We start from the raw sequence: 121896 nt of genomic DNA, 5'->3' as shown, positions 1-121896 counted from the left end.
CAATATTTCACAGATCCATTTTCATAAAGTCCTGTCACTCTGACATGTCCTACTCTTAAAAATGTTATTGTAATTAAGGGTCATGGGCTTTCTTATAATGCACTAATGCTATACTAATTATGGATTTATAAAAGAGGGACTACTCTTGAGGATACGTCTGCTGAAATAAAGGCCAAGCACAAGCATCAAATTCACAATACTAAAACCAGCAGTGCATATTTCAGTGCTTTATTTAAAACTGTACATTATGGTTCCATTCGTGTTTTCTACCTCTGAGGCTTATTTCACCTTATATTTTCCAGCTGTTTAAATCCATACATGTATTCCTTACAGTCACTACATTAGTTTGACTGTCCTGGCAAAATACAAAACAGAACATTACGCTGCATCGCTTCAGTCAGTTAATGTCGTGCATCATCTATCAAGAACAATACAGAGAATTTAAATGCATGACCTTGAATGTAGATCATCAGTCTCCAGTCTTTAAATGAACTGATTGTAATGGTGGGTGACCTTTGGAGCTCTTCTGGTATGACTGAGGAAGGCGGAGTTGCTCTGGCATGCTGACTATACTCATAGCCAGAATGATGGAAAGCCAAGAAGCACTTAACTTAAAGAGTCACCAATGTGAAATATTAGTCCATCAGGGACTGTGATCTGGGCCAGCTAAAATCCAGCTTGTGCTGCCTCTACAAAGCAACAGTATACAGCAAAGCTTATGAAACCGATATATACAAACAAACCCTTGTACACTCATACAATTCATAACTAATGTGATTTTTATAGAATAAACAAATGTTTCGTTTTATGTTACTGTCTAGCTCTTGGTTCTGAGGGGCTGAATGTTAATCTTCTGACTACAAGGTGTGATTTTTCACCCCTACTATTCTTTCACTGTAAGTTAAGAATCTTGTTCAGATCAGTTTCAATAATTTTCTAAAGATGTTGTTCACCTTCAGCATGTACAAAATGATGTAGCCTGTCTTCTCACGGATACCAAATCTAAGAATCATACTACAATACCACTATCTTATAAAACACTGCATGAGGAAGTCTCGGATCTACTTCCCACATATAAGAATATGAGAATTTGGAGTGTTGAACCAGGGGGTATTAGCTGTCCCTAAATCAACGTTCAAATCAAAGATGAACTGCACTTTTGCTGAGCATGCATGAAAACTTTGGAAAGATCTTCCCAGGGCTACAAGACTCTCTCCATGTTTTTAGAGAAATTTCTTGAAATTGAGTTTTCTTCTCATTCTGACAGTTTAAATGTAAACCTAAACTGGCCTCCCTGATTTACCCAGTCCTACTAACACCATTAATGCATGCTCAGTACCCCAGTACCATAAGAGTTTTATGCACTATGCCACAATCAAAATCTGTAAAAAATCCATTGGCTTCCCCAAGAACTAAGGCCATACCCAGCCCCTATTATATTGTGAAGAAAGTTTTGGCTCAGTCTAGAAATCTGCTAAGTAATCAAAGATTTACTTAATTTCTTGTTGAGACCACACCAAGGAACTGTATAATTTATCGTAACTTGAAGGGTTTTTAAGTCAGCCTACTTTATTGGCATTAACAACATACTCCAAATGCAAATACCACATATAGAATAAAATAGACAAATCTAGACCATTTCTTCACTGTTTTGTTCAGGAAACATATGAACATCTGAAACACTGTCAAATGAAATTTGGTATCAGTGCAGATGGATATAACTGTTATTGTTTTTATGATGATTCATTCAAACATTTTCATTATGCACCTACATAGGTAGCAATATGAGAGACTTGGCCACAACAAATGATGCACTGCTACCTTTATTGTTTCATGCCTTCTCCCACTGCTATAAACATAAATTCATAATGGACACTTATAATCTGGTTATTGCTTTTGTAAATCACTCTGCAATGCCCTTGAGTTTTCACAAGCAATGCCAAGGAGAATTCCATGCCAAAACACTTCAAAAGTCGTGAATTGTTCTGTGTTGACCTAAACAACGTGACCAAGTTTAGCCAGTTAAATGAGAAGATAAAGGAACTTGAACCAATGACGTAGGCCAGCGTCTTCCATGTAGTGATTTTCCAGGCAGTTACGAGGGCGGGGTTATGATGCAGTCAGTGATGAGCCATGCTAATGCTTCAAATAGTGCTACAAATCAGTACTTCAGTGTAGGAGCTACATTCACCGGCTGCTGTATAAGGAGAACTATAAATGTACCTGTATGGGTTCAATGACTGTAGACTGCCTATTAGTGTGAACAAATTAGCAGCCACTCTCTGCGCCACCGTGTTGGTATGAGAGTATCGAGCACAGCGTTGAGGCCGGACTATTGACGTTTGAGTGTCGTGTGGTCAGAAATGATTAAAGAATTAAAGCTGCCGTAAATTACATTAGCATGTACGTACAATATAACTGACAGGCATGGAGGACCGCCTCCTTATTGAGAGGTTGCCTGATTGGCTACAGACATAGGTGGATTTTTTTTGCTGTGGATTACAGAGATGAACTTGAAGTCAAACAATGAAAATAGAGCAAGGTATTTCATGTTAATAAGCAGCCAAGTAGATTACAGGTAAATCATATATTCTTTATGTTATTTTAGGAAATTAAGTCACTTCAGTAGTGGTTCAAACTAGCAAAAAATCTTAATATGAATCTGTTACCATATATAAAGTGTGCACTGCTGTATTCAATTGGGCAGTCTTTACAATAGCAAAAAGGCACACTGTTCATTGGTAATATTATTACAGAACCACCTATAATCATGGTTGTAAAGGTTTGTTCCATGTTCTTTGTGTAATAGATTGGACAAAGCATCAAACCAAAGCTACAGTATCAATAGGATGTGCATGAAAATGATTTTTCTTTTAGAGAGAGAGAGAGAGAGAGAGAGAGAGAGAGAGAGAGAGAGAGAGAGAGAGTAAAACAGTAAGGTTTTTTGGGCAGAGCAGAGAAATGCAAAAAGATGCAAGAAAGCAGAACATTTGTCACTGCACTCTCAAAATTAACTCGTATTTTTCATTCAGAGAGCTGCCAACACACCCTCTGCTGATTGCACCTAAACGATGACTCTTTTGGTTTATAAATAGTTCTTCATTTAGTGAAGCTTTTTTTTTTACAAACATGCCAATATTACTTTACAGCACAGCTAATTTGAAACTGATAATTAAAGAAACGTTTCAGAATTATTGCGAGATGGATATGAAGTTTCACTTCAGGCTCTGGCTCCATGCAAGGGAATACAGGGCCTAATTATTTTATGTGAGTTTAAATAACACCAAAAAACAACAACAAAAATATCCGCTGTTCTTTAATGCCTGATAGTTACACACCACCGCAGGCTGAACATGTGATTATCAAGCTGAGGGAAAATGAATATAAAAACTTGTCCTTGTGGAGGGGCACACACTGTCTTATGCTTAAGAATGGAATAAATAAAAACAAATAAAGACTTTTAAATGAATTACTTTATTATTATTGTAGGCTATATAAAGCACACAGGTGTTCTTAATATATATCTGGGTAAAATAAATAAAATAGAGCTTAATACGCAATATGGGACCCCTGCATTTATCAAGCCTATACAGTGCTTAAAGGACCTAAAGTGTTTTAAATGGTGGTTTAAATCACTTTTTAGCCCCACTATGAGTTGGTATAACTCAACTGTTTGCTGTAAAGGATATATATTTTACAATTATGCTTATTTTAGTTCATACGCTCGATTCGTACAGTTACTCATACATTAATCTTTGGTAACGTTGCTGAGACGGGTAGCTCAGCTAGCAAGATAGGAAATCAGCTTCAACTGTGGCTCCAGCGTCTACGTTTCCACAGGAACAAACTGACCAATCAAAATAGGTAATGAACGGCATGTCAAATTTTAAACCAGTACGATTAAAGCTTGCTCGACGCTTCAACCGTTTGAAACGCCAACATCACACAAGCTTGTGTTTGCACTGAGGATTTAATAACACGGTAGGAGTTATATCGATAAAGGACAAAACTTACTAACGCCATAAAGGATAATAGCTGTTAACTCACTAACGCCACAGTCTATACAGTTGAGAAATGCTTGCCAACAGATAACTAGCCAGCTAGCTAAGGTGCAGCCAACCAGCTGGCCTCCTAATGAACGCTAGCTAACTTTGGCTAGGCTACTTTGTTAGCTGAAGTTACATTTACGAACGTAAACGAGCTAATAAAGCTGTTTAAATCATGTTTAAATATAAAACCCGTGTGTAGTTACGGGTTGTAAATAGCGTGTGAAAAGTCCTAGTTTGTTCCGCGTCTAAAGATGTCCTCAGATGAAGGTGAGACTAATGGTCTTAACCTACCCAAGGACTCGGATAGAGGAAGCTCTGTGTCCTCTGAACTTCAAGTGAGTAGATGTTCCCATAACAGCAGATATTGGATATCGGGGGTTTTTAGCTGTAGGTGCATAGATATCGTTAGATTGATAGAAACGCGCATATTGTGCGGAGGTGCCCTGTGAAGTGACATGTCTAATATTTCACAACCTCTCATGATAGGATGAGTATGAAGAACTGCTTCGCTTCGCTGTGGTCACTCCCAAGTATGAGCCCAGTCATCCATCACAACTGCTGAGCAGCTCGTTGGCACCAGACAAGGCCCAGAGTCCCAGTTTAATGGATGATGCAAGATTTCAGGTGCATGAAGGTTGGAAGAATTCTTCATTATACCAATGTTGTATATGTAAGTGGATTAAGATAACGGTATAGTTGCAGGCTTCTTAGACTCCTTTAAAACAAATGATATTCGGTACACAATGTGCTGTTACATTTGGGCTGCTTGTTTCATTAAGTAGTGTTTATAGTTTTGTACTTTGCAGTACTTGACATCAGAATATGGAAAATACTGTTTTTGACATCAGAATATGGGAAGGAATCTGCGTGTTCAAGTGAGATTCTTTCAGGCACAACTACACCACTGTTAGGAGGATCCAGACCACCGAGTCAAATTTCTCAAGGTAAGTCTACCTAACACTACAAGACGTGCGTAGCATCTGATCTCAGAGTACATTTGCTGCTAATGCCAGTGAATATCGCATTGCCTTCAGGGCGGGAGATGGAAGCCAGGTTTGAGAGAGAATCCGAGAGAACTCTGACTAGGTCAGACAGATCTGGGCAGAGCAGTCCAGATCCTACGATCACTATGATGACTGAGATGTTCATCTCTGAGGAGAATCTGAACAAGATGGAGAACATCCTGGATACCTGGAGTAATAACCTAAAGGTTTGAGCTCCATCTGAAATGTGTAGGGCAGTTCAAAAGTAATTGTATAATCACTCTTTTTTTTTTTTTCCTCATTCTTTTGAAACTATACTCCAGCACACTGGATTGCAGTTTTTGGGGTAGGTAAACCCATTTAGGAGAGTCACCACTTTCAGTGCATAAGTAATAATGGATGGAGCTACACAGTTATTTCTGGGCCAGCTCAGCATGATTTCAGGCCTTAACTACACAAATGTAGACATTTAGGCACTCACACTGTTGTTCTTCAGCATGGGGACAAAATAAATCAGATCCAGTAGAGCAGGTGGATATCCTGGGGCTGGAAAATCTGAATAGGTTAGTCAGATAAATCGTGAGGCAGACGGGGTTCGGATGGAACTGTATCAAAGTGATGGGATGGGTTTGAATGAGAAAGGAAATCTGTTCGTGGTCCAAAGCCTCTCATCACGCCTGTCAAACATGGTGGAATAGGTGTGTGAATGGCTACCAGCAGAACGGTATGTCCTGTCCGTTTTTATTTCACAGTTGAGGATGAACTCTAAAGTGCCTTAAAATTTAGCACATGGTGTTTCACCTTGCTTCTCCCTACAAAACACTACTAAAACAATCATGTAGTTTCTTTCAGGGCCAAAATGTATAAGGTTCTAGATTACCCAGATCAATCATGTATACTTAACCCCACAGAGCATGCTGCTTTCAAAAATAGACTGAAAGCCCAAACAAGTGGGAACTGAAAGTGGTGGTGACACATGAAGACTTTGAATAGGTTGTGAATCATGATTCACCCAATGTCTTCACATTAAAGTTGGCATACTTCGGTTGGACTCCATAACCAATGTTTCAATATAAATCCAGTGTTCTGTAGTACAGAGCCTAAACAAATATTATCACTGTTATATTTCTTAATGGGTTGTGGTTTATAATAGTGTTTTATTAACATTTGGAGATTGCTGATTGAATTGAATGGTTCTGCTAGTTGACTATTGATCATAACGGTGCTAAAGATTTTGCTGGCAAGCTGCTCAGCCAGTTTGTCCCACAGAGGTCTCTCCCATCTGCTACATGGCACCTGAATCTTCCCACACATTCTAGAGTAATGTGATGATGGAGCTGAGGAAATGGAAGCTGACCTTGATGGAGCAGCACAAGCTGGAGATGAAGAAAGAGAGGGAGAAACACGCCGCCCATGTAGCGGGCATCAATGCAGAGATGGACAGCCTGAAGGACCTGCTCAAGACCTACCAGACCTCCAATCAGAGGAAAGACGAGGTATGTCCTCTTCCCCTTCTTCTGGTTTAGAAAAAAAGGCAACGTGGCAACGATCACAGACATGATGCAGAACTTCGGCATATGAATTATAACGCCACTAAATTAAAACAACGACCATAGGAATCATTTTAGCTTTCGATATCAACATGCATTGCACCCGTCAGGCACATAGAATATAGAAACCTCAGATCCACAGTCCCTGCTGTTGTCTGCTTGTTGCAGGTCATCACGAACCTGACGCGGGCGGTTGACAGGCAGCGGGAGCGGACGGAGCTGATGAGGAGCTTCACCCACTGGAGGCTCCAGCGCTGCACCACCAGGGAGGAGGTGAGCAAGGACACGGGGCGTCTGCACGGAGGCACAGGGCCTCCACCTGTTTCCACAACCGTTTATCTAGGCCAGGTTAATGTAGACGTTCATACCCATGCTGGACAGGATTGATGTTCTCAGAGTTCACTCTTCAAAGGATTGCTGACTTAATGATAATGATAATTACCCCACACGCCGTTACCCCACACGTCTCTGCTCTCCGGGCCGCAGGTGCAGGGATGCAGGATGGCGGATCAGCACTACCAGCTACAGCTGAAGAGGAAGGTGTGGGCCGCCTGGCACTCGCTCATCCAGACGGACTGGAGGGCGAGGGTGGAGCGGGCCTGCCGGGCCCGGGCGGAGGAGGTGTGCCTGCAGCTCTCCACGGACTACGAGGCCAAGCTGGCGGAGGTGAACGGGCCATGGGAAAACTACGTCATGCCACATTGACCAGTTTAATGGTCCCAGTTAATTTAACCAGTAGTGAGTACAGACCTGAACGAGGTGCAGGGGAGGGAGTAGTGTGTCCCAGAGTTTGGGTCATGTGGCACCAAGCGTTGTTGCTACCAACGAAGAGCGGTGTTCGGTTGGGCCGAGTGCGGGACTCACTCCGAGCGCGCGTGTGTTTCAGCACGTGGACGCCTTGCGCAGGGCCCAGGCTGAGATCCAAAGGCTGCACGCGGAGAGGGAGCGCTACGAAGACTCCATGAAGAAGGCCTTCATGCGTGGTGTGTGTGCACTCAACATCGAGGCCCTCAGCATGTTCCACACCGGAGGGACGGCTGGACAGGACCGAGGTGAGCTAGCCTTTAGCACAGAGGAGGCACCGCAACCTACGTGTGGCTAAGGCTATTCCACGTAACCCATGACTCAATCTCGGACTGTAATTTGGTCCGGGACTGGAAGCAATTTGTGTCTGCATGAAAAGCTTACTGATTTGTAAGTAACACTTTATTAATAATTTTATTACTCAGAATCCAGGGGCAATTGGAAGTTTCAACTCGCACTTAATGGTCAAAATACTTTTTTAGGCAATTTATTCAACAAAATGACAATAACTGTTTGAGACATGGCCAGAGACATAATAAAACCCTCTAAGCATTACTGAGACAGTAAAGGTGATTATTTATTTACCCTGTTTATTAAATATGAATGCAAAGCTCTTCTCATTTTAAGAACTTCATCCCCTTCTATAAATCCACGTGTTCAGCAGCGCTGCACCTGTGTTCGGTACTCTCCGAACGGCTAAGCAACAGGAAACTTAGTTTGGGCCATCAGTGTTTCCTGAGCCAGCATCATGAACATGCCAAGTCAGAATACTAAGATCTCTGGGGCGACCTCCAGGTTACTTCTGACCACAGTGAAAATGAAAGTAAAAAGTTTGGCATTGCACCCATCAGTGTGCAGGTCATGGGGTTTGAAGTAGCCTTCATTATTGTAATGGCCTGGCCCCAGGTTGGTCTGTGTTCCTCTTATCTGCTAAGAAGGGGAGGGAGGGGGAGGGGCGATAGGGATGGCTAGAATCCAATATCAGTGCGTCAACAGTGGCAGAAAACAGGCTATTGACCTAAGTGTTCAATAGGCCTGTAAATCTTGCCATCCTTTGTAAACCCTTCACAAAGAAATCTTGATGGTGATTGAATAAGGCACAGTATTAAGTGATGCCATTGGCAGCAGTTGAAGAATACTCATCTCCTTGGCCGCCATCTATAACAATAAATAATTGCAGGGCTGAGTAGTGTACTTGTCCGCTTCATCATTTAGTTCTCCCATGCTGTATTTCATGAATAGCTCTCTAGCTCTCTATTGTTTAGCCAGTATGTTATTGAGAATAAATCAGTTGGAGGAAGTAAATGCATTCTGGGAAAGGTCAGGATTCCTCCCTTTTTGTTATCGTTTCATTTTTTCCTTTAGGAAATACACACCACAGACAGTCTTAAGTTTTTAGTTCTTCTAGAAACTAGACTGAAGCAAGATATTTATAAAAGTTGTATAAAAACCAGCCCGTTCATAGCACAGCAGTGTACGTCTTGCATTTAAAGGCTGAAGGCCCTCTTCACAAAACCCTCTCCACCTTCCCATAAACACATACTCCTTTGTTTTTTCCATCACCAAAATTGGTTTGTTTAGACTGATGGGACCATGCTCACACTAGCGTTGTCAGGTTAACACTGAGCCACTGGTCTACTGGTTGGATGTATCTGTGTATCTTAACACTGTAGTGGCTGTGACTGAATAAAAGCAGCATTCTTATTTCCTTCTTCCAAGATGCAGCGCCTTCAGGGGACGAGCCCAGTTCCTCGGCTAGCCGTCCGTTTCAGACCGCAGCCTCCACGCGCCTTAGCCCGACCTTCATGGAATCTCCCACGCAACCGGGCCTCTCCCTCAGCAGTACAGAAGGCACAGAGACCGTAAGCCATGAAAAATTCCTCAGAGCCAACTGATAATGGGAATTCGACTGGAATTAGTTTTTTGGAACTTGGAATGATTGCTTAATAATAAACGCATTTACCTGGGAGCTAGTCTGATTTTCTCTGGTTAGTTCAGTCTTTGAAAAATCTGTAGACATGCCAAACAGTGTTTTCCTTCTGATTTCTAATTGCAATGTCTTCATTAACCAGGAGTTGAATCTCCAAAATGGTCAAAATTCTAAGAAGCACCACAGTGTCTAGAAAAAAAAGCACTTTGTGGTTATTTTAGACATAGAACTGTTCTGTTCAAGCCAAACTGTTGGTAAACGCACATAATAGTCCAAACCCATTATGGTGTTGCAGGGTCGCTTTACGTCTCAGGCTGGCTATGACACTGCATCAAGCCGGGCAGGGCCGCTGCATTCCACTACAGTGCTGAACTCTGCTTTACCACCAGGGGGCAGCACTACCTCCTTGAGACAGGTAAATACACTGAATATCTGTATTTAAAGCATCTTTAGCACCACGGAAACAGTGAATTTACAGAGTTGGTCTTCTCTGTAGTCAAGTGCACGGATGGTCACAGCGGGACAGCAGAAAGCTTCCAAGACTGTGACTGCACGTATAACTGGGCGCACGGAGCTGACCAAGACGGGCCGTCCCCCCAGCAGCGTGCAGGTGATGGGCGTGGCCCCGCCCATGAGTTCTGTCATCGTGGAAAGACACCACCCTGTCACTCAGGTAACTGCCCCTATATACTGAGAAAGTGTATATAATAAAGGAACTTATGGTACTGCTAATACTAAATGAAGACTATCACATGCAAATAAGTTCATACTAACTGGTTCACGCTAGCACATATTAATTGTTGGTAACATATTAGCACTTTGGAGTCAGGGGGACCGTTGTAATTGCAGAGCATGTAAAATTTCCCAGAATTCATCACACATTGCTGTGTTGTTTTTCTCTTATTTCCTCTCATGGTCTTTCCCAGCTCACTGTCGCCCAGGCAACAGCAGCCAAGTTCCCGCGCTCCAGTCTGCAGAGCCGGACTGTGTCCAGCACCAAGAATTCATCCGGTCAGACCAGAGGACAAACCTCCGCGTTTCACATTCACTCCATCAAAGTAGTGGACTGATACGTTTGTCCCAACCCACCGCCCATTCCATGGACACAAGAAAACAGCTGAGTGTGATGGGAAACTGTTTACACAAGTCATTTATGCACCGAAATAAACAAATACATAATGGTATAAATTCACAAGCTGGGAAATTTACCTTGTTTAATGACAAAAACGTTTGACTGTGCTAATTTGAGAATCAGGATTTTGAAGATAACTAGTTTTAAGCCTTTTTATACAATTTATACTTTATTAGTTTATCTCTTACCATCTTCATGTTTTGAATGTTTTATTAAAGGTTTTATTTGAAGTATTTTATACTAGTGTATACTAGTGTATTTTATACTAATGCAATTAAATGATCAAAATCTTTAATTTACTTTATGATACGTCCTATCACTGGTTTGTCTGATTGTTGCTGTTCACCTGATGTGTGATCCTTGTCTTCAGTAGGTTCGGTAGTTAAATTAACCACAAGTCTGCACACTCCTGCCGTGATTTCTTGAGTTGCTGAGTGGTGATATATTTCATTCAGTCTCATCAGACAGGTCTGCTTGTTCATGTAATGCACCATTAGGGTGACAGTAAAAATGTGAGTTAATCCAAGTGAAATAAAGCTTTGCTTCACGTTCCCTCATGAAACTGTACATTTCCGGACGCCATCCTCTCCCTCCGTTCTTAGTTTTTCTGTCAGGACAAAAGAGATATTGCATATGAATTCATTTTCCTTTCGGGGCTGAATACTATTTTGAATGTATGAAAAGATGGGAGCCTATAAAATGGAGAAAGTCTGTAGTCACACCTGCCATTTTCGCATTGCCGACAGAGATCAGGGCGTGGTGAAGCTCTTTAGCTGGGTTCTTCTGTGCCACCATCGCTCCATGGAGCCATATCAGCAGCATCCTGTTTCCGTGCTCCTGGTAGCTGTTGGCACCTACAAACACATGCAGTCAAGTACCTGTTTACTGTGGTTTAACTTGCTGTAGCATTGATGTTGGACATTTTTGGGGGGCTGAAATGTTCACTTATGTGAGCTGATCCTGGATCAGCCAGCGCCACCACCTGTCCACTGCTCCTCGATGGCAGCCACCTGCTGCTCAGTGAACTCCCAGTGATGTGCTAGCTTCTTCCACTCGTTCTGCTTCAGAAGCTTGTAGGCCAGGCTCCACATCACATCACGGACCTGTTTCGTCTCAGCGCGGTGGTCCAATTTAAACGTCAGCGGATATTCGTCATGGAGGCTCTCGGTAGCTTCTCCGCTGGACTGAGGAGCCCGAAGGTCGGGCACAATATCCGATATTATAGCTGGCAAATATCTATTAGTTGCATTATTAACTTGTCAAGTTATATTAAAAAATCAATATGTTTTGTGGTATTCATGCCCTCTAACAAAATAAATATGATGAAGTGACATTTACGAATGGCAATATATACAGAGTAAAATTAGATTAACTTCTCATACTAATATTGAATGGCAAATGAAATAACAAGGGATTGATGTCATTGGAGAAGATTTGAGCCCATTCTACAGTATTGTCCCGTTCCAGCTCAGTCTGAATACTCACTTTTATCCAGCTGTAGTATCTTTCAGCTTTGATTATCATGTCTACAACGATCACTACATCAGCTCTGGCTGCAACTCCAAGGACTGTTTTACCTTGCTGGATTTTTTGAAAGACAAAGTTTCCTTGAAATTTCACAACTTTTATGAATGTTTGAGATTCCAAACGGTGTTCCTGAGTATCAGCCTACCCTGTCTTTGATCTCCATATCCACACCAGCTTTCAGTATCATCTCCACCACATCCACCTTTCCCAGCTCTGCTGCGGTGTGAAGGGCCGTCTGGCCCAGCTGAGGGGGACGGAACGTAACTCCGTGAACTCAGTTGAACACGAAAAAGCGCACATAACTACGGAAGAACAGTACACACATGGTCTGTGATGTTTGGGTCGCATCCAGACTCCAGCAAAGTGTGGATCACGGGAATGTAACAGCTCTTCACTGCCATATGGAATGGTGTCTGTAAGTGCTGGGAAAAATAAAATAGAATTTAATTTTATTTTAGCAAATCAAACATCACCTCTGACAACTCTTGGTCTATTTGTTTTATGTTCTCATGATTAATCAGAAACAGACGACAAACAAACTAGTGACATTACAAAAAATTACAAAGCCATATCATTCTATATAAAAGAAGTAGTATATGTTTGTAGGGAATCATTATTTTGGAGATTTACTTTGTTTTGAATGTTCATCTGAGCACCTCTGTCAATAAGCAGCTTCACCACAGATGTATGACCCTTTTCACACACAGCATGGAGAGGACTTGCTCCGTCCTGTAAGCCAACAGAATACACCATGATGCATCATTCATTTCTGGAATCAGCTGACCTGACCAGCATAAGGTCCTCATACACCCATGAATGTAGAACATCTGAGCTTCCATCATTTCCAAAGGTCTGTCTCAGGGGCTTCTCGCGTACTAGAGTCTGGATGTCCGGGTCACAGTCGGCATCCAGCAGAGCTAAAACACAGTCCTCATGAGCTCCATCTGCTGCCAGATACAACGCTGTCTCGCCAGCCTAGAACCAGCAAATGCAATTAAAATATACAGTAATCAAAATTCCTTTGTTGCATTCTGTATTTGTTTACAAGACATGCAGTGTGTTCCACCATAGCGTACTGAGGTACGTCACTTGTGTCGTTTTTGTTAAACTTCACCAAGGCCCTTACGTGATTGACTTCGTTACGAATCTCAAAGCTGTGAAGCAACAACTGCACAGCTTCAAGCTGACCGTTCCTAGCAGCAAGGTGCAAAGGCGTATCTCCATTCTGCCGAGAGAGAGGATGAGCAACAGAGGCCAAAGGCCAGTAAGGTCATACCCTGGTCGCGCCATTATGACCAGCAATGCCTGGCTGGTCTTAGCTTTCTACTTCAGTAACATCCATATCCATGAACGAAATCAAACAAAAAACACCACCCCAAACATATATCACATAAATTTCTCAGACAGATGGAAAACAGATGTGCATCTTTGCAGCCACCATGTATCTAACATTTTTCTTACGCTTCAGTGAGGCTGGAAAAAAACTATAGAAAACCTTGTTTTCCTCCATGGTCACCATTTTGTAATCGTCCTCCATCATCATCTGCAGCATTTTCACACGGCCATGCTCTGCAGCCACTGCAAAAGGCCTGTTGCCATCCTGACACACACAGAGGAAGCGACTGTTATATACTTCTGTTTGAGCAAGGTAAAGGAATACATTGTATGAAATGTATAAATGATGTGTGTAATGGCCCAGAACTCTAGGTGCAAAAAAAAAAAGAGAAAAACTTGACTGATTCTTGACTCCACCAGGACGGTACGTCCATGCGTGCCATCGCAAGATGGTTTGCTGTGTCCACCAGGACAGCCTCAAGAACATGGAGGAGATACCAGGACAGGGCTGTTACATGAGGAGATATGGACAGGGCTTGTAGGAGGGATTTTACCCAGACGCAGGAGAAGAGCAGCAGGAAGATTCACACAGTCTTATAAAATGACCCTCCTGCTGGCTACTGCTAACCCTATCCCCACCTAACCCTAACCCTACCTACCCCTAATCCTACCTAACCCTACCTAACCCTAACCATAACCCTACCTAACCCTAACCCTACCTACCCCTAATCCTACCTAACCCTACCTAACCCTAACCATAACCCTACCTAACCCTAACCCTACCTACCCCTAATCCTACCTAACCATAACCCTACCTAACCCTATCCCCACCTAACCCTACCTACCCCTATTCCCACCTAACCCTATCCCCACCTAACCCTAACCCTAATCATAACCCTATCTAACCCTAACCATAACCCTATCCCTATCCCTAATGCTAACCTTTCTTCTTCTTCTTTCGGCAATTCTCGTTTAGGGGTCGCCACAGCGGATCAAACTCCTCCATCTGGCCCTGTCCTGAGTGTCCTCCACTGACACATCAGCCACTCTCATATCCTCTACGACTGCATCCATAAACCTCCTCTTAGGTCTACCTCTCCTCCTCTTGCCTGGAAGTTCCATCCTCAAGACCCTCCTACCAATATATCTCTCCTCCCTCCTCTGTACATGTCCAAACCATCTCAATCTCGCTTATCTAACTTTATCTCCAAAACATGCTACATGTGCTGATCCTCTAATAAATTCATGTCTGATCCTATCCTTCCTCGACACTCCAAATGAAAATATCAACATCTTCATCTCAGACACCTGTACCCTCGACCCTAAGTAGGTAAATTCGTCAACCTTCGCCAAATAAAACTCCTTGTAACTGGACCTGTCAAACGTCTGCCCTCTCATTCATACACATGTACTCTGTTTTACTCCTGCTCATTTTCATTCCCCTGCTCTCCAAAGCATATCTCCATCTTTCCAAGCTCACCTCCACCTGCTCCCTACTCTCACTACAGATCACATGCCTAACCTCGTCCGTCAATCTGTCCATGACCATTGCGAACAGGAAGGGACTCAGGGCTGATCCCTGATGTAGTCCTACCCCGACTTTAAACCCGTCTGTCATTCCTACCGCACATCTTACTGCTGTCACACTGTTCTCATACATATCCTGCACCACCCTCACATACTTTTCTGCTACTCCTGACTTCCTCATACAATTCCACAGCTCCTGTCTCGGTACTCTATCATAAGCTTTCTGTAAGTCAACAAACACACAATGTAACTCCTTCTGTCCTTCCCTATACTTCTCCACTCTCAAAGCAAACATAGCATCTGTGGTGCACTTAGCTGGCATGAAACCATACTGCTACTCACAGATCTCTACCTCTCCTCTAAGCCTAGCTTCCACTACTCTTTCCCAGATTTTCAGGCTGTGACTGATCAACTTTATTCCCCTGTAATTACTACAGTTCTGAACGTCGCCCTTATTCTTGAAAATCTGCACCATTATGCTTCGTCTCTACTCCTCAGGCATCTTCTGACCTTCCAAGATTCTGTTAAATAACCCAGTCAAAAACTCCACTGCTGTCTCTCCCAAACATTTCCATGCCTCCACTGGAATATCATCTGGTCCAACTGCCTTACCACACTTCATTCTCCGAATTGCAGCCCTTACTTCCTCCTTGCTCACCTGGGGCACTTCCTGATTCACAACCTCTACCTCTTCTAACCTTCTTTCCCTTTCATTCTCTTGATTCATCAGCTCCTCAAAATACTCCTTTCACCTTCCCAAGACACTCTCCTCACTAGACAACACATTTCCACCTTTATCCTTTATCATCCTAACCTGCTGCACATCCTGCCCATCCTGGTTTCTCTGTCTGGCCAATCTGTACAGATCCTTTTCCCCTTCCTTAGTGTCTCATACAGCTTGCTATATGCCTTCTCTTTAGCTTCTGCCACTGCTCTCTTTGCCTTACGACACATCTCCTTGTACCTCTGTCTACTTTCCTCATCTCGCTGAAAATCCCAATTCTTTTTAGCCAACCGCTTTCCTCTCAAACTTTCCTGAACTTCCTCATTCCACCACCACGACTCCTTGTCTATCTTCCTCTGTCCCTCACTGCATTTGAAGTCTCATCCCAGGTATCTAGAACACCATCACCATTACCCAGTAACTGTCTCACCTCATCCCTGAAGTTTACACCACAGACCTCATCCTTTAACTTCCACCACCTGACCTTAGGTTCCGGTCTCACTCTCTTCCTCTTCTTCACCTCCAAAACCATCCTACATATCACCATCCTATGCTGTTTAGCTACACTCTCCCCTGGTAACACCTTGCAATCACCAACCTCTTTCAGGTTTCGTCTCCTACAGAGGATATAGTCAACCTGTGTGCATCTTCCCCCACTCCTATATGTTACCCTGTGCTCTTCCTTTTTCTTAAAGTAAGTATTAACTACAGCTATCTTTATCCTTTTAGCTAAATCTACCACCATTTGTCCTTCTGTATTCCTTTCATTAACACTATATCTACCCTCCACCAACATGTCTATTTAAATCTGCTCCAATAACCTGCAAAACAACTTCATCTAACTCTCTCCAGAATTCTTCTTTCTCCTCCACATCACAACCTACCTGAGGAGCATAAGCACTGATGACATTCATCATCACCCCATCAATCTCTAACTTTACACAGATCACCCTGTCACTTACTCTCTTTAGCTCCACTACACTCTTACTAAACTCATCCTTCAGGATTTTTCCTACATAATTCTAACCCTGTTGTTCTAAATTTTGGGGTCATGTTTTGTCCAAGGCCTTCCTTGAGAGCACAGAGTGATTTGCACTTAGATGGAACAGTGTAAAATGTCCAAGCCTACATGGTCTTCTTTGTCAAGTTCTTTCATCTGAAGGTCATCTATGATGTACTGCACGATATCGGTGTGATCATTAACGGCGGCACAATGCATCATGTTCATCCCTTCCTGGGGACAGAGTGACATCAATCAAGGTAATGTACCACAACAATGTTTGATGCTCAGAATGATTGTAGAGAACAGGCTCAGTACTGGAGAGAGACGATCAACACGTCACCTCGGTTTCAACCCTCTGATCAGCCCCACTTTGAACCAGCAGCTTCAGGATGTCCAGACTGCCGAACCAGGCCGCGAGGTGAATGGCGGCTACTCCGTGCTGTACAAAAAGAACCGGCAACAGATGCTTATTCCCAGCATGCCCTGCTTGCGATTGTTTGAGTCCCATTTGGATAAAAGCTTCTACGGCCAACCTTGTCGTGCAAATCCAGCCTTGCTCTTCTCCTGAGGAGGATGTCGACGGCTTCAACGTTTTTGCAGGCCACCGCGTAATGAAGTGCAGTCCGATCATGCTAGAATGAGAAGATCATTCAGAAGATTTCGACTTTTGGAGATGGCCCACATCAAATCACTATTTAAGACCTTGTAGACCTCAGTGGACCATCATCATTTTGTTCTTTAAAATACTGTTTGCATTTCATTGCATTGGCAATCAAATAGTTTAACCTACTACATTCTTTGCGTTTACGTTGACACCGCGCCCTAAAAGCTTCATGGCTTCCACATCATTCCTCTTTGCTGCTTCGATGTATTCTTTCTCAGTCTCGAGCACTGGGAGAGACCAAAGCAGGACCGTCAAAACTCACCATATATACCTGTATAGAGATACCACTTTTGGTAAATGGTGTTAAAAGAAAGGTATTGATGTTTGAATACATTTTCGGGCAATCACTGAGTGTAAATAAGCAGTACCTAGTTTTGTGTATTCGTGTCAAGAATGGTTTGCTTTGACTCAGCTATGCATGATTATTAATGATTTACTCATGGGAGCTGGTGAACACTTTTTTGTCAACCATGTGCATTTACTAAAGAAGCATCCAGAAAAATGGTGTTGCCTCCATTTTGCACCACAATCTAACAGTAAGGTTATAATGTAACTATATGCGTAAGGTAGGCCAAACCTATAGTTAACATAAATCTTTGAGTGATCAAAAATTATTTCAGTAAATCTGACCACCATAAAATGACTTTTTATTTATTTATGAATAAGTGAATTAAGCCAATCATAGTATGTACTTACACATCTCCACGTTATCAAAACTGGTGTCTTCCTCTGGTTCTTTTGGCAATACGAAGTCTGTGACACCTTTGACATAACCTGATTTAATCCATGATTTAGGGTTCAGGTTTTCCTTTTTCATTATTGGTTGTTTCGTGATTCTTTCTTTCAGAGCCGAAATTTTGCCTTCCATTTTGCCTTCGAAGCTCTTTGCTATGATATATGAGTGTGTTCTGAAGTGGCTAGGTTTGTTTGCTTTGGGAGACTACACCCAAAGCAGATTTGCTCTCACCCAAAGTACATATTCGTAAAAAGTATTAAAGGGAAACCCAATGGAGCGCGGCTCTACTCCAAGTCTCTCCCAGATGACCGAACTCTTCACTCTGTGTCTAAGGGAGAGCCCGGTCATGGACCATGCCTTCAGTTAAAACCTTGTGCTGCAGTGTGGTTTTAATTCAACCCTATGGCTATTAACCACAGCTTTACTCTGAAAGAACTTGCAAGTTTTCAATATGCTGCTACAATAATAAATGATAACCCTTTTAACACTTTTGAGTGAATATTGTAAAAGTGTAAAATACTCCCCGAGCTTAGCTGAAATTATGAACGTCTTCCCATGTTACAATCAAAAAATTCAAAATCATCTGGGTTGGAAAACAGCAAACCAATCCTTTAAAATAACTGCAGACATTTAGAGGCAATGCACAAAGAGGTATCACACAAAGAATATTAATTTTTTTTACATCATAAATATGAAATATAAATGTAAAACTGCAGACTGGCTGTATTACAGCGTTTATATTTTAAAGCATTCCAGGCCCGTTTTTACTAAGTGGCAGGCAATGTTTACACTGCAAAAACAGTGTCAGTTTGCTAAAAACATTTTGATAATTGATGCCATTTAAAATATACGCTAATAGCGATACTATATGCTTTTTCAAATGTCTTATTGTCACCGTACATATTGAGCAATCTGACTAAAGAAATTAACCTTGTGAACTCTGTTTTTACCAGGTTAATGGTACAATGACTCAAAAACCATACATTTATTTCTCATTAAGTGTTAAGATGATTATTTGCCAGCTCAAGAAAGTGCTTTGTGTGTCAATAATTATATAATCACAAAAATATAAGCATGATTGTGTTCATGAAGTATAAATATAAAATAATTAAATTAAGGAGTATTTTGATTGCAACCAGTGCATTTCTTTTGAATTACATACATAGAGCAAGAGTCCAAACTTTTCTAACTTTTGGTAAGTAAGCCATACAAACATTTTGTACAGGAACATTTTCACTCACAAAACACCTGTTTACCTGAATGTATGTTTCTTTACCCAGAGGGGCAATTCAACAAAATAGGATTTTCATAACAAAAAAGTTCTACTTGGTCAGAACCTGTTAGAGTCTCTGGTCGCTGTTTCCCTTAAAGAACTTGTCGATGGTGAGCCTTGGGCCAGTGGGTCTGGTTTTCTTTGAGGGAGGAGGTGGTGTTGATCCTCGCCTGCAGACACATAGGCACACAAACAAACCCACATTGATGCGCTGTATACGTCACAGAATGTGCCAATCCAAATATCCATCTGAATAATCAAATTCTTTGGAAGCAGTGCAGTTGTCCAAAGAAACGTCAACGACTGGTGTGACTGTACAAATGCACTTAAAAAAATGTAGCCGACCTTTTGCTCTTTCCTCTTGTACCGGACGCTCTCTTGACATCTGCAGGATATTAATCACATTCAGTTAGGGAGAAAAGACTCATGCACATTAATCAACATAAAAGCATAGGGTAAGTAATGTAGGTCAAAGAAAGAAAGAAAAAGCCCTAAAATGTCTCCAAAACACTGACCTTTGCTCTTCTGTGGGAATAATCCATCTATCTGAGCCTGTGGTGACACAGCATCTTTGAATCCCAGCAACACTTCCTGGTTGAGGCACATATCCACGTGATGGTTGAAGACGATGAGGTCACTGGTATCCTGAGGCTGATTACACACTGGGCATGTTAAAGTGGAGCAATTTTCTTCCAGTGATCTCTTTATAACCTCAGAGGTCTGCACTAATGCTACAGTTCCAGGATCAGGCACAAGTGAGCGCTTTTCTTTCATACTGGAAAACGACCCGGAGTTTTCCCCGTTTTCAAAAATAAATGTTGCTGTTACTGCACTTGAGGAAGTGGGGCGTTGTTCCTCCTCGACGCCTCTAAACAAGCCTTTGTTCAAACTCTCAAAAGAGCCCTTGCTTCCTGAGCATGGATCTGTCCCACTGGGCTGACGAGATACCGGCTGAACTTCTTTGTCTTTCCCTTCTGTACGTTTCGGTTCCTGAAGTGCGTTCTGACCCGGGGCCGTTTGAGGATTCTCACCGCCCGTTGCACTGGACTCCAGGCAGTCATCGATATGCCGGTTGAAGGCTGCAAGGTCTGTAGTCTGCACTTTACTAAGGCACACAGGGCAGGTGAAGCACTCCGCCACACATAAAGATTGAGTTTTTGCTAATGAAGGTTTGTTAGTGCTTTGGGTAACAAGTGATACCGCACCTGTTGTGGGCAAGCTTGTGTCGGCTTTGAGTGCTTTTCGGTCTGATTCTGCACATGTTATTGATGAGCTTGTCCATGCATTTCTTGTTTTGTCTATTTCTTGGCATGTTGTGGCAAAAAAGCCAAGATTGTGAGCGGAGTCTGTAGCTAAACGTTTGGCTGTACTACGGCCATCTGTGAACGCAGAGCTGGTTTCTTGCCCCGCTTGTTCTTGCAACCTCTTGGAATGGGCCATCTGGAAAAATGTCTGTTGCTGAGGGCCTCTGGTGTCTCCAGGTTCAGTGCCCAATTTATTAAGAGACTCAAACGTCTGCCCTCCAACAAAGGCACTCTGTGGGTCAGCGGGTTGTTGCAGTGAAGAACTGGCCCCGGACTCTGACGAACCTGCCACTTGAGGTCTGGATGAGGCTCTGGATTCTGTACCACGAGACCCTGCTGCTATCTTCAGGAAGCCCACCATGCTCTTCTGCTGGGGCCGCTTGTCATCAGAGTTGATGAAGCTTGAAACACGAACACCTACATACATAATCCAAAAAATGAACATATATTGCACAAAGATGAAATGCATCACAAGCTGACAGAACCGAGTCACCTAAACAAAAGACAAAACAACAAGCTAACATTGGCAGCAATGCAAACGTGCACTAAAAACCTCACAAGAATGTATTTCTAGACTAGAAAAGGTTTTACCATTGTGATTATTTACAGTTATTAATAGCGTCTACTGATGCAGGAAAAAAGCATTCAATATCTGTGCTGATCATCTCATTGAAAGCAATTATTGTAGTTATTACTGAGCCTAATGACAGGAGAAAAATCAATACTTCTAACAAATGAGTTAAGCAAACTGTTGTGGCAAATCTGATGGAATTACATGATGTGTGAAGGGCTTTTAATGAGCACAGAAAGAACTACTGTGCATCTGCATGGAAACGACAAAAGAACACAAAACCCTTCGGTGACTTCTGTGTGATGACGCCCTGAGGTTGGGGAGAGACGTTTGTTTCCACCCAAGAAGGTTCAAATACCAACACGGCAATAATGGAAAAGATGCGACTGAAAAAATAAGTGTGTACCCATAAGTCTGAGCTTCAGGAGCTGGGGTCTGACATGGTCAATCTCCGCCGTAAGGAGTTCCTTTGCTGCTGTGAAAATTTCTTCCTCAGTGCAGACGGCACACTGCAGTGTAAACGCTCTGGTCTTCACCTCAAAGATCACGTTCTTCAATTTCAAGGTGACCGTTTTGCCCTGCATATGAAATTGCACAATGGCGAAACTGTTGAATGTGTTTCTTTGAAGCTAAAAGTCGGGCGGCTAAGATAAACCATCACTGCACCGCCATGGAAGCCTCAGTTGAAAACAGCTATGTAAACAGTTCTGATAAACATTACACTACAGGCTGGGTTAGATTTTGTATCAGGATCGGCTTAAACTAATGAATATGTCAAGGTTCATGGAAAGAAGCAATTCTCAGCTATATTCACTGTTGGATCGATTTCTCCATGTCCTACCTTGAGGCCCTCCTTCTGTAGGTCTCGTGCCAAGTCACGACACAGCGTTCTGCACAGAGCGTACTGTTCCTCTGGATCGCTCATCTCCCCGAACGTCCTGACACAGGAAACAATCTCACGTCACTCCATGTAAAATCACAGAGCCCCGACTCTGGCTACAGCATTTCCCACTTTCCCCTTAACAACCGTTAAGAACTTTGTGGCCGTTTGGGAACACTGATCCCAGACCTGCTGCTGCTCTCGCTGCCGGTGCCCTCTGCTCTGAATGATCTAATACACAATGACCCAATGCAGGCGGCGCGAGAAACAAGGGAACAAGGGACATGGAGAAGTGAATGAGAAATGCTGGGTGAGGAGCATATTGTGAGACTGAACACTGACCACGAGGGAGCAAATTACCTTTCTGTACTCATGCTTTTCCTCTCCGAGTCTCTGCAGATGAAAACACAAACATGAACATAATCCATCAATACAAAAGGATGGTCACATGATGACAGGCTGTGCTTAAAATCTGCTTTAACTGTTGCTTGTTCCACACTCTCTTGACCTTGGACGGCACAGGAAGGAAAGCGATGTTCCACACCAACTGTAACCCAATCCCCATTTAACACAACTATCTAATGACCTATTACCACAAACATTATCTCACGTTGTTGTGTGAAAAAAATTCATTTTGACTATTCTTGTTCTTAGAAAAAAATCTGACTGAACTGGTCATTGCAATATTGACCTGTGCGATACTCACTAACAAATATTCAGATTTGTCTTAGAATCTTAGTATTAGAATATTGCATAGTTTGTGATGTGTGCGCTCATACACCCTCATACATCTTAATGTCTTGAGGCCATTTTTTGAATCACAACACTCACTAACAAATACACATAAATAAGTTTGTCTGAAGTAATGCACAATTATTTTTTTGTCTATATTGTGAAGCACTACTGACATTTTAGTAATAAGAAGTACATTGCACTGAATTTTTCAGCATGCTTGAAAATGTAAAGAAATTAAAGGCTAAAAAAAAATCTTCTTTTGCAGCAGATTAGGATTCGATGAATTTAGTTAATGAAACAAGGACCAGACCAGTGGAAGAGCACAATTCACTTGGGGCTAATGGACTTGCAGAGTCTGTCCACGTCACAGCGCACTTCCAACACCAATCTGCCCCTTCATTTTCTAAATCTACTCTCAGGTACATTAATCCTATCTAATCATCACCTTATAATCTATACCAAACAGAAGATGGGGAAAAAACCCCTGAGGGGTCTGTCATTTCAAGTGTTTGCTTAAGTGAAAGAAACAGTCAGACCGCATGGTTCAGACAAGACACAGTCGGACCGCGTGGTTCAGACAAGACGGTGCCACACACCTCTCCACTCGGGCCGAGCCAAGGCCCAGGGAGATCTGCAGGAAATGGTGCCAGGTCGTTTCGGAGAAGAGCAACGACAGGACTGCCATCTGCTGCCTCAGCTGGGAACACGTGAAGATGTCCAGGGCCGCCAGCATCTTCTCTGTCACTTTCCCGATCCCAGAGACCTGCGATGCAAATGCAACACGTACACAAAGAATAATTAAAACAACTTGAGTGATTATCACATCTCTGCAATGATCTGTGCTTGTGATGGCTTGGGGGAGGGGAGGTTGCACCTTGCGGACGGGCAGGTCCCGGATGAAGTCCATCACAGCCGGTCTCTCCGGGAGGATTCTGTACTGACCGTTGGGCTTGTTCTTGTCACTACACACCTTCGCAAGCATCATGTTTGGAGCAATGCCTGCAGCAGGAGACCAAACACATGACCAAAACGCGTCCTTCATAGAGGTTCGTAACACTACATATACATCACGGCCATGAGCAATGAAATGAGAGTAAAGTCTGCATCACCGGCACTGGCGGTCAACGACGTTTTCTGCTCAATACGGAAGCGCATCTCTCTAACGGCCTCTTCGGGGCTCGTCCCAAACACCTCCACCTTCCCATCAGCCCCTGGGAGAGTAGGGGAGGCACTGGGACTGTCCTCAAACAGGACGGGAGACAGGTTATCCACTCGAACATCGTTTTTGGTTTCATGAATCTCTATCATAGGAAGAAGGGGAGAAAATTTTTGAGTCATACTGCAAGAACGTAGATGTATGGAAGTATGGATGTGTTGACGCTAAGCAGCTAGCTCTGCTGGAATCAAGGAACCTTGCAGTAAAATAAACAGTCAAAATCCAGCACTGTCCTTCAGCGTAGTGAGGTTTCTATACGAATACTAAGAGTCACCTGCTCCAAGCTGTACATCAGAGAACCTAAACGATCTCATAGACTCAGGCCAGCGCTGCCTCTCATGAAGGTGCTCGGTAATGTCCAGATAAGCTTCATCTAAACTCATGGGCACAAAGTGAGGATCATATGCTGCAAACACCTCTCGTACCTTCAAAATAAATACACGTAAACATATGAACAGTTATACCGGCTCATTAGACAGTTACACTGGATTGTCAGATAGTTATACTGACTACATAGAAAGCAATATTGGCTCGACAGACAATTATACTGGCAACCTGGTTCCAAACATTTGACTATTACCTGTTCACTCACTGCAGTGTATTTGTCAAAGTTCAGTGGTACGATGACCAAATCTGGACAGAGTTTCTTGGCGATGAAGCCTGGCATGCCGGCGCGGACCCCGTACCTCCTGGCATGATAGTTGGAAGTGGACTGCCAATATTAAACAAACGGTGACACATTTATTAACACATTTATACACGGATAACAGACATCGAGTTTTTATGAGGTAAAAAACAAAGCTATCTGGGGAAACAAGAAACCCAGACTAAGCTTGCACTGAAACTAAAGAATAGATGGGCAGATTCTTTATATTGTGAGTAGCTTTTTCCGGGTTGGTGAACAAGTTACGTGCCTCACAGTACAACTTCTGGTTTTTGATAAACAGCTAGTTAGAGAACAAGGCAACCAGACTGATCCACACCATAGGTTGTAAAGTCTTTTTAGTAAGCTCTGCCCCCATATAAGGAATCCAAGACAACTATTACATGGCTAAAAACAGGAACCTGCCAGGATCCTCACCAGCATGCTCATGGATCCCACAGCCATGGGTTTTTCCTTCAGCTCCGGACAGTCCCTCATCTCCACGGCAGCGTAGAACGCGTCCATGTCCACATGCACAATCACCCGTCCCAGTTCGCGCCCCCTCTCCAGCTCTGCGGACAGTTTCTCCACCTACGTGGCAGGAACGTTCAGCATCTTCAGCACCTCTTCACCAAGCAACACAGGATTAATGCAAAAATGCAAATAACTGACAAGCTGGCAAAAAAAAAAAAAAAAAAACTGAAATACACAAAGCACCCCCACCCACACGATCTACCTCTGCTTGTGCCTTTTGTATCTGCTGTTCGGTGAGCTTAGCTTTCCACCTCATCATCTTCTCAATGCGCTTGTTTACCTGCTGATCCTTCTTTAGCTCATTGACATAGAACCTGGAGCCCTACAACGCAGACACAGGATCAGACCGTCACACCTTCAAGTGCAAAGCGAATAATTAGACTCAACAACAGAATTAGTGTAAGGATGCACAAGTATGTATTGCTTGGAGATAACATTTCCTTTAATTTCAAAAACGCTTGATGAAACAAAACTCCAGTAAGACGTCCTTCTGTAATCCTCCTAATGTTCAATGGGGTTAGGCATGTGTTTCACATCACCTAAAATCTCAGACACTTTGCCAAGAAAAGGTCTAATACAGGTCTAATGCTCTGGGTGCGGTCATATTCAACAGCCCCGGGTCATGTAAAGCAAGAGCAAGGGCCGCTGGACCTTTTCACCGTCTTTTGGTATCAGCAAGAAAAAAACAACTGCCTGGTGTGCCGGGATATTACGGGGATTGCGTGACTTTAATTGTGAACTGACTGCCAGCATCAAGAAACCTGACCATCAGGGAGCCTGAATCTTGATATGGAAATAAAGAATGACCTGGAGATAACGTTACATAAGAGGCAAGGCAGCGCCGCACTGAGTCAACCATGTCTTTAGCAAACCTTGGAGGACTCGAGGATAATCTTGTTGATTTTGTCCCTGTCGAGGCCCTCCATGCCAGCCTTGTTGTCGTTGATCGCCATCCTAGAAAGGATGCTCTCCCTCCCGTCAGCCTCCCCTTCCATCTTTTGGTAGATTCAACCACACCTAGAATTCAATTCGCCTGTTTTGAGGGTTAGATAAGCACAACCGTAAAACAAAATATGGATTTGTTATAGTTTAAGGACTGAACATTTACGGTTGTCAGACAGGCGTCGTGCGATTTAAAGGATAAGCTTAAGTAGGCAAATAGCTACGTTATCTCACTAACGTTACATCAAACGGTTTATTACTTAATTAACCTGCCGAGCTGTAACTATAAAACGATTACACAAAATAGCTGTTAAGCAGGGACTGCATTTACCTCGGGCCCTAAAGTCAGATACAGTTTCAACAGCTCCATTCCCTTCGCCGCCATTTTCAAACTTCTTCGCTGTAGTGATGAATCTTCAACGAGGAAAAACCTGCATGTTGCCACCTGCTGTATCGGAGTGCAAACTAGTTCAGCGAGTTCATGTGTGCGTCATGCTCTCATAAAAGGTTCAAACGTTTGTACTTTTCTTTCTTTCTTTTTTTTTGCTATTACAAATTTCATTTTAATAATAATTTCAGACTCCAACTGAGATGTTTAATTTTAATCTCGTAAATCAGCATTGCCCTTTTTCTTTTGTTATCCCAAAAAAGAAAAGCAGTCTGAAACAAATACCGTTAGGTGGAGCCATTATATGCGATGCCAAGATCTCATCTCTTTTTCTTTCTTCCTTTCTTTTTTCATAAAACAAGTCAACGAAGTGAGCTGTTTTGTTACACTGGCACTGTTATGGTCTGACTTCTCCACCTTTTAAATCGCTTTGATACACAAAGGCCAGGTATCTTTCCCTTTGTCTTTGATATTTTGCCCACAGATCAGTTCTATTGGCATCTAAACAGAACTTTAATACCACACGATTTTAAGATCTTAGACAGAAGGGCCAACTGCATACTCACTGTTAAACTAAAGTATATAAAGCAGCACACACACTGCATTATTTTTTCCCCTTTCCCCTGACACCCTACTTTATTATCAGGTGTTTTTGAATTAAATATAATCATATTTAACTGTCAAACAGTGACTCAGCTAGCAATTTTGTCTCAGACAAAAGGGAGAGAAATTACTTTGTGTGAACCTGATCTCCACCCATTGCATTGTACCGGCATGCACATTTTACACTGGTGCATTTGTTATGTGTGGCTGTATTTTCTCCTACATCTCCCCCTTATGTAAGCATAATACCATCAATGGAAGTGTGACTCTAAGGGTAACAAATTAAGATTCAAGCTCAGGGTTTTGAGGTTTAAGAAAGCTTAAACTCTGGTCTTCTTCAATTGGTTCTTTTTATTTTGATTTAAAAGCCACATCTTAAACAAACTGTACAGTTTGATGTACATTATCTGGATTATTGGTTAAAATGTAATCCAAATCGTGTAGATTAGGAGGTGATAAACCAGCCCAGTGCAAAGCTCCTGACCCCAGTTCACCGCGCTACCTCCTTCATTCTCTTGGATGCATCTGTCTGCAGTTAAATCACATTACAATGGGCAAACACCTGAACTAGGTTTGGAATACTTTACATGAGTGGGGGATCTAATAGTAATGTTTAGCTTGGTCTCAAAGTCAGTTCATTTACTTCTTACTAGTTCTTCATTATATCTTTGTTTTTGTTTTTGTTTATTACTGTTCTTTATCCTATTTTCTCCCGGATTGCTGACAGCTGTCATTTCCATATAATTGTTCATTATAATTGCAGTGGGATAGGTGTGGGTCACCAGATCAGCTACTGCTTTGCTCTTGGCATTTTGCCTTATTTACTGCCTGCAAGTAAATAAGAAGTACTTAACTTCTAAGAACAACATTTGGAATATTGTCAGGTGAAGTTCAAAACACAGAAAAAGATTATTGTATAGCAGCTGTGTACCAAAGGTGATTGCGTAATATCTACTGCAAACATGTAGGTTTCTTGACTTGAAGGCCAGTGTTTTCAAATCAGCATCAGTGCAATGTGCCATATTTTGTTAATTGTGATTTTTACACCGCAATCGAAATTTGTCCTCCACTTTTAACCCATCTGTGCAGTTAGAACACACACACACACACTAGTGATTACTAGGGGGCTGTGGATCACACGTGCCCAGAGCAGCGGGCAGCCCTAGCCCGGCGCCCGGGGAGCAGTTGGGGTTAGGTGCTTTGCTCAAGGGCACCTCAGTCATGGCCTCAGGTCTGGGAATCGAACCCACGACCCTCCGGTCACAAGACCAGTTCCCTACCACCAGGCCATGACTACCCCATTTATTACATTATTGCTCACATTCACTTATTCTTCACATCTGAGTCTCCCCGATTTCACTCATGTGCTGTGTGGTATGGAAAATGTATATCTGCCTCACTCCCTGACGTTGACACAGCCTACATAACAACATTGCCTTCATTCATTCCTTACTGTCTCAGATATTAGGCAAATCAACATCAATCTCAGAAAATCAATCTATTAAAAAATGACACCGTTTATTACCTACAGCAGTTTGTCCCAATCCTGGTCCTGGGGCATCCTTGCTCTGTAACTTATTTGTGTGTTCTCTAATTTCAAAACTCATGATGGTTTTACAATCAAGATTTTAAGTTGAGTCAGGCTATAGCTGGGAGAAAGGAAACAGTAATATATAAAGTGCAGACCTGCTTGAAGGGGGGAAACCTGGCCTGATGACAGCATGATGCATTTGCGTTATTTACTGCCTACCTCCTAAGCATGTACAACGAGCTAAAGTGACTGTAAGGGTTTGCACTGTGGCAGAGTAGCACAAAGTTATAATGACATGCTCAGTCCCCCTCCTCACCCCCCTTCAAGCACGTGATTTCTTAACATGCGCCACCCATGTGGTTTGGCAACATCATGGTTCTTTTTAAAAGAAGAAAACATCCAGAAGGTCTTCACGAGTGTTAGAAGCACCTTTACTCTAAATGTTCTTGTGTATTTAATGAGTTAGGTGGATGCTTCTTTAGTTAAAGAATGTCAAAACCTGGCTGTTCAAGTAGCAGGATGGGTAGAGACAGGTGTTACGCTGACGTCTGAAAAAGAGAAAGTTATTTTTTTCAGTGATTTCACATCATTATTTTTTGTTTTCTCTTGTTGGTTCCTTTTATTCTTCTTGTCATTCACCCTGAATCTTATTTGATTATATGTGTGTAATGTGTCATGTGCTTATTGCAAAAGTTTTATGTCGAGCTAGTTCAACCAGTTTTCCAGACTGTTTTCTGGAGACTCACTGCTATACAATGACGAAGGGGATTATTTAATAAAAATCCTTCTGTAATCCCACATTTAACCCATGCCACAAAAACCAGTCCAAAGGGCTCAATATGAGAGTCACACCATGTAGTCTCCTTTACACTACTTACTATATATTAACAGACTCCATGTTCTTATGAACAGCAGACATTTCACCATAATGTGACTCAATTACAGTGCTCGATCTTGCACATAAAAAGCAAACGAGGTATGGAAGAAAGCTGGTTTCACCTTAGCTGGCTTCTTCCCGCCACCCATTTGTTTTTTGGTGCTTGCATGGACCTGTCTCCCTGTCAAAGGCTGTGACATCTCTGCGGTTTTGTGTATGACAGACTGGTTTGACCAACCATAGACTCCCTGACACCTTCACTTGATATATGACGTATTACGCTTCACGACACAACTAATTAGGCAAGAGCCACCCAATTGGGAAAAACCACCCAATTGCAAAGTTACGGAAAATATTGTCCAACCAGTAAATGTCCTGGAACTATGACTTTCTTCAGAACTGTAGCAGTTAGCCCAGAGTATGTGCTGGATTCCTACTGGCTTAGACTGTTACAGTATTGCATTGTCCAGGCAGTAAAGCAAATACAAAGGAAGCATAGCTCTCAGTTCCTCTTCTGTAATGAGAAGTTGAAGAAGAAACTAATTATCTATTGATAAATAAACTGATAACCTAGTTATTGCTAATTTGCTTTAGCCAGTTCATGTCAACCTGGAAGTCAGATAGTGGCACCGTTCATTTTCATTCATGTCAAAGCTTGGATAGGCTGCACACATGCAGTAAAGCAGATTATATAACCCAATACTAAGTTTGATTGCTTAAATCAATGTTGATTATTACAAGGAGGGATATCCAAAGATTAAAATGTTAGTAATGCAGTTCTTCTTGTACACTATCTTTCAATACATCTCTAGTAGCATGTCATGCCTTTGTTTTTTAATGTCTTCATTGTGAATTTCCTTCGAACGTACTTATCTGTTGTAAAAATCTAATTTCTTGTTGAACTTGTCACGTGACAGCAGGGCATGTGCACAAATACTGCAAACACTGAATCATGTTATGGGGCACCGAGTTTGGGAAGTTGCATTCCCAAAACACCAACCAGTTCAGAAATAGCTGAACCCCACCCCATCTACCCCACCCCATCTACCCCACCCCTTCTACCCCACCCCTTCTACCCCACCCCATCTACCCCACCCCTTCTACCCCACCCCATCTACCCCACCCCTTCTACCCCACCCCATCTACCCCACCCCTTCTACCCCACCCCATCTACCCCACCTCTATATGAACACATTCAAAGGTTTTATTTAAGGTTTGTAATTAACATGTGACTGTGAAATATTTCAATATTTCATTGTTTACAAGGACAAGGTGCAATTCTACTGCTGCACTTTTCTCGCAGCAATTTTGTGTGTGAAATTTAAGCATGTGTTAACGACACAAGCTGTGTTTTTTTTCTCTTTGTAAATATATGCAAATTATAGTTTTTCTTAAATTTATTATAGTAAATTATAGTTTTTCTTAAATGTATTGTTTGCAACAGAGATTTTCATTATAGGCTACCTGTCACGTTGAGGACCCCGGCCCCTCCCCTTTGGGCGTGTGTATACGTAGTCCACGTGCATTGTCTGCGTCAGTGGATCTCCATGGTTAGGGTTATGTCGTGTGATATGTCGCACCTGTGACTTGTCTCGTAATCACTTGGGGCTAATGTGGTTTGTCTATTTAATGTGCGCTCGCGCAATGTCCTGTGCTCGTCGTTGTCTAATGTCTACACGTTGCCGTGTCTGTTTATACGTTACTCGTGCGCTATTGCGCAATACCTGTAGAAAATAAACGTGACGTCTGTGAGAAAAGGATTTCGTGTCTCGTCCTTGGTCCAGCCACCGAACGTCACACTACCTGAATAATGACAATAAAGATTCTATTCAATTCTATGCAGAATTACTATAAAAAAACATTTTTGAGCATTTTCCACCATGTTCTCTCAATATTTTTGAGGCAAATAGTCTGTCACGATACGGGGGGGGTCTGACGGTCTCCCCCGTCCACAGCGGCAGTTGTCCTGTTATTGTTGTGTTGTGTTCGTCCCTTGGGTGGGTGAAACCTATCATCAGGCCACCACCCAAGGGTCGTTTGTTCGTCTATATATGTCTTGTCTTTGTACCAGTTGACTGCCGGTTATTGTATCCTTAATTTGGATCATGTAACGGGTCTTTAGTTGGTGCACGTTATCATTAAACCCTCCTTTTTCCTCGAGACTTGGCGTGATCACTTCCTTTTTTCGTCTTTAATATGCAGTATCCTCAAATGTTTTCCTATTAGAACGGCTATGATTTTCCCCCCTCAGTCATTGGTAAACCTTCAGCATATTAGGTTGGAATATTGTCTTACATTTAATTCAACAAAGCACTTCCAGCTTTACATGTCCCTGCATGAGTGGTTCCAAAAGTTTATTTATTTTCTTGCACACACTTAAACATTGGTGACCTTCAAACTGTGATGCCATATTCCCAACTGAAGCTTTCTAACACTTAATTTTGGATGAAACATCTTTTTCTCCTGCCTTAAAACTTGAGGTCACGTCTTGGCCAACAACAGGCCCGGTTATTCTTCATCCAAAAGAGAAGGAAGAGATTTGCTCTTTGATTCTATTCGCTCCCAGTTGGTGAGACACAACTTTGGTTAGCAGAGTTCCCGTGTGACGACCTGTGGCACGTAGCATTACACCGGCAGGTAATCCGTCCCCGATATGGTCTTCACGAGCTGTGGCTTTTTCCTAATAAGGCCTCTTCCTCATAGTGTCTGCCTCATCCATGCTGAACTGGGCTGTGGCTGATGTTTCTGAGAAAAACGTATCATGTCATACTCATCAGATCTTTTGCCTATGAGCCTAAACATATACCTAAATCTAGTTCCAGGGTTGCTTAAAGGCTTTTTCCCTTGTTGTCATATTCCTTGTAGTAGGGTCACAGACTCCTTCATTTGTGCCAACCAGGCAGTTGTTAACATCTCAACTTACTGACAGGATTATGACGTTAACATCTCAATTTCTTGACAGGATTTTGATTTGAGCAGCTTTACAGACAGCTCGTTTTGATGTGACAAGCCAGTACTAGGCTATGCAACTCACTGGTTTATAACAGTGTATTATAACACGTGGGCATAGTGTGCTGTGGTTTAGTAAGTGAACACTGCTGGCACTGTGGCAGTCTTGCTGGCTAAAATTCAGCCCATTCCCCTGGGCCACTCACTCCTCCACTGTTTCTAGCTGACCTTTTCCCTACTTACTGTTGAGTTCCACCATCCGGATGTTACTGTGTCTGCTGTGCCTACATGCAAAGTTAGTGAGAATTTACTGCCCATTTACACAAATTGTATCAAATATTGCTCACCTCTGGGGGACCACATAGAGGTCAGGGAAACCGGGCTTGACTGTGTACCTGATGTCATTTCTGTTGCATCATCCCACAGGTCCCATTGTGATTTACCATAAGGGGCATCATATCTTAAAATGGCGAGTATCAGAAGTTGCTTGACCACACAAGAAACGTCAGATTCACTTTTCTTATGACGTCATACCATTCCCTGGAAGTCAAAAACACCTATGATGGCTGGTTTCTGAAAAACCCGTGGATCAAAGAGATGATTAAGAGCGGACAGCACTGATCACATGTTTAGATTGACTGGTTATGTGTGTGACTCAAACTACAAACATAGAGCCCCCTTAGCGACAAGACATGAATAAGAATGAAACTACATGGTAGTCATAACAGCCTTACTGAACCTGCTCTACTCCTATTTATCAGCAAATATTAGGGATTTAACGTTGTGAAAATCAGTGTCACATGGCTCTGCCTAAAGTGTCATTGTTGGGCACGAACGCAGTGGCTAATGTACATCCATGCCAGGTCCACTCGTCCAAATGAAAACATAGCTACCCTTTCGTAGATACCAGGCGTTCTACTCAATTTGCGCAGTTTATATAATTTACGAGGAGCTCTGCGAGAGAGTCCTCGGGGAGAGCAGGACTAACAGATGGAGAAAAGGACTCCACCGCCGAGCACCGAGACGTGCCCCAACTGTTTGCTACGGTTCAGTGATTCTGCCCATCTTCGCCTTGCTCCACCCATTTCCTCCTTCACCCGAGGGAAATGCTGCAACCTTTTCAGCCACACCTGTCCTGTTTGGACAAAACATCCCATACATCTTGTGGCGGCTCCTGTGCAGTCCGTGTTTACTTTGCTGTAATGGCCCCTCCCAGCAGTTTGTTATTGCCGTGTTCGCTAGTCAACAGCCGGTTTATACTAGTCAACAGCCGGTTGATGCAGGTTTCGGAAACATTGTTTTATTGATGATGTATCCTTTAGGCAAACATATATGTCATCTTTGGAATGCTCTAGAATGCCTGGAGTCATGAGTTATACCGTGTTCTGTTTGGTTTTAATATTTGTTGAAGATTTGATAGTTGTTTTTGCCAGTTACTGTTATGAGCTACATTTCCTTGTCATCATTTTGGCATAGAGTTTTTGTGTCTTAGATGCAAGCTTTTTTCTTTACCAGTCAAGTTACTGCATGCCAGCATGGAATTATTATCATATCTGAAACTGACATACTGCTTTAATCTGAGAAGAGGCTCAATGTTTTTTTTCTTTTTTCTTTCCCCCCCCAAAAAAATGAATGCTTTACTATTACACAAAACAATTTTGGTATTTTTATGTTTAAGCAACATCATTCAAGTAAATGGTAACAACTAAAATATTAGTGTTGTGTTCTTCATCAGGTCTTATAATAAGATGAAGATAATGTTATATGTGTATAAAAGAGTGTTTTTCTCTACCCAAACCTAGATTTGGGAGATAATCTACTGAGGTTTTAAAAAAGGAATTTATCTTTAAGGACAAGTTTCCACACAGGGAGACCCTAAATCTCAGAATAATGAACTAGTCCAACTTTAGTGTCTCTTGGTCTAATGTAGTCACAATTCTAGTTCTACAACTTCTTGTTTATTAACAGTAATTTTTCCCCACAGACTAATTTGAGGTTTAGTAACAGTATCTTGCGAAATATCCGCAGTGATACTGCATTTGTAACTCCTTATAAGAAAAAAAGTAATAAAAATAATAATATTAATTTAAAAAAGAACTGTCTGAAGCTTTGTAGAGCATTATTTTCCAGCAAATTGTTATTAAAGAAACATGAAAGATAAGCTGGAGCACAGGAAATAATAAAGAATACAAGGAGAAGCAATCCATCCCAGCCATGTCAACCATCCAATCATCCCAGCCATGCCAACCTTAATTCTACGAAAAGCTAAGCCATCTCAGAGAAGACATGGGCTTCCACATGAAATCTGGAATCACTCAGAATGCATTGTGGGAAGGGCAGGCCCACTACTGGCAGGTGTATACAGTACATACATGGGTGACAGTTACAGCATTTAAAAAAGAAGCGGAGAAGCTGGGGGCTGTATGACCAATAGAAAGAATGAATAATCATTTATTGTGTTGTGTGTTTCCACAGTTCCAGTGTTTCAGAACAGCAAGTCCCTTTTCTAATTTATTATTGGTTAGTGTCATTGCTGGCATACTTCCACCAGTAAATATACGCCAGCACTGTTTCTTATGCTTGGCACTGGTGAGAAGGCAGGCTTTGTACAATTTAAACCGGTAAACAGCATAATCAACATAATTCAGAGATTCAAAGCATATTTAACCTTTTATCTTACTTGTGTGGCCTGTTCATACAGAATAATCACACAGATAGTGTGCTTCTTGTGAAATTGTGTGCATCAAGCATTGTGTTTTTTCACAGTTTGCAGAAGTTTACAAGCCCATAGTGCACCAACCAATCAACTACCAACCAATCACTTCAGTTCAAACTCAGAAAACAGCGTGCAGCAGCCAGAAACAGCATGCAGCTGGACGTTTTGCTGTTGCCTCTGTATTTCAGGAGTGGAATTGTTTGATTGTATCCTCCAGCAGACATCAAGAAACCAAAGATATTTTGTGGACGGCATACTGAAAGTGAATCTGCATTTTGTTACCTGTATGTTACAAGGCGGACATGTTTTGGCGTAGCACCATGGCGTTGGAGCTCTGAGCATTCTTCTTTTGGCACGTTGGAGGACCAACACAGCAGCATGCGTGCAGAAGGCAGGAGCTGGAATCTGCAGACGTGAACAGAAGCACTGGGGTGTTGTGCACCTGACTCCAGCGAAAAGGCGGGCTGCTGCCCTTTGTACAGTTCAAACAGGTAAACAGCAAATTAAAGTAATCCAATTGCGATGATACAAAGGCGTGAATGGTTGTTTTGAGCATCATATAAAGGTAGGCCAGTTTTTGCTTCAGCAATACTTGCCTTCTTAATTAGAAGAAACAGGACTGAACACGAATTTTAACGTGCATCAAAAAGTTCAAACGGGGGACACAGATCTAAATTAGCCATGTGGCTCAATAATGAAGACCATTTGTGGACAAATGATGCAGTCCTACACCCATCACTCACTATTTTGACTCATTTCCACCAATTACATCTGGCACGGTACTGAGATATTTTGCTTCTAGCATTGTTTAGCTCCTACAGACTGGGCTAATCCACGGCATCACCGTAACTTCTATACTGCTCTCAGAGATGACCGTACAGACATGTTTCTGCTCATTAGCTCGCCCAAGGCTGTTCAAGCTCTCTCCGATGCATGTCCTTGCATGAACAGAGACATCATCCCAGCCATCGTTTTCCATACTCTTTCTGGCTTGTTTAGTCCAAAGATGAGAGAATGCCCAAGGCGCTATTAGAAAGAAAAAGAAAAAAAGCAGAAAGACTTCATTTTCATGGGTTTTTTTTTATGTTCCTATGAATGACATGTATGTACTGATTCCATCAGCACTGTTGGAGGGGGAGGGGCAGATGATTACTCTTTTACCATTACTAAAGTGAAATGTCAGAAATTAAAATAATAGATTTTAATAAATAAGATTTTTTTATTTATACAAACTGAATAGAACATTTAAAGTTTAGATGTTTTTTTAATCACTTGGTAATCCCTCTTTAATTTGCTTTTGGTCACGTTTGCCTATGAACCTATTACCTATGAACCCTACCTCCCTACCTCCCATTTGTTTTTGTAAGAGGTTTCAGTATGAGAACGTGTCAAGGAGGGTTCGTGCTTGCACACGCAACAAATCACGGCATCTTTGGACAAGCCAGCAGGCGGGGTTATGGTAGTGGAGGGGGCGTGTCCAGAGGCCGTCCGTGAAAGCTGCATGACGGCTTGTCCCCGCCCTTGCTCTCCTATAAGAGGAGGATTGCGGGGCTCGGCTGGTCACAATCCTTTGAGGGACGTAAGCTAAAGAGTTCACCTAAAGGAAAAGGGACCCCAGCTCTGCTGCAAGATGAGCAAGCAGAAGATCTTCCTGGATAAAGTGGCGCAGGCCCTGTACATTAAGAACAAGCTGCTACGACAGGGGCTGGCTGAGTGTCTGGGCACTCTTATCCTGGTGGTGAGTCTCACCTGTTATGGTCCTCATTTAACTCTTTAGGTAGAAATTTTTCCCATCATGCTTGTTTGAGTTTGAGAAACCTGAACACTGCGGTATGTGTGTAGAGGTCCCACATAATGGTCAGCAATTAGATATTAGGCTGGAGTTTGACCCTAGAAAGACAGATAGCACATTCCAGTGGGTCCCAGTGATTTACTACACACCTGCTCCACAGCTGAACTTCTCAATGACAGAAGACTTAAGGTTGTGCACAGCATGTGGGAAGCAATCTGCTTTTCCAGACTTAATCACTGCTTTCCCCAAAACTGGAGCTATATCTGCCACAATATGTCAACATGAGCACATCTGGAGCTTTAAGCTTTAAATGGAGTGGTGATAACATCTCCTCCTGCTCACTGAGAGAAATAAATATGCAAACAGAGCATGTCTCCCTCCTCACTGTCATTGTTATGATCTGAAAGCAGCTGATAAGGTCTGAGCTTACATGGGTGAAGTAATTTAGAGACTGCAAAATTTTGTGTGTTATGTATTACGGGCTGAAAGTACCTCTAATTCGCCCTCATTTTCCTATTTATATGATAATACGTGTGATGGTTTCGCTGTGAGATAAAGAGCAGAGTGATGACCTATTAGTACATGTCATGTTACATACTGCATATGGTACTTGCCTTTGATATAAAGATATATTTGCTCTTTCCTATCTTAAACCTTTAAGAACCATGTCTTTGCACAGTTATCTGACTTGCTGAGCAAATGTAACCAAATGGGTTGTGTGGCGTTCTCGCACATGAAAGAGGGTCCTTATCTGCATGCACAAAGACTGGCACCTTTGCACATACATGGCTGTAGTTACATGCGTGTGTGCATAAAGGGAGTGTGACCTACACACAGAGGTTCAGCCTCGCCATGGCCACATCTGAGTGACTAATTGTGACACTGCAGTCTCAACACATGAGCAACACTGGAGATAAATGGCAGGAGATGCTTCTCACGTAACGCTCATTTCTCACGGATGATGCCGTTTCATAAAATGTAAAGACTGATGGGCAGCAGACGCAGTGAGGAATGTGGTACTGGGTGGAGACGTGACAATAGGTGGAGGAAGAGTAGGTGTGAAATATGAGCATGTCTATTACTCAGGTCTTTGATCCGAGGAGGCTTTTCAAGTGGACTTGAGTTTTTGGAAACTTCAATGTAGTATCTGGGAACAGTGAATTACATCAAAATTTAATTACATTTACATTTAATTACATTTATCCTGTAGGTAATGGCCAAAAAACCAAACAAATGTGTACTAACATGATTTTGTATAAAAAATACATAACTGCAAAATATGCAATTTCATGCAGCTAATTTGAGCAAATGAGGCTGTTACCATCCATTCCTGGACAAGAAAATTAGGAATTTGGTACAATATTGCAGAAATTATTCAAATGTTTTAGATGAGAACTTATGACTGGTGCCTGTCTAGTAGTAGCAACACATCAGGACTAAGCAAAGGTTTATTGTTGAGTGGTCATAAATGATCACACCACACCCATTGCAAAGGATATTAGTGGAACGGCATGCTGTCTCTGGCATGCTGACTTCGACATACTGACTCCAGGGCAATTTAGTACAAAAAAAAGAAGAACAAATGGAACAGATCATTGAACAGGCCGTTTTTTTATGCTGTGTTCAAATCTGACCTCTCTCTGCCATAAATTTCATCCTTCTGTCAGGAGGTTCCATGGTTTTGTTCACACATGGTATTTGAACAAATAAAGTTAATAAGAAAGATTTGTATAAATATTTGTGTTTTATGGAATTTGTATACACTCACGGTGTTCCTGGTAAAAAATGACCGGTCATTGGAAATGAATAAGTGAGAGTACAAGTGTATAAGAGTGCTTACTCTCACATATCTACTCTTACACCTCACGCATGTGCGCACACACATGCACACACATACACACACACACACACCTTGTGCCCCTCTTTGGCTTCCATGGTAACCACCACGACTTCCTGTAGACATCCCATACCAGTTGAAAAACAAAAAAAAACATTGATGCACAACTGTCTCACAGCTCTGGGTTATAAATATTTTCTGAGGCCTCACAATTCAGTCTGTGGAAGCACAATGGTTGACACAGAAGACACAGAGAACAACTCAGAGGAAGAAGGCAATGACATTGATGAGGATGAAGACCCAGCTGAAGGTGTGGTCTCCTATTAGTCCAAAACACGATATGCCATATCCTAAGTTGACTTCTCCTCACAGACTCCATTGTAACCACTGTCCTGAACAAGACAAACCAGGAAGAGAGAAGGGTTTATGTTGAGAGATACCTGCAAGGTGATAGGCCAGGAAAATATTGAAGCCTACGTGTTGATTTTGTGTGGTGTCTACAGCATTGCACTTTTGTAGGTTACTGGCACGTAGTCCTGCAAAAGAATGATGGAACGTTGGCCCAGGGTGGAGTTGTTCAACATCACTGATCACAATGAGATCAGTCCAGGCTGGTACGAGTACAAACACTACAAGAGGAGAACCTTGAAGGTGCCTTGAAGAACTTGGCAAAAGAATGGTGGAGCCTCTCATTCAAGGGCGCCACCACCTTCCACGAACGCTATGCTCTGCTGTATCAGTGAGACCCAGCAACTGCAGCAACGTTCACACCAACCAGTTCAGGAGTCAAAAGAGCCAACTGTTAACCAAGAGATAAAATAACAAGTTTCGAAAACAATTCCCAGTCAAAAGTGAGTGTTAGCCAAAACGAACACAACAGAAGAGTTAACTATTAAGAATTTTGAATGTTTATTTGCACATCTGTTTGAAGCTAAGTGTTCTCAAAACTGTGAACATGCCAGGGCAGAGAATTAAAATGTGTCAGAGCAAAAGTAACTGATATATGGAATCAACAGGAAACCTCAACTCACAACCTCTTCCCATTTCAGTTTCAGTAAAACAATGTCACCTTGTAGAAATTAAGGTTCCTCTTGGTCATATAATGGACCCAGTGTAAGCCAAAGAAGCTCTGCTTGTTACGAAGCATGTCTAGGTTGGTATTTGACCAAGGACGAACGAGGTGCAGCAAGATGAAGAAGCATGCCATGTTTGAGATGAACTTAATACGATCCAGAGAACCTAAAGAATGGAATGCTCTGCATGACCATATGATCTATGACTCCATACCTGCTGTTTGATAGGGAAACGTTGTTCTTTGGCTTCACGTTTGGTTTTTCAGGTGTCTTCTCTAGATTTAATACATGCCAGAAGCAATTCTGGAACCTTTTCTTAGGATTTGAAGTTTTGGAGCTCCAGATTCTAAGAAAATGGAGAATGTACCGAATGGTCTGCCAGAATTGGCATGACTTGCTGCAGGTTAAATTCACAAGAGAAAACACACGAAAGGTGAACAACAGGCATGCTAAATAGACTCTGCAGGCTGTTTATGAAGGCATGCGGCCAACAAATCAAAGCCATCTATCCACAACATCATGTCACATCCCATTACCAGTCAAACAGTCATTGATTCACATTGTAAACTTGACTGAGATGATATTCCTGTAGCAGTAAATCACAACATTCAGCAGTAAATATGAAAATATGACAAAATGTAGCATTGCTAATATATATACTATACTACATATACTGTAATATACTACATATACACACACACAGCAGATGAAGGGGAACTCTGTCCAAAATGTCTTGTTTCTCTGGAATTGAAACTTTGTGTACTTCACTACAATTTCTAATCTCTCTTTTTAGTCATGTCATGTATCTCATTTTGCACTGTGTGTTTTACTATTTTATGCTTGTGAACCATTAGCCTAACATTATCCAGCTGTGAACTGCATGGGAAAGGCAAGATCAAGATGGCGTCACGTGCTACCGCAAAGACTATTTATAAGAAGACAAACATAGCCTGCCTGAACATGGCAGAGTCTTTGTTCCTCTAACAGTGTTGTCTTTTCTCTGTCTGCAGATGTTTGGCTGTGGCTCGGTGGCTCAGAAAGAGCTCAGTGGAGGCAGCCACGGCCTCTTCCTTGCTGTAAATTTAGCCTTCGGTTTTGCAGCCACGCTTGGAATCCTGGTTTGCGGCCAGGTCTCAGGTACATATGAACTCAAATAAATAGAATTAAATTCTTAAGATTTAAGAACGTATGCGTCTCAGTTATTGGAAAGGAATGAAATAATCCATTTATATTGATTATATTAATTCTGGGACATTGAATCACGTTGCTAACCTTTGACCCTCGACTCCCACTCCTACAGGAGGTCATATAAACCCAGCTGTAACCTTTGCCCTTTGCCTCCTTGGAAGGTCAAAATGGAGAAAATTCCCTGTATACTTTTTCTTCCAGACACTTGGTGCCTTTCTGGGTGCAGGCATCATTTTTGGCCTGTATTATGGTAAGTAGCACAGACAAAGCCCTTTACTGTGACATAAGAGTCCCATGCATGTTGTTTAATTATTTGTCTATCTGTCTGTCCATCTGTCTGTTTGTCTGTCTGTCTGTCTGTCTGTTTTAAGACGCCCTGATGAAAAAAGCTGCAATTGACCAAAAACTTCCAATCGGAATTTTCGCTACCTACCCCAATGAACACCTCAGTGTTGTGAATGGCTTTTTTGATCAGGTTAGTGACTGCAACAATAGACTGATTTCATTAATAACAAATAAATATTTGCAAACTGTTAGTAGATTCTAAAGTGTGTTTTAACATTCCTTCCATAAAATTAGTTTATTATATTATTGACACAGCCAGTCGCAGTTTCGTATGGTACATCAAGGACAGCGTCTGAACAATTATGAGGAGGTTCACCATGAATACAAATCATTTGTCATGGGCTCCTGATGGGCTCCTCCTATCACCTCCTGATAATTTTCTTTTTAATATGAATTCATGATGGAAGCAATCAGTGTACTCCCAAAACTTCCCAAATCCAGCAAGAGTTCAGATAATTGTATATGGCGGGTCAAAATTTTTTCCAAGGGCTGTTCACATACAGGTGGTCTAGTAGATAACTTTTATGAAACGTACAACATTTTAACTTAAATTAGAAATGAGATAGAAGGAGTACCTGAATTTGCACAGAGGTTCAAGTCATAGATAAATCTGAACTGAACGGCTCTTAAGAGTACTAACTCGATTATTGTGTCTCACTTTCACAGCTGATAGGCACTGCTGCATTGATTGTTTGTATCTTGGCCATTGTGGACCCGTTCAACAACCCTATCCCACAAGGACTTGAGGCCTTCACTGTGGGATTCTCAGTGCTTGTCATCGGCTTATCCATGGGCTTCAACTCTGGTTACGCCGTAAACCCAGCCAGGGACTTTGGACCTCGACTTTTCACTGCTATTGCTGGCTGGGGTGGCCAAGTCTTCACGTAAGTCATTCTATACACATAAGCAACTCAGGTTAATCCCTTTTTTCATCGGTAGAGTCCAACGATGCTATTTCTTCAACAGTGCGAATGACTACTGGTTCCTGGTGCCCATCTTCGCTCCGTTCCTTGGTACCGTGGTCGGGGTGCTCGTGTACCAGCTGATGGTCGGCTGGCATGTAGAAGGTGAGGCGCGGGCCAAAAGGAAGGTGGCAGAAGACAACGTCAAACTCAACGACATTAACGACGGCTCCTTGGCTCCCTGAGTCATCGAACCACAGCACAACCACCCCTACCACGTCCCATAATCACCTTACTAACTTCAGTGCCGGCTAAATGATGATTTTAAGGACTGTCCTTGCCTGTCTCGCAGGCAATTCTGATGTCGCGTGAAAGTCATGAAACAGGTGCAGGTGTAAGACTATTATGAAGCTTAGTGCCACATACCTCCCCAAATGTTTAGTTTGTGCAGAAGTGCTCTTAGCCCAGTTGGATTGGTGAATTTGTGTAACATCTCTGAACAACTTCACATTTCCTACATAAAAAGGTCTTTCACCATCACGAATTATATTAATTCTGTAAAAGAAAGATACGATTGGAAAAAAAAGTCAAATTATGCAGAGTATCTCAAATACTGTATGTGTATTTACAGTATTCTATGTTTCGTGCCATTTTTAAAGGTTTTGTAAATGAGAACATTGCTGAGAATGAATGCTAATTTCATTGCTGTAAATAGTTTTTTTTCTTATGGTCAGCATTCTTTAAACCAGGAAACATTAATATCAAACATTATGCTTAGATTGAATAGTAGAATTAGTCTTTGTTTGCTCGTTTAGAATTAGTTTCAGCTCTCCCATTAAGGGTGACATAGTGAGGCTTATAGACTAATAAGACTAAGGTTGGTCATACACAAATCAACGGTGGCTTTCACATTGACAGCAAATGTAAAATGTACAAAACTTATCAAAAGCTACTTGGGATTGTTATTCATTAGTGTCATAACCCTTGTACAAATGAGCTTTGGCACTACTGTAATCTTTGGGAAGGCCATACCAATTTCAATACTTGTTTACAGACTTTTTTGAAAAGGAAGAAATAAGTCAACAAAAACAGCTTTTTTTATTATTGATGGAATGTGGCTATGATTATAGAGTGCATTATAGAATGCTGCATTTTCCATTAATTTAATACATTGTATTTTTATTTAGCATTTTTGGTACATAAAATGCCCTTTCTTGTTTTTTACATTTATATTTTTGCAGTTTGCATGGTCTGAAATATTAATTTTTCATCTTTTACATTTAGCTTCTTTAAGTGTTGAAAGTTTTTATGTTGTGTAGATTAATCTTAAAACTGAATGAACAACAGAGAAACCTAATGCCAAGTTAATGGCATTTGTTGAGTTGTTCAATGTCATTTAATTATGTAACTGTTTTAAAGCACGGGTTTGCTATCACAATAAAAGCTTTATAATATTGTCTATCTGTTTGTTGATTCAAAAACATCATTCATGTTTAATTGATTTGTCATTACCAGCTAGCAAATCATGAGTTATTTTGGAGTAATTACAGAAGTCTACCCAGAGGGCTATGATGCAAACGCCTACATTTTGTCAGGTGCTGTGCAAGCTCAGTTGACTCCCACACACTCCATTTGAGCATGATTGACTCTTGAGTTTAAGGACTTCAATTTTTAAGAGTTGGTACCTGCAGTGAGGGAATTAGTACAGGTAGCATTTGACCCAGCATAATACAAGTTAGATAATTTGGGCTATCTATTAACAAGACTGGAAAACATTAGTCCTTAAACATCCATTTATCTGCTAACACTAATGACCCCTGAAGCGGCTGCATGTGGCTCTGATGCCACTCTGTTGTACTATTCCGTCAGTATGCATTCAGACTCCAGGGAAGATCTGCGTTGCTCTGAAACTCTATACCTGGGACATAACTAAAGAGAAGCAAACTCACAGTGAGAGCGAATGAACGTCATTGGCAAAAGAAAAAAAAGAAACGTTTAAACAAAGGGGAAGAAGATCAGTGTCTCCAAGCTTGGTACACTCAGTAAGAAGCACTGGAGATGTGCACCTCTGGGCTGGAATAGTGACGTCGGGCGCACGAAATCAACAAGGAACAGGTGAGTGTGATAATGATTAATAAACAGGCGATTGGTTGCTTGGGAGTGGCTGTTAATGGGCTTGAGGCTCGCACGCGCGTGTGTGTGTCACGGGGCGTGTCCCTCCGTCTGGGTGCTCCCCGAGCCGTGACAAGATCAAATATCTGACAGCTGATCTCACTACATAACATTACACAGCTTTCGAATCCTGGGTATTGGCAAGAAATACGACTCCGACAGCTAGATCTTCCTCTCCGCTCCTAGTTCATGTCGTGGCATGCTCAGTGTACATCCAAGACACTGAGCATGCCACTCCAGTCGCGCTTGCTTTGTTCCAGTTGAAAATACAGAGTAAAAAAAAAAACAAAACAAGAGTCCTATCAAATTTCTGTTACTGTAATAAAGCTTTGTCGCCACATCTGTTATCTAATATACTCAAAGGGCTGCGGTCCAGCCCTGACTCTTGTGTTGTGGTCATGGGCAATGGTTGCCTGACGTATAAATGATAATGAGGTGTGAGAAAAATCAGGTTGATTTGGGGGCATGTCTGTTTTGATGATATGGAACTGATCTTGAATGAATATAACATGAGCTATTAGTATGATGCTTGATTTCTGAAATAAACATGTATGTAATGAGGAGAAACATGCATCTTATAAGGAGGACCTAGTGTTTCACTACTACGACTACAGAGTCAAAGTCAAATGCATTTGCATTGTACTTTTACAACATGTATTGTCTCAAAGCAGCTTTACAAATGTTTGGGCCCAGATCTTTATGAGCAAGTCAGAGGCAACAGTGATAAGCAAAGGGTCCCAGGGCACATTAAATATATATTTATTCTTTTGATTAAAAGCATCTTCTGGAGGACAGTAAAGAATTTGAGAATCTGTTAAGAGTGCTACTATAAAACGTCATGGGGGTCCTTGCTGAGGTCCTTTCTCAGCCCTTCCATTGCCGTTTCCTTGCCCACACACCTGATCGAGTTGGACGTTCTCACTTGTCCCGTTCTCCAGCCTCATCAGCCGGGTTGCTCCTCCCAGTTCCCAGTGTTTCCTTCGCCAAGCATCAATGGCATCTGCCGCAGTGCTTGGCTGTTTCCTGGTCCCTTCTAGTCTTGTAGTTGTCTGCCCATAGTTTCCTGGTCTCTCCCACCCACCTCCCCAGCTTCCTGGGATTCAGCAGTTTGTTCAGTGTTTGTTCTTGTTTGTGCAGACTCTGTATTTTGTCTTCTGGGTCTTCACTAAAGATGCGCCCTGGTTGTTCCTGTCAGGCTTTTCTGACTTTGGACAGTACAAAAGACTATGTATAAAACATTACAAAAGATAAGTTATAAAACACTAAAAAATACTTTTTTTGTTTCCCCCCAGAAAGCTAACTTGGGCCTGCATTCTGCCATCTATCATTAATTATAATTAATGGTGCTAAAAACAACCATGCACCATTACAAAGATGTCCTCTACCAATTAATTGAATAGTATGTGCTATGTGCTTAACATATACAGAGCAAGCTACAGATCATGGCTAATATCAGTGATGAAGGATCACCTCGTGTTGTCACCAAAGCATTTATGAACTAAAACATCTCTTTATCCTGAAAATCAGACCCTGTAATCATGTATGAGAAGAGAAAATTTAATCCAGTCAGACCACCTCCACCCTAAACATCACAGCAAAGATAGGGGAAATGGGAAAGAACTGAAGTCACACTGTATCAGGTATTGGGATTCCTAGAAAAAATGTTCACAAAATGGACACTATGGTTAAAAATTAAACCAAATGCATACCACTGTATACATTTTTATTCACCCAATATTTAGTTATGCTGGACCACTCTACATTTTTTCAAGATTTTTTTGGTTTGTTTATTAAGATTTTATGTTATTGCATTCAGAAAGTAAAAATGTTAGGCATAACAGCAAACATATTTATCTCCTCAGCAGCAACACCGCAAAGGAGAGTAGAAAAAGTTAAACCGCTTCAAGTTACACCGTGTTAAATCCTGTTTGTGTTAGGAACAGTGTCTGCGCCTACGTACCGTGACCCAGATGTGCCCTGTAGCGCAACATTTTCAAGGTAATCACTGCGGTCATTTGCTTCGGCCTCAAATCTTGAATTAGCTCTGAATTAGCTAAATGTTCCTTCAGGTTTCACACGTGAATGCGTCTATATATCCAGTACTTGCTCCAACCTCTCACTGCAGTGTTTATCAATAGCATGTATGACAACGTGTTAACATATTAGTAGCAGAGATCACTGACCTTACCTGCCACACAACAACCTCACTGTTTCATACCTGGGTCCACTCCGTCGGTATGACATTGGGCGATACTTCTGCATACCAGAGCTAACTAGCATCATGCAGTGACATTGGGACTGTACATTTTAATTTTAAATAACTCTAGTAATCTCAGATTGAAGGCAAACTTTTCAACAAAGCTCAGTTGTAATTATTATTGTTGTTGTCATTATTATTATTATTATTATTAACAACATCAACAAGAAGATGAAGATTCACAGACAATTCTACTGCTTCAAGGTCGTTTCCTGTTTTCTGTCAGCTCTGTCTCTACTTTGCCATCTGATAAACTCAACTGTTAAATCAGGCGACTGTTAAGTGTTTTTACTTGCTGCAAACAAGTTTGGACTTGGTAGCAAAGACTCAACTTGTCATCCCAAAACTATTCTCACAGGTGTCCATAAGTACCTTCTGCACTTATGTTCAAGAGGCCTCTGATGTCTTGTGCATCAGAAACGACAGAGAACAGCCACAAGCTTATATTTGTTTAATTAAATTATTAAATGGACTTCTTCACTACAGGTGTCTGTTTCTAAGAGTCTTATAACACAACAACATAATGTTCATGGTGCATAGCTGCATGTTTTTAAAGTCTGAAACTGTACATAGTATGGGTGAGATTTATGTCGGGTTTATTTCTTTCCCATAACTGCCTTAGCTGAATTGAGTTATCTTGGTCCAGAGTTTCATTCTTTTGGAAACTCAAGCAGATGTGTTCAGTCTGGCATTGGGAAATGTCATGATGTGGTGCCCTCCCAGAAGTATAGACAACACTTCTAACACTCATAATTACCCAATATTTAATCTGTTCTAGGTTATCTAATTTGCTTAATGAAAGGTTGTTGAGTGTGCTATGCTTTGGCATTAAACGTTCATGTTAAGACTCTTCTAGACTTGGACACCTAGAGTGTGTTGGTCCACCATATGCTGTCCATATGTGAAAAAACTAAACTTTGGAAATTTGTACTGAGGTAAGTTTTAAGACGCATTTCAAAGGTTGTAAAACTTTGTGAAAAGTTGGATGCCTCTGAAATTAGAGTCTGTAGGTGTGTGTTGCAAAAAACTGATACTGACTGCTCAGTCCTTTCACATTCATCTTCCTCTTCCTCAAGAGTGACTTTTCAGAACTTTTCCTTAATGGAAAACACTTGAAAATGACGAGTTGTTAAAAGATACCAGATGCCACATATCATATTTATATATCATATACTTTCTTTAATGGGACAATGCAATCTACTTGGGGTCAATTCCTTATTATTATTATTATTATTATTATTATTATTATTAGCTGCATGTTCTTGTTACACTTCAAGAAAATAGATATGAAAAAGCGATGTTTTCACACCACCACCATTCCTGTTTTCTTTCTCACAGAATGTAGAGCAAACTCAAATTATTTGTCTGTTTGCAAATATGTTGCATGTGTTTCTGTTTTGTGTGTGTGTGTGCTGTCGTCAATGCCAGCAGTGTTACATGTTGCACATAGTCTGTTTAATTGTGCATGTTGTCCTTGTCCTTGGTGAATCACTGTCTTGCATGTTCTTCCATCGTGGATAAAAACGAAACTAAAAGAAAACGTTCTTGTCTTGACATCTTTCTTCATCTCCCACATTTTACAGTGATCTTATCATTGTTGGCCATAATGATCGTTTGTCTTTTCTATACTTCACTTACCGAAAACACATATTTTAAACTGCCATATATTTACTGAATAAGTGACTCGATCAGTACGGTTTTTGTATGAAATTGCTGAACACAAGAAGGGTGCTTTCTACAGAGAAACATACCTTTACAGTATGTTACCTCTTTATAGAAGTGTCCAGGGATTCGAGCCAGCGCTGTACCCATGAACCTCCTGACCTTGGACCCGCCTAGAGGAGAGTGGCACTGATGCCAAATCACCCCTCTCACCACCAGAGCTCCAGGGTGCTCCTGTGAACATGGGAAGTGTCCATCTAAACCAGCCTTCTGCCATGTGGCTGACACCTCCATTGCATTCACCACCCTGAAGAGCTTCCTCGTTTCTTCCGCATCTACACGCCTTGACTTCTGCTGTCTGCTGGTTCGCTTTACTTTGTGTTCTTGACCTTTATTGCTTTATGTAGAATAACAGTTACACACGTCATCCCTGTTTTTTTGTGAGATATGGCATTAAAACTAGTTTCAACTCTTTAATCTGTGCATCACATTTTTCCCTGGAGGATGGCAAACACTCCATCAGCTGTATGTGATCAGGTTCAGATCCAGGTCCAGGTGGATAGCTTTTGCTATTTTCAGGGCTGTTAACACTCCTTCATTATTGCTTTGCTGTGCTGAAGGTACTGGCTCATGATAACAGCACTAAGCATTATGCGTACAAGAGAAAAAACACACAAATTCCAATTTGACAGTTCATATTCACCTTACATGGCCACATTACATGAACACAATACAAACCCAAACTAGCCCCATGTATAAAAGTGGCTCAAATCTGAAAAGATAGGTGTTGTGTATCCATGAAAATAAAACAGATCTGTGTCACATTAATGCACAAAATCAGATTCAGCCTGCAAATGTGAACATAGCCACAGAAACCACAAAAAGCAGCAAAAACAGAAGTAATGAATAGTGATTAAACATTCTATTGTATATATAATATGTTGGGAAGTGAGTGTGTTTTAACCTTCCTCTATGTGAAGTCTGCTTCTAGTGAACTGCTGCTTTCGTTCTACCATGTCAGCACATATCTAGATTTTTTTTATCTGCTTCCCGCTCCCTGTAGATTTGTAAAATCACTGGCTTGTCAATGTCCTCTTTCTCCGGATCCTCAAAATGCATTTCTTTGTAACAAACAACTTCCTAATCCCATTTGGGCTTTGGCCAAATTCACATCACTGTGCTGTACTTTTGTTGCCGGTATAATTGAAGTGAACAGTTATCAGATACTCCTGCCCAAAGAAACCAGCAAAGCGAGTCAGGAGTGACGTCATTTGTAACTCTGTGTGCCAGTGACCCGGGCTTGCCTGCTTCCCATTTCTTTTCCCGTTCCTATGCAACGTGACAAAAGCAAATGTCTTCGAGGCCACCGCCTGAACTGCAAAGCTATAAGGAAGAGATTAAATTGAGTGAGTCATGGAGATATGAAGCCAGATCAGGGACGGAGGAAGGAGGGCCTCAGTTAAGGCAGGGACCCATTCAGCTCATGGGTTCGGGTGGAGACATCCTCGGGCACGGGTTCTTATCAGAGTTGTTGGCCCTGGGGGAAAACACATCCTTACTTACAATGTTTCATCCCAATCTACAGGAAATACCCAGAAGGCTTCAGATAGAGACAAAAGATTTTCTGGTATTAAATACTATCGCTCTGGGTTATTATAGCTTGCAAACACTGTTAATTAGTCCTGTATACATAGTTAAATCCTGAATTGCCTTGGGAGAAGGATAAATGCCACCCTTGAATTATTTATCCTATGGTCACATACCGCACAGACACCAATAACTGCATATAACATAAAATTCACTAGAACTGTGGTATAAACCCTTCCAAGTTTTGTCTCCTAAACATGCTTCCAGAAAATGTCTTATTGCTTAGAAAATCTTGCATTACATATTACTAAAATCACACTCAACACCCTTTTTATGGTATAAATGCTTATTGGTGATTCTTAATGTGTTTATGACCTAAAAACTTCATTTGAAAAGATCATTTCAAACCTTTCGTAAACGTTTACTGAAGCCATCATGTTGCAAAAGTAATTAATAATGAAATTAACATTTGGAATCCAATAAAAATATGGAAACATTTTATATTGCTAGCTATATTTTAATTCTTTTAAACAAAGGACAGATGGAAAAAATATGTGAACGATTCTGCTATAATTTCCAGTCAAAACAAAGTACCAAACACACCACTGATGCTCTGTAAGATTTGCAAAACATTAAAGAAAAACTGAAACTGCTTTTTATTTGTTCTTCATCCATGTTTCCAATCGAAATGCACAGGATTTATCAGTATCATTTAAGACAACACATTCCTGGTTACCTGCGATCTTCCATCAAGATAGAATGACTTCTGCACACCTCTGAAACATATAGGACATATAGGATATCTGGCTGTCACCAAGACTGAGTGAGTGGGAGAAAATAATATTAAATAATAATATTCTCATGTTTTCACAATCCAAATAATAATAATAATAATAATAATAATAATAATCTTTATTTGTATAGCACCTTTCATACATACATGCAACTCAAAGTGCTTTACAGTATAAATAAAATAAACATTAAAAGGAGATAAGACAAAAGGAAAATGTTAAAAGAAATTAAAAGATAAAAAATATTAATCCCAATTCCAAGGACGTCATGTTAACTTTTTTTTTTACATTGTAACAAAACAAACACAGATTAGACATGGACAACACATTTGAAGAATGTGTCAGGATAACACTTTGCAGGATGTCTTCTTGATAGAGTAGTTACCATTCTGCCTTTCTTCTATTTGTAAGATGTCTGCCTGAATGACATGACGGAACTGCACCTGAACAGAATTCTGCTGTGAAATGCAGGTTACTGCAGGTTTTGTCATAACACGGCAGGCCAGGGCAAACCCAACCCTAAACTGTCTGGAACACCCGACTCCATTTACCATTTCTCAGAAGGTCCCATATATTACTGTCAATGGCTTTGATCATTCACCATTTATTTATTAAAGGTATTGTAAGATAAAGTGTGTGAAATAAGGCTAACTTTGTTAAAATGACAAGAAAATGCAGATAAGAGCTGTTCCTAATGCATTCATCGATGTGGCAAGTGATTAGCACAGTGTGGACATGAAAATATATTGCAATTGACATATGCAAATGAAAAATATTATAAATAATCTCATCAAGTTCATTTATTGGTGACTATAAGATTCCTTGATTGCCATATTTCCTCTTTTTTGTCTATTTAAAAGCCAAACTTGTTCCCTTTGAAATCATTTCAACTTTACAATAAGAATAAAGCTGCAAAACTTGTTTCTAAAAAACAAAAACAAACCAAAAAATCCACCCACCTCTTCTCTCACGCACACCTGCGTCTGATCCAGAATAGAAAGATGAGTCTTTGTTTGAACTTGCACCCTTGAAGATAGTTCTCCCTGAACACAGGCTACAGATCTGTCTTCACATGCCTGCTTCCAGTTGCATCTCTGTTATTACATCTAGAAGCCTAAATTTACCACAGGGAGCAAAAGGTTTGACTATAAACTGGGAGGAATTTCAACTTGCTACTGTGTTATCCAGAAAGTGTGGGGACACAGGTAGGCTTGTCACGATTGTGAAAATCAAACTGACAATTAACTGTCATTCAATTGTGATTAATGATGGTTTTTTTAAATTCCACCATTATAGTATTCCAATAAATGCTGTAATAAAACTCACACCCCTTATAATTTATTGAGCAGTGGATGGGAAATATTAATAAAATAATAATTACAAAATGAAAAAGAACTATAAAAAAAAACCCAACTTTATATCAAAATAAATTTACTGTGATCAAAAAAATCTATTTCATAATAACCAGGAAGACTATGGAAAAGCAACTCTAACATGTTGATCTCAGACTTAAGTCACAACTGGAGTCTCAATATTGCTCGCCATAGTCTTTGAGTGCATTAGCATTTCATCTTTGTGATTCAGCCTGGTAACCAGTTTGAGTTCTGCTCTACAACAGGTCTTCATGGTGGCAGAAGTTGCTGGTCCACTATCTTCTGCCACAGCTCTGATACGTTCTCCACCTCCATTGCTGTTGCCTCTTTCAGCTCTCATCCGTCCTCTCCTTTAAAAACCAACACTTCATATCCTCTCTGCATCCATGATGTGGTCACTATGATGATGTGATCTCGCATGATGGAGAACAGCCTTTCTCGATCTAGGCTGCACTTTTCAACATAAAGAACTTGTCTGGTCTTTGTCACAAGCTGACTCTTTTTGTTGTCTCCGTAAGAGAAGACAAAGGGGATTTGGATGGAATAGACTTAGAAGGTTTTTGGTTCAAAGAGAAAGATATTGGTTTCTGCCTCCTACTTTTGCCAATACCTGGACCTTCAGCTTCTTTTGTCATGTTTGTCTGTGGTCTTCTTTCTCCAGCTCAGGTGGAAAACGTAGCCCAATGTTCTACATGGGCCAGAGCACATGTTGTGCTTGGTTGTATATATTGGGGGGTTGTACATACTACAGTTTTCAAAATGTCGTTTTGCTTCTGCTGCATTTCTCGCAATGCTTGTTTTTCTACTAAATTAAAAGCAATATTTCTTTGGCTATGATCACTGTCAGTGATACGATATAGTTATAATTATATAAGGACGGTCACATTAGACGCTCACACTGGAATAGCCCGCTGCCGGCAAAAAACGGTGGCTTGGGTTGTCTCTCCAAGTTCGGTGAAGTGAGTGGGGTGGAGGATCTGTCGATGGTTGGATTCTCTGGTTTGTTGGATTGGCACCTTTGACTGCCACCATTTTATTGCAAACGTATCACCTCCTCCAACTCAGTAGCCTCTACCTTTTCATTTAGCTTGAAACCAAAGCCTAACCACAATGGTGCTGTTGTGTCTGACTTTGCTAATATGTTTGAATCCACGATTGTTTCATTGCTCATCAAGATGACAGGGTAATTATTGATGAAGTATGACGATGTTTGTGCATGTTTGTCGCATGATTCCCTGCAAGGCTTCACTTCTATCACACTTTTTTTAAACAGTCTGAGCTACACATTTGGGGTCTAGGGGGAAAGTTCATGCCTTTATGCATAATGAAATAAAGAAATAGATGAATTTGTCTCCAGACAGATTTGTCTCAGCACATTTCTTGCAATTATAAGCATTCTTGCTTTTAAAATCAAATCACTGTGGAAAATAAATGTGGTCAACTCAAAAATCATTGCAGTTAGCTCAAATAATCAAGATCAAGCGATTTCACAATACTTGTGACAGGCACCCACCAAATCACACATATCACTGTGGTTTCTGTACAGCATTAGTCAGTTTATTTATTAAAATATTATTACACATTAATATCACATCTTAAGTCATTGTTAGCCTTTTTATACTAACCATTTTCTATTAAAATTCACTTTATCACAATTTTCACAGATAAGATCATTTTGACACAGTCCCTCCTGTATCAAAGCTCATCTTATGTCTACCGAGTAAACACCGACTGTTGGTTTTGTTCACTTTAGGTCACTTTTATACCTCATATAAAAGTCTATATCTATTAATATAAATGTTCATTTGCATTTAATTCATGTCAGGTTGTGACTAGTGCAGGTGAAGTTGCCTGGGGGCAAGAAAGTCATTTTGTTAACGCACTTGCGACATGCCTGTGTTGTTTACTACATAATGTTTAATCAAACGTGTTTATGCCAAAATAAAAAAAGGGAAGGCATTCTGCATTTCTTCAGGTGATAAACATATTGAGCTGCAATCTGTTTAAATCTATGAACACCGTTTGGCGATGTTCCAAAATAGACAGAATCACAGTCTGAATGCATTTGTCTCTAAGCATCAAATCATGACAACTTCTGTGCAAACATGCTTCCAAACAGAAAATATTAGGTTTTTTAGGTTTTACTAACATGGGGGTCTTGTGCTTTCTATGTGAATACATTACATTTCAAGATACCATTAGTTTTCCTTGACACATTGTGGAAAAGGAAAACATTAATAGTGATACACACATTAGGAAGATTACATCAGAGCACAGTATACCTAAATTAGGAAAATGCTTGCTTACCACAGGATATGACAGAGGCTATCTTCACCAAAGATCCCTACCCACCAAAAATTTAAATTAAAATAAAAAAAATTCTACATGTAATTTTTATTCCCAAAAGTAAACCAACATTCTGAAACCAGGGGTAAACATTTGTCCACTCTTCTTCCTTCAACAATCATTAAAACACTAGTTAGCCGGCAGGTGCTAACTAAGTGCTCAAGGATAGTTCCTCACTGAGAAAAGTGACTGCCTCAATAAAAGTAGAACGTTTGGCAGGCTGATGTTCTGAACTACGAAGAAAGGAAATCAGGCCTGATCTCAAAGAAGCAACCGTTCCTGCTCCAATCTCCAATTTGAAATTCACCATTCTATATTGAGAAGGACTGTTTACAAATGGACTTCCTTCAAGACAGTTGCCAATACACCCAACACATTCCATTCAAGACCATTTAACACTCATAGATATAAAGAAAAAGACAATGGCCACATCACGTGACCTACAGGTCCCTGTCAGTGAATGAAATGCTTATGTCTATGACAGTAAAATGAGCAAAATACTAAATAAGTATGACTTTCCTGGAAGAATTGCTATGAAGAAACCCTTGTGACAGGATGTAACAGGATATAACCGGTTGGAAAACTGCATCTGAAGATTCTGCAAGATCTTCTGGACTGATAAGAGGAAGTTAATGCACAGGGCCATGGTTGGTTAAAAACCACACATGACACATCGAAACAAATACATCCCACCAACTGTCATCATGGTGGTGATCATTTGGATGTGTTTCCTGCCCCAGGACCTGAAAAACTTGCAGTCACAGAGAAATGAAGAATTCCAGTTTATACCAGAACATTTTTGAGGCATTTGCAAGGTCATCTATCCAGCAGCATCGACTGGGCTGGAACTAGGTCACTGAATAGGACAATCATCCCAAACTAAATAGCTAAAGAAGAAAAAACTGGGAATGTCCAAATCCAAGTCCAGACTTTAATGCCATCCAGATGTTACTGTAGGATCTTAAGAGTGTTGCACTTAAACTACTGCACTCAAACATCAATTAACAGAAGCAATACTGTAAAGAAGACCAGGCCAGAAATGATCTACAATTAACCTCTTCCTCATCCCCACACAAGTGTATTTTGTAACTACACCTCTGACAGGTTACTGATATTAGGTTAAATGAAATAAAATATGAAGTAAGAAGAATAATGTGGCAGTTTGCCAGCCAGGTGCATTTGAAAGACAGCCACTTGTTGCCTAATGTTTGAGTGTTTGATCTAAAGTAATCTGTGGCAGTCAGCCAGAGAACTGTTTGTTTTGTCAGCAAAACGCTATCATGTGATGACACTAAAATGTAGCCTAGCATAGTATGTTAATATTAATACATTAATAATGCAAATAAATATGTAAAGATTTTTTAAATTACTTTTTAGGTACAAACTGTTTACCTAAATAGTGGCAATCAGTCATCCTGGTTATTATTGTAAAATTATACAGATCTTTTGTTTATTACAAGGAAAGCATGACGAGAAATTGGCAGACACTGATCTTTAGTTTTCAAAGACTGAAAAGCAATTAAGAAACCACATTTAAAGTGTGAACCGAATCATTTGAACTCTAATGTGGTGGAGAATGGCTCTGAAGGGGCAGGGTCAGTAGACCTAAGTAGACCTAATACTTCCTAATACTCAGGATCAAGTATGCCAAAAAGACATTAATGATATCATTTATATAATGATATAATTATGTGATTACTAATGACACATTTTCCTTTTCACATCAGACACTTCAGGACTGATTCATTTAGTGATTATTCATTACTTTATTTCCTTATTAAGAAATATTAGTGAAAACCACCTGAATCCATTCGTAGCACATGTTAAAGAACCCACTACTGTAGGATATTTTGAGATGTTTATGCATTTTTGATACAGTTTGATCAGTTTTCCATGAGCTCATATGACACCTGTAAACCTCTGTAATTCCATTATTATTAATAATTTTCATAATTGACAGCTGTCAATGTTACAAAGCTCATTTTATAACTTGTTTAGGCTACACATGTTTCAATAGCTGGCTCTTATAGTCTCTACTGCACATTTGTTCCAATACTTAACTGTTAACGTTGTGGAGATTGGTGCTATATTAAAAAGCACCAAGTGTATTTTGCAGTGGAGTAAAGATCTTGGCACCTATACAACTCTGACACCACGGTTCTCATGCCTCTCTGGATCTGTGAAAGAATTCTGCAAAAATATATCTAGGGCCAATATACTGTAGTTCATTCTACTTTGTGAGAAATCGAATCGATGTACAAGCCACACACACACACACACACACACACACACACACACACACACACACACACACACACACACACACACACACACACATTCTTTCCACAACAAACACCTTGAGTTGTTCCCGAAAGCATCACTAATGGGTGTGGTGTGAAATTCAAATCACGGCTTCAGCCAAGGTGGTTCCACACAGTTTGTGTTGCATGTGCTGGCGCACTACTCAGAGCACTACAACTGACCTGCCTGGGAGTCACAGGGAGACGTGTGAAGTGAAAGGACCCAACGAAGGTTTAGAGAAAGGCAGCTGAACATGAGAAAGAGATTACAGATTGTAGATCACAGCGATTGCAGATACTCGAGTCAGGCATGCCACATACCATTACGCATCATGACTTCTGCAAGGAAGGTGGGCGTGGCCCTGTTATGAGGTGAGGTAGGTGTCAAAGAGCGGAGTGACTGTGCCGTCCTTCCACTCGACGAGGATCTCTCCGCGCTGGACGGAGGGGGACGTGGGGGGTCTCAGGGCGTGTTTGGTGAGGGGAGCTCTCTCACTGAGGACCGGCGACCCTGGCTGGCTGATTGGTTCAGTCGAAGAGCATGACTTGAGAACCACAACTGTCTTCTTCCTCCTGGACGGAAAGACAAAACTCAAAGGGTTGTCACAAACAGCATTAAAAACATACACGAGTTATGTTACCTAGACTAATTTCCTGAAAATGAAATCAGTGTACATGGACCTTACTGTAGAATTTCAAGAAAAGCAACATTCATTTCATAATCCGTAGGCTTTATTTATTTTTTTTAAATGACGCTATTTAAGGGGAGGAGATCCACCTGTTTTGATAGATGTTAAGGACAAGGATGACTATTCCCAGGACGAGGGCAAGGCAGCTCAGGACCAACATAGTCACGGTCCATACGCTCCCTGTTAGAAACCACACATAGGTCAGTTCACACTAAGTTGTTCAACCACTTGCACATCTGTTGTTAATTGTTTATCCAAGGATCCTTTACTTACCATCCTCTACTGCCCCCTTGTGATCATTAATAGAAATGCACTTACAACCGGGTTAATAGAATTCAAAGCACACACTACCACAGTTAAAAATGAGGGCTACACAGCATTAACATTATTTACATTTCTGAATATTTGTACACTTACCATACTCCTTGTTAAGCAGACTCAGAGAGGGCTCTACAGACAGGGAAACACGTGCAGACTGTGTGGGCTCGAGACCATGATTCACTGGAGCTGGACCGGACGAAGCAAGAAAACAGAATAACTCCATGAAAACAAACAAACAAAAACACCTAATTGTCCAACAGCACGCAGAACAGGAACAAAGTCAAAATATTTATCAGGTTAATGTCTACTGTAATATTACTGTGCCATGTTAATAAAACTGTTTCTAATAGACCTAATAAATGGACGCAAACTAGCATTGGCCTAGGTGGAAGAATGATGTGAAATCTGAAACACAGCTCCTGTGTAAAACAGGACTAAGGTCTTACAATGCCACAGGCGAATGTTGGTGATGATACGAGGTACTGGCAGGTTCTGAGCCCCACTGTCCGTCTTCTCTTCACACACTGTTTTCTTGTTCAGCGTCCTCCACTTGCTCGTTTTCCCCCGCTCCATGGAGAGAAAAACCTCGGAAGAGTTGGGACGTGCGCTCAGATGAAAGCCCTTGCCTTGGTGCAGCATGAGATGACCTTTCTTTGAGCAGACCCACGCCTGACCCTCCTCTTCGGGTCTGCAGACCTGGAGCTCCACGCTGTCGCGCCCATGGATGTTGACCGCAGTCAAACATGTGTCTGTCTGCGGGTTTCTGAGGGAGCGCGTTTCGGAGGTCCAGACCCAGTCTTGAAGGCCCGAGCCCGTCTCACACTCTTCCAGTCCCACGTGAGCTCGGCTCTGGGAGGCGTGCACGCACTTACCCACATGCTCGTTCCTGATGCTCGCCCCCGACACTTCTAATGAAACAAAACAGCAGAGCATTTGGAGCTAATCCAGCTTTTAAAAAATAAACAGAATCCCATAGTTGAACATCCGTGTGGGGTAATTAACTACCTTTTAAAATATCCGACAGAAAACACAGGCTAAATGCTGTGTCTAAATGCGACTTTAAAGTAGGCAGAAGCCCCTAATGTTGGACCACAGCATCTGGTACTTCTTCTCCTTATTGAATGTGTGTTATTTAACTGAAGAGGTGAAGTTGGTTATGCTAAATAGACAGCATAATCCATAAAAAACATGATTAAAAGTTTTCCTGAGACCTCCGTGATAGCAAATCACATATATTGTGCTGAAATAATTAAAAACGCAGTTGCCCAAATTTGGTCTGAGTGAAACCTGTCTAGTAAATAATCCAGCTACCTAGCATATTCAAACTCTGATGTCTGCAGAACCTTGGGACAATTTATCTAAAATTAACGAATTAAACTGGCTTTTGTTTAAAAGTTTTAAAAGCCTATTATAGCCTCCGCTACAACTAGTGTTCAACTCAGAATCAAACTTATACATCCGACTCACGATACATCTAATTATCATTAGCTCATCGATTATACTTCTGTCAGGACTTGGCATATATAGAAAGATAACAGGATATTTTTTTTACCTTGAAGAAAAATGACGGTGAGCGTCAGAGAGCAGAATCTCATCGACTCTCCTTCCATGGCGGGGACAACAAGCTACTGATCTCCCATAGCGACGGATGGAGCTCGTAGAGAGCCATCTAAACACGCTTGGCTTGTCGGTTGTAAACATTCCTCCAAATCCAGTGCTGTGGTTTATTAATAAGGCAAATCTCGTAGAACCTTGTAGAACCACTACTATGTAAACACGTTAACACTACTGCAGAATTAAGTAAAGAAAAGTCTTTGTTTCTACTTTAATTTTAAAATAATTTGGACTACTATTGGGCGAAGAAGATGGGAGATTTATGCCTGCTGGCAAGCAAAAATGTAGGACGAGTAGCTAAGTAAGGTAGCTAGAATACTAATGAACAAGACATAATAAGCAGCAATAAAGTACTTTTCTGCGAGTAGGTGGGTTTGAAAGGGATCACCCAAAAAGGCATGTGTATCCAGCTACTTGAATGAATGAACGAATGAATGAATGAATAAATGAATGAACAGTAGCACTCTGGTTTTGGGGGTATTCCAGAAAAGCACTTTAGCAACTAATTAGATTTGTTCACTCATAATTCTTAGAAACTTAAGAAAAAATAATTCTTAGGGGTTTCCCAGTCCAATAAGTGATCAAAATAAGATAAAAATAGGAGACCAAAATAAGCGTAGATTAGTTGCTACAACAACATACGACAATATGAATGTTGAATATCAGAATAACATAATATCTACAGAGAGCTGCCATATTCACACACACACACACACACACACACACACACACACACACACACACACACACACACACACACACACACACACACACACACACACACACACAGGGGCAGTCATGATCCTGTGGTAGGGAACTGGTCTTGTGACCGGAGGGTTGTGGGTTCGATTCCCAGGCCTGAAGCCATGACTGAGGTGCCCTTGAGCAAGGCACTTAACCCCTACTGCTCCCTGGGCGCCGGGCTAGGGCTGCCCACCCCTCTGGGCATGTGTGCACCACAGCCCCCTAGTAATCACTAGTGTGTGTTTGTGTGTGTGTTCTAATTGCACAGATGGGTAAATGCGGAGGACAAATTTCAATTGGGGTGTAAATTCACAATTGACAAATATGGCACATTTCACATTTCACACACACACACACACACACACACACACACACACACACACACACACACACACACACACACACACACACACACACACACAGACACACACACACCAGGTACAGAAGACTGTGGAATTGCTTATGGTATGTGAGCATGTGCATGTGAGTACCAAAACACTGTTTCGCAGCACAGTTCAACCACCCGATTAACTGGCAAGTCATTGCATTTGTATGTTAGGCTACTTAAGAATCTACTCTGTAATAAGACCTTTGAATGGGATACAAAAACTGTTTACACTGGTGCGTCTTTATAGTTGAAAGCTTTACAGTAATACTTCTCAAAGCTCTGCGGCATGCAGAAGTATGTTCTTTACTGAGGGATTATATTGGGATTTACAGGTGGAGGGATCTACATCTTATACCTCACCTCTTATCTTTGTTGAACTGGGGCTATGGTTGAGATAATGCACAAGAAAGTACAATGTTTGTCTGTCCTTATACAATTTGAATCACAATTTGTCGTCACCCTAGCTGGGTGTGAAAAAATAAATAGAAATATTCATTGTGCTGAATGAAGTTGGAGTCACATTCATTAAAGCTGCGATTGGGCTGAATGAGGTTGGAGTTGCGTTGTGTAATGATGGGGTCCTATGAAGCTGTGTTGGTGCTGATTGAAGCCATTATCCTGTGAGATGAGCTAGTGAAGCTGATGAATATGATGCTTCAATAGTGAACTTGTAGGTATGTTGTAATTGTATCTGTATTTATGTATCTGTATAGTGTCTGTATTTTCTTCATAAACACTAAATGTAGCTAAATTTAGCGCGTGGCACTAAAGACGAAATGACAAATAAGACTTGCAACACAGGTTCAACAACAACTGACAAAGAACATAGAGAAGACACACACTTAAATGATCCAATGATGATGCAGGACAGGTGAAACAAGACTAGGGACAGGTGAGATGACTTACAAACATCTAAATATCGCTAGGACCCCCCCCCCCCACACACACACACACAGGGGTGTACCCAAACCAATGCACCCCTGAGGGAGGGAGACATATCTGAGAGAGGGGTCAGGGGTTGCAGTCCCCTTATTTGAGCATGCAAGCAATCGACCATACATTCGATTTTAGAAAGTTTTACAAAGACAAAAACTTAATACTGCAAATGCTCTCTTTTTAACTACTAGAATCTTGTAGTTATTTTAAAACTAAAAAAGTAACCTTCTCTGGGTTCTCTATAGGACATCCTTGTACAACAATGTCTTTTGCAGATATTAGCTTGGTTGGTAATGGTTGGCTGAGATCTCTGGTGGATGAGGTTTTCTTTCCAGTTCCAACTTTGTATGAGCTGGAATAAATTTTACATTCATGATCATTGGCTTTCTATCTCCTCTTGGTGTTCTTAAATGAGATTCTCTTTTGCTTGTTGATGAGTATCCATGCTTTTCTCTTTGATCGTTTGTGTCAGCTTCCTGCAGTAATTTACACAAATGTGCAATTGGTAGCTGAGTCTAAGCAACATTATGGGATTAATCAGTTTCGCTAACTTTATCTGTTAAAAATCAGCATGGTCAATTTGATTACCTGCAGAAAATGTGGGATTCTGATAATTGGCATGCATCCTTGAGCCCAAGAATCCATTATCGTGGGTGAAGGTTCTGTGTTCTCCTTAAAAAGTGAGACTGTGTTTGGTCCATCTCCTGTATCATGTGATAGGAATTGCCACTCTATTACCTGGACCATGGTGTCCTTTGCCCAAGCCACAGAGAATAGCACTAGCTGTGCAAAGGAGACATGTATTTGAATACATGTAGGCTATTGATCTAGCACTTAATGAGGAAACTCATATGTTTTACCTGTTTCCTAAGGTACACCTCAAAACACTTCTCCATTACATGATTTATAAATTCATCCAAGATATCTGACACAATTCCTTCGCCTTCTTCCTGAGATAGCATGGACAACCATTTGGACACCGCAAGACTCCCAGGGACAATATCCACCACAGGCTGTATAGATTTGGTGTGCCCCTTTTCACCTCGGATCTTGCTTGCAGTGCGTGACATAGCCTATAATACCTTGGAAAGATTTACACAAAATGTGTTCATTTTAGTTTGTTTACAGCCTAGTCTCAGGCTAAATGATAACATCAACTGATATTGTTTAGTTTATTACTCCTGGATCCTTAATTGTGCATGAATGGCATATTTTGAACAATTAAAGATAGAATTATATAAGTTATATAATTCATATATGAGTCTGGGCGAATTACCATCTAGTGCTGGAATAACTGTTAAGAATGGATTTCATGTAGGTGATTTACTGACAACTACGTTTTTTAAAAGTAACCTATCCGGCGGTCTACCGCGTACGCATTTGTAGCCAGGCAACCCAACACCTACTTCGGAGAAGCGCCACTGCGTTTACGCACGGATCACGTGTTACGCACGGATGAGCCGTCACTATGGCTGCAGAGGACGCGGGATGGTAAGAGCTCGCAGGCTAGTCACGCCCGATGGTGATGGTTTGGCAGTAGTGTGACCACACGTCGACATTTGTTGAACTGGTTATAAACACGACGGTGTTCGCGGTAACTCGCTCTCTAGCTGGCGTTTGTTAACGTTGATTTCTCCTGTTAACGGAGATGAGGAGTTTGCAGGAAACGGTTGCCTATAAGCCTAGCTAGCTAGCAGCCATTGATGCTAGATCTAAATGACAGCTTATGTTGCATTATCTTTTATTTTCGTTTTTCACCGTTTAGATATTAGAGAGATTAGAGTCATGAACTACCATGACTAAACACATACAATTGCCGATCTAACAACGACGAGACTAACACTACACTCACTGCCTGCAGGTAATCTAAAGATCAGGCCAAGACCAGGAAATACTAACTGTTATTATAATCTGCTGTCCCAGAAATAACTGTTTTGTGGAGCAGTGGTTTCCTTTATTTGCTCGAAAATGGCGAAAATGTATCACAAAGAGAAGAGCATTCCGATCAAGAGCAGCGCGTCTGCGTTGTACAACAACCTGAGCGTCCTGCGCATCGCCCCGCGGAGTCTCACCTACTTCACCGTGGTGCACGCCAACGTGGTCAACATGGTCAGCGCCTCCTGGGATGGGCTCAATTATTCACACCGCCAGCTGCAGTCCAAAGAGGGCAACGTGGCCGCCAGCTCTTCGCTTATCATGCAGGTAACACACGCCCCTGGGACACCTGGCTTAGACTGTGCTACCTTTCCTCTGTACAGTCTATCTATATAGGTGAGTGTGTAAGATCGATGTTATGTTATTCGCAGGCAGCATGGTGTGTACTACCATCTAGGGATCTCCTCGTCCTCACGTCCCAGAAGGGGATTCAGGTGTGTGACGTACTTTCACATGCGTATTATCACTACGAGTATGATGTCATAGCCAACCTGCCGTTGTTTGTACTGTGTGCTAGATGTACGAGTCTGATGGGTCTATTATGGTGTACTGGCATGCACTGGATACCCCGGAGACTCCCACAAGTAAGCTTATGCTCAGTGCTGTTGAGGTTGAGCTCGTGTGTGTGTGTGTGTGTGTGTGTGTGTGTGTGTGTGTGTGTGTGTGTGTGGTACTCATCACTTTCATTCTACATCAGCCCAAGCAGTGTTTGCACGGGGGATTGCTGCAGTGGGAGACAAACACATCTGTGTGGGTATGTGACCTGAGCAACACCACTGTTACATAATTAAATGTGCATGTCTGCTTATCTTGTGATGATCTGATATACACATATGCACAGTTAATGGATGTCATTTGAAATGTCTTTCACTGCCAGGAGTCTCCTCTGGTTCAGTGCTGGTGTTTGACGTTCCCAGTAAAGGAAGCAACATCACACTCTCTGAAGTCCTTGAGGAGCACACAGAGGCCATCACAGACATGGCAGCAGAATGCTCCGGCAGCACGGTGAAGCCCCAACCCCAAACCATCTCTCTCGTCTTTACTTTCTTGGTTTATTAAGTTTAGCATTTACCTGATGCCAAGTGTAGTATTAAGATTTCCAACTACCTGAATGTAATAAATGAAGCACCTACTGATATGTAATCATCAGTCTCCCTCGCTTTTTCAGGAGCATATAGCTGATCTTGTGACTGCCGACGACTCTGGCCTTCTCTGTGTGTGGAGGTCTGGAGGGGATTTCCAGCTTCTCAACAAGATCCCTGGATTTGAGTAAGTAGGCAGGCGGGGGCAGGGGGGAGAGAGATGTCACAAAACTTGGAGCAAACAGAAGGAAGCGTACAGAAGTCAGGAGATGCTGTTCCACAGCTCAGAACTTTCCGAATCTTTGTGACCCAGAAGAAGTAGCAGTAAAGTGAATGCCACTCATGTGTGACACGTCTTCTCTTCCCAGCGTGAGCTGCTCTTCCGTGAAGCTGTGGAAAGGCATCGCGATCGCAGGCTACGGCACGGGGCTGATCCGCCTGTATGAGGGCGTCACCGGGATCCTGCACGCCGAAGTCAACGCCCACGCTCGCTGGATCTACTCCCTGGATGTGGCCCCCTTTGCAGGGCTGGTAAGCCCGATGACTCCTCCCACTCGCGCTGCACTTGTACTGCTGGTTTGTGGTGCATGATGGTACATGTTCTTGCTTCCAAAGCTGCTGTCTGCTGCTGAGGACTCCCTGGTCCGAGTGTGGCATTTAAGCGTGGACCCGGAAACCAGCGGTGTGGAGGTAAGAAACGAGTGATGCACATTTACGTCATGGTGTATTGCAAAGCAGCCCGACCGCAGCCCTTGTCTTCGCCTCCTGCCCCGTCCAGATCGAGCATCTTTACAACGAGTGTGTGACGGACACGCAGATCTGTGGCGCCAAGTTCTGCGATGGCGATGGTTACGCGTTTGCCATCACCGGCTACGACCTGAGCGAGATCGTTCGCTACACGCAGGCCTAGATGCACCCCGCGTCTGCCATCTGCCCCAACACCCCCCCCACGTCCAAGGTTCCTGCGAGGCACGTCCCCTTGACCACATTGTGTGGTGCATCAGCTGAACGTCTCCATGCGATTGGCCTCGTGCACAGGTCCCAGGAGGGTTGGCTTCAATGCCACCTGCAGGATCCTTGTATCCTGTTCAGAGAGTAGGATCTGAACCTCGGTTCCTGGGAGATGCCTCAATGCCATGGCCAATGGTGTTTCATGAGCCAGTTGATGTAATTTAGTGCCACCTGGACATTCCTGGAGTTAAAGCTCAGTTTATGGATGTGCGAAATGTTCCGTTATTGACAAAAACCTCATACTGGGGCTCCAGCTGGAAATATAACGTGAACATAAAGGAACAGTATAGAAGAAATATATAGAAAAACATAAAACATACATGAGTGTGATTCTTATCTGCTCTAATACACATTTAAATACCAGATACTGAGTGAATAAATTTGGTACACAGGCATGTATATGTACATAATGTATATGTTCTATAGACCAGACAATGTGCAGTATTTCAGAATGAGTGTCTGATACAACATACATTATACATCTCATATTGTACAACAAAGGTGGATTTTGTGTGAACATAATTTGAATGTATTTATTTAATAGAAATTTACAGTTATTGTATTGAGGTTGAAGCCTTTTCTTTAAGCAATTTTCAAGCCTCATGTCAAAGCAAAATGTCTGTAGTATGTTGTATATTTTTCTCAAAATCACAGGATATATATGAAAGAATTCTAGTCAATAAATTTTCCTGATGCATTTGATCAGTTTTTGTTGTGTTTGGAAATTTCCACCAGTAGATGGTGCTAGTGAAATGAGATTGATAGGAAATATCGTACGTTTATGCAATGTTACTGAAGTGTTACATACACTGATGATAATTCATTTATATATGATATTTTTTGTTTCGATTTGTAATTACAACTGCTGCAGTAGAATGTATTATTTAAGAAGAAACTACTCAAATATCAAATAACTCCTACCCATACATGGCAGCCAGAGAGTTTTGGGTTTTATAAGTTATGGCTTTTTAGGGGGCAGGGTGTTCTGCCACTTAACATCTGCCTACATGGCACATAATGGACACCTGTGCAGTTTGATTTAGCAACGAGCATATGACTGTACTGGAATGTCCAGTTTAAGTGTATGATTAGTTGAGGTATTTGATGTGCTATAATTGCGATCATCAATCGCATGATGTGCAAATTCCCACTGCAGGTTTTAGCCACTGGGCCGTGCTTCTGGCCATAAAGCCCTTACCCTGACATTCTTCTGCTTGGCTACTATATTTTGTCATCATCGTGTCATTTTCATGGACGAGTCTCCTGATGCTTTCATCTTTTTCTCTAAGCTTAAAAGTCCCTGCTTCACCATGATGATATTAACGACATGGAGCTTTTGTTGTTCTGAAACGCTGCTCTTTTTTATGACTCAAATGTGTGTCCCCAAGCTGAGCATCCGTATGCTTCTTTGTCTGTGGTTAAATGTGACAAGCACTCTGGAACTTATCAAAGCATTTTTTGCACAGTGCATTTTGATACAGTGTGTGTAAGTGTGTGTGCGAGGGACTGGACAGCAGGGTGTGTTCTGGGGAGATTGATGATAGCATTAATGTTGTTTTACCCAGAGCAAAGCGAGGAGATTTTAGCTGTACACTGCCCATGCTTCTGTGATGTTTTGATGTCAGTCTTCAGATGTAACCGCATCAGTGTGCGTCAGTGTTGCCAATAGCTTTGTCCTTGTCCAAATTGACTCCCTTACCTCCTCAGAAAGCCCAAGTGGTTTATTATGCTGATTGGAAAGAGCACTCTGATGCACGTTTGTGTGTGTGTGTGTGTGTGTGTGTGTGTGTGTGTGTGTGTGTGTGTGTGTGTGTGTGTGTGCTTCAGAGACAAAGGCAGGGAGGAGAAGCAGGGTTTGTGGTTGCAGGCATCTGTTTAAGATGGCTAGGGTGTGTGGATAGAGAGATATTGTGCGTGTGCGTGTATGTGTGTGTGTATATTTAGTGGTTTCCAGATGGGCAGGGTGTCTGTGACCCCATTCATAAAAAATCAGCTGTCTCATCTTTTATTAATGAGAAAGAAATGAAACAATTTCTTCTAAAGCATGCAAAATTATCTGTATGTGATTGCTGCCATCTCTTTAAATATCTGCCCACTAGGGCCATCTCATGCACTCATTCTGTTCCTTTTCTCTCAGATTTCACAGCCTTAGTTGCAACCTGTAGCTCTGAGCCTCAGCAAGCAGAAGCTTCCGAATGTGTCCCGTTATTATTAATCTGAGGATGTCTGGATGACGTGCGGAGTCCTCGTTTCTCTCTTCTGTCCTTAGAGCTAAGCCTGCTGGGAAGTGCTCTCAACACAGGGATCCAGAGTCTAATACCACAGCAGTCTGGCACTGGAGAGGAGGCAGTGAACGTCAGGAGGAAATAGAGTGTGTGTGTATGTGTGGGTGTGTGTGTGTGTGTGTGTGTGTGTGTGTGTGTGTGTGTGTGTGTGTGTGTGTTGGGGGGAGGGGGTGGGGGGTTGTCCACTGTAAGGAAAAGCCATAGAGAGCAGGGAAGCAACAGGGGCTGGATCGAGTGTTGGCCTCAAGACGCCCGGCTGGCGACGGATTTGGGTTTTTTTTTTTCAGCGCCTCCTGGCCTCACTGGAGGAAGTGGGGCACTTGCATGAGCCTCCTGTCTCAAGCAGCGCTCATAACTCAGTGAGGTGGGCAAGGGTCAAAGGAACACTCCACGCAACTCCATCTGCTGTGCTCATGGGACCACATAACCCAAAACGTATCATTTCACACGGTCCATGACTGCTTTTAACTGACCCACATTTGCTGCTGATAGTCGTAATTACATGTGAACTTCCAGAGAGTCAAGCACAAGAATCTGAGTTCTAGTATATTCTGGCAGAGGGTAAACACATTCCCTGTGTCACGGTCCGTTGTTAGCACTTTCATTTCAAGAACAGGAGTACAGGGACATTTTTTGTTTTGTGGATCACATAAATGTCACATAAACAGGACTAGTCTATCTCAGGTTAGCCTTGTTTATGAAAATGACTTAAAATACATGCACTTTTAATCTAGGACACACTAAGTAGCAAAATACGCAAAGATATAGTAACACCATGTAAAAAAGGTATAATTCTAGGTAAAGTTGAACAAGATTCAAGGTTATAATCAAGGTAAGACAACCAAAATGGTATCTCTTTCATTTGTTTTAATTCAAGCTTTTGTGTATCATGCAAAAGGAGGTAAAGAACATATCAAATTTATCAGTGTTTTCTACTGTACATCTGAACAACATTCCAAGAAAGAAACTTGAAAAAGGAAAAGCAGCCCCTTGACTGGGTTGACCTTTATTCATAACTACAGTAACTGATTCGCACGGCAAAGCACCACTGACTATAATGAGCAGGCTTAGCTTGCTGGGTCTGTTTGACTAATAGTTGCACCTTAGTATTATTAACAGGTGTTGTGCCAGATTTGACTCCCAGGTAAACTCACACTCCCTTCATGTTCACGCACTTCACACAGGTATACGGGACAGTGGGAGCTAGTGCCCCTGTGACAACAAGCTTGCCCCCAACACCCCCCCCCCTCCCCCATTGACTCCCTTAATGAGGAATGAGTTACCTCACTCTTGTGAACACATGGCCCTTAACATAGCCACTGGCCTTCTAGTATTGTTTAGTGTTCATACAATGTGAGCGAGATATATTAACAAAATCTAATAAATAATCTAATAAAAATGTAAAATGTAACATTCATTGTTTACCTAGCTAATTAGTTACCTACTTTACCTAGCCCATAAGATTATATGCTATGCTAAGTTAGTTAGCTAGCTAGCTATGTGCTAGCCAGCAGCTTATAAATCAGACACTGAATGTTTTATCTAATAAAGAATTTGTAACCTTTACACATTTCTATTAGGTATATAGTAGTATGTACTACAAGCTAATACACAATGTTGTTTTGATGCTTTATGAGAGGAATCAATTCAATTGAAAGATAGTTATGGCATAACAGTTGAATTGGGGTGGAATCCATCACAGGAATCAAACAAGCCATAAAAGAAGTCTGAAGTCCCAAACAGAAGACAGGACGTTATGCTGAAAAATCTGGATTTGGAACTGGAATTGATGTCACTTAATAGTAAATAATAATAAGCTCAGTCTGAGCCCAAATAAATCTCTCATGGGAATAGGTCAAGTTCTTTGGTTATGGTAGCAACCTGAATGGTGTTGCTGTGGATGTAATTTCCAACATGGCAAGAGAAGATCTAATGGAGGAGGATTGTTGATTATGTCCAGTAGATGCAACCTGCAAATCAAGATACTTTACCTTGCTACCTCGTATGTGGTCTTTTATCCCTCTAGATGAGAGACATGGTATTGCTGGCCTTGCTAAAGCATCGGCAAAAGCTCAAGGTCCTGGAGAGAATCCTGTATAGGGAGACAATCCAGTGAACAGAATAAAGAGGCTCCAATTGATGGTGCCAGTGAATTTAAGGGATAAGGTATTGGAAGGAGTTCATGGTTTGGCAGGACACCAAGACCAAATCAGAACTCTACATTTAGCAAGGCAACAGTTTTTCTGGCCTAATATGGAGAGAGATGTGAAGGAATTCGATGTTGTGGGAGGAGGTGCATTCTTGCAAAGACTCCTGCAGTATGAGCCCCACTGGAAAACATAAAGATCTTACCTCCTATGGAGCTTGTATCAACTTGCATTAACTTCTGGACAGCAGAGGCGATGCACCATTTCATCTGATGTTTGACCTTTTATTGAGGCTTCCGGTGGATGTTGTGTTCAGATCTGTACCACATGATGCTGGTAAATTTCAGCAGTTATTCCAAGACTCCTGGCTGGGGTTGCCTGAATTGCTCAGAAGTAGCAAGGAAATAAGAAAACACAATAAGAAAGTCAAGGGTATATCCTTGCAAGTTGGGGGTCCAGTACTGCTCGCCAACAAAGGAGAGTGTGGCAAGAAGTAACTAGCTGCTTAGTGAGAATTGAACCAAATAAATCGAATATGTAGCACAGTAATGTGTTTGCGTCACTGTTTTAGGCTAATCGTTTCTGTTATCCCACATGGTTCTGAGAGCAAGTGTACCTTGAAAAGTGCTTTGTGTTGGTTTAGGTTTTTGCTAAAAAATGTTTTTAAGGCTTAGTCTCTCCTAGACCCGAGGTTAGATGGTGCTCCAAGGTGCTCAGTTTGGCACAGCACGTGCAAGCAGCCGTTCACCGGCACTTTCTGCATCAGCCCCCACAAATTAAGCATCTCAGCAAGAGAACGATGTCCCGCATATGTGTATAAATACAGGCCTCCCGCACTCTAGATTAGCTAACGTCAATTAGCATGTATCGGGAGCATCTCGGCTTAACCGCCTTTGTGTTAAATAAACTCGTTTGGACGTCTGCCACCTGTTGGGAAATGGTAGGGTTGCCAGGCATTGTGTCCTTGTTTGAGCAGTCTGTCACTGGTGGGACAGAGAAAATGGGCTTTGAAATGGAAGAGGACAGCATGCTGATGATGGGTTTATTTGCTGTTCTTTAATTAGTCACTAGCTCCATCACCATCTTCGTGGTTATAAATAAGGATCTGGCTCTGTGTGCCTGTATAGGCCAGGTGGTGAGAAAGAGTGAGTTAAGGAAGGTTAGGAGAACACATATGTTCATCATTTAGTGTCCTTGCCTAGAAATGAGAGAGACATTTGATTACATTTAAGAATAGAGCATGGCATGATCTGTGATTAGTGAAAACTAGACCATTATTTGGAACACGCTGGCACACCAGCACAAAATTGAAATTTATGCCATGGACACTGTCTGTGCTCCTTGAAGAAGGATCTGTGGCTAAAGTTTGTTTTAATTATACTGCAATAGATTTTTCAAGTTGTCGTGATAGGCCGCCAAAATCAACAATATGGTTTCCCGAAGGAAAAATTGTCCATTCCAGCCCGTTCTTTCAGCAGTTGTTTTCTAGACTAACTATGAAAGCAAGTGTATTGTTTACTGTATTTACATCTCTGGCATGCTGGATTTAGGTGACAGTGGGATTGGTTTACATTTCAGATGGGCAAAGTGTATTGTTGTGGTATGTAGTGTGCACTTTGAATGCTAGTTTACCAGCATTGTCTCATTAAATAATCCCAGAAGAAAGACACCTGATTTGCTGTGTCAAGTGGTAATTGTGAGGTCACACTGAACAACGGAAACTAATTTAGGGTAGATACGATGCACTCTGAGATTCAGTGACATGTAAGGTTTGCATGTAAGATACAAGTCAAGATGAGGCAAGACATTTTTCATCTTACTTTATGTAAATAATTCAGAATTATTCACAAACACAGTTATACATGCTTATATACCTTATATTATGTAAATGGTTAAAGGCAATTTCATGGATGTTTGATGGACATTTGTGCTTCAGATATAGCAGGATGTCTCCCCTGCCTCACTCCCGTTACAGTTTCAATATTGGAATGATGTTGTCATGCTGTCACAGTTGCACAGTTGACATTTAAGTCAGTACTGGACCTGCCAAGCCCTAATTTGCTGTGCTTGGGAAAAAATTGGCCTATTGCCTCCCTAGAGCTGAATACTTTTATCCTAGGATACCGCTGGGTCATCTCAGTACAGCTTGATGTAGACATTCTAGCAGAAATAACATCCTGTAATGGCCACCTTTGTCTAAATGCTTTATTATGGAGGATAAGCACAATTAAAGCCAGGCTTCCTCATGAGCTTGGAATGCCACAAGGTAGCTTTCACACTTTGCATTATCCAGCTTGGGATGCGACCTGCCAAGCAAGACAAGAGTAGGGGGCTTGGCAAGGTCACGTAGGAGGGCAAGAAATCTGGCAAGGGAAGTGAGGGAACAGACACGTCCGAGCCTGGCGAGTGCACTCGAACAGCAAGATGGAAGGATTAGCGCATTTGGAGGGGTGGCCCCCTGCTAACGGGAGGGTGAGGTAAAGACCGCTGTGACCTGACCCAGCTCTCTGTCTTTACCAAAAATGGCACTTTTCAGTGTTGCATATGTCAGGGAGAAAGCACGAGACTGGAAAGAAAACAAAATACCTGTCCGTGTCCATGCGTGTTTGCTTGACTAATTCCAGCGGTCACAGTTACACAAGGGACAAATTTCACTCAGGCCTAATCCCATCGAACACAGCTGTCTAGTTCTTGGATTTGGAGGTCTGGTTCCACCCAGTACCAGAAGTATTGCAACTGTTTTTAACTACATGAAATCCAGAAGCCCAATTGCCTGGTTACGCGTGCCTTGTTTTGGATGATTTGATGCATTGGGTTTCAGTGCACTCTTTTACCACGTAAGGTGCATTGCATCATACAAGAGTCATGTTTTATGTCTGTATATTTTGGTTCACGTCACATGACATTATTTACTTCCTCAAGTCAAACACGCTAAGTATTTTCCAAGTCAGCTGCTATATTTAATGACTGATATCCTTCTTGCCTTTGAGAAGGAAACAGAAAAATTGTGACATTGTAACAGTTTAACCAACAGTAAGTGGCTAATTATCCTGTTTGCTCACAAACTGAGCTTCCTTCAACTCTGCTTACCTGAATCATGTTACGTCTGTCTTACAGGTTTTATATGTGCACCACTTAACTTATGGACAACCATCAGGCAGTATGAATTACATAATGTGTGCTACAGTGAGTACAGCGGGTATACGTTGTGTAAGTCTTAGCTTTGCGTGTACGTGTGTGTGTGTGTTTGCAGGTGAGTGCATGTCCCAGTCGTCTTGTTCCTTGTGCCGTAATCATGTGCACCTGTAACACAGACAAATCTTGTGCTCCGTGCGGATCTGAAAGTGCGGCGCTGCACAGAAACACAACCTTCTCCCTCTGTTGTTCACCCATCCGAACCATGACCCCAGTGTTTGGCACCCTCTCCCATGGGACAAATCAAATATAGAACCAGACTAGCTCACCAGATCGATTCATCATGATGTACACTGACCACCAAACCTCCTTATCAGGTTTTCACCCCATACCACAGTTCCTCATGACACACTCCCCCTTAACAGGGTCGCATGATCCCTGTGCCTGTGACATGGGCATGTCCTGTAAATAGCCCCACGTGGGGCAGCCGTGCAGTCTGTTGCCTGCGTGAGCCCGTAGCGAGTGTGGCGTCCACGTGGGCCACGCCTGGCCCTCTGCGATGTGCACAGGAGATCAAACATTGGGATCTAAATGGAGCGGAAAGACAAACGCTACGGTCTGGCTGTTTGGGATTCTCAGTGGGCTGCTGGGAGTTGCCTCTGACTAAAGCCCATAAATGTGGTGTAAAGGGATCCATTAAGAGGACAAATGTGCTCCACCTAAGACGAGAAGGCTCGATGGAATGCGGTGGGTTTTTTCTATGGTGAAGGCCCAATCCTTGCCGTAATCTCCACCTGAACCTAAACAGTGAAAAGCTCAAGGGTAAATTGTTCACCATTTCAGAAGAGTTTAGTTTTCTTTACTGGAAGATTTTTTATATATATATATATATATATATATATATATATATATATATATATATATATATATATATATAATTGCACAGACCTGCAATCTTGCAGATGATGTCTCAGGAGGCGAGACAGGCTTGACATGATATAAATCACACGGGTCAGGATGTTCCTGCACTGTAAGTGGGAGCATCTTCATTTATGAAGATGAATAAATGAAAATCCACCCACATGCTATGTAAATATTCAAAAATCAAAGCATCATGCAATTCATTAAGTCTTTTTAAGGTCCTACACAAATTCTTTGTGCATGCTCAGAAATATATGAATGGAGAAATTTAAAATATTTTGCATATAATAATTTCAGCACACTGTGAATTCATTCATAATTTCTCTTTAACTTTTGATTGATGGGCAGCATTTAAATGAAATGTTCTGGGAACAGGCATGCGATGGGACTAATCTCAATTTTGAGTTTTAGGAAATACTTGTGTAATGTGAATAATCTCACTTTTGAAGGATAGGAAACACATGTGCAGTGGGAATAATCTCAGGACTGAGGGTTAGGTAACCCATGTGTGAAGGGAATACTCTCACTATTGTGAGTTAGGAAACATGTGTGATGGGAATAATATCACTTTTGAGGGTTAGAAAACATGTGTGATGCAAATAATCTCACTTTTGAAGGTTAGGAAATGTGTGTGATGGCAATAATCTTAGTATTGAGGGTTAGGAACACGTGTGTGATGGGAATAATCTCGAGTGCGCGCAATATGAGCATGCCAGGGGCAGTGGCAGCTGTACTCGTCCCTGTTTCCATGGCGACCCCAAAGTGCTGCTGGGACGAGTGACGCTGTTGGGAGCACGGAGCATGCCAAAGTCCTCTGTCTCTCTCTCTCTATCTGTCTCTCTCTCTCTGTCTCTGTCTCCCTCTCTCTCTCTCTTCCTCTTTCTCTCTATGCTTCTATATTTTGTGTCTGTGCCTCTCTCTTCCTCTCTGTATCTCACTGTCTCTGTCTCTTACTGGATCTGTCTCTCTTCTTTCTCTCTGTCTTTGTATTTCTCCTCCCTGTCTGTGCTTGTTTCTCACTCTCTGTCTGTACCTTCCTCATGTCTTTATTTTTTCCTTGTCCATTATTTTTTATCAGTCTACTCAACTCTACTTATGAGCTAGCTCTCTCTTAGTTTCTTGATCAAACTCTTCCATGCTTTTCTTTCTTTCTTTATTTCTTTCTTTCTTTCTTTCTCTCTCTCTCTCTCTCTCTCTCTCTCTCTGTCTTTCAAGCCCTTTTTTCTCCCTCTCACTGTGCTTCTATTCATAGCTTCACCCTCTGTGGCAGATAAATGCTGGGTGGGTACAGATGGACCACTCTGCCCAGCCCAGCCCGAAGCTCCCCACCCTGAGGAAACAGACGCAGGGCAGGCAGTAAAGAGGGCCAGCCAATAGCAGGTGCTCATGGCTACACTGACTGCAAAATCTCCATTTTCTATGGTCCATCTCTAGCCTAAGCCCAGCCTCTCTAAAGCCAGGGGTCAAACGCTGTCATACACGTTCCTGGGTGAACTAGCAAATACAAATCCGGTTCTTTTTGATGTAATGTTTTTAAGTTAAATAGTCTTTTTTTATTGTTCAGTTTGAAATGTCATTTAGGTGTGATAATAAAACAACATAATTTGGAGCCTGCATATTTAGGTTATTGGATTGTCACATGACTAAATTGTTTCATTATAAAGACTTTTTTGATTATTTCAATTTTTGCAGTGGTGCTGATGCTAATAATTCATGCAAATTCTTATTAATTTTCTGTATCTGTTTCAGGATCTGGTATGAGAGGATTTACATGCAAGACTTATTCTGTTATATTGCTTCATTCATTTAAAATGTTCCTGAGTTGGTCCAGAAGAAGACTGTCACCGACAACTCAGATTCTTTAGGAAATATCATGTCAGAAATATTGAACAGTTCCATGAATGATCACTTTGCATTTTGAAACTTTCATCATGAAGCAACTATAAACAGTTAACAGTGCAACCACACAACCTGCCCAATAAGGAGGTAACAGAAGAAGTGCCAAGACTAATCTATTCTTGGTGTTACACACTATATTGGCTCCACTAAATGTTACAAGTTCAAGGTAACTGTACTTTTGCTCTTTTGTGCTCTCTCTCTCTCTCTCTCTCTCTCTCTCTCTCTCTCTCTCTCTCACCCTCTCACTCCCCCCACACACTCCCTCCTTCCCTGTGAAATTTCTTCAGGTGTTTTTTATTCATTTCAAAGACAAAAGTTATATGTCATACTTGAGCCAAGATGTTGTAGGCAAACAGGTACAAAGTCAGTGCTGAAGTCACTGGTGAGATAATGAACTTCTGAGCCCAAGGTCATTGTAGAACACAGATATTCCAATACCTTTAATCTAGAAGTCAGGTGTGATGACAAAGAGACCTATATCAATTATTTAATCAACAACAAGGAATTACAAAATGCAGGACCAGATTTGGATTCAAGGTCCAGTTTTGAGAACCTCTTGTGTAGAGTTTCCTAAGCTCCAAATTTTTCTCAGATCCACTGCTTTACCAATTATAGGATTTAATTATTAATATTCACATTGCATTTGGCGTCCACATTTCTCACGTAATGGTGCAAGTAAAGTAGTTAGCCCATGACAACTTGAGTAGAAACGCTTTTAAAATCTGAACTGAATAACATATAATTACGTTTTTTGCCATGTATTTCAATATTATGAAGAAAAGTCCATAAAAAAATATTTTTGAAGCTCTTTTGGGTTATAGCCTACTATCTGACTGGTTGAGCTCTTTGCCATGGCAACAAACTGGCAATGGTGTTCTGACTGGTGCTGTTAGTCTGGTAGATCATGGTCTGTCTGACAGATGTACATTTAATTATGCTAATCTCTCATCATTCTATAATACAGTTTGGCTATGAAAGCCTGTAATGGGTCTGTAGTGTCAGCCTTTTTTGGGGGGGGGGTCAGGGGTGGGAGGGGTGCAGACAGGACGTGTGACCAGGATCTGATGACTGCCTTTGTGACCAATATTGTTCTAGCTCATTTGACACTTCTGCAAAAGGCCTTTGTGAAGCTGATCAGTTCAGAGAATGGAGTGACTCTGTACCACGCAGACCCAGTCTCTGTGGGCTTGGTCAGGCCGATGCCCGGCATGTTGAGAGTTGCTGAGTGAAACTGATCTGGCCCCCCCGCTTAACCCCAAAGCTTTTAACATGTCTGTGTCACGCGTCATGCCTAGATTTTATTCAAATTAGCCTACGCAAGGCCTTTCTGACCTACCAGTCAGCACTTTACTCCCCTCTGAGGGCAGAGAGGGTAGCAGCGGACGGCAATGAAATGTCGTTATTCTCCATTGTGCCCCAGGCAGATCAATAGCATTGGGTAGACACCATAGCATAGAAAAGTGCTAGGGAAGGCAGTTTGGCAGGAAGAGAGTGGTCATGGACTCATGGTACCAGGGAGAAACAACAACCAATAAGGCTGCAGATTCATACACAAAGCTGCTGCTAAGAGACCCAGTAATATAGCCAGTAGACTCATTGGGCTGTAGTAGCAGAAGCTGACACATACAAGATAAGGAACGAGTCTGATATTTTCAGCAAACTGCAAAAGATGGAAGTGTATTAAAATATGTGCTTTCACAGAAGAAGAATCAGAAAATGCCATTTTCTGCTCATGGAAAATGCACTTTTATTCACATAATGCAGCTTTAACAAGACGGGCACCAAACCAAGCAGACACACAGACGGAAAGAAGGAAACAAACACAGCATGAAGACGGAAAGGATATTTTTACACACTAAAAGTAGACAACTACACTGAACTAACACATGCACATAATTCAAGTATGTAACATCCACATTAAACTTTAAATTTAAACCCAATAAAGTTTGTGGACAGGTGCCTGGCCATCTGGGAGTCCTCCCTGTGTTCCTATCTGCTTCTTCACTGGCTCACTCCTAAAATCCAGAGGCAGATGCCACACGGCCCCCACTCAAGGCTCAGCCATCCCAACAACCCACGCAGCCTGTACAAGGTCCTCTAGGGGCAGTGTTGCGCACTGCTCATACTGCAGCCTCTCCTCAGTCAAAGTTCTGGCCTGCCTACCATCCTGGCCAGCACAGGTGCTGTGGGCAGCAGGCTCCCCGGCAACCCCCTTTCCTATCTTGGGGTCACGACCTCTATGGAACAGGATCTCAACAGCAAGTGTGTTCAGAGATGCTTTCATTAAGCCAGTGCAGGGCGAGCGAGTCTCTCTAACACTTTATTGTGCCCAGGCAGTCCTTCACGACAGGGGCCCCCTCCACTGTGACTTTCTTAATCAGAGGCCCAGAACAGAGAAACTGGAGTGGGTTATGTGACCACTGCAGGAGAGCCCTCTTTACCACATACCCGTCATAGCGGTGCACGTACAGCACGTTGCAGCATAGCCAATAGAATCTCTGCTGCAAGCTTGCCTTTGTTTGGCAGAGCAGAGCATCTCCCATACATGGCTCAGCAGTCCCATCCAGCACATAACGCCTTGGCAGAAAAGCCCACATGAAGTCTTGACTCCCGGGTCCTGGGAGGACGTCTCGCCCTGCATCCCCCTCCTGAACACGGGGAACTCCTCACAGCTCTACGACGAACTTGCCACACGCCCTGTGAAATGCTAGCACCGGTGTCTCACATAGGTGAGCACCCCCATCCCCCCAAAGCACAGACTCCACAGACACACCGGTGCAGCTATGTTGGCTATGCTGGTAGTATGAAGGTCCATTAGGCTCACACTCCAGGGTTCCTGGTCCTCTTAAACCAGGTCTTCTCCGATGCCACGGTTCATGCACTACCTCCTGTGTTACGTCACCCTCTTCTTTGCTGCTGCATGGCTGCCATGTTCTCTGTTGTCTGCTACGTGGTCAATACAGACAAGGATGCCGTTTGTGTGCACTGCCCACAGACCCAGGGCATCCACCAAATGGCACTGCATGTTCAGTTCCTCCCACACCGGCCTCACCAGGAAGAAACCACAGTGTCACCACTTCCTGTTTTTGAAATCATTTTGTGTGAATGACACTGTCAAAGCATTCGAACCCTTACTGTCCTCTGTTTATTCAATTTTCCTTAAACATAACTACATACAACTATGAAACTGGCAACCTCTACTAGACATCAGATAATTCTCTATCATTAATAACTTGCTGGTGCATGATCTTTTGGATGTCACTGAAGATAAGTATCCTACTACCTAGCATATTATTTTCACCATTGGCTTCTGACTCATTTATTGCTTGTGTCAAGTGCAGCGTGTTTAACTATTCTTTCTCCATCATTAGCGATACATTTATCAGTGGGTTAATCACTGAGAACATTTCATGTTTAGAAGAGGGCATCATTGCACTCGAGGAGCAGTGGGAAACATCTAGACTTACAGCCGCTGATGCCATAGGCATAGATATTGAGCCCCCAGGCTCTGTCACTAGAGCTCACACAGCACGGTGAAGGGGTGATGTCATGGCGTCATAGCCGCAGGGCTCAGCACTGTTCGTTTCAGGTTCACGTGTCCAACAGGTTTGCCCATGTCAGTGAAACTCAGACTGAGCAACCTGTTGAAAGAGCTCTGATTATTTGAGACTCTCAGCTTCAGCACATAAATTTAGCGACTACTCTAGAGACACCAGCAGCCATCGTGAAATGCATTCCGGTTGGGAAGAGTGTCTGACATCAGGGCCAATCTCAAAGATCTGGCTAATCGTACATTTTTCACACTTGTTGTTCACATTAGCACTAATGATGTGGGGTTGCGGCAGTTGGAGAGTACGAGGAATAGTGATACAGAGGTGTTGAAGTTAGCAGAGACAATGTCAAATACTGCAATATGCTCAGTTCACTATGGCATTGAAACCTCCAGCACGTTATGGGTGCTGAACTGTTGGATGACTAAATGGTGCTCAGGAAACAGTGTGGGCTTTATAGATAACTGGACCTGTTTTGAAAGCAGGCTTGGCCTTTTGAAGCAGGACATCACCCACCTCTCATGGGAGGGTGCTGCTCTCGTTTCTGATAGCATAGCCACTAGGCTTTATAGCAGTAGTGCTGCATTAGTGGCAGTTAATGGGAACTGACAAACCAGAGCTGAGGCCAGGCAGCAAATAAACAGGCTCGTGTTTCCCAAAATAGATCACAAAAAATCTGTGCTAAAAAGTTCACGTGAAACTTATTTATGCTAATACATTATGCTAACACAAAAAAAAGAAAAGAAAAACACTATAATCTGAAATTAGGATTAGGAGTGTATAACAGAGCATGCTATGAATTAATCCATATAACTTTAAGCCACGTGCTATCTTGGAACAAAATAATAATAATAAAATAATGCATAAAGGTATGTAAAGTGTCATAGAAAAATTGCCTCATTAAAAATAAGCATAAGGCATCACTGTGGCAAAATCAGTATGCTTACATCAAATAGAAAATAATATAAAAAATAATCCAAGATTCCTATTTTAATACTAGGAATCACATTAACATTTTAATCCCTTATTCTGCAGGAATGCAAAATTTCATGACAATATCAAAAGGTTTAAGGGAAAATATTGTGCTGTTTCAGACCCTGTAAATCTGCAATTGGATTGCTGGTAGGTCAGATAAACAATTAGAATTCTGTCTCCCTATCTGTCTTGAGGATCTAGTTTCTTCCAAGTACTCATCATGTGTACTTGATCAAGTTCCACCTTTTTATTCAAAGAATCACTGCCTATTGGTACAGAACCTGTATTGAACCTGTGCTTGCTGTAATTAACTCTTCTCTGGGCCTGGGTTATATTCATAAATAATTAAAACCCATAGTTATTAAACACAGATTAAAATACCTAGTCTTAGTCTTAATGAGCTTTCCAATTACAAGCAATTTTTGAACCTATCCTTTATTTCTAAGGTTCATTGCAATTATGGGCATTTTTGCAGACAAATCATGTCCACTATTTCAGTCTGGATTTACTCTATACACATTCAAACTGAGCTAACTAAGGCACATAGCGATCAACATAGTAGATGATGAATATTGTTTCTTACACTTTTATATCTTAGTGTTGCATTCAACCCATTGACCACAACGCCTTACTGGTTACTCATTGGCATTAAAGGACAAGCACTGTAATGGTTCATATCTGTCATATCTGACAGATTGTTTTAATTCATCCTTGTACATAAGAGAGAGAGAGGAGGGGAGAGAGAGAGAGAAAGGGAGGAGGGAGAGAGAGAGAGAGAGAGAGAGAGAGAGAGAGAGAGAGAAAGAGAGAGAGAGAGAAAGAGAGAGAGAGAGAGAGGGAGAGAGACTGAGGTGCTATTGCTTGGGCCCAAAGCTGCAAGAAGCAGTTTATCTAATATTTTACTAAAGCTTGATGACTTTTCAGTAACACCCACAATTTGTTACTATTGATTGTGATCTTGCAAAAATACATTTTCAGTGTACATAATATTGCTAAACTGACATATATACTTCATCAAATATAGATAAACTGTTTCACATTTTGTCTAATCAAGACTGGATTACTGCAATGGTTTTATAATTGGGTGTTCTAAAAAGTATAATATATAATATAAACTAATTGCATACGGTAACCCACCTCACCCACTGTGCTCTCAAAATGCAGGGTTTATTCACTAGAATTACTGCGACTACAGATGGGGGCTAGCCTTCTCCTGTGAGGCTCCCCAGTTATGGACCAAACTTCCAGCTTTAATCTGAGACTCAGACACACTCCTAATTTTTAAAAATAGGCTAAAGACTTACTCAAGCTTTTAGTGACCCTTCTGTATATAAAAGTGTGGAGCCTGGGGCCTCCGGTCATTGAGGTTTCTGGTAATCTGAGATGTTGATGCTGTCATCCAGCCACTTGTAAACTCAAGTTTACGATGATGCTATGGGAGGAATGCAGTGTCTCAGAGAGCCTTCAAGCCTGTTGACATCCTCTGGCCTCCCTTTTAGTTATCATGCTACAGATAGACCTGCCTGAGCTATATGTTAATGACTGGCTCCTTTTCCCTTGCCACTGAAGCCTTTGGCTTCTTCACTAGGGATCTGGAACACATCTGTAACGTTGCTTTGTAAAAATGGGGGGGAGCGCTATATAAATTAATTTGACTTTGACTTTGCCTTCAGCTTGATGGTTCGGCCCACACTTGGAGGTCTAATAACATGCTCAGCTGCTCCTCCAGAACAAGAGGTTTCCCCCATGGAAGATTAGGGGTGACTGATAAGGGGTGGCATGAAAGATTAAGGAGCTCTGACTCTGTGCCTCCGGTCCACCATTCACTGCGATTTCCTTCTTGAGCTGTGTCTGCTGGACGCTGCCAGCCGATCTTCATATCTGCTTCATCAGCACTGAGGACTGTTCTCTATGGCTCAGATTCAACCATTACTGAGCAGGCCATTTCCTATTGACTCAGGATCATGACACTGACTGGCATAGTGTTCTCTCGTTCTCTCCAATCAGCTGCATAATATACCCAGCACTAGTCCCAAACAGTGCTGAATAGCTGTGGTCCACACTGTTAAGACATCATGTTGTTCCAGCGTGCTGTGTCTACCATCGTGTGTCTTTTGCCAGGTGCTGACCAGTATCCACTGCTGAGCCTCATGCTGCTCTCATCACCATCTTCTTCCACCAGTCACCTTGCTGTCAGCCGGCTGAACCCATCTGTCTTCAAGTTTGTTGGTGCGCTGCTTGATTTCTTCAGCAGGAACATCTCATTTCTGACACTGATGTAGTATCAATACAAACAAAGAAACTAGAAAATAAATATTCTTCAAGGAACTTGCACTTTTATTAAAAAAGCACAGCATTAACGACACTAGCACCAAACTACTAGCATATTGGAGTGGACAGGCAGGGAGAAAACTACGTGGCAAACTCCATGAAGATGTTAAGGGTATTTAAAAACACAAATAAACTTAAAAAAAAGACAGGACTACTCAGAACCAACACACACAATTCAACTATTCCACAATTAAGCATTGACAATTTCACATTAAACATCAAATTTAAACTCAATAAAGTGTACAGAGGTGCACAGCATTCTGGGAGTGCTTGTCATGCTCCTGTCCCCACTTCCAAGTCCAGTGGCAGATACCACAATATATATTTTAGTAGTTTTGTCAGGTGGGTGGAAGAAGATAGACATTTCAAATGTTTCCATCACATGTGAAATAAATTTGAGGGCAAGTCTAGACAGATCCCAATGTATGAATTTAGGTAGAACTTCATTAAACAGAGAAACCAATGAAAGGTGACTTTGCTCTTATAGCCACACCCAATGACATCTGAAAAACAGTGCTACTGATCTATTAACAATTTCATATACACTATATTGCCAAAAGTATTTGCTCACCCATCCAAATTATAGTGAATCAGGTGTTCCAATCACTTCCATGGGTATAAAATTAAGCACCTAAGTATGCAGACAAACATTTGTGAAAGAATGGGTCGCTCTCAGGAGCTCAGTGAATTCCAGCGTGGAACTTTAATAGAATGCCACCTGTTCAACAAATCCAGTCGTGAAATTACCTCACTCCTAAATATTCCACAGTCAACTGTCAGCTGTATTATAAGAAAATGGAAGTGTTTGGGAATGACAGCAACTCAGCCATGAAGTAGTAGGCCACGTAAACTGACAGAGTGGGGTCAGCAGATGCTGAAGCACATAGTGTGAAGAGGTCACCAACTTTCTGCAGCGTCAATCACTACAGACATACAAACTTCATGTGGCCTTCAGATTAGCTCAAGAACAGTGCACAGAGAGCTTCATGGAATGGGTTTCCATGGTCGAGTAGCTGCTTCCAAGCCATACATCACTAAGCACACATCACAACACTAACAATCATCGGATGCAGTGGTGTAAAGCATGCCACCACTGGACTCTAGAGCAGTGGAGGTGCATTCTCTGGAGTGATGAATCGCGCTTCTCCATCTGGCCAAATCTGGGTTTGGTGGTTGCCAGGAGAACAGTATTTGTCTGACTGCATTGTGCCAAGTATAAAGTTTGGTGGAGGGGGGGATTATGGAGTGGGGTTGTTTTTCAGGAGCTGGACTTGGCCCCTTAGTTCCAGTGAAAGGAACTCTGAATTCTTCAGAATACCAAGACATTTTGAATGATTCCATGTTCCCAATTTTGTGGGAACAGTTTGGAGCTGGCCCCTTCCTCTTCCAACATGACTGTACCAGTGCACAAAGCAAGGTCCATAAAGACATGGATGCCAGAGTCTATTGTGGATGAACATGACTGGCCTGCACTCCTGAACTCAACCCAACAGAACAACTTTGGCATGAATTAGAGTGGTGACTGAGAGCCAGGCCTTCTCGTGCAACATCAGTATGTGACCTCACAAATGTGCTTATAGAAGAATGGTCAAAAATCCCCATAAACACACTACTAAACCTTGTGGACAGCCCTCCCAGAAGAGTTAAAGCTGTTCTAGCTGCAAAGGGTGGACCAACGTCATATTGAACCCTATGGATTAAGAATGGGATGTCACTTAAGCTCATATGTGAGTCAAGGAAGGTGAGCAGATATTTTTGGCAATATAGTGTATATTTAGTTATCCATGCATAGTCCTTGCCATTAGTAACCAATGAGAGTTTCTGCTTTCCTAACAATGCTGCATATTTGATAGAAAGTCATGCATCTGATAGGCTATGAAATCTTGTATTTATGAGTCGTGTATGCTAATTTGTAATAATTTTTATCTTTACAAATCTCCCATGGTCTCCACAAGACCAAATGATGTCAACGAACTATTGTGCAGAACACACATTAATTAAACTGGCTCACTGATGCATAACCCATGACTCTTAAATTAGTGGAAATTCCTTACCAGGGACTTATAAATGAGGAGCAGCTTTATGGCACAATGTCGGTAAAAATATCCTATGCCACTATGAGTAACACAAATAGATATTGTTTATAAGGATGACAAGCAGGCAGTGGCTCCAGTAAAGAAACATCACTGGGTATAATGAACAGGAGTTTGTACTATTAACAAATAGCTCAAAAAACCGAACTTATAAGTGATTGACTGAAATGTTGAAAGCTTCTTCAAAGAATGCATTTTTCAAGAGACAGTCTCTCTATGGAGTGTACATCCTGGCACTTGCTCAGGGACTATATTTGTGATGGCACACAGATGCACCCATGATGTCTAGTGGAACTCCTCAAACAGGTCTAGCAAGGCCGTCTATACAGAGAAACACCTATTGCACAGCTGATGTGTAAGCCAGCTATATCACCATAGAGTCGTCAGGTACCTGTGGGTGTATCTCTTGCGGTGTGTATCTCAGAATTATAAGCTAAATTGCCGTGCAGATAAATCAAGTGAAACAGTGAATTTCGGGTATATCAGGAATGCATGGCGTCTTGGTCAAAATGGTGGAAGCTGGTATCCGGAGTTTTGCTTTGTTTGCTTTGTTTATAGTATCATCGTTTTCAAACAATATATTATATATAAAACCCCAAAAATAATGTAATAGATTGGCTATGCATTGGCTAGCATCTCTTCAGACACATCAAAAGAATATTCAATAATACGTTAATTATGACTTTAAGCATAAACAATTGTTTTAAAATAAACGTATCGATGAACCACAAGAACCACAGTATTAATAAATAATGTTCGCCCTGCATGTCACTGTAAATTACGGTGGATTGTATATCGTTTTTTGTTTCAGCACTTGTAATGGTCTGTAGTTTTTCTTTAGTTTCGTTAGTTGTTCTATGCCACGTACCTTTTAAACAACATGCTATTCTGATTTGGACTGTCACAACAATAAGTACTTTATAATCAGTACAAGTATTATCCCATTGATGTGCATGACAGCGCAATCGTGGTTAATTTGCTGAGTCAGAATCTTCTTGTATTATCACAAGTCAGTACTTGTACTATTTGTCTAAGATTGCGAGTTGCGCACGTCCACACGGTCCATTAGGACGAGTGCTGGATCGCTACTTTATGAATGGATGGGTGTGGCGGCGGTTTGGTGAGTGTGGGTGTCGTCACTACGCTTGTGGATATTCACTGACGTTTCTCAGTGGACATGACAAGAGCACAAGTGGACTCCGCCACAGCGGTGACAACAGCTTTAGGGACACAGACAACGAGCATCAGCGACGCCGAACTCCAAGCGGTACGGTGAGCCCACATGGCTGAATGAAAGGGGGCGACGCACGCGATTGTCGCGCGCAAGGGGTGGGCGCGCGAGGAAACAAAGGAAACGCAGACACGTTCAAGTTTTTTCGTCTAGTGAGGAAAAAACTAGAGATAATCTCGGCTGTGTTTCTCAAAAAGAACATTTCTGTCATTACGACAGCGACAAACAGGGGACCACTTATCAATATCACTTAATTTCAAATAAATGCACATATAAATAAATAAATAAATAAATAAATAAACGAGCCAACCAGCTATCTTTATTTTGATTTAGCTATTTTTTAAGAGATGCGTATACACGAAATATCTGGAAATGCAATACGTATTTAAAAGTTGAAGCACTAACTCCACAAATCTCTTTAACAGCAGCAGCGAATGGGACAACGCAACTCGCATCAGCAGCGGAGGACCAGACGCACAATAAACACCCCTTTGTGAATTCTTGTAGTCCTTTTTGCAAAATTGTAGTACTGCATTCTTCCTGGCGTCTTCACTTTCCAGAGACATTTGTGCTGACCTCCCCGAACCGGAGCCAGAAATCTTGGGACCGTCTTCGGGATCTTCAGAATGCTGATGAAATGATGGGCTGGTGTCCTGAAACTGTGGTTCCTCGACGAGCTGTGAGCGGAATCTCTAAAGGAAAGTTTTCTAGCGCTTCATCTTCATAGAAGAGAAAACAAACAACAACAACAAAAAACCCTGAGTTGTTTCTGAACAGAGCAAGCAGCCCAAACGTGTCGCGAAGAACAATTACTCCCGAAAACATTATATTGAAGGTAGGTTTTGCTCTGAGTTAAGCAACAGTCTGAATCTAACTTTTGACCAAGTTTCAGGTCTCGTTGCGTAATTGGACTCATTACGTTTTGGTGGTCCAGTCCACACGTGTGTCTGTTGCATAACGGAGTGGCGCTTTGAAGTAGAAAAAGAATTTCAGAGATTGCCACTCATTTAAAACCATAATTTCATGGAGATATATATATTTCATGGATATATTTTAATGTTTAACCAGATGGTGAAAGCGCTCTATGCGAAGTGCATGCTTCTAGTCCAAAGCTAGTGTGAAAACTGTAGTTTTCTTTACAGATTAGCCACGTTCTGTCATTTGTGGTCGTTATCTCTGTGAATCGTAACCTTTAGATTAAAATGTAGACTGCTGATAGTGGAGTATATTGATGTGATGTGATGTGTTCTGTTACCTTGTACAGTTTGAATCGTAGAAAACGTGCCATCTGTGATATAAAATTGTCTGCGTACTGTGTCAACAAGAGTGGGTGTGTCGTATGCCGAATTTCAGTCTCCACACTGGAGTGTTTTGATGTGGGACTCCGATGCATCTCACTATAGTTTACGATATTTTGGGAGGGAGAGCTTCGCCTAAGGTTTATGTGGGTGCAAACTTGTAAGGCAAATCTAATTGAAATGTATTACAGAAAGAGAAGAGTTTGTCCTGTGTGTCACGCGAAATAACCAGTGATGGACTTTGTCATACTCTCCAAAGTGAGGCTATATGTTATTATGCTTTTCGGGTGACTTAACACAGCTGCGTAAACACACTTCTGGATCCGGCCAGAGTCCACTTTGCTTTGCCTAACTATAGCAGTTTTGTAGAATCCTTCATTTCTGATCAATGCAGCCTTTTAGTATTATGTCATCATTCATAGCCATTTACTTCTCTGAACTAGATTATAAAGTAAATTCTGATTTTTTAGAGACAGCAGTGACACAATATCAGTTATCCCTATATGAAATAATATACAGTGATCTGTACTGTAACACTGAGGATCTGAAATGTAAATTAACAGCACTTTATACAGACGCAGACCAGATGTCTGTTCAGCAAGTTTTCCACAGGGGTTATCTCCCATGGATGTGAAGGCTTCCCTTCTTGGGTGAGGCGCTGGCTTCCTGGTGGGCTGCACTGGCTGATGGGCTGCTTTGCCTGATGGGCTGCTCTGCCCCCTTCAGGCTCCCTTTCACAGACAGATTGTTGTTGGAGACTCGAGCTTTCCGGAGGCTTGCACTCCAAACATTCCAGGCTTCTGGAGCACAGAGAAGCAGAGGCACAGCTGGGAACCTTATAAGACTCTGATTCTCTCCGTGTTGAGCAATATCACTCTCTCCCTAACTCCATACCCTAACGCACTGGGGAGGCAGGGGCTTGAAAGGGGTGACCTGATCTCTGCATTCCACATCCCTTAAGAGGGATTGGTGTAGCAGCATGCCAATCAACCTGGGTCCCAGATGGATTGCATGCACCCACAAACATGTGAGTGTATACACAGACACTCGTTTACAAGGAAATACCACGAAGTGAAGAATGCATACTGTACACATACAAGTGTGAAACACAAAAACAAACGCTGCCCCCCCAATCCCAGAGACTGTCCTACAAGTACACACACACACACACACACACACACACACACACAGTTTATGCATAGACACGGGGGCAGGGGGTGGATGAACATGTGGTGTTCTCCGCCAAGTCCATGTTAGTCTGCAGAAGAGCAGCTGAGAAAGACAGGCATGGACTATTGTTCTGTCTGTTCTTTCTTGGCTACACCCACAGTTATTTTGGAAAAGGAAAGTCAGTTTGAAAAGAACTGGGGCAGGCCAGCGTTGGTGGGGAGAAAGGGCGGGGGGAGAAAACCACGAGTGATACTGAGATGGGGAAAGAAAATGGGGTAAGAGGGGGTAGTAGTGGGGGGCAATGGAGAGCATGTCCCAGCGAGGGGGTGCGATGGGGTTGTGGGTGCTCAGTTGATTCATTTACAGCTGCACGTAGACTAAAGTAAAGCAGAGCAGTAGTGTGAATCAGGATGCAATGCAGATACAGTAAAGAGGGCAAGAATGCGGGGGGGTGGGAGGGGTGGATTGGGGGACGGCGAGAGATAGGCCTTGAGGCGTTGCTACTTTCTGATGGAACGTTTTTCGTCCTACCATTCTCAGTATTGTTTTACTCCGAAAAGCCAGTATCTGTTTTTGCCCTCTGGTCCAGCTAATCGGTGTCAGGAGTTTCTGAATGTTGAACTGGGTGTGTTCAGGGTTGCAACTAAATTAAGCAACGGGTTTAAACCACTAACAAAGGATGGAGCGCAATTAGTCAAAACGAGATGATGTTCTGCATGAATACAGAGGCCGTGGCTCTTGAAAACGAGCCATGCCCACATGCTTTCAGGAGATGTCTGCCAAGTCCTGCCACTGGAGACCATCCTGCTGAACTCGCACTCTAAATAAGCCTAGATGCAGATGGTAGGTCAACGACTGAATCCATTGTGGTAAACACCTGTTTGGTAGGTGTTGTTTCAGCTCTCCTGGATCTCACTGCTCTGTTGACCTCTTTATCAAAGAAGGTAACCTAATTAGTGTGGTTTTGTGACAGCAGGTACAAATACCTGTCCTGCTATCTTGTAGAAACTGGGGCTCAGCCCTGTTGTTGGAAAAGCAGACACCTCTTGCTTGAGTATGTACATGTCCTTGAAGAACCTGACGAGCTGGATGGGGTGTGCGATTTTCTGGAGTTCGTTGAACTTTACAGGATGGTAAATCTGCAAGAGCCTGGTTAAGCTTTCCCCAACACAAATCGTGCAATGGAAACATTTGCTTTCTTTGCACCTCATGATTTAACAATTCCCATTCTATGATTTTTTTGTCTCAAACCGTTCACCAATAAAAATTTAGCAAAGTTGTTAAACCGCGTTAATATATTGTCTTTTGCATAGTGGTTAAGATCTAGAGCATGTAATATATTTGCATCATAATATAATATGCATGTAGTTCCCAACACGCTGCTTGTGCACACACACAGACAGTGTGACGGTCTGGGTGAGTTGGGTTGGGGGAGAAGGCCCGTCTGTGCTTGGTTGTTGAGCGGTGTGAGGATAGGGAGGTGTGGTGTTGGAACCGAGGAGAGGCCTGATTGGTGATAAGGTTTCCTGCATTAGCCGCACTTGCCTTTCCTCCTACTGTCCGCGCCTGTGTTCTCTCACTTCTCTCGTTCAGCCTGTGTGTGTGTGTGTGTGTTTCCGAATCTGCCTGTTTGTGCTCTGGTTCATGGGCACTGTGCAGATAGAGGAGTCCATTGCACAACTTGCTGTTGAATTACTATTGGGGACAATGACCTCAGGCCTTGAGAAGCAGTTTCTGGTGTGCGTCTGAAATCTACTCCCCCCCCCCCCCCCCCCCCCCCCCCCCCCCAAAGTATTTTCCTTAGTCAAAACCTGTAGCCTTTCACCATTTGCAGACTTTTGCATGCACCCCTGCAGTAATTAATGTGTCTCCTGCAGTAACATGATGAGAAGTTATGTTAACTTCAACCTTACTTTGACCAGGTTTCATTTAAGGCCAAAGTTCAGTTGCATGTGTTGCTGTGGCCTTATCTGTCATGATAAGTGGTGAGGGGAGTTTAGACCCAACTCGGACCTGACCATTTTTTGACCACAAACATAAACTAGCTAATGTGAGCAAAGACAGAGTAGGCTGCAGTAATGAGAGGGAGTTGGGTTGGTGTAAAGCAGCGTGTACTCTGAGCTAACCTTATGCAGTAAACAGTCTAGCACAGGAATGAATGAGAGTGTTCAAAAACACTTCACTCCTTAGATAAAGTTCTTGCAGAGACAAAATGTGGTGTGAATAAAGCTAGTTTAAATGTTCTAATAAAGTGACTGCCAGGAAAAATTATAATTGTGGTCTTGAGGTCACTTCAGGTCAACATTATGTTCAAAATGTATTTTGCACATAAAAAGTGAAAGGGGGCGTCACCCCCTTAGGCGAAGTGTCCCGCCCCCTTAATAATAAGACCCAATTATTCAGGGTTCAGCGTTTATTTACCTCTGATCTATATTTATGATTCAATGAGTTACTAGTTCGCTGTGGGGGCAACCACTGGCGATCAATCGATTCACCACCCCGACAACCCCCCCCCCCCCCCCCCCACTGTATATGTCCTGGCGCTGGCCCTGCTCTCTATGTTGTAAAGGAACGTGGCACAGACGTGGCACAGCAGGATTCTGGGTTGGTTTTGCTCTGCAGACGTGTCGCAGGTTATGTCACAAGGCTTCATCTTTCCAGTAGATCTTTGGTCTTTCACAGAACACCAACCTTTTGCATTAAACCATGAGCATATATTCTGCACATGGTGTGATCTTGCATTTAACAAACAAATAAACATGTACAGTATTTATTTTTCCTGCCAATGGCCCTGAGGCTGGTTCCTGTGGCTTTTTACTGCTGAGGAGGGACCAGTTCTGGAAGACCTTCTTAAAGCATACTTATAAGCAACAGGTGTGCAACCCATACTCAACCCCTCAAAGTTAGCATGTTTAAACTTGATTGCTATGAGTTTGTTCTACTGTATCACTGCCTCTAGCCATGGGCCACATATGACAAAATGAGCTTGGGGGAAGGGGTGGGTGTTTTGATGGCAATATGAAGTCATGAATGTAATAATTTAAGCATGTGACTTCTTGCATGCTGATTTTAAAAATGTTCTTTGGTGTGTAAAATACCATGACACTACAGTCTCTCCATTACAAGTGTAATGTGCTCCAAGATTCAGCAAAGGAATAAAATTAAATGACTGAAACTTGGTCTAAGGCACTTGCACTGAATTCAGTCACTCACTGAATTCACTTGGGCATGAAGCCTTGTTATGATAAATACTTGTAAATATTCTGAATCATTTTCTTAATGTATATAAAATGTCCAATAGTTTCTTGATTGCCATGTAAAAAATAGGCTTTATAGCCATGGATCTTTGGTTATGGAACAAGTATTAAAAAGTATATGCTGATTTTGGTGTTTCTGTATCATCTCCAATCTTCTGGCTGTCTGCATTCAAAGGCTTTTACTTGGAGGAAGCCTGTTCCTCTGCAGAAAGTCATTTGTTCAAGAACTGTACCACGTCTCCCTACATACTGATAGCTGATACTGACCCAGAAACACAGCATGGAAGGGCGGCTTGTATGACACTTTCAGGGAATAGACTGAGCTTGAGATCAAGTATCCCATTTTGGCCTTGGAGAGCTTACATAAGGTCAGTGGGAGAGAAAGGAACCAGATCCAAGATCAACAGTTTGAGTGAAGACAACATCTCCATTGAAACACCTCAAAATTGCCATCATTCTAAGGGTGTTTTGGGGTAACGTGATGAAGGTACTAGAGTCCAGCTGTGCTTGATTGGTTGATATTAAATCGTTTGTTACTTCTTAATTTTGGGAGCTGAGTGAGCATGTCCAGACTGTTGAAGCTGACATTTAAAACATTTTCATAAGGTGTGGGTTTCAATAAACCAGAATTAAGAAGTCCCATTAACAACTTTAACATGGTCTTGTGCACATTAAAGATGCAAAAGAGACAGTGTGTGTGAGTGTGTGTGTGTGTGTGTGTTTGCTCACGTGTGAATGCACATATGTGGCTGTGCATATACAGGTGTGTGTGGTTAGTGTGGAGGAACACACACAGAGCTGTGCGAATACAGAAAATAATCACTTTGTGTTGCATCCTGTATTTAAAGTATGACTTTATGAATACTCACACTGTTCTGTTGTAGCCTTCACCTGACTTAATTAACCACCAACGGCAGTTTATTTGCACCAATTGTGTGGTATGAATAATTATAAATAATTGCTTTCAGACTATGTATGTGCTCGCAGGGCAGACCACCAGTGGAGTGGTAAATTCTCCCAATACCAGAAAAATGGAGTTACAACACAATTGACCAGAATAATGTTTGTTGGAAAAGGATACTAGAGATGTTTGAGTATGATAATACTTGCATGAAGAACATAATACTCATTTGCAGCTGTGCTGACACGTCATGTGAGTCACTAGCAGAGCCCAGAACCGCAAGTCCTACGTGCTGCCTCGGTCGTTCCCTGCCCGGGTGCCTACTTCATACTGGGAGTTGTCTGTGTGCCGTTTGTGTTGGACTCCCAGCAGCTCAAACTGCTGCTGCGATTAAGCACAAGACTCCATGCATACAATGGAACGGCCTTGTCCGGTTTTCCCAGCATGCCTTCATGCTTGTGTCTGATTTTAGCTCCTTTATGTGGAACTGTTTTTGTTGGGCCACCTTAATTGTTCAGTGTCAAGAGTTATGTGCGGGTGTGTTTAGTCACATGATTGTAGCATAACTACACACCATTTTTTTCCATTTCTCCAGAAGTTCTTCCTCTTATTGGTGGATAAATGGGAAAGTCCATATTAAAACATAGTTGTATATTGTTATATTTGTGACAGTATCACAATTTTCCATAAGTCAAAATTGTTATTCATCCATATGTTTTCTGGAAGCCAGGATATTTTTTTGCTAAATATACTAAACTTACCTTACTAACTAACTCCAATATCGCAGGTGGCATCTTGCCAAACCAGATCCCTGAAATAGTGCTTCTCAATTTCATATTAAGATATTTTATAATTCATTTAATTATTTTTATATAGGCTACATATAGGCTCTAACATTAAGCTACTAGTGTTAGTCTACTGGTGCTGACACAGGTGAAAAAATCTACACAAATCTACGCAAATCTACAAAGTTGGCCATGCACCAAGCTCAAGTTATTCTGCTGTTCTAGTCTGAAGTGTTTATATCAAAGTGTGAGGGCTAGTGAAGATTTATCCACCACAATACAGTTATATTGATAGGCCTTTGTGGAAAATCATATTGTATATGATTGACAACAGTAGGGGTGACCTGCAATAGTCGCTGATTCAACTATAGTCGACTATACCCCCTAGTCGACTATGAACGTCATAGTCGAATGTACCATTCTAACTGCGTGGAGGTGCCCAAGGATGCAGCTAAGCATTAGTTGTTACATGAAATGTCTTTGTTTTCGTTATATATAGCCTTTTGTCAAATAAAATCATCCTAATTTCTGTTAATAAATATTTAAAAATGGTGTTTGCGCATTAACAATAGGCATCTTCCTTACTACACATTAATAAATCACACCCTGCAGTTGCACAATCCAAACGAGCGGAGCTGAACACGCAGAATACGCAGCATCTACCGAGATTATAATGGCTACTAAAAAACTTCAAAAGTATTTTGAAAAAGATAAAGATGAGTAAAGTGCAAGTTATGTCATCAACGTCTTTCATTTCGCACGACAACAACCAACATGGCATACCATTTAAAACGCGTAAGGCGAAAAAAACCCAGTTCAGTCGTTTGGGTCGTGTCGTCTCGTCTCTCGCGGTGCGTCTCGGCAAGTAAACCTATAAACATTTTTTGCTGTTTGCTTTTAAACACCGTTATTTGAACCTTTCCTTATATATTTTTGCTGTTGTGTGTCAATTTTTTAATATTTTCAGGCAGGCATATTTTATTTAAAATATTTTTGACATTTTGCACAGTGCCTGTCTGACAGTTCGATATGCGCAATGCGCACTGACGGTTAATGTTCTCTAACGTTTCATAAAAAATAAGTAAGTAAATAAATAAAAGCTGAATAAAGCCAACCTACCGTATTTATTCATTTATCTGAGTGTTATGGGTTTTTACTTTGAAGAGAAAAAAAGTCCTGAATGAGAACGGGATCCCGTTTAAGATGCTCTAAATAAAAAATAAATAAATAAACCCGATTCGACTATTAGTCGACTAAAGGGAAAAGCTGACGAATCAGATTCGACTATGAAAATCCTTAGTTGAATACACCCCTAGACAACAGACCCCATTCATCAAAATGTAAAAAAAAAAACAAAAAAAAAACAAATTGGTAAATACACATCACGAAAGACTTTAAATCGTATAAAATTAGGACATATTTTTGCTTCACTCTCATAACATAAAATAAGGCATTATATAATTACAATTATAATAAGTAATTATAAAAAAGAGCTGTATTTTTGAAGGTGTCCTACCTGAGCTAACTCAAACACATGTCTAACACTCTCACGGATGAACGTTCTCATCATGTCCAAAGGGAGATGATGAAAAAGGAGTTTTCCTCAAAATGTTTTTTCTTTCAGCCTTTAGCTTTGTCACTTTAGTGAATGGAAAAAATGGTTTTTCCAGGCATGTAATTCACTTGAGGTCAATTAAAATCAGAAAATGAAAATGTTTTCATGTTACAGTATCATAACGTGGAAAACATTGACTTTATGACTAAATAGAGAAAATTGTGATTACTATTTCATAATATAACAGATTTATATTGGCTATCACAAATGGGCTTAAAAGAGGGTTACTGGAGCTTCAGAGTCACTTGGGACGTTCAGAGGTTTGGGGGGGAACTGTACATAACCTGTGAAAACAGTTTGTTCTTCAAAGAGCACAATGCTTTTTATCCATGTTCTTTTAATTAGCTGATAAATGGGTATCACCCCAGTGAGAATGATAATCCCCTTCTGACTCATTGTGGTAGTCACAGGACTAACACTAGTATGGATTTTTCCATTGCTTTTTGGAGATGTCCCAGACTGTGTGTGTGTGTACTTAACCTATGACCTAATGCCACTGAGTTTTTTTTCAGTGCATGTTAAATGTATGCATGCATAGCAGTCTTGATGTTTGACAGTGTGTTCCTATTTATGTAGTTGGTCTCACATTTAGCCTCCACATTTTTAAACAGAGTATGGACGGGCATACCAAAGTAGTTACGGCATCACCCAGTCAACACTACACAGTGATTCCAACAAAGCCCCTTCCTGTTTTCCTCTATCTCAAGAGGGAGTGCATGGACACACACCAAGACATGCATACACACACACACACACACACACACACACACACACACACACACACACACATGCAGAGAGAAAGTGAAACAAGCGTACAGATAGAACAGTGGTGTCAATGACAGACCGAAATCCATCAACACAGAAAAGAATGCGGGAGAAACGACTCCAGACCCTGGTTCTGAACAGTGGTCTCCTTCTCCTCCTCCAGAGCCCGTCTCACCACGCTCTCTCTGGGCTTTAGAGGAACGCTCGCTGGCCTGTCAGATCGTCACCAGCGGAGGAGCAGACATACAGTGTGCCTTTGAGAGAGCACCGCGTGGGCTCCATGCAAGCCCAGAAGAAAAGCTGGACTGTGCCCGGAGCCCTGCCGCACTCTGCCGTTCCCCCAGAGGTGGACGGCCTGATCCGGGCCCGGCCCGCTGTGCCGATGGCCTAAGCTCCATTTGATCAGCCTGTTTGCCCAATCCACCCCTTCATCCTGCACCCTCTCATCGGACCATCCGTGCCATCCATCTCTCTCTCTCTCTCTCTCTCTCTCTCTGTATGTTTTCTTCCTCACTTTAAAATACAAGATGCTTTGAGCTAGTCAAGTTGCTAAATGAGTTCATTAGGAGGATGCTTCCTACTCGCAGGACCATCTGTTCAATCTATACTCGGAGGGTATTAACTATACTTGAAGTATTATTTCTGAGCCATAGTAAAACTCCTTCTGATATTAGTCAACATGTAGTCAGTCCTGAGATAACATGATGCTCATCTTAATGATTAAGTACGTGATTTGGGGTGAATATAAATGATCTGCCTCTCTACCTTACATCTTTGTGCTCCTTTAGGTCATGCACCAAGCTCAAGTTCTTCTGCTGTTCTAGTCTGAAGTGTTTACATCAAAGTGTGAGGGCTAGAGAAGTTTTATCCACCACTCTGACACTTTAGGAACATACCGACATTCCTACACCTAGCACACAAGTGCTAACGCCCTGCAGCGGTCCACAGGGGCTGCCTACCCCTCTGCCTCAGGACAGTGATGAATGAGTCCGTGCCCCCAAAAAATGTTGTTTGTCCCAGCTGATTCATGCTCAGTTTTCCCTAGTTCAGTTCCATTTCCCCATATTCCTTTGGCTGGCCTCAAATCAGCTTAAACCGGACAAGCATTTTGATATATGTTCTTCAAAATGGGAAGAAAATAACTTCACACGGCATCATGACATGGTTTTTTCTGTGTCTGTCACATTATTTTTTTAGATGCTAGGCACCTCATGGATCTGGCTTGTAATTCACTCACTCACTCACTCACTCACGTTTAACATAAGGGGGCTCTGTTAGCAATGAAATAGCTGTGGTGCTTCTCATCAATGACAGTGTGTTCTTGTACCACAGTTTAACGGCTTTTCTGAAAAGTTGCTTTTAGTGTCTGATCTCAGAGACTTCCTAAAGCTGAACTCTTCATTGTTATAGATACTAAGAGTGTCATATGGTATCACATTATCCAAAATCCGATCTCTGCCATCTGCAAAACCCTGCAGCTCTTTTGCAGACAAACCCGGTGCTATCTTGAGAAATGCTGGCGCCGTGATCTGATGTGGGGCTCCCGGGGTGCAGTCCTGTGATTACACCGTGGTACCGGAGCAGCTGGTTGAAGTCCTAATGAGATTAGCCTGTTCACTTTACTGGCCTGTGCCTAAAGAATCTTATGTTTAATCTCATGCGAAGACTGACTAATATGCCTTTTCTGAGGTTCATCAGTTGATAATGTGTGCCTCACAGTGGTGAAGGTGTGAAGTGTAAGCGTGAACCCTGGCCTCGGGCAGGTTCCTGGGTGGAGATGATGGAAAAGGAATAGAACCCTAAAGCCCTCAGATCTTGGTGTCTCGTGCATGATGCTTACAATAAGACGAATTAATATGAGCCAATCACAACTGATCTTCAAGTTCGGGAACTCATCCTCTAGCTCAGCCAAAGACTGGCAATGCTGGCAAAGACAACAACTGCCTTGTACTGATGGAGCTTCCAGTGGGTCCTTAATGTGTTGGTTATCTGGGGAGCATGAAAGTGTTTGCTACCCCTACTGTACCACCACCCTCCCGTGTCCTGTCTCCACCTCCTTACCTGTCCACCCTCTTACCGTGAGATCATTAGTGCATAAACAGCAGCAGGTCCTACAGTCCTGGTGTGAAGAGTTGGGCCGTAGTGGTGAAAATGCCATCAGGAAATGGGGATCGGGTTCTGGAGACAGAGAGCATATGTGTGTGAGAGAGAAAGAGAGACAGATACTTTAAGCGTATGCAGATAGAGAGGCAGCTAGATGTTTCAGATCTGTATCTGTGTGTGTGTGCGTGTGCGTGTGCGTGTGCGTGTGCATGTCCGTGGATGTGTGTGTGTGTGTGTGTGTGTGTGTGTGTGTGTGTGTGTGTGTGCGTGTGCGTGTGCATGTCCGTGGATGTGTGCGTGTGTGTGTGTGCTGACAGTGCTCTTGGGCACCTGCTTCATGTCACCGAGCCCAAAGGAACTTTTCCACAACCATCTGCCCCGGTCCTTCACCACATGCACTGACACCCATTTGGGCCGCACACTGCACTCTAGTCCTGTCAGGTGCACAGGAGGACTAATGATCCAAACTGTGCGTCGTCCCACTTGCTTATATGACATAGCAGTGACCAACTCGGAGAGAGAAAGATATAGACGGGATATATATATATATATATATGGACACTGACATAATCAAACGTTGCCAATCTGCACTTTGTAAGTCGCTCTGGATAAGAGCGTCTGCTAAATGCTGTAAATGTAAATGTAAATGTAAAATGCACTGAATTGCACAGTTAGCATAATCTTCAGTGCAAGGGTGGCTCTGTAGTTGTTGTGTTCCTTCGAGAAGTATCGCTCTCTGATTAGCTTCCATGTACCAGTGCGATGGGGACATCATGCCCAGTGACGGCTGGCTGGACACACAGTCCTGGCGAATGTGGAGAGGAGTGTTGATAAGACAGAACGCGCCGCTCATGTTCAGACAATGGCAAGAGTAAACAAGCATATTGTTTTATTGTTTGTCATGAATTTCCTCCTCTCTTCCTCTCCACCTCCTTTTGCTCCTCCCCCACGTCGCCTGTTTTTTTGCATACTTGCTCCTGCTGCTTCGCGTTCCCCGGATTCCACACCCCCTCTGTCCCACCGACTCGGGGTTCTGTGTGTCCTCAGAATCTCCCTCCACCACTTCCATCTGTCCATCTCTCTGACCCATTGCTCCACCCCACACACCCCTCCCCCCACACCCTCCGTGTCGTTCCTCTGTCAGCAGCCATTTCCTATTTACATGCCCCGTTCCTCTTTTCCCCTATTTATCTCTGATGTTTTGCTTGACCTTATCTAGTGACCCCCCCCCCCCCCCCCCCCCCCCCCCCATACACACACACACACACACACACACACACACACACACGGTCCACTCACATGGGCCGGGCCGTTGACTCAGAACCTCGGCGGATCACATTTGCCTTCCCCCGTATCTCGGCCTTCTTATGACCTCTGCGCTACGCTGTCAGACCCGCCATTGACCTGCCTGACTAAGGTGGCATAGCTGGACACATGCAGCCGGATGCCCAGGGGGTGGCCAGCTTTGGACCGCGGTGGTGTCAATGCAGGCTGGCACCGGACTGGGGTCAGGGAACAGGGGTGGTCTGCCCAGCTGAGTGGATCTGCACAACCACGTCGAGCGCGGCGGCCCAAGGGATCTTGGACACGGGCCATCTCAGGAGCCCGATTTAGCCGCCAAAGCCTGCCTTCAACCTGCTGGCCCCTTCTGAGCCTGGAGACCCTGTAGCTGGTCAGGTCTGTGTCAGAAGAAGTGCTGAGGGGATTTGTGAATGTAATAGATACCTAGTCTTTTGTACTCACGTGTGTGTGCGTGCTCACATGTTTGGGAGTCTGTGTTTAAGAGAGCACATGAACACATGCTTTAGTGACAGATTTTTTTCAGATGTTGCAAATATTGTGTGTGTGTGTGTGTGTTCGTGACCTGCTGTCCACATCATGGCACAATGACAAGCCCAGCCCAGCTGGGAGGAGACATCTCGTATTGGTTCCCAGGCTTAGCGTTTATCCGTCCAGACGGAGCTCGCAGGCTTGCAGGCTAATTTGTCTCCCTCCCCCGCCCCGTTTGCATGGCCCAGTTTTATCACACCAAAAAACCACATGCCCTAACCCTTTTTTATAACAGGCCTTTAAATCCCTGCACACATGGCTGTTGGCCTCTGTCTGCTGACCCACGGCCGTCACTTCCTGTGTCTCCCCCTTCCTTCCTGGGTTCACTAGCGGGGGCCGGGGGGCGGAGGCGGGTATCGGATCCTCTGGGCTCGCTGCTGTGGTGCTGGCACGGCCATGCCCACAGAGCTTCTGACGGATGGCAGAAAGGCTCGCATTGACTGTGGGAACGAGGAGGGGGCGTGTGCCTCCCCCGCCACTGACCCCCACCGCCACAGTACTGATTTCTTCAAGTTTTTTTTTTCATCTGAAGTGGAGAATGTGATTTACAAATGAAATGTATTTGGTGTGACATGTTTATAGTGTTTTGGAGTGGACTTGAATGAGTCTGTGTATTGTGTATAAGCAAATCAGTTTAAGAATATTCTATCTAGATGGTCCAGTAGAGGTCAGTGTTTAAAATGCTGTGGTACAGACCTACAAAGGGCGGTATAAAAATACTTTAAATTTACTATTTTGCAGTACTTCTGGCACATTTTACATATCTGTAATATGTGATTTATAGGCAGTGTTTTAACTCATTTATGTGTTTGTTCTTTATGTGCTTGTAGGAATTATTAATAGAATTTGATTCTGCCAGCCAACAGAAATCAGTTAATTTTGGGTGAGGGCAAATTCGAAAGCCAGACAAGATGGGCAATATCTAATACGTCATGGGCAATCTCTAATCACGTCCCTTCTGTGCTGCTTGACGCCTTATTATTATATAGAAGTGAATTTCCAGATGTGGGATTTAGAGAATATTTCTTGCATTCCAAAATGTGTTTTGTGTTGCCATTCCTGAACTGTCATTAATGCTCAGACTGCCTGATGTCTGCATGAAAACACAAAAATGAAAATCCAAACAAAACGAACCAGAACCAAACCGACCCTGGAATAGGCCTATGCACATTTGACAAGAATTCGGCTCATGTCTTTGATCGGACTGTTAAGCGACAATAATGCTTTCTTGGTGTGAAACGCTCACTCTTCTATTGTGCTGGCCCGCATTGTTTAATTGTACAGATAGGAAATGCAATCTCGTGTGATGTAATAAAACTACTACGGGTGTAACTTAACGATATTGTAATGATGATCGCGTGATTTATTTTTAATTTTTCCTAGGCTCTTTATGATGCGGATAATATACCATGGCGTTTTGTATTCGGCGCGTTTTGGGTTGCTACGTGTGCGCGCGTCTGGACGATTCTGGAGCGTCACGGGTTAACAAACCCAGAGATTCTCTAGACAGGGCGGGCGCGTGCGTGATTGGTTACCCCTTCTCTTACGTCACGCATTCGGGGCGCGTTCTGTTGGCGTGACGCAAAATTAGAGGGGCGTGTTGTAAGCGAAATCAGCTGTAGAAACAAAAACATTTATGCGAGACCCCCCCCTCCCCTCCCCAGAACGAAAGGTTTCAATGCAAATTTAAAGAGTTCAAACAGAAATATACATAGTTGTTGGAGTTACAGGCTGCTTCCTGGTATTGGAAAACTTCTGTCAGTTCAGCAATGCACGAGTGAAGATGCTTCCTTTGTGAGAGGCGCAAGATAATAACAGTGCCGAGCGGACAAGCCCTCCGTGAAAAGTGTGGTGTCTTCAAAATACGTAATAATTTCAAGCCTCCTGACCTCCTGCGCCCGGTTTAACGGGAGCGAGGAGCGGACCAAGAACGGACTGGCATGTGGGTCAATACTGGATCCGTCGGAAGGTAGGGCGAAATGAGGTTTACACGCGAGCGACTCACATGTTCTACATCACGATTTAGAAGCAGCTGGTACTACGGATATGCAGATCGTTCTGAAACAACGCTGCGTGGAGTGTTAAAACTTGATATTTTGTCATTCGCGAGTTCATTTTTATTTCTTTGCAGTTGTCATGGCCGTCCACTTACAGTTTGTTGCTATGCTTCCTCAGTATAGTACCTGAATATTTTCCGGACGCGGTGGCGCGCATGGGCTTGGCTCCGCGGTGCGGCATCCCTTTGGTATAGAAGGGGTGTACTGGTTACTTCAAAACCAAATTGTAACACAGCACGATCTAGCTAATATTTTCTGTGTATAAAGCGAGAAATCCTCTTAACCAGAGAGCTACTTATTAACATTTCTCAATGAAACGCATTCTCAATGAACACAGAACTGTTGGTACTTGTGAATGTGAATGGTGGCTTATCAATGGCTGCCCGTAGATATTTCATACTCCACCTATTCACCTGATGTAATCTCTGGAAATACTCCCCTCTTTTCGAATTGTAAGATCTGGCTTTCTGTTTTTTGTAAGCGATGATGGCACATTCCTAGATTAACACTCGTATCTTAGTGTTTGTGTGACCATCCTAATCAGAGAACATTGGTGTTTCTTGATAAGAGTTGAAGTCTTAAGTTATAATACAAACGTCAGTGAATGTCCTACTCTGACATAACCTATTGTATGTTCCCTGATAATGTTATCATATTTTTTTGTCTTTCTTTAACTAAATTCACATTTGTTGTTTTTTCACACACAATGACTCCACTTTAGTTCCATGTTTCATAACGGTCGTTATTCTAAAACATCTTTAAAGTGTGCTAATACTTTCATTGTAAACGATATGATTTGTTCAGCATTTCTTTTTTTTAAATCTGTATGACTTTCTTTAAAGCTTTCCCTGAACTTTCAACAACTGCAGAAAATGAGCTTTTTCCCATTGTTCAGTGATTGATGCATTGAGGAGCATCATGTTCACTCCCAGGGCTTGAGGATCAACACGCTTAGATACATTTCACTGAAGAAATATTTACAGTGGATATTTTATAGACACTTCCATGGCCGGAGTGGGCCACTTTTTCAGCCCGGGGGTTTCATCCCCAAATCCGGCCCTAAATTATTTTTCTATCCCAATCGGCCCAAACTATAGATCAGGGGTGCTCATTACGTCGATCGCGATCGACCGGTCGATCGCGAAGGAAGTGTCGGTCGATCGCGAAGGAATGTGCGTAGATCGCGTCACATAAAATAGTAGTAGATTAATCGCACATCTGCACTGACGGTTGTATTTTGATTGACATTCACGGTAGCCAATCTGCAATCCACTCAACAAATTACGTTCGCCACCCCCCCCCCCCCCCCCCCCGCTCAACAAATTACGTTCGCCACCCCCCCCCCCCCCCCGCTCAACAAATTACGTTCGCCGCCACCCCGGTAGATCTTTCTGACTTGGTCACCTTATAAGTAGCTCGCAAGCTGAAAACTGTGGGCACCCCTGCTATAGATTGACATGAGCCGGCCCATCGGGAATCCTCCCGAATCTCCCGATTAGCCACTCCGGCTCTGGACACTTCTATAGTCAGAAACTTATTTCATGATGAAACTGTAAAAATGTTTCTAAATCAACAGATGGGTGTTTTGCCTTCTATTAAAGAACTTTCTAATTATGTGTATATTTAATTTAAGGGTACTGAATATATAGTAATGTTTTTTAATAGCCTGTTTATGTAATGGCATAACACGGCAGATTGGGGTGTGTGCAGATATTCAGACATTCAGTAAAGGAGCAAATGGAAAGTGGGGGGAAAAGTGTGAGAGATGCATTAACTCTGTGTAGAGATTTTGTCTTTAATGCAGTCTCAACTGAATGTGGGCACAGATGGTCCCAAGTGCTGTGTGCTTGACAGATGAGCACTACAGATGAAAAAAGAAGCAAAAATGGGCTTAGATGGCGGAGGATTCCAGGCTTTTACCCACGGTGCATTGCTGTTGCGACTCGTGCCCCGTACCCCATTAATACATAAACTCCCGAGCGGATTCCTGTATCCTGGCATTGGAAGCCGTTACTGGCCTGAGCTCAGGGGCTTTGACCTTTGTAGCCATGGGCTGGGTGTGTTTTATCGGGCGACCGCGTTGGAACCGCAGGCAAAAGTCCTGGCCAGCAGCCAGCCTTAACAAGCCTCTCCCTGCCCTTGGCTGTGTGTTCGCCCAGGAGCAAAGGTGAGGTGTGTTTGGAGAGCATCCGGTCCTTAGGGCCTCCTTCCAAGGCACCCTGCTGCCTCCTTTAACATTGCAGAGCTGTATCTTTGTTGCTATCTTGGTGATTTTATTTCTTTTTCCTCAGAGGGTTTTAATGCCCGCAGTTGCGCGCACAGCTGAGACGTCTTTGACCAGCGATGTCCTCTGTCCTCCGAGGGTGGATTTTAGAGTTGTTCGCAGCCTGCGCTGGCAAAGAAGCATGGTGCCAGGGAGAAAAGAGAGACATAGTCCTCTTTAGAGTAGGCTTAATGGCACTATAATGAGGTGGTGTGTGAGACAATGTCTCAGCGAAGTGTCTTCTTTCTCTCTGTGTTCTCCTGAAGGCCTTGCAGCTTCCGTCTGGATCTCCTCTTACCCACATGCTCCCTCCTTGGCTTCCAGCTACTGCGATAAACGTTCTTGGCGAGGACTGTCCATTACCTCCGCCTCATAAGCAACACACTCGAAGGTCCTCCGGGCACCGAAAGTGCTCAGCCACGGTTGGCTTCTTCCATCATTGCCCGTTAGTCCCGGAGTCCTGCCACACACCGTTGCCCTCGGGCAATCCGCCGGCGGGTAGCAGGCTTATGTAACCACTCTGAGCAAGCCCGCCTTTTAGACGCCACAGAGCTCTTCCCTACAAACGCGGCCTGATGCACCGCCCCTTGGCCTGATGCACCGCCCCTTGGCCTGATGCACCGCCCCTTGACCTGACGCACCGCCCCTTGACCTGACGCACCGCCCCTTGACCTGACGCACCGCCCCTTGACCTGACGCACCGCCCCTTGACCTGACGCACCGCCCCTTGGCCTGACACTGGTGCGTGGATGAGTTTACATGTGTAATGGCGATGTTGTGTAGGCCTGCAGTGTTTGCAGTCAGCCACTAAGGCCCACATGTAGAATGCTGTGCTCTAAGAGAGGGCATAGGTCATGGGTCCTGGTTATGTCACACCAGACCCAGTTGGTTCAGTTGGTGACATTGGAGCTGTTACATAACATGCAGGCATGCGCACACACACACACACACACACACACACACACACACACACACACACACGCACACATGCTGCATCAAGGAAGGGAAGAGTCTCTGTCCTGATTTTGTTGTTCGTTGAGGGATACTTGCATGAAGATCAGACACAGTAAAGCACTGTTGAAGAAATTCTTCAGAAGCTAAACCAACAACACAGGGTAGTTTTAAATGTTTAATTTGTTTGTTTATTTATTTTAACCGTTTAGACGGATCTTGCATTTAAGTTTAATAGAGTTGTCAAATGAGGCTTATGGTGACTGAGAGATGGAAACAATGTATTTTTAATCCATTCAAACATGGTGATAGTTTTCCACTCAGGCTAAGTGAACACACACACATGCGTGGACGCGTGCACACACACACACACACACACACATCCTACATCCTACAGAAACAGGGCTTGGCTCGTCTGAACTGAGCAGAAGCTATTCTGTGGGCAGTGAAATGTTTGTGAATGGAGTAGGCGTTTGCCACGGACTCCCTCTCTCTCTGTCTCTATCTCTCTCTCCCCCACACACACTCGTTCTTTGGTGCATTACTCCTTTCTTTCTCTTTTTCTTTCAGTTCATGCGGCCCTTCCAGTAGTGACCTTACAACGCTTCTCTCTGCTCTCCGCTCACCACTGGCCGCGATTCCCGCAAGGTCTCGCGTGCTCTGTGGCAGAGCCCTTTGAACCCTCTCTGTTGATGCAGTTAAAGGCATCGTGGGAAACACCGATACCTACGGTGACGCGTCAGGCGCGTGCGTGCAGCCTAGACGGAAACAGCTCGTGTCCACATAGAAGGGAAACTCGATGCGGCTCTGGAGGTGTCTGGTTTCTGAACCTCTCTGCCAGGTTCTCAGCTAGTGTGCGTGCGCACGTGCCTTCCGTTCTTCTCAAGCCATGGTGATGGAGCTCTTCTTCTAGAAGGCCTCGCCTGCTTTCGGACCCTCTCATCTCCTCAATCAGTACCATACCCAGCAGCTCCCGCACGCCAAGTCGCGGGAGGGTGGAGAGACAAAGAGACGAGTGGGTTGATATCTCCTCTCTCTCTCTCTCTCTCTCTCTCTCTCTCTCTCTCGCTCTCTCTCGCTCTCTTTTTTTACCCCTGAGATCAGAGTCTGCTGTGAAGTTACATCACGCATTGCTCTGTCTCCGTGCTGATTACTGGCCTGCATACAGTATGAGCACAATGCTCTTCAATAGCTTTTTTTTTCTTTTCTTAATTAATTAATTTTTTTAGCTAAAGACAGGATGCAAACCCACCCACCACATGCAAGCTCACTTAAACTACTAAGCCAGAAAAAAACATGCGTGTTGTCAGAACACACCTGAATGAAGTGACAATGGCATTGAAGAAACGTTGCATAGGACAGCATGATGCAGTCTTCTGCAGTATTCTGCCAAGCCAAGACTGAGAAATAAAGTCACTGTCCCAATGCCTGTGTTAACAGAATGTGCACTGCAGTGTCTGTGGTAAACTAGGCCAGTACCCTAATGCACTGCATTCTTCACAGTGGCCCTAAACTCATAATCTCTAACCTGTTTATGGTTTTACAGTCGTTCAGACTGCTGGTGCTTTCGCCACGCATGGCAAGTTTAAAGATTCCATGAGATAATGTAGGATTGAAGTAAAGCTAGCATCTGTGTTCAGCACAGTGACGCGGCACCATCGGCCTGGGCGAGACAGGAGTGAACAGAACGGAGCTCTCTTTAGCGTTTACCTTTGAAAATAGCTACTGCCATTCCATCCATCACCTCAGAGAGCACTTCCTCCAATCTGCAAACACCAAGGTAGGCTGCCTCTTCCCAGACCAGGCCATTATGGCGGTTAAGTCGTGGAAAGGAGGTGATGCGTGAGGAACGGACCAAGGAGTGCACAACTTATTTCTAGTCCACAAGCCTCAGCATCTGTCACCTCAGCATCTGAGCACCTCCTTCTTCAGCACATCGAGACGTGACGCGGCCGTGTCCCCTGGGCTGCCTGGGAAGCCGACTCTTTTGGTCAGTCTTAACAGGCACTGTTTTTAGACAACAACCCCCAGCCTGCCATCGGGGGTGTTGAAGGTCACGGCAGTGACGCCCATGTCAGCGGAGTATGGCGCCCCATGCCGGCTCCGTCCGGTGCGTGGACGTGCCTTAAGGGGTGTGCAGTCGGTGTGTTAAGTGTAGAGAATCGACTGAGATCAACAGCTACGATTATTAGGCGCTGCCGCTGGTGGGAAGGAAATTGCAGGCGGGTTTTGAAATGTACTTAAGCGGCTTCGTCTGAATGAGAGTCTTCCCCTTTGTGATTCTGTGATGGCTAGCATGCTTTTATGGTACCAGGCTTTCCTGAATTTCAGCATTTCATTGATCCCAGTGATCTTGGGCACGGCATACCCACTTCCTTCAAGAAATATCTTGGTAGCAAAAGCAAAGGAAAAAAAAGTCTCTTTCATTCTCCTCTTTGGCATCAGAAGGAATGTTGGCCATTGCTTGTTGCTTAATCATGTCGGGGCTTGCAGTGAGCGTTTTGTTGTTGTTGTTATTGGTGGCGGTGGTGGTGTTGTCATGGTTATCGAGTTACAGCATGCACACTGCTCGCTAGTCCATTCTGACCACATCTTTTAAAATGGAAATATTTTGCCTCTTTTATTGTGCAGAGAGATGCAGGCTGTGTGTGTGTGTGTGTGTGTGTGTGTGTGTGTGTGTGTGTGTGTGTGTGTGTGTGTGTGTGTGTGTGTGTGTGTTTGCACGCATGCATCTGTCCATCATAGCAGGTGGGGGCTTTACATGCTGTTCCAAAATAAACCGCTGGGATTTGCTTTCTGAGCAGTCATGGTTCCCCCTAGTCCAGGGTAGGCTGGGGTGTAAGAGGGAGAGTGGTCTATGTGGAGTGGTGTGCGCAGTCTCTCAGCTCAGGAGGGGCGTGGGGCCAAACACGGGCTACTCTCAGGCCCTTTGTTGCTCTCTTACTGAGAGTGAATCAGCACCTGAATTGATTTGATTTTCTTTTTAGCTTGTAAAAGTTTTGCCTCAGGCTGTAGAGAACCTACCCATTGATCCATTGGACCAATATAAGAGAAGTACTTATTATTTATAAAGACAGGATGACCGCTTACAACACGAGTGAGCTAATATGTGTTGGCTCATTTTTTTTTTCATTTTCATTGGTCACATTTATTCACATTCTCTCTCTCTCTCTCTCTCTCTCTCTCTCTCTCTCTCTCTCTCTTTCAGGGCTCTCTCCATGGATATAGACACAGACTATGAAAGGCCTAATGTGGAGACCATAAAGTGTGTGGTGGTGGGTGATAATGCGGTGGGTAAGACCCGCCTTATCTGTGCCCGCGCCTGCAACGCCACCCTCACCCAGTATCAGCTGCTCGCCACCCACGTGCCAACCGTGTGGGCCATCGACCAATACCGCGTGTGCCAGGAGGTGGGTAGCCCTGCCACATATGTGCAACATATTGGAATGTACACACACACACACACACGTGTATATATATATATATATATATATATATAGTGTGTGTGTGTGTGTGTGTGTGTGTGAGGCGCATATATATATATATTATATAGGGGAGAGTGGGGACAGTTGCAACGTGTGGCAGTTGCAACACTGCAGATTTATCAAATCAGAAACAACCTAGAGTGTTGACAGTCATACTGCACATGCTCAGTTGGACCCTCCTTCTTTCTGCAAGATTGCAGCCACTTTTGAACATCTCTTCTGGGTGAACAAAAAAACAAGGTAAAAAAGTAAACATTTTTATGAACAGAATTTTTCTCATAGTGTCTAATCTGTTTGCATCAAGTATTGGAAAGTTGTGTCATTTTAATCTGCAGTTTCTTAACTTTTAAAAGACACAGCTACCATTTGTCAACGCTAATGTGCTAAGCTATTATAGCTAGTTTTAAGATGGCTGCCAGTGTGGGGACAGTTGCAACATGTTGTTGCAACTGTCCCCACACTGTATTGCAACTGTCCCTCATGACAATAATAATGGAAATTAGATAAAATATAAATTGGACAATTTTATTGGCCTGATCTTGAATACATCATGTATATCAATAGCCTGCTCTTTGAAAAAGTCAGACTTGGGTGCAATATTTTGCTATTTATATGTTCTGTTTTTTCAGTATGCCACGAGACAGGAAAAGAAAAACAGATATGGGTGTCTCTCTACACACTGTCAATTTACGCCTATGGTACAAACAGTTTTTGCAATAGGTTAACAAGGCTGTTTTGCCTTCCCCACTGTCAGATCACAATTAAACAAAACAACATGAATAATGATTCTCAAGAATAATATTTGATTACTTTTTATAAGTGTTACAACTGTCCCTCGGGACTGTTGCAACCGTCCCTTTATATATATTAGTGGTGGGCCGTTAACGGCGTTCGTTAATTTGATACTCTTATCGGGCGATATAAAAATTATCGCCGTTAATCTATTCTTAAAGTTGGGTTGGGAACTGGGTCAAAATGGGTAAGCAAACTATGATGACTTTCAACTTGATAGTTTAGCTTGGCTGTATTCCTAACCAAATTGCACAGTAGGGGCGAGAACGAATTTTTAAACCTGTGAATTACAAATCGTACGTGTTTTTATATGGATGCAGCCACGAAGTCGCCAGGTTTGCTTCATGGAAAATTCATTTTTAGGAACGTAAAATGTTACCGGAGCGGAGCTCGGAGCGGTCGTTTTCTGCATGGTCCTAGCGCTAGATTCGTCGCTATTTAAATATTTCTTTTTAATCGTTAAAACTACAGAGGACCAAAACTGACTTTTGAAAATTACGTCCGTGAGGTTAAATGTACTAAATGTTGGCTTACATTTCAAATATCATGTTTAGCTGAATAAACATGTTATTTAATGTACAGTATGTAGGCTTACAAATTCATGTTTAACTGAATAAACCGTTGAACACGAGTAGCCTACATTTTATTGAGCATGTTTTTTTTTTCTTCAAGTATCAAAGTAGAACAGCTTCCTCATCAGTCATGCATTTTGGAAACAGGAGATGAGCCCCTGGTCTAATGCACCCTCTGTATTAAGAAACCCTATCTCAATGACTGACTTTTAGTCATTACTTGGGTAGCACGCATATGAGCCATTTTAATATAGATTAATCTAGATTAATTTCAAGATTTCAGTGAGATTAATCTAGATTAAAAAAATTCTATGAACACCAATATATATATATATATATATATATATATATATATATATATATATATATATATATATATATATATATATATATATATATATAATTACACACACACACACACACATACATACATACATACATACATATAATACATGTGTGTGCGGTTCTAAACCACCGTGCAGGATGCTATCTAAAGTGGGTGGTGTTGTCAACGGAAAGAACACCAAAAATGTTCGACAACGTGATTTCCTGTTACAAAGGTGACACATATAAAGGAACACGCGCCTCCCAACACAATGAATGTATCGACTGCTGGTTATGTCTGACAGACTGTAAATAGCTGCAGGTACCAAAGCAGACAAGCAAGCACATTATCTGTTTAAGGATTACATTAGCCGATTTTGTTTAGCAGTATACAGTATTTATATTATATTCTGGATAAACAGGCCTAAGAAATCCTCAAGTGCTGAGGGCTATCAGAGGGCCCTGTGAGGCCTGTCTGAGGGCTGTGTGTGCTTATTGGTGCTGTTCCAGAGAACCAATGAACTTGTACTGAAGCTTGGCAGTATTTTATGTATAGAGACCAGCCATATGACGCACTGCACATCTTCTGTGGGAAAGTGCGTGCAGTGTGAGTCTTGCCCGCTAAACCTAATGTGTTTTAGTTGCTTTTGTGTGGCTAAAATTATGTAATATATTATGACAAAAGCTAAAATTGATATGTTGATATGTTAAACACTAAATGGTCAATTGGAACATTCCTAACACAAATATACAGAGATTTTTTTTTTATTCTGTGAATTTTCAGTTTTCTTTCTTTTTAAACCACAAACTTGATATCATAGTGACACAGGCCTTTTTTCATCCGTGAAGCACTGAAACAGCAAATTACATTTAATTAAATATATTATCCTCATAAAGGTATTAACTAATCTCAGTATAAACAGAACTTGGAATGCATTTAATATAGTAAATGAGAATGATGTACATGGTCATTATCAGCACAACCTAAATTCATAACTGACACATCAGAGGCTTTATTGATTTCTTAAGTTCCGTGTCCTAGGTTGGTATATTACCAGATTTATTATTTTATCCAAGGTTCTGAATCGACAACTAGACCCAGACACAATACTGATTATTATTGCGGGCTGTTTTGGATGCGTTGCTGAGCCCACAATCGGATCCATTCTCCTGCTGACAAGCTGATGATGGCAAAAATGTTCCCCTCTTATGGAAGAGAAAAGCACTTGTCCCTTGGTTAACAGATGGCTGACAGAAGTGACTGAGGTCAACTGTCTCTGTTTGAAGGGATCAGGATTCCTTCCACTTCATTCTTGAATCATAAATCTAGGGCCTGGGGCTTACTCCTAAAGGGATTTATTTTTGTGTTCTCTCTAACTTAAAATTATTTGTATATATATACACACACACACACACACACACAAAGAGCAATGCACACAAATCCGAATCTGAAAATATGTTCATAAAGCTATGTTTATGTACGCTACACTCTTGTACTATAGTGTGTTTTTTTGTGTGTACACTCGATCTGCTAATGGATAACATGCTGTTTAATGGATGACCCATGCCTGGACAGTCTAGCAATCTATTTAATACATTAATACACCAAGATAAATAGCTAAACGGGAGTTAAGCATTTGATCTCTCCCCTGCAGGTGTTGGAAAGATCCAGAGATGTGGTGGACGAGGTTAGTGTCTCCCTCAGGCTGTGGGACACCTTCGGAGATCATCACAAAGACAGACGCTTTGCTTACGGCCGGTCAGTGGAACGACACACTGAACTACTTAGTCCCCGCATCCCCACTCCACTTCCCATAATCCCCGTCTTTGGTCTCACCTGACTGTATCCCCTCACCTTCTCTCATTCTCCCCACTGGTAGTTGTAGTCTTTCAAAGTTCTGGTCACCGACCTAATCTTCCCGGCTGTGTGATGTGCCTTGAGCATGGCCCAGTTTGGCCGGAGGCGGAGCGAGGTGTGGGATCAGTAGAACGGCATTTCTGACTCGGTTCAGAAGTGGTTTGTGAGACCGCTGAGCTGGTGGACTTGAGGCAGGGCAGCAGGCTCGGCAAACGGAAAACGCCCCCAATGTGGTTACTCACCCTGAAATCTCCGAGGTAGCAGACGCACAAACACAAGCACTGCTAACCTTAATTACTGCAGTCACATCAGAGCACTGAGATCACAGGGCAGGATGTTTTTGTGATGGCTAACCATGCGTGCACTGTCCCCACTGTTATTTTTTATAAGTGCTTATTTAAGTGTGAGGAGATATTCCCAAGAGACTATATGTACTCGATCAAAAAATATGTACTTCGCTCATCCGGATGGGCTGGACATGATTCGGTGGAGAGGAGACGCTACTGAAAACTCTCTTGTTTTGGAAACACTGCACTGAATATCCTTCCTCTTTCATCAACCACTGCTCACACACACACACACACACACACACACACACACAGTCACGTACACACAGTCACGTACACACAGACACACACATGCTGCCTTAGACAATGTTTCCCATTGCTCAGTGGCTTAGATTGTAATCAATGGCAGATAAATTCCCAGAAGTCCGTTTGGATATAGTTGACCCAGCTACTAGGTACTATATTGGGTAAACAATTCTATTGAAATCTCATATATATATATATATATGTTAATATTTGCCTTACTGCTGTTTCCCTGGTTTACAACCAGAGGCCTGGAAATGATGACTTGAGTTTTGCCATGTGAGAGTATGCAATGTGATAGTATGCCATGACAACTCTCACATCACTACGTCTTGATGTGGGGCACTAGTGCACTCTTTTCCCACAATTGACCAATTACAGCATCTGTTAAACAGGCCATTTAATGATGTCACTGAATCACTGTTTAGGTTACTTGCCTGTGTGTGTGTGTGTGTGTGTGTGTGTGTGTGTGTGTGTGTGTGTGTGTGTGTGTGTGTGTGTGTGTGTGTGTGTGTGTGCGAGTGCATGCGTGCGTATTTGGTGCGGTCAGACAGACCAGCAGGCAGTAGTATGTGACTTTGTTTCACAACTCTCTGAAAGGCCAGACACCCATTACATAATATACCACCCTGAACTTTGATTTGCCTTTACCCCACAAAGTATGTCAGTACTCATTATTCATTCAGTGATGGTAAATGATTGCAATGAATGTGTGAGCATGCACGTGTTTGCAGTGTTTTAACTCTGGCACTTTTCCAGCTTTTGTTTTGGGTTCAAGACTTCGCGTGATATGACTTGAATGTATAAACACACACAAACATCTACCCCTATAGTCAATATGCCTGTGAGTCTATTATGTGCACTTTAATGTGGATTAAAAAGCTGTCTGAGCCACCTAATGAGGCTTTGACTGTGTGCTAATATGAATTTGTACCTGCATAAGTGTGTGTCTGTGTGTGTGTGTGTGTGTGTGTGTGTGTGTGAGTGAATCAACTAAGTGATGTAACCACATCATGCTTTGTTTTAAACACAGACAAAGCCACTGCACTACACCCTTTATACAGTCTCATGTTCTGAAACCACAAATTCCGCCACAGCACAACCCAGGTGGATCAGTATACCCGAGACCAGCATCTTGGCAGCGCCCTTCTTGGGGTTCTTGGGTAACACAGATTTCACGCCCTTCCCTCACAGGAAATTCAAGAGCACTAAAACACGCAGGCGCCCACAAACACCACGCTCCCACAAATGCATCAGCCGTGCACACACACACCAGGGTTGTTCCTCTTGTTAGAGTCTGCCTGTGGCTCTTTGTCTTCACCTCATTAATTTATGCCTGGACTAAACTGGAGAGGCGTCGTTCTCCACGTGTAATACTCGGCCTGTGTGCAACGACCTCTCGAACTCGGGAATGGAATATCTGTGCCACAGTTACAGTTCTAACATGCAGCTAACCATGAAAGCTAAATATAGTCGTGTGTGTGTGGTTTTTACTATCACTCTTTTAATTAACACCTCACATTTTGACTCTTGTACTCCTCTTCGGTTCCTTCGACTCCTCCTCGTAGGAAAACAAAACCGTTTTTGTGTAACTAGCCGGTGCCATGCGTTCGTGTAAAGACATCACACAGGAAGTCTGTTACAAGCACACAGGCCGTACTCTTCGAGCTGTGTGGTCTCGTTCGCACTAACGCTTCCTCTTCCACCACGTCGCAGGTCCGATGTGGTGGTGCTGTGCTTCTCCTTGGCCAACCCCAACTCCCTGCGCCACGTCCGAACCATGTGGTACCCCGAGATCAAGCACTTCTGCCCTCGCACCCCCATCATCCTGGTGGGCTGCCAGCTGGACCTGCGCTACGCCGACCTGGACGCAGTCAACCGGGCCCGTCGGCCCCTGGCCAAGTATGGCCTGCAGGCCCCCCGCACTTACCCTCCCTTCTGGAAATCACCATTGTACTATGACACAATGCAGAGTGCCAGTGGCAATTATTTAAGTATATATGCAACATATGTCCATGTAAACATTTCCTACAGGAAATCAGTTACTGTCAGTTACAAGTGCGCAAGTACCAATTGAAAATTCTTTGGCACTGGCATTTACAGTGCTTTAATACTGGCATTTAGATTGTATACCATTGCTAACTGAGTACAGTTAGTTGCCAAGATGTGTCACTTATCACCATTTTTAAATTGGTGATCTCGTCTGCAGCCCCGGGGACGGCTCACACTGCTCTTATAAGTAGCTGATGGAGCTATCGGGTGGAGCAGCAGAAAAGCGTTCACCCAGTTATTGCAAATCACGAGCCCCATGATGCCACAGCTGGGGTCGGGAGTCTAAGAGCAAAACTGGTGCTGCTCTCTGGGTAGAAGGGATGCATTACTCTGTCCCCTGTCAGTCACAGCTACACTAGCCAATCAGGCAGTAGTGGGCAGTTCTACAGTCGCGTTTGGCTGCCCTTTGTTGAACCGTGAGCAGCAGTTCGAAAATATCTGGTGTCTTCACATGTCTCGGAGGAAGTGGGTGGTTGATGCACGCACCAGGGTTTGTGGTTGTCATATGAAGGATTAAGCAGCTAATAGGTGGTAATTGCCATATCTTAAATTGGGAGAAAATGGAGCATAAATTAACCATCCAATTATTAGTGACAATGCAAAGCATGAGCACTATAGCTCCTGTCAGATGTGTATGAAACTAATTTTAATGCATTAAATTTGTTGGCCTTTTTCCTTCAGTGGTTATTTTACTCTGTCCACCAGACCCATCAAACCCACGGACATCCTCCCACCAGAGCGAGGTCATGAGGTGGCGAAGGAGCTAGGCGTACCCTACTACGAGACCAGCATCGTCGCTCAGTTCGGCGTCAAGGACGTCTTCGACAACGCCATCCGTGCCGCTCTCATTTCCCGCCGGCACCTCCAGTTCTGGAAGTCCCACTTGAGAAAGGTCCAGCGGCCTCTCCTCCAGTCCCCATTCCTGCCTCCGAGGCCTCCGCGCCCCGTGGTAGGCATCCCTGACCCCCCTCCAATGGATGGAGAAGGCCCCGACTTCCTCTTCTGTAAATCCCTGTGCGCTGATGTCCTGTTCGTCCTCCAGGGCGGCGCTACCCGTGTCTTTGCCCATAAGGTTTATCTGGCGACTTCCTGCTCCAAGTTCTATGACTTGTTCACCATGAATCTCGAAGCCACGGATAAGGACGTTGAGGGGGATGAGTCCTTGAAGGGAGACGAGGAAGAGGAACAGAGTCGGATAGGAGCCAAAGAGCAGGCAGGACGCACCAAGAGTCTGGACATTGATAAAGAGGGTAAAGGGGGCAGCCTCCAGAGGCCACTAATACTCGAGCAGGGCTCACTGAGGACTTCCCAAAGCGATAACTCCCTGCCAGCCAAGACCTTGTGCCCCGTGGGGACCCTGGGAGCCGGCCATCCCCTTTCGGGATGGGGCCGGGGGTTCGTCAGCGTCTGCCTTGAGAAAGTGGACGACCCAGTAACCGGCCGGCCGAGACCCATGACTGTTGTCTGTATGGATGAGCTCATCCAGGAAGCCCCTTTCCGGGTAAGTACCCAGGCAGCTCAGTACACTTGCCACCAGGCATGTAAAAACATGTAAAACTGGCTTAATGGAGCATAGCCATTTCACTTTTACTGCGCCTAAATTCACTCATAAAGTTGAGGTATTTAGCCGATGAGGGGAATCAGGTGTGCTAATTCCACTCCACTGTGGCCCTCCAGAACTGATGTCTCACATCTGTACTTTAGCTGCTAACCAACATAAATCTATATTTAATAGATAGTGTGACGTGTAAAAATGGACATTACTAAACACTGTTATGCAACTTGGTTTCTAAAATAACAGCATCTACAGTGCTAAATGATGAAAGAACAGAATGAGCAGGAGAGAAGATTGTGGACAGCGCTAGCAACATCTAAACAACCCACCCCCCCAAAAAATAAAAAATAAAAAGGGACAAGTAAGCACCAGAATAAATGGTCTGCACAAACTAAATTAGAGACTTTCTGTCAAGGGGAAATATTTTTAAAAGTGATCATAGGATAGATTATAATGAATAGGCTGTTTGGTAAAGTAGGGAAGGGGTCCTAGGTTGCCCTGCTGTGGGAGAGTTGAGTCCATGCGGTCTTTTTGAAGACGGAACAGAGGAGATTGGTCTGGGAAGGCTTTTATGTACACTCTTAATTGGCGGGCAGAATTCCCACCATGACTTTAAGAAAAACAAGGGGAGATTTTGTTTCAAACCGAAAGCCTGAATAGCGAATGGGAGGCCCTGCCATTTTGTATGTTCATCTGAACCTGGTTTCTTTTTAAGGAAGATTTGATTAGGCAATTTATTTAAAGCATTATTGACTGCTGCCTGGAAAAGTGAGAATTAAATCAATTAAACGTCTGGGTTTATGCAAACTTATGACATGGGAAAGACTAATAGAAAATAACACACACAGACCTGCGTTCCAAAGTCAGCATAGTTCCGCATGCGTTTGCCTATGTGGCGTGCCATCTGACTCCGCCCCCTCCATCCCTTTCCCACCCAGGCGGTACTGCAGTACCTCTACACGGGACACCTGGACGAGGCACGGGGCGACCTCATGCAGGTGGCCACCATCGCTGAGCTGCTGGAGGTGTTTGATCTGCGCATGATGGTGGCCAACGTGCTGAACCACGAGAGCTTCATGAACCAGGAGATCACAAAAGCCTTCCACGTGCGCCGTGCCAACCGCATCAAAGAGTGCCTGAGCAAGGGCACCTTCGCCGGTAGGCCACCTCACGACTGCCTCCCTCACCGCCGCTGTGCCCTCTCATGAAACACTGTTGCCTCGTTAATGCCCGCTCTTATTATGGATGTTTGCTGCCAGTGATGGTAAGTGTGCTGCTATGACGATGAATAAACAGTAGTTATGTAACGTAACTGTGTTTGTCATGCTGGCATCTGGTCATCTGTGGTCATGAAACACAGCTGTGTGGTTTCATAGTGGCTCCTAAGTTTATTACATGGAAAATAAATTCACGTGTGTCGCTTGCGGTTCTTATTCCAGTTCCTACACTGAGTGGACTTTGAATGGAACTGCTCAAACCGTGTCTGATGCCTTTTAGTTCTATGAATCTTTTCCATAAAATATGATGTTTATTTTTTTATGTTGCTGTACATGTGAAGAATATTTTATCCAGTGTCTGATCCTTGCCTGATGTTTTTCTATGTGCCTTGGTGATGTCTTGCTGTGGCTTAATTGGTACCTGTATGTGGCAGTCACGTCTCATGTCTTCTGTGCTTTTCTTTTTGTGTTTAACATCATGTTGGAGAGAGCTTCTGTCTGGTGCCGTGTCATTTCCTCCTCTATCAGACTATCGCTGTGACCCAGTCCACCTAGATTATTTACCTTTCACCACCATCTTTTTGACACAGTTTTTACTTTCTTGTTCGGAGGGGCGCAAAGTGTGAGAGCAGGTTTGGGGGGGAGGGATGTGTGGCCGTCTTTCACTGGCATGGCTTGACTTAGCCTTGTCCTTGGTCTGCCCTGTGGCCCAACTTGTGTAAACTGCCACCTGTAAAATGTTTTTGTTGTGCAAGTGTAGGTACGTGCAGGGTAAAGTGGCCGTAAGGAAGCAGAGCAGGACCGGCTCTGTTTTTATCTCCCTCAAGTGTATATAGCCAGGCCCGTCCTAGAAAGATATGTGAGGGCATAAATTCAGGGTATTTCTTTCTTTATTTATTTTTTTTGCTGCAGACAGTCCTTTTCTGTGGTAGAGTCCTAATTTTAGTGATTGTTTCACAGAAGGATGCTATCCTGAAAGTCAAAGCACAGTTCTCTAGGCATCTTTAGTGAACTAGATTAAGAGGCAAATCTGCCATTACTTCAGGACTTAGCCAGCTAGCTAGCTATCTCCCTTCAGAACTTCGCCAACTAGCTACCTCAATCTAGTTACAAAGCTTAGAGATCTGTGGTGTGACATCATGGCCTTCTAAGCCTTCAGAGAAAGAGCAACAAATACCTGGATGGGAATAACAAACATACTTTATAAAGTATTTCAAATATAAATTCGTTTGGGCCACTTTACATATTCTTGAATACTAGCCTATAGGATGCATATGTATCTGACTGGACCTAATCAAAACTTTGTTAGTAAGGCTGCAGGGAATAAATGCTGGAAATGTGCCTATATGCCCCTTCTGATGATATTTTGAAGGGTTCTGTGATTTAAATAAAATTCCTGATTCTATAGTATAGGAGCCTGCCCTGTCTCTGCATCCTGAAGCTACATCATTATTAGTAAACAATTACCCTATGCACATGCTACCTTAGCTAGCTAACTTTTGAATGTTGACTAGCAGGGAGAAGGACATTGAAGCGTATATAAATGAAAAGCCTTTTCACAGAGCTGCCTTTCAGTGAACATCTCACAGTGATTCAGCAAGGTCATCTAACTCTATGAACCTCTTCCAGAAGGTTATGTTCATAGTGTCTGTAAGATGCACTGTGGCTGTTTGGCTAGCAGCTAGCCTGCAGAATTCATAGCATATTTGTTATCTGTAGTTGCATTTCAAGGACTGCTGAGTTACATTTTGTAATCCAAACAATAACTTGTTGCTGTGTGTAATTGGTGTTTTTTCTTTAACAATGATATAATATATTTTTATATAAAATATATAAAAATATTTATAATTATATATGGTGTGTGTGTGTGTGTGTGTGTGTGTGTGTGTGTGTGTGTGTGTGTGTGTGTGTGTGTGTGTGTGTTGTGTGTGATGTATGTCATAAAGAACTTTTATTCAAATGCTTTTAAAGAGCATTTGAAACCATGTTAGGAGTGATACCATATATGTGCAATGTACAGTTAAATGCGTGCAGCTCATGCAGTTTTGAGACTAAAAACAGTTCAAGACTTTAGACTTAACCCTAACCCGGACCATGTTAGCAAAGTCTTCAGATAAGGTGATTACCTTAGTTGTAATATGGAGGAGTTCAAGTAAATAGTTAATATTTGTGCCCTAGCAATTCTAGTCTTGTTGGGTATGTCTGTTGGTGTATCCTCCTTGAAAGTTGTCAGTTTATTTCAAGAACTGCAGTGGATCATGTCGATTTTCCATGGCTTGAGAAGAATGGAACCAAGACTGGGAAATTCATTTTGTTTTCCTCTTATGCCCCAGCCGTTGGGCCCCTCCTCTGTGTTTTCTGTCTTTTCTAAGCCCTGTCTGTCTATTTATTACTTTGTTTGTCTGTCTATTTGTCTCTTCGTCTGTCTCTCCGTGTTTGTCTCTTGGTCTTCCCCCTCTGTAGCCCCGACTCTGTGACACACGCCAAGATGTGTGCTCTTTTCCGACTGGTTTTAGATGTGGTGTTCCGAATGGACAATGGCTACCTGCCGGCCCACAAGCCCCTGCTCATCTCCAGCTGTGATTGGATGGCAGCTATGTTCCGTGGGTCTTTCATGGAGAGCTACATCGAGGAGGTAAGTAGAGATTTTCCGCTGTAACCAGTGTGCAGTATGAATCACAAAATTGGTTGAACATTCCTTTAACGCCATTGATTACACAAGGTCACCCTGATCCTGCCTCCCCATTCCCACGGGCACCTTAACAGGAAACTGGCACAGGTAGTTGAAACTGGGCCACCGCCATGGCAACTGACCCATATTGCAGCGGCGGTGGCCTATCGTATCCGCGTGGATGAGTGATGTGGCCCGCTGGCCTTGCCGTCTCCCAGAGGGGAGGACAGGGGTCAAGTGGGACTGGGGGAGTGAAAGGAGGTCACGGATCACCGGTGACACACTCACCGATGCCCACACGAGGGACATCTGCTTTGTGTCTGCTGCCCACGAAACACAAAGCCTTTGAGAGCACAGGCGTCTGGGTCTTGTCTGTGCTTGTCTAGTTTAGAGGGCCAGGGAACATTAAAGGTTTTGCAATTTGGCTGAAGAAGTCGGGTGAGCAGAGGGATTGTCAAATGCCACGAGGGATCACATTGCCACAGGTTTAAACATTTAAAATGCATTGCTGCTTGGAGTGCTTGTAGAATTCCCTATTGCAACACACCCAAAAACCACAAATGAATGTCCTCTTTCTGTAGTTTATTTAGAGAATCCACCTTTTTAGACTGCGGGTGTTCCTCATTTTTTCGCACTCATTTCTACCCATCTAAAGATCCTTAAAAGTAAATGAGAATAATTCAGAATTACCAGATAATTGAGAATAACCAGAGATCAAAAATACACTTAAACAAACTTTCATTTTGTGCTGCAGTGACGGTGTGTTTGTGTGCAATGGCGTAACAGCAAATTCTGGGCCCTGTACACTCTCAATATCAGTGGGCCCCTATAAATGCCAGTAAAAGAGGCACATGAGCAAAATGGGCCCCTCTCCCTACTCGGGCCCTGGGTAGTCCACTTTCCCCCCCACTACCACGCCCATGTTTGTGTGTGTTTGTGTGTGTCTGTGCTCAGCTGTTTCCTGAGCTGCAAACGTATAACATTCCTTTATGAAATGATGCAAAAAAAAGAAAAGGATTGTGTAATAGGTAAACCTGTGAAGCAGTATTAATAGTCATTATTTATCCTGCATTAGAAACTTCACTAATATCCTGCATGGCATTTCAGCTTTATTGCCTTACAGTGTGTCATGGTACACTTAATATATATTACTCTTTGTAAGGCAATGGTTGAAAAGGATCTCCCATGAATTTAGCATCATGACTTTTTAATTCAAGCCTATTAGTCAGGTGAGGAGGCTAAGGTTTCACTGTATTCCGCTCCAGACCGCATCACGTGCACCCTAGCCAGCTTCCCCAGACACCCAGCCACCCGCTCGAGTTCTGGAAAGATGAACTCTGAGAGCAGGGGCCTGGGGTCTGACCGGCCCGGGCGAGATGGAGGATGAAAACAAGGTGTTGGTGGCCTGTGGAACGGCAAACGAACAGGATAGGGCAGTGTAGCCTTACAGGCAGTGAGTGAGCTAAACTTGCAGTGAGGGCAGCTCACGCAGGAAACGAGACACTGAACACTTCTCTATTCTGACTGCACTGGCTGTGAGGTCACTTGAAGAGCAGTGAGGTGTCTGAAAACAGAAGAACCATGTGCCATGGTCCCAGGGCCGGAGTGGGACACTTTTTCAGCCCGGGAGTTTCATGCCCAAATCCGGCCCAAAATTATTTTTCCCTCCCAATCAGCCCAAACTAGAGACTGACATGAGCCGGCCCATCGGGAATCCTCCCGAATCTCCCGATTAGCCACTCCGGC

At 42.6% G+C, this 121896-nt stretch overlaps 7 protein-coding genes and 1 long non-coding RNA gene across 24 annotated transcripts in view; 4 read left to right on the top strand and 4 right to left on the bottom strand.

Moving 5' to 3' along the window:
- Positions 1-3861: 3861 nt before the first annotated feature.
- Positions 3862-10457, top strand: poc5 (POC5 centriolar protein homolog (Chlamydomonas)). Of its 10 annotated transcripts, none has more exons than XM_076997660.1 (13): positions 3864-3981; positions 4301-4384; positions 4536-4683; positions 4856-4993; positions 5084-5259; positions 6352-6528; positions 6751-6855; positions 7069-7248; positions 7469-7634; positions 9106-9248; positions 9612-9731; positions 9813-9989; positions 10243-10457. In XM_076997660.1, the coding sequence occupies exons 2-13, from the start codon at positions 4301-4303 to the stop codon at positions 10384-10386; spliced, it is 1758 nt and encodes a 585-aa protein (XP_076853775.1). In that variant the 5' UTR covers positions 3864-3981; the 3' UTR covers positions 10387-10457. The 10 variants fall into 10 exon arrangements, with proteins under 10 accessions (XP_076853781.1, XP_076853775.1, XP_076853782.1 ...); XM_076997667.1 differs by having other exon boundaries at positions 3886-3981; positions 4346-4384; XM_076997666.1 differs by lacking the exon at positions 4301-4384 and having other exon boundaries at positions 3862-3981.
- A 460-nt stretch (positions 10458-10917) lies between these two features.
- On the bottom strand, positions 10918-19407 carry ankdd1b (ankyrin repeat and death domain containing 1B). Of its 4 annotated transcripts, none has more exons than XM_076997657.1 (15): positions 19302-19407; positions 17355-17455; positions 17098-17196; positions 16905-17003; positions 16691-16795; positions 13471-13818; positions 13102-13200; positions 12852-12950; positions 12606-12704; positions 12299-12397; positions 12121-12219; positions 11934-12029; positions 11431-11632; positions 11171-11302; positions 10918-11055 (listed from the first exon to the last, which is right to left on the bottom strand). In XM_076997657.1, exons 2-15 carry the CDS (start codon positions 17397-17399, stop codon positions 11003-11005), a joined length of 1674 nt encoding a protein of 557 aa, XP_076853772.1. In that variant the 5' UTR covers positions 17400-17455; positions 19302-19407; the 3' UTR covers positions 10918-11002. The 4 variants fall into 4 exon arrangements, with proteins under 4 accessions (XP_076853772.1, XP_076853771.1, XP_076853774.1 ...); XM_076997656.1 differs by lacking the exon at positions 19302-19407 and adding an exon at positions 17925-18415; XM_076997659.1 differs by lacking the exon at positions 19302-19407 and adding an exon at positions 17925-18412 and having other exon boundaries at positions 13471-13575.
- polk (polymerase (DNA directed) kappa) lies at positions 18617-26535 on the bottom strand. 2 transcript variants are annotated; one of them, XM_076997654.1, is made up of 16 exons: positions 26394-26535; positions 25993-26153; positions 25323-25442; positions 25025-25177; positions 24524-24655; positions 24218-24368; positions 23837-24028; positions 23602-23726; positions 23324-23490; positions 22353-22385; positions 22182-22223; positions 21954-22050; positions 21519-21690; positions 19753-20958; positions 19583-19622; positions 18617-19407 (listed from the first exon to the last, which is right to left on the bottom strand). In XM_076997654.1, exons 2-16 carry the CDS (start codon positions 26113-26115, stop codon positions 19305-19307), a joined length of 2856 nt encoding a protein of 951 aa, XP_076853769.1. In that variant the 5' UTR covers positions 26116-26153; positions 26394-26535; the 3' UTR covers positions 18617-19304. The 2 variants fall into 2 exon arrangements, with proteins under 2 accessions (XP_076853769.1, XP_076853770.1); XM_076997655.1 differs by lacking the exon at positions 22182-22223 and having other exon boundaries at positions 26394-26534.
- Positions 26536-36681: 10146 nt separating this feature from the next.
- Positions 36682-43722, top strand: aqp3a (aquaporin 3a). Its single transcript, XM_076997653.1, has 6 exons — positions 36682-36864; positions 40839-40965; positions 41129-41266; positions 41388-41491; positions 42028-42245; positions 42328-43722. Exons 1-6 carry the CDS (start codon positions 36757-36759, stop codon positions 42506-42508), a joined length of 876 nt encoding a protein of 291 aa, XP_076853768.1. The 5' UTR covers positions 36682-36756; the 3' UTR covers positions 42509-43722.
- Positions 43723-53640: 9918 nt separating this feature from the next.
- On the bottom strand, positions 53641-59515 carry LOC143509191 (uncharacterized). Its single transcript, XM_076997651.1, has 5 exons — positions 59314-59515; positions 58208-58669; positions 57858-57947; positions 57530-57620; positions 53641-57324 (listed from the first exon to the last, which is right to left on the bottom strand). The coding sequence occupies exons 1-5, from the start codon at positions 59369-59371 to the stop codon at positions 57117-57119; spliced, it is 909 nt and encodes a 302-aa protein (XP_076853766.1). The 5' UTR covers positions 59372-59515; the 3' UTR covers positions 53641-57116.
- Positions 59516-62847: 3332 nt separating this feature from the next.
- On the top strand, positions 62848-66173 carry wdr54 (WD repeat domain 54). Its single transcript, XM_076997650.1, has 9 exons — positions 62848-63645; positions 63750-63812; positions 63896-63962; positions 64076-64132; positions 64256-64383; positions 64547-64647; positions 64829-64991; positions 65076-65150; positions 65239-66173. Exons 1-9 carry the CDS (start codon positions 63412-63414, stop codon positions 65368-65370), a joined length of 1020 nt encoding a protein of 339 aa, XP_076853765.1. The 5' UTR covers positions 62848-63411; the 3' UTR covers positions 65371-66173.
- A 20387-nt stretch (positions 66174-86560) lies between these two features.
- Positions 86561-88470, bottom strand: LOC143509188 (uncharacterized). Its single transcript, XR_013129607.1, has 2 exons — positions 87295-88470; positions 86561-86758 (listed from the first exon to the last, which is right to left on the bottom strand). It is a non-coding gene; the product is annotated as an uncharacterized LOC143509188 (long non-coding RNA).
- rhobtb4 (Rho related BTB domain containing 4) overlaps positions 86736-121896 on the top strand; it is a 44573-nt gene continuing 9412 nt past the window's right edge. The window contains exons 1-7 of one of the 4 annotated variants that reach the window (XM_076997647.1): positions 86736-86874; positions 108243-108444; positions 111863-111966; positions 114372-114557; positions 115413-116208; positions 117201-117420; positions 119996-120114. In XM_076997647.1, coding sequence (XP_076853762.1) covers positions 108253-108444; positions 111863-111966; positions 114372-114557; positions 115413-116208; positions 117201-117420; positions 119996-120114 — 1617 coding nt within the window. In that variant the 5' untranslated portion in view covers positions 86736-86874; positions 108243-108252. Of the gene's footprint in view, positions 86875-99204; positions 99611-101381; positions 101733-108242; positions 108445-108615; positions 108760-111862; positions 111967-114371; positions 114558-115412; positions 116209-117200; positions 117421-119995; positions 120115-121896 lie in introns of those variants that run through there. The other 3 variants (XM_076997648.1, XM_076997646.1, XM_076997649.1) reach the window with 3 other exon arrangements.

This window comes from Brachyhypopomus gauderio, chromosome 3 (genome assembly GCF_052324685.1).
Source record: "Brachyhypopomus gauderio isolate BG-103 chromosome 3, BGAUD_0.2, whole genome shotgun sequence".
NCBI classification, from domain to species: domain Eukaryota; kingdom Metazoa; phylum Chordata; class Actinopteri; order Gymnotiformes; family Hypopomidae; genus Brachyhypopomus; species Brachyhypopomus gauderio.
Note: the sequence above shows the minus strand (reverse complement) of the source record. Positions and strands in the feature narration are given on the sequence as shown.

Bases quoted from the DNA above. Each gene is read 5' to 3' on its own strand.
- poc5 (XM_076997660.1), top strand. From the start codon at position 4,301: ATGTCCTCAGATGAAGGTGAGACTAATGGTCTTAACCTACCCAAGGAC. The intron at 5,260-6,351 runs GTTTGAGCTCCA...CACACATTCTAG, and splicing joins CCTGGAGTAATAACCTAAAG to AGTAATGTGATGATGGAGCT. The intron at 7,249-7,468 runs GTGAACGGGCCA...CGTGTGTTTCAG, and splicing joins ACGAGGCCAAGCTGGCGGAG to CACGTGGACGCCTTGCGCAG.
- ankdd1b (XM_076997656.1), bottom strand. From the start codon at position 18,096: ATGGAAGGCAAAATTTCGGCTCTGAAAGAAAGAATCACGAAACAACCA. The intron at 13,819-16,690 runs GTAGGCTTGGAC...CTCATGTAACAG, and splicing joins AACTTGACAAAGAAGACCAT to CCCTGTCCTGGTATCTCCTC. The intron at 11,303-11,430 runs GTGGTGGCGCTG...ATGTGTTTGTAG, and splicing joins CATCGAGGAGCAGTGGACAG to GTGCCAACAGCTACCAGGAG.
- polk (XM_076997654.1), bottom strand. From the start codon at position 26,115: ATGGAAGGGGAGGCTGACGGGAGGGAGAGCATCCTTTCTAGGATGGCG. The intron at 24,029-24,217 runs GTGACTCTTAGT...TTCCTATGATAG, and splicing joins TGATGTACAGCTTGGAGCAG to AGATTCATGAAACCAAAAAC. The intron at 23,727-23,836 runs GTGATGCAGACT...CTCCTGCTGCAG, and splicing joins GTCGTTGACCGCCAGTGCCG to GCATTGCTCCAAACATGATG.
- aqp3a (XM_076997653.1), top strand. From the start codon at position 36,757: ATGAGCAAGCAGAAGATCTTCCTGGATAAAGTGGCGCAGGCCCTGTAC. The intron at 41,267-41,387 runs GTAAGTAGCACA...GTCTGTTTTAAG, and splicing joins CATTTTTGGCCTGTATTATG to ACGCCCTGATGAAAAAAGCT. The intron at 41,492-42,027 runs GTTAGTGACTGC...TCACTTTCACAG, and splicing joins TGAATGGCTTTTTTGATCAG to CTGATAGGCACTGCTGCATT.
- LOC143509191 (XM_076997651.1), bottom strand. From the start codon at position 59,371: ATGGAAGGAGAGTCGATGAGATTCTGCTCTCTGACGCTCACCGTCATT. The intron at 57,948-58,207 runs GTAAGACCTTAG...CGTCCGGTCCAG, and splicing joins CAACATTCGCCTGTGGCATT to CTCCAGTGAATCATGGTCTC. The intron at 57,621-57,857 runs GTAAGTGTACAA...GGTTTCTAACAG, and splicing joins TCTGCTTAACAAGGAGTATG to GGAGCGTATGGACCGTGACT.
- wdr54 (XM_076997650.1), top strand. From the start codon at position 63,412: ATGGCGAAAATGTATCACAAAGAGAAGAGCATTCCGATCAAGAGCAGC. The intron at 63,813-63,895 runs GTGTGTGACGTA...ACTGTGTGCTAG, and splicing joins CGTCCCAGAAGGGGATTCAG to ATGTACGAGTCTGATGGGTC. The intron at 64,992-65,075 runs GTAAGCCCGATG...TTGCTTCCAAAG, and splicing joins TGGCCCCCTTTGCAGGGCTG to CTGCTGTCTGCTGCTGAGGA.